At 52.3% G+C, this 142,818-nt stretch overlaps 1 protein-coding gene across 1 annotated transcript; it reads right to left on the bottom strand.

Moving 5' to 3' along the window:
* Positions 1–31,397: 31,397 nt before the first annotated feature.
* Positions 31,398–110,367, bottom strand: Col6a3 (collagen type VI alpha 3 chain). The gene is made up of 44 exons (XM_046456915.2): positions 110,136–110,367; positions 93,742–93,862; positions 91,724–92,341; positions 85,377–85,979; positions 80,209–80,793; positions 77,782–78,381; positions 76,022–76,594; positions 74,223–74,831; positions 71,796–72,401; positions 69,421–70,032; positions 67,793–68,392; positions 66,701–67,038; positions 65,598–65,676; positions 64,458–64,603; positions 62,687–62,779; positions 62,166–62,219; positions 61,186–61,257; positions 60,541–60,567; positions 60,404–60,448; positions 60,240–60,293; positions 59,509–59,571; positions 58,908–58,973; positions 58,433–58,486; positions 57,108–57,143; positions 56,579–56,641; positions 55,984–56,046; positions 54,649–54,711; positions 53,568–53,630; positions 52,086–52,136; positions 51,854–51,889; positions 51,388–51,450; positions 50,357–50,419; positions 49,154–49,186; positions 49,032–49,068; positions 48,919–48,930; positions 48,337–48,830; positions 46,821–46,917; positions 45,582–46,280; positions 44,291–44,390; positions 41,530–41,885; positions 40,438–40,701; positions 39,430–39,534; positions 32,847–33,011; positions 31,398–32,106 (listed from the first exon to the last, which is right to left on the bottom strand). Exons 2-44 carry the CDS (start codon positions 93,830–93,832, stop codon positions 32,066–32,068), a joined length of 9,492 nt encoding a protein of 3,163 aa, XP_046312871.1. The 5' UTR covers positions 93,833–93,862; positions 110,136–110,367; the 3' UTR covers positions 31,398–32,065.
* Positions 110,368–142,818: the final 32,451 nt, after the last annotated feature.

Raw genomic sequence — 142,818 nt, 5'->3', positions numbered from 1 at the left:
TCTCTCATCATCTGCCAGCATTTCTGTGCTGCCATCTCTTTCCAGCCTGATTCCTTTTTCCAAAGATGAACACCAGCCTCATAAAATTCAAAACTGAGCCTAAGAGGGACAGGAAAAGAATGACACAGGGGATCTGGGAGCTCCAACAGAACAGCCTCCAAAGGGTCCCGACTCCCACCTGAGATGGATTTGAACGTGGCCATAGCTGGCCAGCAGAAGAGGAGGCCTAATCAGGTGCATGAATTAGAGGCCCCGGGGACAAGACATCAGTGCCACAGGACGCGAGAGTGCGCCCCACGGTTGCTAACAGGACACGGACGCCGCCTTAGTCCAGGTATCACACCGCGGCTGCCAACAGGCCACCTGGCTCGGCTCTAATGAAGTCACAGAGGAGGGTTGGTGCCTCTCGCTGACCAGCAGCAGAGTGAGTCCCCACTGCTGACCAAGGACTCGTGCAACGACCCACGTCAGGCAAACAAATCTAAAGAAAAGAACGGCAGGTGTGTTCACTTTGATCACGACCGTGATGCTGCTTCAGAGCTGGTGTGACCCAGGGGGCCTTTACTTACAGCAAGTAGTGTTATCCGGCTTGCTCCCTGCACCCTGGACCCTGCTCCCTGCACCCTGCACCCTTCACCCTGCTCCCTGCACCCTGCTTTCTGCACCCTGCACCCTGCTCCCTGCACCCTGGACCCTGCACCCTGCTCCCTGCATCCTGCTCCCTGCACCCTGCTCCCCTGCACCCTGCTCCCTGCACCCTGCTCCCTGCACCCTGGACCCTGCTCCCTGCACCCTGCTTTCTGCACCCTGCACCCTGCTCCCTGCACCCTGCTCCCTGCACCCTGCTCCCTGTACCTTGCACCCTGCTCCCTGCACCCTGCACCCCTGGCTGGACTATCCCACCTACACTAGGGCTAGGGGGCCTTCCTTTGACCTCTTGCTGCCTCTCCGGTGGGAGATGGTGGGCTCCTCGGTGCCCTCCCCAGGCCCCCGAACCCCAGGTGTGCTCCATAGGAGCGGGGACTCCTGGGGGAGTGTGAGACAAGGCCAGAAGCACAGGGGGCCTTTCCACAAACCCACTGGGGGCTTCCGACCCCCAGGGAACTGGGAGAGGAGTCACAGGGGCTGAGAGAGGAAGGGTCTCTTCAGAGGCCGATGGCGGTATAGGCATGACAGAGGCACAGCCTTGGGATCTGGCAAGTGGAGGACACCAATAATCAGAGAAGGGACCATCTCAGTGGGACAGAGCCTGATATTGCACTTTAAAGAGAGGCCGGAGGAGCAGCGTGGCCGCCATTCACCTGAGGAGTGGGCGGTGGCGAAGTCCTGGCGTGAGAGAACGTGCCCGTGTGGCTTGCTTGGCTGGTGTTTGTGTGAGGAGGGGGGTGCCAGGCTGCAGGCTGCTGGTGGACGTGGTGTGGAGGACGGGCACTGACAGCAGACGCCCGGGGCCCAGGCCCTGAGAAGGAACACGGACGGGGACCAGGGCACAGGAGGGCCCTGCATTTGCCACCAGGAGAACCCAGGCCTGGGTGGAAGGAGGGTGAAGAGATCTGGGGACTCACTGGGGTCCCGAGTCAGGAGGGCCAGCTTTGGAGTCTGCACTGAGCTGGACACCCCCCCCACACACTCTCATTCTGAGACAGAAACTTCACCCCACTTCAAAGAAAAAACAAAACGTAATTCCGGTCCCTGGGGTTTCTGTTGTCCCCACGCAATGGTGGATCCATAGGAGGCTTCCACGGGGGCTCTTGGGACTTCCCAGGCCTGCGGGATCCCAGCAACACGAAGCTGCAGAGCTTAGAACTAAAAAGGCTTTCACACTCCACACTGGCCTGCTCGTTTTACGGGGCGAAACTAGGAAGTGAGCCAAAGCTGATCAGATGGAACTTAAAAGGCTGGGTATGGACTGTTGCCCTGAGCGTCCCACAGAGACTCGGGGTGCCTCTGGAGTAAGGGGGACTTGAAGCTCGTACAATATCTGGGGGACAAGTCCAAACAGTGAAGACACCAGCGATTCCCCCACCCCGTGTCTGTTAAACTCCCCCAGTGAGTCACCCAGAAAGGAAATGTCTTCAGTGGCTCTCACACAAACCATGAGAATCGGCCATCGCCCGTATCTGCAGGAATTTCCGCGGTCACCCACAGCAGTGACCTGGGATGGAAAGTCCGCCCCAGAAGACCCACTGGCCCACAGCGGCTGGAGGAGGCGGCTCGGACATGCCCCACTCGGGAGCTCCCTCTGGACAGCCACATCCTGTGCTCTGAATCCACTGAGATTTCTTCAGCTTAGCAATCTATCATCCATCACTTTCAAATTGTCATTTTTAACCCCCACTCGCCACCCCATTCCCGCCGGCCCACAACTAGAACAGAACTCTGCACACAGCAAATTCTCAAAGCCCTGTTTCCACTTCACCATCACGTGGGACCAGTAACCCCCGCTCTCCTGAGCTCCCAGGGCACGAGCAAGATCACCATCAGGAGGAAATGTGCTGCTGCCGTCTTGCCAGCACAGAAGTCCTCCAAAGGTGTGTCTGTCCCCTTCCGATGTCTGAGGGGCACCTCGATTAACTGGAATAAAGGGGGGCTGGGTTTCCAGCTAACTAAATACGTTTGGATCCATGTTAAAGGACTTTCTGACTCTGTTCCTGGTGACACCATGAGAGGGACCGTGTCAGCCCCCTTGCAGAGGACCTGAGGAGCCCAGGGTCAGGCATGTGAGGTTACAGCTGGCCCTAAGGGAACGGGGCCCATTCAACATTCGCCTCATTTCTGATCAAAGTCCGTCCTGCAGGCCAGGCTCCATGAAAGCATGTCACATGCTGGGCAGGATCCTTAGCACCCCAGTCTTGTGTTCAGTATAATAATATACACTACATTAAAATGTCCCCAATGTTAACTCTGTTTTTATTTATTTTTCTTCCAAAATAGAGGACAGTTAATACAATGGATATCTTAATTGACTGGAATAATTTAGAGTTTTATCATTTCCACGCAAGAATAATTGTTTTCAAATGGAAAACCACAATATTCAGAGAACCCCCTTGCTCCATCTACATGAAATCAAAGCCTAAAATTAATTAGGAACAGTTTTAAAGTGGTGAATCCAAATGTCTGGCAGCATGGTGGCAAACCCCGTGGCTCGTGGGCTTGGGTGCTGTTGGAAAGACTGAAAAGCCCAGGGAGGGTCTCTCAGCAAGCAGTTCTAGAATCCTGAAGAATACTATCTCCATCCGCTAAGATCATGCAGCCAAAGTCATAATGAAATTACCGTCACTTTGAGTCAACCAGAGCCCGACAAGAGCCCTGCCCTGAAGGCTATGGCCGAGGAGTCCTGCCTTGGCCTCCTGCCTTGGCCTCCTGCCTTGGCCTCCGAGCTACTTACACTTCCTTTTGCTGACAAAGGTTCCCTGTGAAATGTAAGATCACTTGGGCTCCCGGAGGCTCTGACTCATAGGAACTTGAGCAGTGATGAGGATGATAAGGCCTCGGTGGAGTCTTGGCACTGTCCCCAGCAGAACAAATGCCACAGAACTGGAGGCCCTGTGACCACAGCCCTGTGACCGCAGCCCTGCTGGATGGTAGGCTCCTCAAAGCCGGGCTGGACGGGGGCGAGCCCAGGAAACGCATTCCAAGGTTTTTTGGCCTCCACCACCCATCACATCTCAAGACCAAAGAGCCCACACACAGGGTCTAGGGTGAGGGGGTGGAGAGACCCAGCCACCGTTGCGATGCCACGGAACGGTCTAGCTCCAGGGGCAGGGCTTCATCCTTCTGGGCATTTACAAACTCAGGCTCAGAGACGCAAAACCAATCACCCAGAAAGTGACCTGAAGCTTCCGACGGGGGTCTCCAGGCTTCACTACAGGGCAAAAGACACTGGGGCATAATTTACCTGATGATCTTATTGAATCACCTCCCGTAGCAGAATGCAAATTCCATCGGGGACAGACATGTTTATCTGTTTGTCCACTGGTGTATCCCTGGCATCTGGGTACAATATGATGTCCACATGTTTGTGACAATAAGGGAACGGGTGAAGGGAGGGAGGGAGGGAAGGGAGGGGAAGATGTCTAACCCCCAGCTAAATGGAGGAGCAGGAATAGCGAGAGCCAGGAGAGAGAAGGGCCACCTCCTGGTGGCAGCCAGTGTCATGCAGTCAGGTGGGCTGTGTAGGTGGAGGAGAAATTCTCCTCTGCTCTGGGGCAGATGTGGGACAAGTGGCACAGCCTCTGAGGATGACTGGTGTCCTCTGGGTCCTAGTTCCAGCCTCAATCTCCCCTGTGGGTCTGGACCCAAGGTGGAGGCTCAGAGGGAGGGCCTTTCTGAGCACCCCTGATGGCCATCCCTGTCCCACCAATCTCACATGACCTTGTGGTCATTACTCAACCTAAAACTGAGAGCCTTTTGCATTTAAAGTCACCAGGCGCGTCTGTGAGTTCCTCCGGGAGTTTTGAGGGGTCTTTGCGGCAGGCGCTGGCCAGCGGTCACCTTTTGCTACACTGCCTTAGCGAATTCCCTCCTGTGCCCTACAGCTTCCCTAGGCCAAGTTCCGTGCTTGGTATAACCAGGTTGGAGTTGTGCATTTTACATGCGGAGCTCTCTGCTCTGCTGAGCCCTGAGACGCCGTCGATGGAGGGAACATCCTGACGTCTCCGTTTGTGCTGTGAAATTATTGCCCGCTCTCTGGCATCCCGCTGCCATCCCTGCCCCTTCAATCTACTCGCCCTCACATCTGTCATCTTTCTGAAGCGAGCCCTGGCCACGTCACGGCCCTGGGTGAAAACCTTCAGCGGGGCCCGTTCTCCCAGGCACAGCCCACGATCCTTAGTGCTAAGATCCTGCCCCAGCCCCATCCTGGCCCCAGCCCCACAGCTCTCTCCACGGCAAACAGTCCACGTGGCTTTCAATTCTCCTTCTTTTTTTTTTTTTAATAAACTTTATTTTTTGGAGTCGTTTTAAGTTTATATTAAAATTGAGCTCCAGATACAGTGGTTTCCCACATGCTCCACCTTCTTTCCTGTAGATCCCCCCTGTTGTCGCCCCAGCAGGGGCCGTTGGATGTAATCAGTGAGGCTGCAGTGACATGTCACCACGGGGCCTTAGTTTACATGGGCTTCCCTGAGCACTCTGTGAGTCGGGCCTAGGTGTAAGGTCTCCACTGTGGGAGGGGCACACAGGGCTGGTTAGCGCCCTGAACGCCCTCTGCGCCCTGCCTCCCCCAGCCCCGGCAACACTGGTCTTGTTGCTGACAGACATTCCTAGAGCATCACGCAGTTGGAACCATGCAGCACGTGGACTTCCCAGATAGCAGGTTACTTGCTGAGGAATGTGACATGTCCTCCTGACTTCCGCCAGGCAAGGCTGCAGGTAAGCTGCTCTTAAAAAGAAAGCACATGGGAGGCGCACAGTGGGACCAATTTACACCATCGCCTCTTCCCCGTGCCCACCGTTGCCTCTGCCTGTTATCTACCAAAACTATCAGAAAAAAAATTTAAAGAACTATGAACTCGAGTGCAAAAGGTGGACAACCAGCAAGAGCAAATAAAGAGCTTCAGCAGAGAGACTATAGAAGAAACCCGAGAGAGAGAAAGTGGATGCGGAGAAAGCCTTCGACAGGATCCTCACTAGACCCAGGCCAGCTGAGGAAGCACTGGACTGGACAAGGTCCCAAGAGCCATAGGACAATATCAGAAGCCTCATGTAGGTAATTGTTGAAGAAATAAAATATGGATCACAAAAAATAAGAATAACAGGATGTTCTTCAAGAGAGCAACTGCAATGACAGACATATGGATCCAGACCTGACAGAACGGCCCATGCACAGCCCTATTTCTTATGCAGCCCAGAACTCTGGGTGCAGAGCAGCCAGCATGAAAACCAGAGGCACTTCAGGGGCTAAGGAAGTCACTGCTCTCAGGTATTTGATTTTTGTCTTCTTTTCAAAAGGGTATTTCCATGGCCATTCCAATTTTTTTTAAAAATGTACATATCTTTGACCCCCATCCTATTTCAAGAGTCTTTCCCATAAAAATAAAAGCATCTGTATATTACTATATATTCAAAGATATTAGTTCTGCTTTTCTCAAAAGTGAAAAATGGGCTTAGTATGAACATCTGTTAAAAATGATCTGGTTAAATTACTTAAAATTCAAATAATTACATACACTACATGGCTCTAAAGATGAGTTATTTGTATTAAACTTTTGCTTCTTTGGAGCTTCTTCACTTTCTTATGATGCAAAAGAAATCTCTTCATTCTAACTGCCCAGCAGACTGACTTAAGCCTATGTACTTCTATAATTGTTCTCCTTGGACTTATTAAGACACAGATGCTGACTCAGTTTTTTTAAAAAACAAGGAGTCTGGTTAAATAAATCAGTATGGGCCTACATAGTGGAAACATTTGAAACCATTTGGGAAAAAAAATAACAAAACAAATGTATTTAGAGGGACTAGCATGTATAATTTTAAGTGAAAAACAGATTCAAAATTATGTTTAATGCTCTCTCATTTATGTAAAATAAATATGATCCTTGTAAGTGCAAAAAAAAAAAAGTCTAACATAAATCCCAGGAAGAAAAGAGAACCAAATCAAATACTTGAAATATTTGAGATAATAAACAAGAATTTATCAAAGCAATGAAAGACATAAGACCACAGATCCAAGAAACTTGGAGATGCCCCCAAGGGGAACAAATAATCCTCCAACCAATCATATTTGAACTGTTTAAAAACAAAGTAAAGAAAATAATCTTGAAGAGACCCAGACATATTACCAACATGAGAACAAAGATAAGAAGACCTGTTAAAGAAGACCTTTAAAAAATTAAAAACTATGCAAAGTAAATTCCTGAGACAGAGAGGTAGACTCCTGACCAGCGCAGCTACCACCAACCTCCTCCTGCATCAAGCTGGCTCTGGGCTGTGGCAGGGGCACATCTGCCTTCCTCCAGCCCACTCTGCATGGCCTATGCAAGGCCTCTGTTACACTGCATATTGGATGTTTGCAGACTCTTTGATAAGGGACCACTGACAATTCTGAAGCAGTCACAGAAGAGAAGGCATGTGTTGGCAAACAGATTTTATCTCCAAGCCAAGTCAAGTCAAGGTACACTGTGTAGTCAGCTGACCTGAGCGCAAAGGAACACACAAGGAAAAGAGGGTCTGGGAAGGAGCCGTCTTCATGGAGTCCAGAAAGCTGAGGCTGGCCTGACCAGCCCCTCTCAGCTCCATGGGAAACAAAATCTAGAATGGTGTGTTGGGATGCCTCAATGCTTAGTTTTATCATGGTGGATTTTCAAAGAAAAGGCAGGTAAAATATAAATAATCAAGGTCAGTTCTTCAACTCCATGGTATCCTACATATTTGCATCCATACCCTTCACATTGAGATTTTCCTGCCTTTAGGGAGCAATAAATTCAACAGTTAAGAATCAGATCTCAGGCTGGGCAAGGTGGCACACGCCTGCAATCCCAGCCACTCAGGAGGCTGAGACAGAAGAAATGCGAGTTCAAGGACACCCTCAGCAACTTAGCGAGGCCCTAAACAACGTAGCAAGACCCTGTCTCAAAATAAAAAATCAAAAAATCTGGGGATGTGGCTCATTAGTGAAGTACCTCTGGCTTCAATCCCCAGTATAAAAAATTTTTTTTGGATAAAAAGACTCAGATCTCAGATAAGAGTCACTCTCCCTCTGACTCTAGTCTCCCCATGCTCGGCAGGCCAGGGGGACGATTAAGCAGGATAATTCACAGGACGCACTCAGCACCATTCTTACTGCACTCTACGGACACACAATTAACTTGGGTTGCCATTAGCTTAATTGTGGCTTTTGTTAATCATACTCTGATTCCCGATGGGGAGTCATGTTCTCTGGCCAAGGTGTGCTAGCTGACGACCTCCCCTGTGTGCCTCATTCTGTGGACTCTCTTAAGTCCAAGACACGGTCACCCATGACTTTCCACGGCCCATTGCCCAGGCTCCTTTATCAGGTCTGAAAGAGCAGCCCAGCTCTGCACCTAGGCGCAGCCCCAGCTTCCCCAGACCAGGGCAGCCAGGCAGAGCGCCTCTGCCAATGAGGGCTGCTCCTGGCGGTCCCCACTCCTCACGACATGCACTGTGCCTGGCCAGGAGACATAGGACACACTCTGTGGCCCACCTGGCCCTCTGTGGGTGCATCACATATTTCTACTAGTTGTTCTCCTACAGAAGTTATCATCACACTGGCCTGTGATTATGTGCTGCCTTCACCCACAGTGGCATTGTCGTAGTCTAGATCAGGGCAAAGGTCCTGCAAATGACCAGGTCCACCAGCTGGTAAACTCACTGGGCTTTAGGGGCTGCACCCATCTGCAGACTTCACAAAAACAGTCTGTGGGCATGAATTGGTCCACGGGCCACCGTCCGTCACCCCCGTTCCACGTGGTTGTCTTTCCATTTGTTTGTCAGTAAGGAAGAAAACACACTCTGGTTTTCTTTTCTTAGAGCTACATTCAAAGTCGACCTTGTTTTCAGCTTTTAGGAAACTGGACTCTTAGAGCCATCTAATTGGAAGAGGGGAGGCATTTCAATAAACGCTCTGAAACCTATCGAGTGCCGCACACACCACATTTCTGCGATCCATGTAGTCGAGGTCTATGAAAACGGCTGGACCTTTCAGCCAGTTTCCTTGGGAACATATGTGAAAACAAATGCACATCTCAGGCCAGCGCAGGGCTTTCTGCTGATGAAAGGTCTGACGAGTTGGCCCTGGTGGGTGTCTGACTCCCATCATGCCGCGCTGCGCCCTCCTCCCCCCTCGCTCCCCCTCCTCTGCTTTCTGTGTGCTGCGTCCCTCCAGGGCGCTTGCCCTCCCCTCCTCTCGCAGCTCACTGGAGGCCTCTGGGATGAAGGTCGGACATCTGCTTTCCATCTCCCACACTGGCTAACTGCAGCCGGCCAACCCAGATTTCCCCCTCATGAATCATTACTCATCTGGAGCGCACTCAGGGCTCCTCGCGGTGTTTATTCAGCATATCTCCTTTTTTAGAAGAATGGCTTCCCTTCCACGTTGCTCCAGTGGGGCTGTCATCTTCTAAGCAGATCCTTTTCTTAGATTTTATTTTTGAAACTGGGCGAGAGGGGGATTCACTTAGATCAGGCACTAACTACATCAAAGGAACAGTGGGGTGAAGCATCAACGTCTGTTACCATCAGGCCGCAGGAACCCACCCTGGGAGTCAGCGTGTAGGGTAGTGAGAGGACAGAGTACTTGATGTTTCAAATAAACTTTTCCAAAGTAGAGGTAGTTAACACTTACTCACAGCCACATGCCAGCTAACAGCCGAAATGCTGATTCTACACTATGGTTCTGTGAATGAGGAGCCTGGGGCCCAGAAGAGATGAGGAACTGACCAGACACCTGGAAGGGGACAGTCCCGGGAAACGAGCTGGCGTCTCTGCTGCCTCACACGAGATTTAACTTTAAAGTCGTTCCGTTTCCAGATGGGGAAACTGAGGCACGGGAGTTAGCAAATGAAGCTGTGATGGCTGTTTTCTGACCCTCTCCCAGAGGTGGCCTTGACTGCCCCGGGCTGAGGGCGGGGTCCTTTGAGGTCACCACTTCAGAAGACCCATCCCAATTCCCAGGGGGTGTCCTTGCTCCTGGTAGACCAGCTATGGACCAGGGTTTCTATGTCCCTCTTCAGGTCCAGTGACTTGCGAGAACAACTCACAGGACTTGGGGACACATGCTGAGCAGTTCACTATCCAGGATGTTACAAAGGACACAGGTGGAGAGGCCCACAGGGTGAGGAGTGGGCGGGGGACCGCAGCTTCCACACCCTCTCTGGTGTGCCACCAACCAGGATCCCACACCTCCTCAGCCACCCGAGGATCCCAAGCCCTGCCCTTTGGGGTCATTTTGGAGATGTCATCGTGTGGGCATGGCAAAAAGAGATGCCCTAACCCTGGTGGGTGGGCTGGCCAGTCTGTTCCTTGGGATTTCCTCCTCAAGGGTGGGCGGGGGGCACGGCCTTCCAAATGGAAGTCTTAGCACCTACCACAGCCAAATCAGGGGTCAGAGAGTTTCCTTATGGCCTGCTCCAACCCAGAAGAGAAATTCCAGTTTACGGTCTGCTGTAAGATTCTAATTTATGAGCCAGGAACATTGGATGAAAACCAAAGTAGATAAATCACAATATCACAAGCTACTTTCTTTTTTTGTTTTTTTATAGAAGCATGTGATGTGCGGACTTCCCTCAACTGACTTCTATCTTAGGAGCAGTAAGTGAATGTCCAAGTATTTTTACATGAAAGCTGACCCAATCGGACATCTTTTCTATGGTCATAAAATCAAAGACTTTACAGAAATTCAAATTTAAGAATAAAAGCTTGAATTAAGTAGAGGGCACTGTGTCTCGTTCTAGTTCTCAAGTCATACCTTTGGGAATAATTAAAGCAAGGGATATACAATGACCATTTTTGATGTTTATTAAATACTAAACACTGTGCCAGTTGCTGGAAAAAAGAGACGTTAGATAATTTCTCTCTCTGCAAAAAGTGACTCTGAGCAGAAGCCATAAAAATGGGAATGAGATTCTTGTCCATTGTTACTCGTAGAAAAGTAGACAAGTTGGGGAGGAGGCTGGGGAACCCTGCAATAACCAACACTCCAAGTTCTGGGGAGCTCTGTACCACCTAGTGTGGCCTCTACTCACCCCTCCTATCCTCAGCTCCACAGAGTGGCTCAAGTGACCCAAGTCACTCAAGTCTCTTATTTTGCAAATACCCTTTTGTTGGTTTGGTTTATTTAATACAATTTGTGATACATTTTCTGTGTTCCAGGCGCAAGCACCTAGCATCATGAAACAAGGAACCACAGGATAAAACAGAATTATGTGGATTTGTTTGTTTGTCTGTTTGGAACTATCCAGATGGCATTTGGACCATGAACCAGTCTCTGAATTCCCATCAGCTCAATAATTATCCCCCCCCCAGATACCCCTACTGTTTAGTGGTCTCTGTTATTTGTTAACAAAAGATGTATCATGAAGAAAAATCAGAAATTAATTGCAAGTAGCTGACCCCACCTCATGGACCTGGTTGAGGGGGTTGTTATCCCCAAGTTCCCTGCATTCTGGCGGGAAAGCTGACCACACACCACGTCCTCCTGAGGGTGGTGGGCTGGGACATTTGGCCCCAGGTGTCAGGATGTTTGACCCCCCCTCACTGCTGGGAGAGGGAGAGTGCAGGACATTGCTGACTCCTGAAGACAGCAGCGATGATGACCGCCAGCTCCTGCGTTGAGGGAAGCGCTTTCTCCCTGTTCCCAGCACCGCGATGCCGCTGAGCTTCAGAAGAAGAGGCCACTTGGTACAATTCCATGTCTGCAGTTACAACTGAAGCACCATCAGGGCAAGCGGGAGGTCCTCCAGGTGGGAAGAGGTACCGGAGAGGAGCCAGAGACTCAGGCCACTTAGGTCCCAGCCACACACAACTGCCCTCTGAGTGTGGTGTATGTGGTGGCTCCTTCACTCCCAACAGGCTCACATCACCACTTCTCCAGTCATCTCTGCAGCAGCACGCACACACACACACACACACACACACACACACACACACCCCACTCTCAGTTCTCCCACTTGGCCCTTATCACCACTTACCATACTGCATACTCATTTTCCTACCTCTGCCTATTATCTGGGCCAGGCTAACTGATGTAATAACAAATAGACTGAAACAGGTCATGTTTCAGTGTGATAAAGGTTTGGATTCATGCTCAAATACCAGACCAGGGCAGGGACTCCAGTTGGCCATTCCGCTCTCCTCCATGTGGTCACTCAGGGATCCACACTCCTTCCATGCTGAGGCTCCCTCGTCTTGACTCCAGTAAGAGATCCAACAGGGAGAGATGCACACGAAGTTTCAGATCCAGGCCTGGAATTAGCGAGACAGAAGGATGGACCACCCATAGGTAGCCAGGAAAAGGGTCGTGGAGAAAAACAAAAGGAAGAAGAGAGGACTAGAGAAACAAGCTTCAGACACCCATTGCCACCCTCCCTTGGGACCCCTCCCTTCAGGAGCCCTGGCTTCAATCACCCTCATAAATCCTGTTTCTTTGCTTTCACCCTAGTGTCTGTGACTTTCATTCTTAAAATTCGTGAATCAAAGAGCTACCTGTCCACCCTCCATGCTACAATGGGACATCTTACTTTGCTCATTTGATTGGAAAGGCCTTGACATAACTTCAAGGAAAGTTGGGAATAGAGTTAGGGTATGTGACTGTGGTAGAGGGGCCTGGCTCCTGCTAAGACCTGTAACCTCTGTCCTGCTTGAAAATAGCAGCTCTGTCTCTCTTGTTTGCAGTTATATTCATGATGCAGAACAATGCCCGGGACATAGTAGACATCCAGAAAAGTCGTGCCAAAGGAGGGAAATGAGCTTAAGCAAATTTTCTTTGAACGTACCTGAGAAGACTGAAGCACAGTCCAGATCATACCAGCGAGCAAACTCACCAAGACTCATATCTGCTTATTTGTCCCCAGATGTACCTCCTGTGGGACTTTAAAGGTAGGGAGATGGCAGGCATTTAGCCCAAAAGCGGCCCACGCATGGACAGTTTCCTTTAGTGAGCCTAGCAAATAAAGATCATGAGTACCTAACATTTCTGGCACTTAAAATTCACAAATGTATTATTCCTCATAAACAAAAGAGGATAGAATTTTAGGTAAATAGATCACCAGAAAGCTCCGAGCTTAGCAAAGAGAGTCTTGGTATTGCCCCAGCAGTGGGCAGGACGCACTCCAGTCTCTCCCAGATTTTCCTGCTCCCCTGGAATGAACTAGATCAAGGAGATGCCACATACCCACCCACACCACGGGGAGATCTTCCTTGTCCTCTCCTAAGCCTGGCCCAGGACAGAAGAACTAGGAACTTGTTCCATCAGGCAGAGACGGTGGCCACAGCTATACTTAACCCAGTTCAGTCACATCCAGGGCAACGTGCCAACCAAGACACGGGCATTGCACTTTCTTTCCAGGAGAAAACAGGATGTTGTCTGGACCTTTGACTGATGTACAGCGTTTCCCAGGTCCCATCTTGTTTCATCTCCACCATGTGCACCTGGAGAAGGCCCCTCGTGCCCAGGATGCAGACTAAGAAGCTACATCTGGGCAATATCAAGACTGTGCCTGGGAGAAATTGCTTTGACCAGAGATTCTGAACTTGGACAGCACCAGCTCTGATACGATGCCTGGGTACGATGACAGAGTTGTGTGTTTGTGGGTGTCTGTGTGTGTGAGTCTGTGTGCACGGGTGTGTGTGCCTGGCAGCCACGCTGAGGGCTCTAGACTGGACCAGACAACTTGCGGAGCGCCATGTAGACAGGTACTGTCCTTTCCTGTTACCCACAGCCCATCCAACGGGGACAGGTAGGAACTTGACCCAAAGTAGGTTTAGGGCCAGCCTGTCTTTCCCCAGAGGCCCTAATGGAGGACCCAGTGGCTGTGGTCTGGACTCTCATGGTGACATGTTCCTATACAGGGAAAGTCAGAGATGCATGAGGAGGCCCCATGAGAAGAAAGGGAACAGGTTGATTCCTGTTATAGATTTTTATGACAGCTAAATGATAGAGGGGAACACATGTCAGACTGTCTTTAATAATAACAAAGATGACTGTCTCTACCATTGGGCATATGCCATACATCAAATAGAGAACTAGATACTTTATTGCAAGAATTCTGGAAAGTAGATATTAAAATTTCTATTTTTTCATATTTAAAAAACTGGCTCAGAGAGGCCAAACTAAAACAAAGGTGTTAGATTTTTATTGTTGCTTAAGGAATACTATAGACTTAATGAATTCAGATAATACAAAATCTATTATTTTGCAGTTTTTCAAGTCAGAATTCTAAAATTAGTGCCAAGGGGTGCAAATCAGGGTGTGGACGGGGCTGTGTCCCTGACAGCTCTGGGGACAATCTGCTTCCCTCCTTTGCTTCCCATGGGGGCTTCTGCATACCCAGGAGCCTCCCATCTCACCCTGACCTGCTTCCTGCCTCCCATCTCACCCTGACCTGCTTCCTGCCTCCCATCTCACCCTGACCTGCTTCCTGCCTCCCATCTCACCCTGACCTGCTTCCTGCCTCCCATCTCACCCTGACCTGCTTCCTATCTCCCATCACACCCTGACCTGATCCTCTCCCTCCATCTTCTGCTTTAAGGACCCTTGCAATTACACTGGGCTCACCAGATGGTCAGAGATAACCTCTTTATCTGTTGGAGGCAAATTGAATTCCATCCGCAGCTTTGGTGCCCTCCACTATGTAACAAAGCAGGCTCCAAGAGCAGGGTATGGACATCCTAGGGGCCATTTTTCTACGCACAACACCAAGGTTGCAAAGCCAGCGAGTGGCAGTTTGTATTCAAGCACAAGCTAGTGCAAACCTCATCCTTGGCCTAGCCTTCTCCAGCCTCTGCCTGGTTACCATGCAGTTCTCTCCAGCCTGTGAATGGCTTCAGGAGACTGAGACACAAGTATCCCTGCAGAGCCTCCCTGCTCTTCAAAGCTCAGCGTGACTTTATCTCTGCCACGGAGCATTTCCTGAGTAAGCACTCCTAGTGAGCACCAGGCTCACGTGGTCAGAATCCCCATCTGCAGTCTCTCCTCCGAGCGTCTACACAGCCCGGGCAGGACTGCAGCTGGGACGAAGCCCAGCCCCAGCTCCGGGAGTCCACCTCACTTCCCCCCATCTGCCCATCCACATCTGGTCCTAAGCCTTAGGGGTAAAGAGAGTGGAAATCGCTTTTCTCCTACCGGAAAGCTTTGCACGTAGATGAAGAAAATAGTCCATGGCCTCTTACCCACAGCTTCTCTCCGTCACACCGAGGAGCTGGGCTCCTTCAACCATCCTCTCTGGCCAGAGACGGGCAGTTCCCGACTCTCAGGCACACAGTCCCTGGCTGCTCCAGTTTACCTCGCTCGGCTGAAAGAGTGGCAGCTCCCTGGGCCTTCCAGCAAGTCCTCCTCCTGGGCACCACAGCCTTCTAAACTCCTGGGCCGCTGAGCTTGCTGGTAGGTGCGCCTCAGAGGAGGGAATCTCTGTTTACTCGGATATGACTGATTCACGTGGATGTGCGTCAAGACGTTTGCAGCATGCTCTGCTAAACTACTGTCACGTTATCCTAAGGTGGAAGGTCGTTTACCCGTGGCCTGGGCCAGCAGACCTAAACAAGAGTATTTACACTTAACATCTTTTTTTTTTTTTTTGTCCTGGGGATCAAACCCAGGGATGCTTTACCACTGAGCTACCCCCCAGGCCTTTATATTTTTTGTTTTGAGACGGGGTTTCACTAAGTTGTTTAGGACTCTCCAAAGTTGCTGAGGCAGGCCTCCAACCTGCAATCCTCCTGACTTGGCCTGCCAAGTCGCGGGGACCACAGCAGTGTGTCACCGTGCCCGGCTCACTCTCACATCTTAAGTTTGGTTTTTATACATTGAGTCCTCGTCAATCAAGGTCACGCCACTCTCTCCTGGTTTCATGACATGATGCAAATGTGAAAATACTGACTTCCCTACTTCAGTCTGTGGCACTGATGACAATGGCCAGCAGTCTAGAATCAGGGACAGAGTTCAGCAGCACAGGACCAAACCCTGTGGGTTGCTGAGCCAACAATCCTGACCCCTCCGGACGCCACTAGCCACTTAGTACGCACCTAATTGCACCAGCCTCCACCCACATTCCCCGGTGTCTTCAGCAGACCGAGAAGAGCCTGTCCAACGCCCTGATGGACGGCAGAGGAGGCACCAGCTGACCACATTCCCCTGAGGAAGGAAAGGAGCTCCGTGGGCAGTGCCTGTTGGCCTTAGAGAGCGTCTTCTCCCAGCTCTTCCACTGAGCGAAACGGCCGTGAGATTTCTAAGTAGTCGTCTTACACAAAGTCACACCTCTCTTTCTTGGTGCCACAGAAGGACATAGAACAGGAAGAGCAGTCACATGACTGGGTCTGCCTTACACACCCTTGGGCATGGGCTGGAGCTTGTTCAGTTTCCTGTCAATGAAATGAACGCCGTGTCCACTCTACCTGTGTGACGTACAGCACAGAGCGTGTGGCTGGACGTAAGGACTTGTGCCACGCAGACCAGGGCGTGCCGCCAACACTGAGTGTGAGGCAGGCACAGAGTCCCCAGCTCACCCTCCATGGCCCTCCTCCACCTCCTCCACCAGCTCGGCAATGTCACACATCTGGGTACAAAGCTCAGGGAAGTTCTAGCTGCTGAAGCTCCCTTAAACATGTGCCCTCCAGGGCTGGGCATGTGGGTCTGTGTGGAGTGCTTGCCTAACACACACACGCACAGCCTGGATTTGGTTCCCCAAATTGCAAAAAAGAAAAAAACAAGTGTACTACACATGGATGGTTTGGAGGTTAAGAACAAGGTGTATGATTGACAACGAGAACAGCGCTGATCCCAGGAGAATGTCAACCCTGCCTGGTTTCCGTGGGACAAGTTTCATGCTTCACAATACAACTCATTCCATGAAAGTTCTCAAGCCATGGCCCTAGCATCTCTGGGACGTCCTCCTAAGGAAAGGAGTTGGCCTATGGCACCGAACAGACCCATTGGGCTGCTTTCCTCACCACGAGCTGCACTCGGAGAGGCAGGATAGGCTGAGCCCCCCCCCCCCCGGTCTCATAAGGTCTGTCACAGATCTTGTGCCTGAACAGTCACACCTACTAGGTGGTGCCAGTCAGTAACCAGAGATGAGCAGCACAGAGCATAAGGTTGTGTCCCCTCAACCTCTGTCACACACCGTGGCCACTGGAGGGGTGTGGAATGTGACGTGCAGGGACCAGCACTCCTTACTTGCCAAGTGACTTGCCAGTCCAAGGCTCAGAGCTTGAGTCCTTCATCTGGAGGTGGGTCGCTCTGCACCTCTCCAGCACTGCACTGTCCGCACAGGGTGACAGGTGAATGAAATCGTGGATATGAAATTGCAGGACAAAGCCAGGCTCAGCTGCAGGTCTGCGTGAGCAGCACAAGGGTGGACGTCTTCCATGAAACGAGCCCCAGCTAAGCCACACCAGACCAGCCTCGGAGATGGCTGAGGGTTGCCTTTGCCCTCTGCCCACCATTTACCCTGGGGTCAGAGCTTGCAGTGGTACTGCCCCAGCAGAGCTACCTGTCCTTAAAATAAAACCTTGTGTAATGTGTGAGCACTTCAGTGCAGTGCGCTGAACTTGTCTGGATTTGCAGGAACAAATTCCCCACATAAAATGTCATTTAAAATTACAGTACAGATGAAAGAATAGGAGGCCGGCCCTCCCCAGAGATGCTTCTCTATATACTTTTCCCCACTTTCTGCCTTCCTTAGACACAGGCTGTCTTGGGGCAGAGTCGACTGGCCGTGCCAGGCTGCGGCCCAGGACTGGGCAGAGATGCTCTCTGGAGAGCCCAGATCTTTTCCCTCTGATCCGGCTTCTTCCCAGTTAGGAGCTGCTGCCAGCTCTCAGACTCACCTCTGCCACTTCTTGCCTATACTGAAAATGCCTCCCTGGGCCAAGCCACTGCCATTTCCCTTTCTGGTTACTACCAAGAGGACTTGGGCCCAAGACGTTCAGGAGGCTGGGAGCTTCGCCACACAGGCTGCAGGGCAGGGAGGAGGCAGACGAGGCTGGAGGAGCCGGGAGACCCATGCCTGCTATCCACCCAGGGGGCACGTCCAGATGTGCAGACAGGTGAGGATACCCATGGAAGACCCACCGGGGCACAAGGAAGTGGCTCAGCCACACCGGGGCTGATAGGAGCTGACGTCTTCACCAAACGGCTCAGGTGACCCACAGCAGGGCGGGAGCAAAGGAACCAACCCCCAGCGATCCTGGGGCAGCAGGAGTCAGGCTGGTATCTGGGGCTGGATTCTGCCAGAGCAAGTCTCCAGGTAAATGGGGGCTCCAGGTGGGAGGGATACAGTGTCACCAAGTAGGTTGCACGAGGGAGGGGACATGGGAACAAGAAGTCTGGCAAGATACAATCCAGGACCCATCACAGCAGACCACCTTCTTATTTCTAAATACTCCCAGCCCGTCTCAGTGGAGGGTGGTGCTTCAGTGTCTTCTTGTCACCAGGCTCCGTCTGCCCACAGGACACAGGCAGCAGGGACATAGGTCCCTTCCCGGAGAGAAAAGGTTCAGATGGAGGCAGCACCCACAGCCTGGGTCCCAGACAGCACACTGTGCAGCCCCCCGGGGACAGCTAGAGTGGGCTTGGGGAGGGATTGGGGGTTTTGAGGGACTGGATACTGCACGTGCCCGTGCGAACTTCACAGATACCCAGAGGGAATGATAGAGGAATGGACCAAGGAAGCTGTGCTGGGCGAGCAGGGGGTGACAAGGAAGGGAGGGGCCGTGGCCCCAGGAGGCAGCACCAGGTGTGAGGATCTCTGCTGGGGCCCTGGAACAAGAAAACAGGACCCAAGATGGAGAGGCTGCTGTGCCGGGTGATTGACGTTGAGGGTTCTTAAAAGGTAAGTATTCTGCAGGTGTGTGGTGCCTGTGGTTGACAGAGTGGAACCGAGGGGGACATGGTGCTGATAAAGAGGACGAGTGCCTGAGATCCCAGGTCACGGGATGCCATCCAAGCCTCTGCCGCCATGACGGAGGGGTGGGGACAGAGGCTGTGATTTCCTAACAGAGGTGGAGATGTGTGCCAGCAAAGGGGAGACAGCAGTGTCCCGGGGTGGGGGGGGGCAGCTCGGGGAGAGGCGCCAGGAGCTCAGTGGCAAACCATCCTCTGGCACAGCTCCTGCAGGGGTTCAGCCACAGATCCTGCCAGGGCTGCGGCAGACAGCATTCGCCAGAGCAGAAACTCAGCTTTCAAGCAAGAGGGAAGATCGTTTAAAAACATCTAGCAGAGACCCAGGGCAGTCAGGAGCACCGGGAAGGTGCGGAAGGAGGGAGTGGGGAGGGTGCGGAAGGAGCCGGGAGGAGGCTCCGGGCAGTGATGGGCGATGGATCCTTCTGTTGGGTCAGCCTTGGGAGTAGCCTCGTGCTGACCAGACCAGGGCTGGCAGCATGGCTCTGGAGCTGCTGGTAGAACTCACAGGTAGCCTTTCTCAATCCCCTAAACCCAGAGTGCTTCACCCGGGTAAGGCCCTCTCCCACACCCTCAGGGGAGAGAACCCAGACTCTGGAGGGTCAGAATCCCCAAGAGCACAAGATAGAGGTCACCCTGGCAGCCACTTCTCTCCTGCCCCACACCAACGTAAGGAGGGAAGGCCATGCTCTAGGCTTCCTGTCACAAGAGGGGCCAGGCTGGGGACAGATGCAGTGTCACACCATGGAGCTATCACTACTGTGGCTACTCCTTTTCTCCACTAGTGGGCCACTGGACCTGGGGTGGCCCCCACGGGCTTCCTCTCCTGCCTCTGATGCACCCCGTGACTGCTAGGTAATGAGCTTATGCTCCACAGGGACCTCACAGCCGACATTCATTACTTCCTCCATCATCCTCTAGCCTGTCACATGTCCCGTGTCTCAGGAAGGTTCCACCTTGCACCTAGTCATTTAGCCCTGACTCCTGTAGCCAAGAAGGCTCGACTGTCCTTCACCAGCCTCGTGGGGTCAACCATGAGTCCTCTCTGTCTGCGTCCTTTGCGTCTCCTCCGCCCCCTGCACTGTCCACGTCCAGGGCCCTGAGTAGCGCTCATCGTCTCTCCCTGTCCCTCTCTCTCCTGCTGTTACAGCCTCCCTGCTCCCCTGGACGTAAGCCTAATAGTTCACACAGCAGGAAGTAGAGTGGCTTGCCCTGCTCTACTGACCTTATCAGGTCATCTGCCGCCCAAAGGTGTAGTCAGTATCCCTCCCCCTTTGCTACGTTAAACCCTTAGGATGACAAGCAGAGGCCTAGGGGACCTATTCTTGAGCTCAGTCCAGCCTCAAATCCACCCTTCCAGGAAGGGCCAGCAATAACGAGGTTCCCATCCCTGGACACCCCTCTCTGGTCACGTAAGGCCTTTGCAGGTGCTCAGGGGTTCACCAAGCGGAGAAGGCTGGACCTTCAAGGCTATGCCATTGAACTGCTGGGTCAGAGCCTCCTGTGCAGACTCACCTCCACCAGGACATGACTTCACGTGCCCACACCAGTCTCTAAATGCTGCTTAAGAGCGAGCAAGGGCCAGGCTTAAAGATCTTCCTTCTCCGGGGCCTGTGCGTACAGGCCATGACTGAACCTCTGTCCCCTGCACTGAAGTCGTGGTCTATATGTGTTCCCCTACCAGACCAGAGAGGGACGAACGTGCTCGTTCTTGCTGATGTGGGGCGGAGCACAGTGACAAAGCTGTTAGCTACCACAGATGGCTATTGGGGATTCATGCCAGAGAGCCACTCTCCAAGTCCATGATGCTGAGACTCGCAGGGAGACTCCTGCTAGGCTCCAGGTTCCAGCAGGAAGATTCCTAGTCTGCTTGCAGATGACAGTGACCAGATCTGAGGATGACCAGAAGCCAAATCCCCCCAGCCACTGTGAGAAGAAGTACCAGCCTATTTTGTTATTTCTGGAAGCTTCTTTTTCAAGCTGGTCATTTATGAAAACTTCTCTAACTCTTGGGTCATATCACAGCTTGTTGTCTCCTCTCCTGGTTGGCCTTGAAGTCATTGGTGTACCCGACACTCACCTGCTTTGGGTTAGGCACAATGTGTTGTTAAACAGTTTTGCTAAACCAAACCAGACCTTCAAACAACTTGGCATCTCTCGTACTCAGTCACAAATGTACAATAAATGCTAGACCTTGTCCTTTGTATGGTCTTTCTGCTTAGGCCGTATTTAATCCTAAGGTCAGGGGAGTCCAGGCCAAGCCTGCAAACCTTGACACAATCACACACAGCAGATCAAACAGAAACGTTTACTTGGGAAATAGTTTTAACTTTATATCTATAAACCACAGATTGCAAATCAGCAACCCAAATGCCATATTTGCCAAGAAGGCATTTATTTGGCAGGATTGTATTAAACTCTTCGAACTCGGATGCCTTTAAGATGGGCACTTCTTCCTTCTTTGCCTCAGGCCCTGGCTGTCCTGATGGCTCGCCCTCCCCAGCCCCACTCATCCATGGGCCTGCTCAGCTCTCGAAGCCTTTTGAGCCCCACCTAGACCAAGCATCCTGTGAGGTCCCAGAGGGCCCCAGGGACTGAGGCCGGGTGGTCCCTGAGACCCTCAGAGTGGCTCTTCATATTACGGAGACATTTCCTTGGAGAACACATTTCCATCTCCCTTTGCTCTTTTGAGACTCTTGGTGAGGATTCCTGGCCCTGGGAGCCTCGTGGTCAGGGAGATTCCAGGAGGGGGACCCAAGGGGCCCCAAACAATGGTCTGGGTGGGGTTCAAGCAGCAGCTTCCGAGCGTGCATGAGACCCGGCAGACGGTTCCTATATTTTCGCAGCCGATGAAAACCGGCTGCTGCAGCAAAGGCTGCCGAGGGCCACCAGCTGTTTTTAGCGCTCTTCTCTGCCACGCTGGCAGAAGAAGCGCCCTGCTAAATGGCAGGCGATGGGCTGCGTGGGCTCAGGGAGGAATGCAGCAGCTGAAGCGCTTCCAGGGAGAGTGAGCTTCCTTAGAAGGCAGGAGAACGTGGATGGAATGGCTGAGGGAGGCCAGGGGACGCGTGTCCATCCTTGAGATCTCTGGGGACAAGCAAATTTGCGAGAACCTGCCTATGAATGTGCTTACGGGAAAAATAGCTTATTCTGAAACTCCAAGGAAAACAAGGATTTAAGTGATAATTAGAATGCACTAGGGGGGGACGGTCCTGTGTGGTTCATTTGTGTCAGGGACCCTGGAGCCACTCACATAAACTCCCTGCCGACACTTCCCAAATCAAAGCCTTTGGCCAGTTGGTTACAGTTGATGCTAAACAGCCCCGGTCTTGAAGGCAGGCTTTTCCCAGGGCAGCCTCACAGAAAGAAAGTTTCCTGAATGTATTCTGAAGCAGAGCAGAATAGAATAGAGTGTGATTTGAATACATTTTAATTTGGGACCTTGATTCTGAATCAGATAAATCATGTATTTGTTGCTGTTTCTGGAAAGGGCGAGTGTTTATTTTTGTTACCCTGAAGTTGTGTCTTTCCATGAGTAGCATGGATTCCCTTGACGAAGGGGAAATACAACAGACTGTTTATTGTGTGTGGATGAAGACCAGGCTCTCTGTTGCCAAAGTCCTCTTTTGCTTTCCAGAAAAACAAAGATAGAGACATTATTGAGGTCTTCCTGCACAGCCTTAAGCTAATGCCCAACCATTATGCCCTCCAGTCACCACCATAGGTCACAAGCATTTGATCTGGCCCAGGGATTAATGAAGACCACCAGGAAGTGAAGAAGGTGGGACCCGGTGTGGCCTGGGGTGTCTGGTGCAGCCACCAACGCCTGACTCCGGGGGTTCAGCAAGGCTGAGGCCGCCGTGGACAGTCACACAATGAGCTGGCCCTCCTGGATCGCAGACAGGGAGCCACAGTAAACTCTCAATGTCATCCCATTAGTTCAAGTGCCTGCTTCTGACGAAACTGCAAAGCTCTGTTCCTGTGGCTTTGCTTTTTCTTGGTAAACTACCAAGAAAGTTGCTTGGGAAGAATGGAGCACACACCACTGAATGAACCACGCAGTCCCTGTTAAATGACACAAATGGCTGTGTGTCGCGGGGGCACCCAGTGCCACAGTGGCTGAGCCATGCCCTCCTTTCCAGAGCCCCGCTGACCCACGCGGAAGCCCATCCATCCTGCTGGTGACTGGCATGGGGAAGACCACGTCACCTGATTCTGGCCATCGGAATGCCACGTCGTTGCTTCAAGTTTCCAGGGCCTTCCTATCATGCCAGAGTAGAACCAGCAGCTCCTTCCCCAGCGGGAAGATTAGGGAACCTGGCGGGACCGTCTTGCCTTTTGAATTTCAGTCCATAAATCAACTCAAGAGGTCTTGCCTTCACCCCCAGGGCTCATCAGAGTCCCCTGCAGGTGGCGTGTCCTCGTGTACTGAGGGTTTGCAGTTTGCCTTCCATCTGCCCTGCCACGTGGGCTGCGCAGGAGCAGGGGTGACTGCTGGTGCCCCCCTGGAGGCGGCCTTATCTAACTCCGGGCATGTGTGAGGCGTTTACTGGATGAGGGTTCCGATGAACTCGTGTGCGTGAGGTTGTGAGCTGCCACAACTCTCCCGAGTGAACAGATGGGAGGACTGTTTCCTCAGAAGGAGGTTGAATGGCTGACAGCTGTGACAGTGGCTCAAACCCAGTTTCAGCTCCCAAACTGAAGAGCGGCAGAGAACTGGGCACCCAGAAACACCAGGTGCACACATGTCCCAGACTCGTGGCCACTGTAGCCGTCCCTGGACCACCGGACATCAGGTGGGGTCCTCAACCAAAGGACCACCCTCAGTGCAGTCCTGGGCTACAGTATCCTCTAGGAAGAGCTCAGGACATCTGCTCTGTCTGTGAGTCCCTCCTTCCTTTCTGTTAGAGAAACCAGGAGTGGACAACAAAGTCTGTCTGGCCACCGTCCTTGGGAAGACCCTCGCATGTCACTTGATTTTGTCTCCACTTCCAGCTCTATAGGCTCATGTCCCTAGTCATTAATGTTGTTTGTGGCTTCTCCTCATCCCACCTCTGGGTCACCTGGACTTCCAGGGATTGGTTCCAGGTGTGCCCACACCTCTCTGCCTCAGTGACCCACATCTCTCCGCTCAGGGACTTTCCCTACCGCAGTTCTGTTTCCAGTATCTCCTGGAAAATTGTGCAACTGTGGAGATGGATCATCTTTTGAAAGCAGACGTGCATGGCCAACTTCCTCTGTAGGTCCAGACGCATTGTCCCAGCTGACTTCGTAACAGCAGGTGGAGGCTCCCAGGCCCCTGGATGGGCAGGAGCCACTTGGAGAGCATCCTCTGTGCACACAGGGCCTTGCTTTTTCCTATCACTCACCACCACGTCTTCTTCCACAAGAACTAGACTTAAAACACTTCTCCTTCCGTGTTTTGCTCTTCGGCAACACTGTGCCCACGATGTGAGTTGTGGAATCTGAATACCACAAGAGGGGTCTCCGAATGGGCCCCACGTGGGCCTCTAAGGTGGGACCACACTTGCATGTGATTCCAAGCACACAGGGAGGCCCTGGGAGTCCAGCGGGCCTCGGAGCTGCTCGCCAGCTGCAGTCAGCCCAAGGGAGGGGGGAGACCAGCAGCTTCAAGGCTTATCCAGAAAGGAAACCAACAAGGAGCAACCGGAGGGCCGCGCCTGGCCTGGGCCCAGCCCTCCAGCACCACCGCCAGCTCCCCACTTCCCCAGAAGCCGCACCCAGCGAGGTGGGACCCTGAGACTGGCTCCTGGGGAACAGCAGGGTCCAGCTGGAAGTCCAACAAGGGAAATTTGGCAAGGAAATACAAACCATCCCCTAAAAATGAGTCACCACAGGGAAAGAAATTTAAGATGGATCTCAATGTTCATAATATGAGCTTCCTACAAAAAGACTGGCCCGGCTCCATGGCTGTGATTTCTTTTTAATTCTATAGAAAATTGTAAAGAAGAATGGAAAGCAGAGCGCAGCTGCTCCATGGTCCAGTCGGATGTAGATGGATGTGGAGGACTGGGAGGGCCTGCAGCACAGACCCGCAGAGCCCTCGTGACAGCTGGACAGGGGCCAGGGCACTCAGCTTCCTCCCCAAGGCCCAAGTCAGAGGCACTCAGTATAACAAAAAAGGGGACGGGAAAGCTACAAGGAGGGAACGGGCCAGATAGACCCTCTCCGTCCCCAAGGCAGGAATGGAAGGTCTTGGGAAGGGACAGAGGAGGGTGTGCTTTCTTCCAGAAGACTACGTCTCAGATTCAACCTCCAGAGGAACTTCTAGAAACCTCGAGAGAATGACGTTGAGGGTGCCTTAGAAAGGAGTATGCCCTTGGAGCCTGGGGAGAGTTGTTGGGTCACAACACACCCATCAGGTCACAAACTGGACCATTCTGACCCTCTGTTTCATCATCTGTAAAACTGGGTCAATGACTGCTGGTCAACAGCAGCGTGTGAGATAATGTGTGAGCACCTGGTGCTGAGCCTGGCTCCCAGAGCTACCACATAAAGACAGTGTGACCTCACCGTGTCACACTGGCCGCTAGAACAGCCCAACACCTCAGGGCCTCAGCCTGGTAGAAATTTATCTCAAGACCCAAAGCAGCGTTCCTGATTGGCCAGCCTCCTTCTACACGGCAAGCCAGAGGCAGACCCAGAGAGTGCTGGGTGAGCGTTAGGGTCAGGGATCAAGGAAGGACACGGAGTCCTCCATGTGGTCTGGCCAAGGAGGGGACTTGGAAGGAGAGAGTAGCCAGCTGTCAGGGGTGCAAACTGCAGGGCTCAGATCGCACCCGCTGAGCCCTAAGCTGGACGGATGATCTGACAAAGGGTCTGGCTTTATTTGTTTTGTGGGAATAAATGTGAAAATCTGAACGCAAAGATTATGCCAACCAGTGCACGTACGGGACCAAAACGCGGCCAGGCCCATCCCCGGCTTCACTTCTCTGCCGTCGCTCATTCTGGTCTCCCAGGAGTGTCTGCGGCAGACCGGGCTGCCCTGGCACCTTGTGCACACACGGCAGCCAGGGCGCTTTACAGCTCACCGTCCTGTGCAGCCCGGGGCCGCTCCCTGTCGGCTGAGCAAAGCCAGGCTGCTGGCGCCCCCGCGACCCCTGGCCCCAGCCTCCGTCTCCCCCACTGAGGCGCCTCACTGTCGGGGTCCCCTCTGCCCAGAGCTCCCTGGAGTCCTTCCTCTGCTTGGCCAAAGCCGCCTTCTCTATGAGGCCTATGAGGTTCCCAGCTGAGACCTGGTGGCACAGTCGTGAGTGTCCCCACCCAGTGTTGCCAACCACTTCCCTTGTCACCTGCCTGTCCCCACAGCCCTCATCATCTTCCACAGCAGCCTGCCCTTTGTTCATGGGTCATGTTCACTGGGCTTTGTCTTCCTCCTTCCCGGGGTGGGGTCCAGGTCTGGTTTCCTCCCGGGCTCATCCCAAAGCCCAGAGCGGCACAGAGCCCGTGCCAGCCGCTGCTGCACAGGTTGATGCCATCCATGAGTTGCTGGATGTCACTGAACAAAATGGAATTACGTGGATATGGAGTGGCTGAGCCCACAACTGCCCTCCACTCGGGTGAGAACTCGCGCTGGGGTACAAGGCAGGTTGGGTGGCGGGCTAGACGCACGGGACAGGAGACACTGCAGCTGCCCGCGGGCAGGCCAGCGCGGCCAGGAGGATGCTGTGGGTGAGCGGGCTTCTCAGGGCTCAGGGCTCCCTCCTGCAGCCTGCGGCTCTGCACTTCTGAGCATCCCTGGGTAGGACTGAGGGTCTGGTCCTGGTCATAAGAGTGTCCCCTCCTCAGGGCCACCAGGCACCAAGTGCATAAAACAGAGAGGACCAGGGAGGCTGCGTGACTGCCCTTCTCAGCCGCCCGCCCAGCCCCACAGGGGCCCCACCTGGCTCAGTCCTGTGAGACACTACAGTGCCCACACGTGCTGACCCTGAGACTAACGCTGTGGAGCTGGAGACAAGTGACCGAACGGCTCAGTGCAGACCGTAAAATAGTTAAAATTGACAAAGGGTGTGGTTTTCACATCAAAATATGTTCTAGCTTAAAGTACCTGGTTGACAAAGGTAAAACAAGACAGAAACCGAGGAAAGTCCTTCCTGGTGGGGAAGTGGCAGGAGGACCACCTCCTTCCGTGGCCGCCAAAGCCCCTCTTGAAGGCTGGGGCATCATCCTCTGGGTGCTCCCAGCTGCTGGGGTCGCCCAAGAGGAGCACCCTTGGTGCACAGGGCCTGGAGGAGGTAGCAGAAGGTGTCGGGGACATGCAGGTAGCATCAGGAAATGGTGTGGAGCAAGGTGCAGGCCAGCCGTGAGGGTCCGAGGGGAGAAGAGTGGGCTCCAGTCTATGGGCCCAGCAAGCCACCAGGCGGAGGGCAGTTCCCCGGGAACTCGCTGCCCCATCTCTCCCCTCACAGCCCTCGCCACCCACCGGCAGTGCTCTGTGGCCTCTTCGGTAACCCCAGGCTCTGTCACAACAGCTCATGAGAAGACCAGCAACAGGGATGCGTGTCCTCTGCGTCCACTCTTGCTTCCAAGCCCACCCCTGCCCTTCTTCAAACCCCAGGATCTTTGAAACTCGCCACTGGGTGAACCCCACCGACTTCTCGTCAGCCACCACCTGCCCGTCTCCCTGTCTACCGTGGTCCCCCCCCCAGTCCATCCCAGCCGATCCCAGTCCTCATAAGGACAATCCACTCACCCTCGCTCCTCAGTTCTGGGGCCTCTTAGCCTCCACCCCACCTCCGTCGCTGATGTGGACAGTTACCCCGCCTGTCCCCACGGGTAACCAGAGTCCCCCTACCCCTGCAGCACGTTCCCCTCCCAGGATCCCAAGATCCACCACTGTGACCATCCCTGGAAGACCCCACACCTGCCCTTCTCTTTATCAAATCCACCTGGAGAAGCCCCAGCCCTGGCGGAGGCCAGCTGCCTGCCCTCCTGTGCCCACGTCAGAGGCCGGTCCGCCTCCGCGCCAGCTCACCTCCCAGCAAGTCCCACTTCCCGCCAGCAAGAGCTCTTGTCAGAGCCCTCCCTCCCCAGGCCCCTGCTGTCCCTGTCTCTGGCCTGTCCCTCTTTCCCCTGAAGAGTTCCAAGCCATAAGAAGAGCTTTGTCATATTCTCGCTCCCAGTTCCGCCTTCTCTCTCCCTCCCCTGTTCTGAGGGTGGAACTTCACTTCTGCTCCGTTTCCTCCCTCCTCAGGTTCAGCGGCAGGTCTCCAGGGAGCCACTCTGCCCTGACCCCATTAGTCTCCCTCTCTCATCAGGCATTCCCAGTGACACAGCCCTGCACTGGGTATTGGCCCCACAGTATGTGGCATGACAGAGACCTTCTGCCCGGCAGCCCCCAAGGACGCTCTTGGGTCTGTAGACCCCCTGCCCATCTACCGCCCAGTGCCTTATCTCCCCCACAGCCAGTTCACCCAGCCATCTACCTGGAGTGTGTCATCTCCTACTCAACTGAGACTCCAGCATCCTCGAGCAGCCCAGGGACAGGTACAGAGCAGAGCACAGGTGGAGTGAACTGAAACCTGGGGGTGGGGTGGCGTGCTGGCGGCAGGGGGCCTGTCTCTGGAGCACCTCAAGTGAGTCCTCCAGCAGTGGCCCCACCCAGCGTATTTGTGGCACGCCTGGAACAGGTCTCAGAGTGCCATGGAGACAGTCAGTGGGTCTGACCACTTCCCTGGCTCTAGAGGCTGCGTATGTGAGCCTCTGGGCCACGAGCATGCTCCTACACATGAGGCCTGGGGCCAGGGTCCGCACAAGCAGAGGAACCATGGCCACCCTCCAGGGCCACCAGCCACCAGGGGCAGTGGGTGTAAAAGACCCCGGCTCCCTCACCCCTCCACTAAGCTCCAACAACAGAGAGTCAAGCTCCCGCACATGGTGACAGTGGCCTTCCTGTCCCCAACTCACTCCTGAATCATCTGCTCAGTGGCTTCTTCGCGCCTCCCAGGAAACTGAATCCCCCAGTTCAGAGTCTGCTTTTGGGGGAACCAGGTTTTGATAACACAGGCCACATGATGTCCAGGCAGATTGACCATCAGGGAAGACCACGAGGGGCGAGGCAGGGCTCAGCCCGTGGCGGAGGCACGTGACTCTCTGCTCCTGAAGTTCCACAGGGTTGACATTGGGTGCCTGGGGGACCCTGCTCTCCCTGTGGATCACCAAGGGCCACAGCTCAGAGCCTTGAACTGACACTTCCCCAGTAACTGCTGAGACAGAAGAAGACAAGGGGAAAGGTCCCCGTGGCCTCAAAATGGCAGAGCAGAGTTCTGCACAGAGGCCACACACGTCCTTCACCTCCAGTGGAGGAGGACAGACATTCATCCGATGCTTTCCCTGAAGCCAAGGCCCTAGCAGGCCTTAAGACCACCCTCAAAGACTCAGGGCCCGAGGCAGGACAGGGTCTGACTCCTTCCTCCCCACCACCACTGCGTCAAGGGCTGGAGACCAGCTTACGCTGTGCCCACCCAACCACTGGCTAAGAGAGCAGTGGCTGATCAGAGAGTTGGAGGTACGAGACATGCTTATTTCCCAGGGAGCCCACAAGCAGCTGGATGCTGGCTTCGCACTGCCCCTGCCTCCGGAGGCTGGGCTACTGGGTGAAGGAACTCAGTGCCAAGAGCCTGTGGGGGGCTTCCCTGGCAGCGACCTACAGGAGGGGGAGGATTCACCCACAGCCAGCTCCCCCAGGCTAGGCCCCTGCTGATTCCCCAGAATATACCTCCCCAGGACGTCGGGACCACGGGCCGAGCAGGGCCAGAGAGCAGCGGCAACAATGGCCCCGCTCAGCCCTTGCCTTGGGAGTGCAGCTCAGAGCTGCAGCGTGGAAGTCCACCACCTGCCGGAGAAGGGGGCTGAGGGCGGCCTGAGCTCCTCCAGGGCGCGTCTCGCCTGTGCTGGGAGCAGGATGTGAGGTGTCGGAGACGCACAGGACTCAGCCTGAAGGTCCAGTGGTGACAGTTCTGCGGACCGAGGATGACGAGGGGTGGCAGAATGTGGCCAAGAGCTCACCACGGGGCTGCTACCAGCCTGCCAGCCGCAGACGGGCACAGCAAAGCTGGGAGCTGATATTGGGGAGGCCCAGGCTGTGCCAAAGGCGGAATAGTGACACAGTTAAAGAAAAGTCCTAAGCCGCAATACCTTAGGACGGGGCCTTATTGGAAGTATGGTCAGTGCAGGCGTAGCTAAGACTGGGACGCGCTAAGCAGGGGCGGGAGCCATCCAGCCTGACTGGCATCCCCACAGGAAGACGCCGCGTGGAGACAGAGGCACAAAGAGCAGCCCCGTGACCTCAAAGTCACAGACCGTGTGCTGCCACTGGAAGCCCCGGGCACCAAGGTGGCAGCCACCACCGAAGGAAGAGACAAGGAAAGAAAGGGACGGGACGGGGACGGAACGAGGACAAGGAAGGACCCTCCCCCTGCGGTTCAGGGGCTCGGCTCACACCTACCTTGGTTGTGAACCTCCTTCCTTGACAACGGTGAGAACTGACTTCTGTTGTCTTAAACCACCCATTTGGGCCCTTTGTGACGGCGGCCCTTGCCCACCCAGGCAGACGGCTTCGAGCCCTGCAGCCCACCTGCTCACTCAGACCGTTGCTCGGGCCATGAGCTCGGTCGAGGACACGCGGCCCAAGGGAGGCTCCGGGCGTATTCACCTGGGGGCTCAGGTACTGTGGTGGGGGCCCTGAGAAAGTCCCCAAACGCCCGTTTCGTGCCTACCACTAAAATCCTTTGAGGGGCTCTGGTGGGTCCACTGGATGCTAAAATAGGGGTCTTCAAAGACAAGGGGTCAGGCCTGACCCAGAAGGAAGGGCCAATGGGAATAAAGGGGCAGCTTGTGGCGCTGGTACTCAGTGGTGCTGGGGAAGGGCATCCCAGGATGCCTCAAAGACCAGGTGAGACCACCTGCCCATGAGGGCTCCTGAAGGGTCCCCAGAGCTTTCATTCCACTGGAGCTGCCCCGGTGTTCTACTGGGGCCTCCAGTCCCAACGAAATGAGGTACACTCAAATCCCCAACCTCATGGGCCGCAAAGCCTCGAGTCCTTCCCGGGAGTCCCACGAATTCCAGAAGAGCTCAGCCCACAGCATCCTTGGCTTCTCACACACTGACGTGGCCACAAAGCTCAATCCCTCCCCATTTCTACAAAGGTGCCCCCAAACTCCAAGAGTCTAGAACTTTCCTTCAAGGATCCTGGTGGGCATCCTGGGCCTTGGGGATCCTGCAACCCCTCAGCTCCGCATGCCCCACCCTTCCTCCTGCTGTCTGCCCTCCCACAGGTCACGTGGCAAAACCACCCTTCAAGCCATCTTCCTTCTGCTCCCCCAGGTCCTGGAGTCCACCTGCAGCACCATCGGGCTGCAGGCATTTTGCTGGACACATTCCCTTTTCTCAGGTGCTGCGAGCATGTGTGTGTGTTTTGTGGGTTATTTCTGAAGGTAGGAGGAAAAGATTCCAAGGGAAACCTCCTGTCTCTCAGCCATTGAGGCAGGAGCAAGCCAAGCCCAGGGAAGCGTCACTGTAGATGTGGACGGGTAGGAGGCTGAGGCTCTGGTCAACTCAAAGTTGGAGGACAGAGAGCAGGGCAGCCTGCGCTCCTGAAATGAGAAGGCTCCAGGGCTCCTGGCTGTGCACCTGTGGCTGGATCCACCTGTGCCAGCCGCCCACCTGGCACAGCACCCAGCACAGCCTGGAACCAAAGGGTGGTGCCTGGGACCAGAGGCCAGGCAGGGGCCACACCTTATGACCCTGGGGTGAGTCTGACAATCCTTGCTCTGGACACAAGACAGCCAAGGGCCAAAGCACAACACTTTCAATATACTTTATTAAAAAGTTTCTTTGTATAAATTTCCTAAACATTTTAAAATTATAATTAAACCCCACCCCTCACTCAAAATAAAAACAACAACATTAGAGGAATGCCAAAAATATTCCCTATCATGGCTTGCTTTTAATTCTTTAATTAAGGCTTTGGTCCCAACAGTGCACACAGGTCAGGGGATTCTGCTTTCTTCTAACTAGAGCACTTGTTAGAGGGTTGAGAAGAAGAAATCAGCTCAAAGCCTAATCCAGGAAATTGGGGATGAAAAGGTTGGCTCTTGTCTCTGCATCTAAAGTCGTGCTTAACTAAGGAGGAAATGAACCAAGCGTAAGCAGGTGGAGAAGCTGTGGCGTGGGGTGTGACGCTCTAGGCCACTGGAGCCCCAGGGGGGCTGCACCAGGAATGTTCACACGTGGCCCACGGTGGAGAGCTGTCACAAGTTCCCAGTGCAGACGTCACGGCAGGAGACGAGGAGCGAGGGGTCCACAGACTCATTTAGCACCATATTGACAGACAGGTCGCAAGGCAGAAGTTTCCTCCAGATTCGAGTGTCACTCGAAGCATGAAATAGCACAGTGCCGGGCTCCCCAGAGCTTCTGCAGAGACAGCTGGAAAGGCCACTCCATCTCAGAGGTATGCGTCGCGCCAGCGCTTAGGTGCCAACCACGTCGATGACTCCAGGTTTGGTGAGCACTGAGCGTGGGGGAGAGAAGAGGATGGGGAAGCACATCACTGACCAAGAAGGACGTGCACTCACCAGGACATGACCCCACAAACTCTGCTGTTCACCCCTTCACGCTGCCTGTTCAGGAACGTCCCTGGTACCCCGTGACCTGCTGGGCTGCAGCCTGGGGCTGTCTGTGCCCTCAGAGTCCACACTCCCTCCCCAAGTCATCTACCTGGATTTCATGCCCATTGTGCACTGACCCCAGGCCTCTGCCCGGCTGCTTAATTCAAATACCAAGTACGTTGCCCAAGGGGATGGACATATATTGGATGGGCCCAGAGGCAGCATTGTTATTTGCAGAAAGTGAGATTACTTAAAGATAAGACATGGGGGGATTTATCTTTGGTGTTATTTCTAATTGATCATGATATTATTTTTCTCATAAACATGTTTGGTGCAATATGTTGAGTAACGGGGACTTGGTAACATTTCTGAAGAGTGGTAAGTAGTTGGCCATGTGTCTCTCCACTGGCAAAAAAAAAAAAAAACAAGTATGTTTCTAGAAAAAAAAATGTAATTTGAAAAATTAAATTCACAGAGGTTTGTTTGTAAAATTTTAAATTGTGCTTATTCTGTATCCTTATCTGAAGATACAGTTTATCTTTTTTCATTTGTATCACAATCACTGTAATTCAAATATTCCTCAAGGGGCAGTTATCGACCTGGCTCTCTTATTTGCGGCAGCCAATCACAGAGAATCACTTACCATGACCGCAAACTTTTTCACATTGTTCCTGTGATTCAAAGTTGTTCTCGTTCCCGCCACAGCCTCCGAACCAGAACCTGGCGCAGTTCTTGGTGCCTGGGTCGTAGTACCACTTGAGGTTGAAGTCCCTGCAGGTGCCTATCTCCATGGGCAGCTTACATATATCTGCAGTGACAGGAGAGAAGGGCCTCCATTAGGCTCCGGTGACCCCCACGGCCAGGCTGCAGTCTAACCAGAACACTGGGCCAAGAAAACAGGTCAGTTTCCACGAGGAAAAGCCCCTTCCCCTGACTGAGCCTGTGTCCCCGCTGACATGGGGACAGAATAATCACTCAGCTTTGCAAGGAATGAACAAAGCTTCCCCATGGTTCACGGACGACACTGGAATCCCAAATGCTAGCTCTCCTCCTCGGAAACTGGAAACAAGATGAACGGCTGATCCTCTTCCCACTCACGAGACCACTGACTCCCTGATTCCTTCTATGCTAATTCCTCAGAGAAGAAACTGATTTAAACCATGTGGAGCTTCCCATTCCTTGGGAAAACGGCATTTAAATAACAGCTCAAAAATAAAGCTACTCACTTCACTGCGAGCCAAGTAGACTGGAAATCAAAGGCAAAGTGGGAATGAAGAACCTGTAAGAATGTGCGTGTGCTCACACACGTGTGCAGCTGAGCTTTTTCGAGACCTGCCAAATCAAACAAGTTCAAAGAACTACCACTGAGCAGAATTCACCACCGTGAAGACGCCACGGAGGAGCATTCTTCCTCCTGCTGAGGAAGTCAAGCAGGCCACGGTCCCTCCCGGCCTGCAGAGGAGAGCTGCCAGCTCAGGCACACTCCGATGTCTGTTTACAGAGTTCTCTGGCAAACTCCAGAAGAGATACACGGATGTCAACTGTTATCTGAAAGTTTGAAAAATGTAAACCTCCTTTGGACAAAACTCCCTGGGGTGGATGAAGCTGCGTGTTTGTGTGAGTAGCTCATGAGCCTAAATCTCCCAGCTCTGCCCAGAACAGCGGCCATCCCACTGTCCTTGATCCCCAGCGAGGCACAGCTGTAGGGTGGGGGCAGTGTGGGCATCTGCAGTTGTGACCAGCACAAGAGGGAAAAGAACCCAAAGTCTCGGGGTTGCCATCAGATCTTGGGTCAGCTGTGATGCAGCAGACTCTAAGCTGCACAGGACGAGGCTCAGAATTGTCTCCAATGACCCTGGCTGCTGAGGGGAGGCTGTCCCGCAAGACTGAGGGCTGCCAGCTCTTCATCCACACCTCCCAGGTGCAGACCCTTTCAGAGGTGGAGAGAGCCAGGGGCCACACCGAGAGCTTTCCAAGGCCCAAAGACGCAGAATAAAATGGCGACAATTTACAACAACCACCTTCTTCCTCTCGAATGTGCCAGGGGCCTCGAGGGTGCTGTGCAGGGAACTGGGCAAGGCAAGACTGCGGATCACTGGACAAGCTCTCCGCTCACCGCGGGCGCCCCGCAGGCCTGAGAGCCAGGCCAGCTGTCTGCCGGGCCTTTCTCCTCTCCTCCTGGAGGATGCCCCAAATGGCGCACATTTATTCACAATTTAAAAAAGAAAGAAAGAAAACCAAATACCCTCGGGGAGCATCTGGCCTGAGCACTGCAACTGATGGTCACACTCCGAAGCAGAGACGGACAGACCATCTTGAAGACAGCAGCTTCTCTTCAACCAAGTAGAGCAAATATTTACAGCTGTTTATCTGAACTTGTGAGGTTCAGTTCTTTCAATTATTATTAAAAGTCAGATTTTCCCCCACCACTTCATCTTGTGCTAAACAATGATCTATATCCACAGTGGAACTTGGCTAACCAAATACTGTGTTTCATCAGGACTAAGAAATCTTAATTTTAAGATGCAATGCTATTTTATGTTCCCAGAATACTACCAGCCAGGCAGGATATGTGGTCAGTTGTAAGTCACATTTCAGTTTCAGAAGTGTTACAATGAGGGGAAACGTGCACCTTACAGTCAATAAAATAAGTAAAAGATGGGTGACCACAAAAATAAGAGCTCCTCCAGAGCTGTATGATTGGCCCGGTGACGTCTGCTCGGACAAAACGTGACCAGTTCACAGACTGCCAATGTCTAGAACAAGTAACACAGAATGTTAATTATTTTGGTGAGTTTCTGTGTTGGACTCTTCCTTAACTCATATGGGTAAGCCAATAGTTTAGGACTCTTTTTGTAATATTGCATAATGTAAACTTCCTGGCTTTGATTTTGTTTGGGCACCTCAGAGAGGTGCCTTTGGTAACATCTAAACTTCTATACAAAGCCTCCTTAGCCAAAATTAGATGAGGGAGGGGAGAGGTGGCAACAAACCCTAAAACCAAAATTGACAGCACATGGTACTGTCAGCTGTCCTGGTGGCAAAGCCTGAGGCTCGGTGCCTGGTATGAACTCTCCATGCTCTTAGGCTGTGACGCGAGTGAAAGATCTTCCCATCACCTCTAGCTAATGGCCATATCTGCAGGCAACACATGGACCCCAGGAAAGGGCTGGGGTGTGACTTTTTAGGTGCTGAAGAAAGCAAAAGGTAGAAAGGGATTTTTTTGTGTTGGAAGGAGGAAGAGAGTTAATTTTACTTTGTTTAAAATTTAAAAATACAAGTTTTGCTGGGCACAGTGGCACGCACCTATAATCCCAGCGACTTGGAAGGCTGAGGCAAGAGGATTGCAAATTGGAGGTCGGTCTGAACAACTTAGTAAGAACCTGTCTCAAAATAAAAAATACAAAGGGCGGGGATGTGGCTCAGCCGTGGGACACCCTAGATTCAATCCCTAGTACTGCAAAGAAAACGTTAACCATTTCAAACAGAATCATGTAGTACTGCGAAACCTAGGATCCTGAATGGCAGGTAATGGGACTGTTGTCCCCCTAGTGGAACCAACCCTTGTCGCCAGTCAGGGTCTTACACTCAGGGTCTTGCAGGCAGCCATTTCCCTCTAGACCAAACAGGGCCAGGCCTTATGTGGGAGACAAAGAATCCCGTAGCCACTCTGTCCAACATATGTGCCTGTGTCTGTCAAATTCTCCATAAACAGGCATCTCTTGGGTTGGGGGTATAGCTCAATGTAAAGCTTGTATTTAGCTTGAACTCAACCCCTAGCATCAAAGCAAAAACAAAATTCTCTTAAAATGTGGCTTTTGAAACAGGAAAACGTTAATATACGCAATGGAAAGCTCGAATATTACTGTTGGTCATCTCCTTCCCCTGAATTAGATACCTAGGGCCAGGGCCTTTCATTTCATTGTGTTCTTGCCCACCAATTTCTAAATGGACTCAAACATGGGTCCAACATGGTAAACTCTGGCAAAAATGCAGGTTGTCAGGATGGAATCTTTTATTCATGGAAGTAAAGAATTGCTAACATTTCACACGGAGAAAGAGACACACCTTTGTGAATCTAAACTGAGTTTGTAATAGGTTAATGGTCCATAAGATAAAATAAATTAAAATGCATGCATGTCCATTTGGAAAAGCTGGTTTTAAAACTTAATTTTGCCTGAGATGTTTAGAAAACACATCTTGGAGAAATAATGCATATTGTGATCATTAAATAATTGGATACAAATTGTACCTGCAACTATAGAGTGTAGTTACTCTATTTTTAAAGTTATTTAATAAGGAGTGATTAATTGACACTCCCTTCTTCAAGTCCAAAAAGTATCAATATTATTAGAGTATTTTACTTCGGCTGGAGAAAGTGCCTAAGAGGATAAGCCGGGCAGGGGACGAGGCTGGGGGAAGGGAAAACCAGCTTTCTTCTCTTTAATTCTAGTTACCCCTTCCTTGCTGCTGCTGTCCATCTTGGATTTCAATCATTTTGAAGTAAACATCCAATTACTTTAATTCAAAAAAAGCTCCCAAGAGCGGCATGCATGCGTAGGCACACCCAATGATCATGGCCAACGTGAACTGAATACCTTCTCCCGGCAGAGCGCAGTTCTACCTCTGTGCGGGCTGCAGAGATCAATGGTGCAGGGCCTTGCTCTTAAGAAAGGCAGGGGGGCTTGCATCTGCATGCTATCTGAGTGGGAAATTCACACGAAGGCACGTGCACAACACACGTGACATGGTCAGAGAACACGCGCTTGAGTGACGGGACCCACCAGTGTCAAGGGTTCAGTGTGTCAGACGCCCTGCAGCCTGAGGGAAGCCCAGGCTGCCATCTCAACACCTCTTCTCTCTCTATCATGTGGGGAGGAGGTGCCTGCGTTGGGAGTCTGGCTGGAAGACAGTCTCCTAGTTCTGAAACTTGCAACTCTACCAGAAAAAACAAAAACGGCCCCACCAGATTTGTGTTTCAAGATTATGTTGTGTAGGTTAGCTCAGCACTGTTTATCCATGCTGATCCTTCTGGACCACACATACGAGAACCAGAAACTTCCACAGGCTTGCCGACTTGTGGTTACTCCAAGTCATGTTCTCTCAATGAAGCAAAAGTTTGCGAGACATTTTACAACCTCCACTACCAGGGACGGAGTCAGCCCTAGGCTTGGGGTGGGGGCTTGAGACTTCAGCGCCTCGGAGAGTGCACTGGATCTGCCCTGTTCATGTTTTGGAGGAATCTGGTGTATTCCTTGCAACTTCCCTTTGAGGTCAATCCTCTTGTCTGGGAAGCCTTTGTGGGGCTCAGAAACTGGAGCTGCAGGACAGGGACAGTGGCTCCTTGACAGTCCTTTGATGCAGGACTCAGGAAGCTGCTTATGAACAGAAATCAAAACTTGAGTCTTCTCCCAGCCCTACTGACATCACATGTGCCTACCTCCAGCTTCTTAGCTTGAGTTGAAAACCACAGCATTAAAATCTTTTGTCCAGTCTTTTTATACAATCTCTAAGAAGCTAAAACTTTATTACCCCATCTACTAGAACACCTGGCTTATTTCCATAAGTTTATAGTGAGGAGAGAATGTCCTAGTTTTCTAGCAGCCTTTCCTTTTAAAAGGTGAAAGAAGTTTAAAAGGCACGTGGCCATTCTGACGGACCGATTGCTCAACTTGTCTCCAAAGGCAAACTATAATTCAACAGTATTCAGTTCTGAAAGTAGGTCACTTATCAGCTCTTATTAAACTCCAGTGTGTAACAGCCACAATTCCCGCGTGACTCAGTGACCCTCCTAGTAACTCTGTGCTTGGCATCTCTACAGACGGTCCTGTATGCGGGGATTGTGAACATGCTGGTGTGTGTGGACACGGGGAAGGTCTGTCACTGGAAGAAAGCACTCTGACAGGAGGCCTCCACTGCCCAGCAGCCCCAAAGAGGCAGGTGTGGAGGAGTTACAAAATGCTCAGAACCATCTAATTTGATTTAAATAGATGAAATGGGATGCATCCCCTACAGAAGCATGAGGTAGAGAAATGAGCATCATTTCAGAGACTTACAGTGGAAAGAGTAAAATGAGGAATATACAAGACAGATCCAAGAACCACACAAGATAGTTCAGAATAATAAAGTGCTGTTGCTTCTCTCAATGCATATTAAATCTATGCCACCTGCTGACTTCTCACACAGCCTCAGCTACTCCTAAATCTAGCACAGCATGAAACCAGCCACAAACACCCTCCCCTCCATCAGAATTCATTACAGAAGTACCCATTGTAACCCGAGATGGTCCTCCTCCTGAATGGGGTGATACAGCAAAAGTGATTGAATTGTTCTCGTATGTTCCCATATGTAGCAGAAACTTATGCTTTGGGGTCTGTAAAACAATATCACACCTAAAATCCCATGGAAGACCACGGGGTAGGTCTGCTGGGCCAGCAGGCCCCTAATGACACGGTCAGTGACCGTAAGGTTCTGCCTCAGAACCAGGGACTGGTCATGGGCCAAGGTGACAGCAAGGTCATAAAAATAAGAACTAGGGGGCTCAGGCTTCTCCCAGTGGAGTCTGGCACTGTTTTTATGTTAGTGCCAAATCTTTTGCTGCATACACTTAGGCAAAACAGTGACCTCTTTAGTGATCATCTCTCAAGGACAAACAAGGCCAGCAACAGCTGTGTGTACCCAAATCATGGCTGCCCAGTCGCCGATAAATGTTAGCTGAGCGGCACACCTGGGCTCAGGCACCCGAGAGAGCAGGACACGAGAGCAAGCCAGGCTGTGTGCTCAGGACCTGGGACCACAGCACCCCAGGGGTCACGTTCAAACCCAGGCATCTCACGGCTCCAATCTGGACCATCCTGTTTTCTCCCAAGCAGTTTCATTTATGGGAGTGAATCATGGAGGGGACAAAGCCCTCTCTTCACACCACCATAGACCACCATCAACTTGAGTCTCCAACGAGGCACAGAGGATTCGGCCTGGAGCCTTAGAAGCAACTCCCACCCAATTTCCTCTGCAAATCTGGTGGCAGGCAAGGTACAGCTTCATTTACAGCTGGGAACATGCAGACTGACACCATCTGGGCCTCTCAGAGCCAACTTGGAACTTTCCCCGTAGAGGTCATGGGAACTAGACCCAGGGAGAGGAGCTAGAATCAAGACTTTGAAAACTTTAAAATTCTTGGAAGAATTCCCCGAGTGTCCCCAGAGCACCTCATTTTTGTAGCTTACCTGTCTCGGTAAGAGCCAAGGGTTCTGTGTTCACCATTAGATTGATGGTTGCACTAGAAGCTGACCTTGCTGATTGTGGAGGTGGAAGTGGAGGCTGAGTTTTCTCTGTAAAAGAAAAATGCATGCAAACCTAGGCAAACCAGAAACCAGCCACCGAGAACTCCGCAGCAATCCAGGCACAGCGGCCTTCAGGGTGGGCCACTGAAACGGGATTCGGAAGTCCCCATGTGCTACTTATGCTGTGGTCTGCAAGGTGACATGGGTTACCAAGCAGGTTGAGGAAACCCTCTCATCTCCCACAAACCTCTTCCACGGCATCCAAGAAAACCGAAGGCCAGGGTTGGGCAGGTCTCTGACTCCTGGGGATGCTGAGCCTGACCAGTGGTTGCCAAGGGGAATCACCCCCCTCCCCCTGTGATCCCCCCTCCCCCTGTGATCCCCCAATCTGAGTCACACTGGCCTGAAAAGAAGAGGGGCCTGGCCTGCTCCCACCTCCCTGGAGCAGTGGAGGTCAAGAGGAAGGAACTCAGAAAGAGAGAGAGAAGGGCCCCTGGGTTACGGCTGGGAAGGCAGTCTTCAGTGATGGGCAGGAGCTGGCAGAGCATGAGACTGGTGGGCCAGGGAGGCAGAGGCTGCTGGCCTCGCTGCCCTGGGAGCGAGTCCTCATAGTCTCTCCATTGCTCCCTAAGAAGGTAGTGACTCGCGGCTACTTTCCAGGGCCAGGTGGGGCAGCAGAGACCCCCACCTTAGCAGGCTGCTCTCAGGCACAGAGAACCTGGTTTCCTCCGTGCAGCAGCCAGAACCCAAGAGCCAGAGCACATTCACATGGAACCACCTTTTATTCTGTTGCTCTATAAACTTAGGGTGTAACCAAAGCACCCTGGATTCTTATTTTTCCATTTAAACGTTGCTGATACTTCAGGATAGATGCCATCACAATTGCTCCCTTCTGTCCCACTGGGTATCCCGGGTACAAAGCAGGCTGCCCATGAGGCCACCTGTACTCACTTGTACTGAAGCTTCCTTGGTAGATGGCTTTGACCTGTGACCGCAGGTAGCAGACCACCACCACATGGTAGGTCTGCCCGGCCAGCAGGCCCCCAATGACGCGGTTGGTGACTGTGAGGTTCTGCCTCAGAACCAGGGACCGGTCGTGGGCCAAGGTGACAGCAAGGTCATAAAAATAAGAACTAGGAGGCTCAGGCTTCTCCCAGTGGAGTCTGGCACTGTTCTCGGTGATCTCAGATACCTGGACTTCTCGGGACGCCTTAGCTGAAAGACAGACCAGAGCAGAGCATGGAGGTAAAGAATAGGGCCGTGCGACTGTGCCACCCAGGCGAGGAGGACACCTGAAAGCCATGAGTCAGCACAATCGATCTGGAAGTTGAACTAATTTCTCCTTCAAGCTCCTGAGAAATACTGTCACACTCAGCATGCGTGAAACATGAAGTTCACTAACTAAGAATAATTAAAAGTCTCATTACTCACCAGCAAGGTGCATAACCTCCTTTTGAAAATCTCCATTGTTAAGGGGATACTTTGAAAATGCAAGATCTGGAGAGCTATAGGAAGACGCTCAGGACAAAATGAGCCTTGCCATTTAAAATCTAAGTCATGGAACTTTAGGGCATAGCATAAAATTCTGTTAAAGGGATCTCTGCTTCCATTCTGCTCATGAACTGAAAGCAATTCCCACCTTTCCTGAGCACATACATTCTGCCTCATGTTCCTCTACAGGGGTGACTTTCTTAGCATCTTTTAGCATCGACTTTGAGGAAGATAACCCACACACGCTGGGCGCCTCGAACCCAGCTACCTCTCATACCTGTCAGAGTCGGACACGCATCTTTACTATGTTTAGAAGGAGCTTGCAGGTTAGTCTTTGGGCAAGGATGATCACCCAGATCCTAATCAATACCTAATATTGCCACAATGCACAGCCTGAGACCCTATTCTGTGACCATATGCCTCACATCAGGGACAAAGTTTACGATCACCAAGGGGATCACCAACCACATTCCGACTGCAAATCGGCCTCCAAGGGCACCCTCAGAGGGGCCTGGGAGGGTGTAGCAAGGCAGCCCCAGCTGGGCTTCTTACCCACGGGCTTCGCAGCAACGGGCTTGGTGGCAGCTGGCTTGGCCTGGGACCTAGGAGCCTCGGGCTTGGTGGCTGCTGGCTTTGCAGCAGGGGCAGGGGGTCTCACAGCTGCAGATTTCACCGCTGCCGCTGGCTTAGCCACCACTGCAGGTCGGGCCGTGGCCGGCTTGGTGGCCACAGGCTTGGCAGCCGCGGGCTTGGCAGGGACAGGTCGTGCAGCAGCTGGCTTAGCAGGCGGCAAGTTCACAATGGTGGCTGGTTTTGTTGTGGTGGTCACCGGCTTTGTTGTGGTCACTGGCTTCGTTGTGGTCACTGGTTTGGATGTTGGACTTGAAGTAACATTATTTGGAATGTTTCTGTTAAAACAGATTAAAGGTTACTTCCACCTGTAACTTTGCATGTTATCTAAGTAGTCGAAGACATCGACCCAAGGATCTATGGGAAATGTGCTGTTTTAGCAAAAATGCTTGCCCTATAGTTTTTTAGAGATTAGGCATAGGATTGCACATGTTCAGAGTTTCTTAATTTTAGAATTTGGGACACTAATAAAAGATATTGAATGGCATCTAAAAATAGAATCCTTAAAAATAAAGCTTACATGGTACTATAAGAACATCTGACATCTTATTTTCAATTCATTTTTAAAAGACAGAAATAAGATATAAGAGAATAAATATTAACAGTGTTCTAATTATAACACTTAACAAACTGAAACATACATTAAAATTAAATAAAATTAGTAATTAGCTATTTTCACTGTAAAAAGGTGTCCATTCATCAAAATGCCACGTTGAACTAGAAAGTTATGAGGTCAGCATATAACGTTTTGCTCCTATGGCTCATTGTTGGCTGAAAATGTGTGTATCTTTTGTTTGTATCAATTTTTGTGTATGTGTACAAAAACTTGCAACAGTGGGCTGGGGCCGTGGCTCGGCGGTAGAGCACTCGCCTAGCACGTGCAAGGCCCTGGGTTTGATCCTTGGCACCACATAAAAATAAATAAATAAAATAAAGTTATTGTGTCCAACTACAACTAAAAAATAAATTTAAAAAAATCTACAACAGCATCAAACAATGCAACAGCACAGATCCATGCTTCATTCTTGCTTTTAGATGAAAATTCAACTACTTTACAGCTGTATCATGCTACAAATCATATGCAGGATATTTTCAAGCTGATATCATAAAAGTACAAATACTGTTACTTTGTTCATTCAGTTTTCCTAAAGATGAGTCAGTTGAGCCAACTTTAGAGGTTATTTCAGAAAAAAATGGGGTCCATGAAAAGCTGAAGAGTAGATAGAGCCTGTGAACCTGGATCCGGCTGGGCCGGCATCCCAGTGCCTGGGGAGGGTCGTAGCTGCCTTGGTCATGACTTTCAGCTTACTAGGCAGGGATTTGGCACCACTCCCTCTGACGATGGGGGCAGGAGCTGAAGGACTTACAGGGTGATAGAGAGAAGGGTCTGCAACAGAAAGAGGTGGCTCTCCCGTACCCCCAGGTCAGCTGGGGAACTGACATTCGTTTTCCAAGGATGGTTTCACTTCTCATCTGGTGCAAAGAACCTCCACCCCCACTTAAGTGTGACATACTGTGGCAGTCCCTTAAGGAGCACAAATAGCTGACACCCACATGAGCTCAGCTCCTGCAACCATGTCCCCCTCCACCCCACCTAATCCTCTCATGTGGCCACGTTCTCCTCCTCTCTGTTCCTAGAGTTGGCACCAGAAATGGAGCAGGGCACGGGCCATGGAGCAGGTCCACGAGCCACAGCACCACGGTACCGTGGTCCTCCAGTCTCCCAGCTCTCGTTCCTCTTCCTGGAAGGCATACATGTTGCCTCCCAGGGCTGCCACCTCCACACGCTACTGCAGCATTAGTGATTGTAAGATTATTATGATTATTAATGCTTTGCTTAATACTTTTTTGTATTTAGTTCTTACAAAATCCTATCACACAGGGCTGGGATTGTGGCTCAGTGGTAGAGTGGTTGCCTAGTATGCATGAAGCACTGGGTTCAATTCTCAGCACCACATAGAAATAAAAACAAATAAAGTAAATGTCTATCAACAACTAAAACATATTTTTTTAAAAAAAAGAAAAGAAATCCTATCACACCAGGTACAACAGACTGTTTAGACATACGGCCTCGAACATCTACCTTCTCTGTGTCCATATTCTGAATAACGTGACACGCCAGGTCCCCTCTTGGCCTAGTTTTCCACCTTTAAATCTAGGCCAGTTTTTGGACATGGGTTTTGGCTAACAGATGGGGTAGAAGTCAGCAGTGTACCAGGTCTCTTAGGTTTCAAGACTCTTGGCACACTGCCACCGACTTTCCATGGTACTGGCCTGGTCACCTTATGAACAAACAGGCTAGCCTGCTGGAGGATGAGAGACCCATGGAACAGAGCTGAACCAACCCAATGGAGACCATTCTGGACCTGCCAGTCCATATCTACAAATGGCACACTCAAGAGCCCAGCAGAGACCAGAAGAACCACCCAGCTGAGCCCAGCCAGAATTCTCAATGAATTAAATAATCACTGCTGTAAGCCATTCCACTGAGTTTTGGGTAGTTTGTTATGCAGCAAAAGCTAACCAATATAACAAATTCTTTAAGAACATCCTACATTACCTTTGAGACGTCCTACTATCTGAATGTCAATGTCCTCCTCCATAAAGTTAGAGGATGGTTGGAGGACCTCTGCATTCCACCTATAGCACCACAATTTTTTCAAAAATAATTATAATCACTTACACTTGTTTGTGACCAAACTTCATAGCAGTTGCTGGTTGGTCCCCTTGGAACCAATCACACTGTTTCCTAATATCTGGGGACAAGTAAAAAGCATTTTCACCTAGAGAAAAACAAGAAAAAATATTTGAACTGCACATGAGTCACATGGAAATTAAAATCAGTCTGATATGACTAGAGATAATGCTTAGTCGGCCATAAATATTTATCAAATTAATTGGTTCTTCCAGACAAGCTAAGCCCAGTGACGTTAACCATTAAGGGTGATGGTACTAGATTCATACCACAGCTCAGGCCAGTATGTTCTATTTGGTATTTGAGTGATTGGGTTAAAGATGGTATTCACTCAATGTGAGGAAGAAGACAGGAATAGAAGAAAACTCATGAGGAGAGCTTAGCAAGTTCCAAACTCCAAACATCAAATTATAGTCCAATTACAGTTAATATTTTCTCAGAGCTTTGCTCGATAACACTTTTGTTTTTAACCTTCTGAAGACAGGAACAGCAATCCCTGGGTGGACGTGTGGCTTTCCTTTGCTTCACGTTTCCCTGGTGTGTTCTGGAGAAAGGCCTTTACAGACTGTCCCTTGGACCATAAATATTCAGCGGGGCCCTGTGTGTTCAGACTTTGCAGATCCCCCATTGGGGTGATACACAGCCTCTGCTTGTTTGACTATGCATTGTACCAGACCCACCAAAAAAATGACCAGTGGTCCAGATAACAGATGGCCCAAGTTTGGCATCCAGGTTCACCAAGCACAGGCCTTGGGAGAGGGAGTACCCACAGTGAGCTGGGGCAGACAGGGTGAGTTTTGATGCATTTGATAAGAAGGTGGGGGAATATTCTAGGGAGGAAGATCCCCAGTGGCAAAGATGCAGGGGAAGCAAGCGAGGCTTGGTGGCTAATCCCAGATCAATGCCCCCCACAGGATACACTTCTTTAAGGCATCAGCTTATTGGGGCATGCATAGTGAATGTCTGCTTGACCCCCGTGCCCACCCAGCAAACCTCTGGAACACCAATAGCATCTTACGGCAAGGAGGTCCCCATCAAATTTGGGATTAAAAATGAGTAAATGAGGACCAGGACTGTTGTCTGTGTGTCCCCTGCTGACGCTGGCTCCTAAGAGCATTTCTAGCATATGACAGGCATCACATCTACTTGTTGAGCAAAGGGACACGTGCATGTCAGCACACTGGTATCTCTCCTGTGGCTACCTGCCTGCCCCAGTGGCCTGGACTGTGGGGCTAGCACAGAGCGTGGCCAGACAAGTGCTAGGCTCTGCAGGACTTACTGCTGACAAAGGACGGCAGCAGCCTCCCAAAGCGCATCAAAGGCTCCTCGTTGAGCTCAGTCGACTTGTCCACTAGTTTGAAAAAGACGTCGTTGGGCTCGCTGGCAAAGCCATACACCTCCTTGACGTTCACCTTCCTGCCAATGCCCAGGACCACAAAGAAGTAGCCCTTGCACTTGGCCTGGAGGACGGCTCTCTGGGCCTCCTCCAGCTGCTGCTGCTGCATCTTGCCCGTCAGCATCAGCACCACGATCTTCAGGTCCCGGGGGTTGGGGGCACTCTCAAAGACGTTCTCTATGGTGTACTGGATGGCACTGCCCAAGGCCTGGGTCCCCTGCAGTTGTGTCATGCCCCTGCTCAGGAAGTCCAGCAGCTTCTCCTTGGAGCCGTAGTCCGTCAGGGAGAACTCCACCCGCACAGGCGGCACGCTGGCGTTGCTCACAGACTCGAAGGGGGCTTGCTGCACGACGGCCACCCTGGCAAAGTGCTGCGAGGCCTTGGGGTCTGGGCTCAGGTCCAGCTGCCTGACCAGGTAGCCTATGTACTTCTTCATCTCGTTGAACTGGAACAGAGTGGTGGCCTCTGAGCTGTCCAGGATGAAAGCCAGGTCAATGTCCTCATCGCTGCCTGCTGCTCTCCTGTCCCTGAAGGCTGGCCTCCAGCTGCCAAATCCGCAGGAGGGGTCGATGTTGCAGATGTCTGGAAAGAAGCGTGGCAGCCCACTTATCCTGGGCTCCCGCAGCCCCGTGGGCCCCTCGGCTGGGAGTCTGGGTACTCAGAACTGCCACCCAAGACGGAAACCTATTATCTCTCAACTTGATTGTGGCCAGATATCAGCTCTCACCCCCTAAAACTCATTAGAAGAACAAATCAGTAAAGTACTCCCTTTATCATCACCAGACCATCATTTCAAACGAAAAGGGAACATTATCTCCATTCTTAGCCATTCTTTGAAGAAATAGGTTCTGAAAGGTCACTTTAGCCAAACATTTTAATCCCAGATTTTAAGGCTGTAACTGGAATGGGGCCACCTTCTCCTCTGTCTCCCTCTAGAAGAGAGGCTCTGTGTGGGGAGGTCCACTTTAAATAAGGAGGCCCCTCATCGGCATTTACATTGGCCCCCAGGAGCCTCTTAGTTTAACTCCAGCGCTTCAGACAGCTCACAGTCTCACTAGGAGGTCCCCCGTGGCTGTGGTCCTGAATCGCCGTGGATAGACTTTCCCCTGGAGAAGACCTTACCCAGGCAAACATGGCAGGTGAGCACGTTCTTCAGGAAGTCCGTGAGGTCCCTCCTTGCAGGCAGGACGAGGGCGTGCCCCACCGCTGTGTTGTTGATCTGGTTTAAACAAAAGGAGAGATGCCTGGTATGGGAGGGTTGGTGACAGGGAACTATTTGAATGTATAGGAATAAATCCAAGTCACATCAGTAGACCAACTTCCCAGGGGCTCAGAACCTTCCCACCTGGGTCGGGGGAGGGGAGCGGCGCTGTCCGAGAGGAAGGCACAGGGCTTGTTCTAAGGGATGGGCTGAGTTCAGTTCCTCCTCCTGCACCTTCTGCTGGGCCTCATGTGAAATTACTCAACCTCTCTGGGGTTCTGTTTCTTCCGCTATAATACAGGGTTAGTGGTACCTTCCCGTTAATGGAGTTATTTGGTGGATTAAATGAGATAATGTAAGTCAAACGTCTGGTGTGTCCTCTAACAAATACCGGGGACTTAGATATTGGATTACTTTTAGCAACAGCAGCAGTTGGCAAATGTGAGCCCCATCCGGTCCCCACCCTTTGAGGCTTCTATAGTGACCAAGCCCACAGGAAATCACTCCCAGAAGGGAAGAGCTCTGCCCATCACAGTGGCTGGCGTGCAAATTGTCACTACTCATCAACCTGAGTGAGAGAGTGAAGGATAAAGGAAGAATCCTTTCTTCACCTTCCAGAAAAGACTGTCAAGAATCACATGTGCGCCAGGTCACTCTGCCCACATAGGGAGGGGGCATGAAAAGGGAACCCTCACACAAACACAGTTCCAACTGGACCCCGGGCCCAGTGTCCTGTGCTCAAACTGGCCCACACAGTCCCGCAGAATAAGGCACGGAGGGACGGGGGCCATGGCCCACTGTCCCCTGCCCATGCATGCAGAGGACAACAGAACACCATGTTGAAGAGAAGACACTGGACACCATCACCCCAGCCTCCCCTTACAGGAGAGAGACCTAAGGCCCTGTGAGGGCAAGCAGGCCAGGATGGGACCAGCACCAAGGCCCCCCGATCCAGGTCAGGGGCTCCTGCCTTTCGCACCCCTTGACCACATGCTTTGGACAGACCCAGCAGAAGTGGCCCTGGATAAACATTAATTCATCAATTACAGCAAGTCAACGTTAGTATCAACTGGGAAGGGCACATGTCCCAGAGGCGCAGGGAAGGTTGGCCTGGCCGTGCACACAGGGAGTGTTTCCAGGTCCCTTGAGGAAGGGACACGGCCACACCACCCTCTTGGGAGGCAGAGGGAATCCGCCAACACTGACGCTGGACTCGGTGACGAGGCCCAGAGCCTCACTAGCAGGTCAGAGCTGCAGACCGTGAGGAGGGACCTGGAGGGGTGGCTGGCGCCGCGCCGGTGCCAGAGCCTCGTACACCTCCCAGAAGTCCTCAGCTTGGCCTCACCGGGACGCAAGTCCACCCTGGAGAGCGGGGTGTGCTGAGAAGCTCCCCGGGGCGGGAGGAGAGGGAGGCCGCAGCGGCCGCGGAGCCCAGACCTGCAGGGCGTTGACGAGCTGCCGGTCCTCCTGGCTCGTGAGGAACAGCGGGGTGATGCCCGCGTCCGAGAGCTTGAGCACGGCCTCCCGTAGCTGCGGGGAGGCCCTGGTGGGCTTGTTGCTGAAGAAGACGGCCACCTTCCTCATCAGGAACCCACTCCTCACACGCTTAAACGTGTTTCTGGCCACGAAGGACATGGCTGTCTCCAGGCTCTGCTGCTTGGAGGTCAGCGGCACCTGGAGGTTCCTGATGCTCTCCAGGAGGACGGACTTCTTCCTGGAGTCGGCAAACCTGATCTCTGTGGTCACCTCACTGTTGTAGGTGACCACGGCCACACGGGCCCCCCTGGGGCAGTTGCTCTCCGCAATGGTCAAGCCGTCCACCACCTTCAGAAGAACGTCTCGCATCCCGCTGAACGTGTCCTGGGTGACCCCCTCAGAGGTGTCCAAAGCAAAGGCTAGCTCCGTCGGGAAGACGGGGCATTCCAGGGGCCCTGTGGAGAGGGGCGGGTTGGCAAACAGTACTCACTGGGAAGGGTCCTCCTCTCCTCAGAAGAAAGTGGCACCACCGCAGTCACTTACCATAGCAGCAAGCTAGAAAGGCAGAAGGAGAAGAAATGGTGAAGGGCACGTCTATGGCTTAAGGGTTCAAAGGTAAAGATACACGTGTCAGGGCCAAGGAGGTCTGCACTTACGGCATTTGTCTTTGATGCTCTGGACAAGGGCACATTGCTTTAAAAGAAAACGGAAGAGTGTGTGAGGAGAGCGGGAGCAAGGCCGGCAGGACAATGGTTTGCTCTGGACGCATGCAACTTACGTCAATGGAGTCGCCTCGATTGCCTTTGTGACCCTGTGAAACCAAGGGAGGACAGGCTGAGAGGCGCAGCTGTGGTGCGGATGTGGCATTCAGAGGAACTGCCTTTGGCCCACGCTAACGTGACGGGAGCGAGGCAGACCCTTGGTGACCTTGGCCACTCCAGCCGCTCGCTCTAAACTCGCCTTGATCGCTCGGACAGCACAGCAGAGAAGACCCAGAACAGCAGTGCGTCCCTTGGGGGGCAGCCTGGCTTGCAGAGTAGCTGCATACCCTCATCCTAGGGGCCGGTCACCCATTAATGGCCAGTCCACACCTGAGCCTGAGCCTGGATACCCCTCTCCCGAGAGGAGAGCTTGCACACAGAAGCCGGGGGGGGGGGGAGGCACCGCTAAACCATCCCAGGCCCTCGGTGTCCACAGCCTCCCATCTCGACTGGACTGTCCCCACCCACCCCCGGCTCTAAGGACAGAGCTAGGCTGCCTCAGCAGCTCACCCCAAGGCCTCATACCCTGATGGCCACCCTGCTCCACCCAAACAAGGCCCTTCATCTGTCCCTCCAGGAGTCACTTTTACAACCCAAAGTCACCTTTTCCATTCACCTGTGAACCTCATCAATTTCAATACAGAAACAAAGTAAAATAAGGACACAAAGATATTAGTAATAGAGTCCTCCTGGCTCCTGGTGGAAGCATGGCTAGTGGCTTCTCAGCCACACATCTGGAGATCCCATGGAGATTCAGTGGGCAAAGGGAGACCCCCCACACCAGGACCTGACGCAGGTAGACCACCTCCATGAGATGCAAACAAGACGCACTGACTTTGCTCTTGTTTTCCCCTCACAGGCCGATATCAGGAAATTATAAAGGCAAATCACAGCGTTCCCTGGACTGCAGAGAACCACAGGAAACACTTGCTTTTGGTTTATAGGCTGGGGATCAGATCAGGACCTGGTGCATCCTCAGCATAGGCTCTGCCACCTAGCCACACCCAGCTCCGAGGAAACAGGTTGTTTAAAGTTTCTTGTTATTCCAAAATTCAAAAGTTCTTTTCCCCATTATAATATGACAAGGGCAGTGTTTTTTCAAAAAATAACAAAACCCAGCCCATTCTTGTGAGGAAAACATGAGGGAGTCTCTAGGGACCCATGGAAAGCCCTCAGCCTTACCCACCCCTGGGCTCAGGTGGAGCTAGATGGGTACTTACGGATGGTCCCGGGTAGCCAGGGTCTCCCTTCTGTCCGACGGCCCCCGGAAGTCCTGAATTTCCCTAGAGTGGGTAGAACAGACCCTGCTCATTCCCAGCTCCTGCAGCCGGGAAGGATGGTGAAGGCAATCGACCCAACATCCCACAGCCCCACTGAGTCCCCACTCAGGGATGCAAACGCCCCACAAGTCAAGTGCAGAACAAGGGACCTGGACACTGGAGTCAGTTCGCATGACTGTGTTCTCTGGCAGGTTCAGGTGGGACAAAGGCTTGCCCGCCAACCAACCAAAGCGTTAGCTCGAATGCCCAAGAGATTCAGTAACCGCAAATGAATTAGAGGATCTCTGGTGTGGATGACTGATCGTGCTTCCAACTCCACCTTGAGTAAAAATGCCTCACTTGACTGTCTTCGCTGACCACGTTTACAGCGCCATCACCCTCACTGCCCAACTGCACTGCAGGCTGGAGATAAGTCTTAGCCATGTTCGCCTCCGCCTAGAGCATGGGTCCCTAATTCAAGACCCGGTGCAGTCTTAGGAGGGCAAGGAAAGTCCACTAAAGAGAGAAATCCAGATCCGGGAGCAGCTAACAGAAGGGGAGGCTCATCAGCCAGTGCTGCAGAGCCTGTGGTCCAACCAGGAGCCCTCGTAAGTGGCCCCGACACCTAGCGAGCCCTGCTGCCCCACTGTCCGGGGCCCTGGCCAAATGTGACTGCACGGACTCCCAAAGTCCCCTGACTTGAGCCTCCCTCACGCCCCACTGGGGGTGACTGGGGGCTGGGCACCTTGAGGCATCCTAGGGGAGGGGGCTCTGAGGACTGCCCAGTGAGCAGGAGGGCAAGGAGGAAGGTCGCAGACCACAGCCCCAGGGGGCCATGAGACACTGGCCTAGGACCTGGGGCTCCTGCTCTTTCACCCCGTGCTGGCACTGGCCAGGCCCAAGGGAAGGGCGATTTCCCAGGCCTCGGCAGTTAGTGATGCTGTTCTGCACGTAGCCACTCCCAGCCGCGGCCCAGGCCCAGGCGAGCTCACCCTTCGGCCTCGGATGCCTTTGGGTCCAGGTGTTCCAGCTCCCCCCGGCTCACCAGGGACTCCCTGGAAGAGAACCAAAAAATAGCACATCAAGCTCTGGAACAGAAGGTCCAGCTGGGGACCGTGGGCAGGACTGCCGTGAGGCGTCTGGACCACACTCTCAGGACAGCCAGGTGCTTAGGGGCTGGCTTCTCGAGGGCTGCCAGCGTCCTGGTGGCACTTGCTGACAGCCTGGGTTATTTAATCAGCAGTGACAGTATCCCAGAAGCTACCACATCTTACACTCTTACTCCAGGGAACCTCACAAGCGCTGTGCTGTCACCTCCTTGTGCTAGAAGAGGGAGTACCCCGGAGAGGGTGGGGTCTTTCCCAGGGAGGTGGAGTGAGTATGTGGCGACTGAAGCCAAGATGATGTGCTTTTTGGTTCACAGACACACGGACTCCTGCAAACCCAGGGAATATTTACCTTTGGTCCTGGGTACCCAGGGAATCCTCTTTCTCCCTGTAAAACACAAATAAGTGGCTCAATATTGGGTACCAACTTAAAATCACCTAAAATAAATTGACCTTGAAAGAAAAAAAAAGTCTGTAGAATCATCAAACATAAATATCTATCACTAAAATACAATAAGATTTAAACAGAGAATTCTCTAAATCATGAGACAACAGGGACTTTTCCAGAGCCTCGCAGGACATACTTTTTTGCCTCTGCGTCCTTCACTGCCAACTCCATCTCGCCCGTCATCTCCCTAGAAGGAAAAGAGAACATCACTGCCGGTGCCCCTGTGGGCACTGAACAGCCACCTTGGCTGCCCTGCTGCTGTCCTGAGCAGACAGTCCCTGAGGCCCTGAAATGTCCCCAGACCAGGAGCAGGAGAAGGAATGCTTCCCACCCTCCCCCATCCTACAGGTGTGTGAACAAAGCCATGTCCAGAGGTGGAGGGCACAAAGGACCTCTTAGCAACCGGGGGCAGAGGACTGCGAATATGGAGAAGGACGAATACTCTGAATGAGCAGCTCGCCCTCGAGAACTGCAGCCTGCAAACATCAAGTACTGTTGGACGCAGAGCTCAGCAAACCAGGGAATCCTAGAGTTGGAAGGAATCTTGGGGCCACCTCACGAATATCATCCAGGAGTCTTTGAGGCTACCAAAAACAGGGATAATGAACCCGACTCTCGGGCTCTCTTGGCTCCCCCTCTCTGAGCCCCTTCCTGTCCTCCCAAGGCACCCTGTCCAGATGACTCTCCTTCCAAACGCCTCCTCCCCATGCCCAGCACCTGTCCCCAGCCCTCTCCTGTGGGACATTCAGAATGGGCACCGTCAACTCCTCCAAAAGCATCAGAACAATTTATATGAAATCTACATTGATATATCTAAAACATATTGGAAAATCAACACTTCAATAATTTACAATTTTAAATAGACACCAAGAGCTAAGAGAAATCACCCCAAATGTCCGGAAGCAGACTCAGGGAGAGGTTGCTTTCAGTGATTTGAATAGATCTTAAAGTCTGATTTTTTCCCCTCTGCTTCTGAAACTAAAAGTAATAGAAATAGGATTTTTTTTTAACTTCAATTAGCCAAAGACAAGAAACACGAGAGAAATATTTTAAAACTTGGGGTTCATAACGTCTGACGCGCATGGTCTGTACAGAGTTTTCAGGTGCAGTGACTCATTTTAGAAAATTCCGAGTGAATTATAGGTTTCCTTTTCCTACATAGAAATATACATGACAAAATCACTGTTAGTGAGACTTGGATGAGTTTAGATAACCTTCTCAAAAATGAGTGATGATGATTTCTGTTCCTAGGATGTCTCATTCAGAAGAAACGCTCTCCCTCGGACGGAGACCTTACCTAATCCAATCCCACGTCAACCCAAGCACCTGAACTTGTATGAAGGAGAGCTCCAGCAGGTCAAGTGTGTGGGGTCTAAAGCTGCTTCAAGCTCTGGAAAACCCCGCCTTCACCTAGCAGAGAGGCTCCCGCACTCCCTCCCTCGCCAATTAAGTGAGACATTTTGAAACTTACTGGCTGTTTACAAGCAGCAGATTCCAGGATTTTCAGTCGTATCCCCAGTAATACAAAAAGCAATGCCCAGTCGCCTCCCGTGGGAACCGAGGTCCCAGCTTCCCTACTGCCCCAGAATCAGCAGCGCACAGAGTGCCCGGGCCTTACCGTCTCCCCGCGAGGGCCGCGGTTCCCGACTCCTCCCTTTGGCCCTGGCTCTCCAGGCTCGCCCTGGACAGGAGAGGACAGGGGGGACGTGGTGAGTGAGGCTGGGGCGCAGTGCTCCAGCCCTGCTGCTGCTCGGCCGCTGTCCCCCAGGGCCACTGGAAGCTCAGTTTCTATGAGGTCATTTATGATTGCAATGAGCCAGGCGCAGAAAGACAGACCCCAGTGTCTTCCCTGATGTGCAGAAGCCATGAGAACAACTGAGAGGAGAGCAAGCCGTGGTCAGGAGGCTGGGAAGGTGCAGGGGACGGAGAGGCTGAGCCACAGCAACCCAAGCGATTGGAAAGGGGAGTGCGTCCTGGTGTCGTGTGGCACAGGAGGTGTCCAGCTTCAACCTCATTGTACATCTCCAGAACACTGGAGGAGTCAGTTCAAAGGTTCCCACCACGAAGAAACACTGTGCACTGTATACCCACATCGAATATCACAGCGTACCCCCAATACGTAGTTATTATACGTCAATCTAAAAAGTCACACGTATTGTTTAAAACTGCCGCATTCATATGTGGAGCATGAGAAAGAGGTCAGAGGGTTGGCGCTTATTCTCCCAGGGCATGGGAGCAGGCTTCTGGGGAAGAAAGAGTCCTTTTTCTCAAAGCCGACAGAGGCAGGTGCTCAGCCTTTTGTGGCACAAGTCACCGGGGTCTAGGTCTCTATGACTTCACAGTGCACAGAGCTGCTGCGTGTGCTCTGCCCACATGTAAAAATCGTGGCGCCCTGTGGTACTGAGACCACGCAGAGCTGTGCCCAGCTGCTCTGGGGAATCAGAGGACACTGCTCCCTCAGCTTGCGTCAGGCAAGAATGGACCAGATTATCAGCCAGCGAGTGGGGGGGCTTGGTCAGGAGAGAGCAGCCCACTGGGCAGGTCGTGGTGAGCGCAGTGATGGGGCTGGTGAGGCTATCCGCAGGGCAGCACGGAGGAGGAGCAAACTAAGCAGACAGAATCTTCAGTGAGGTCGAGGGGACATGTGCCTCCACCCAAGTCCCCGCCCTCGGAAAAGCTCTTCCTTGGTCCAGACAAACCTTTCTTCCTAGGGGACCAGTTCTGCCACGTTCTCCAGGAGCCCCAGCAGGACCTCCACTTCCCTGTGGCACAAGGAAAGGGGTGTGTCACGAAGGGGTCACCATCCAAGCCCACGGGCCCCTGAACCCCAGCTCCTTCCTGTGTGGAGGTCAAGCCCAAGGGCAGGTGAACTATGCTGCCTACGGATCCCAAGCCCTTGACGTTCAAAGGTTGACGTGCACAGAAATGGTTGGTGCCAGTCTCAAATATCAGCATGATTGGCCAGAGCCCTTGGTCAGGACTCCTGCGTGTTGCAGCTAATTCACATGCAAATGTTAGTTTCCCAACAAGCCCCTGACTTTATGGGACTGTGTTTCCCCTTCTACGTTCCACCCCACAATGAGCAGCTGGTATCCAGAGGTACTTAAGTGTCTGCTGAGTGAATGGGTAAATCAATGAATGAAAGTAAACCTTACAATGGGTGCAGCCTACCCAACCCAGCAACGGCCCTAGAGGAGGTGTGGGAAGCACAGACTAATGGATGCTTCTGGGCTGTTGGTAACTTCAATTATTTGGGCAATTTTGCACCTGTGCCACTTGAATTCTTGGTAAACCAGAAGTTCAACAAATGTTAAAAAAAAATACAACCCAGAAACTTAAAAACTAGTTATTTATCCATTCTCAAGTGATAAAGGACTTTCTAAGCAATGACTGACAGCTGTCACCGAGCGGCCTCCACCACCACACACTCCTGCACACCTGGTAGCTACACGAGCAGGCCCACCAGCTGACCAGCCACGGCCACGTCCTGCAGCCAGTGACGACGTGGCTCCCTGCCTATCATCTCGGGCATGAGAGAAACCTGAATGGGGTGGGGTCCTAGCACTGGAGGCCACCCAACCATGGCTGAGACACATGCTGACACCTACGGTCACAGCAAGCTCACGCCTTCTGCTCTGAACTGGAGGTGGAGGGACCCCACACTAAGAGCTGAATTAGAGGGGCTCTCTCTGGGGGCCCAGCGTGAGCTAACAGTGGCACATTGGCTTATCTACTGATTCTAGTAGATCTGATCAGATTTTATCCAGTTCCATCCTGAGGCACTTCCTCCCCCGTTTGCCACCCAGGGCTCACATTTGGGAGAAACAGAACAGGACGTAGAAGTCACTGGATCACTAAGAAATGGGGTCTCGTTTCTCTCACTGAGAGGACCGAAGATAGACCCAGGGTTTGTGTTGCAGTCTAGAGTTGAGGGACAGGCCCACCTACAGTCCCATCACACATGAAGTCCCAGCCTGGCCAGGTTCTGGGCTATCTATTTAGCTAAAGAGGGGAGGTCAGAGGGAGACACTTACCCGAGGTCCAGAAATACCTTGCTCCCCAATCAGGCCTGGAGGACCAATGGGACCAGGTAGGCCCTGAGGAGTGAAAGACCACTGTAAGTCCTGCTGAGGGGACTGCCTCCGAGGAGACCCATGTGACCTTTACGCACAGTCACCAAAGGTGGAGACAACCCAATCACTCAACAGTTGACAAACAGAACCACTGTGTTACGTCCACACAGTGGAACATTATTCAGCCATGAAAAGGAATGAGATTCTGGCACATGCCACACATGGATAAAACTCAAAAATCTTTTACTAAGTGAAAGGTACCACACTCAAAAGTCACCCATGAAATGATTGCATTGATAAGAAATGTTCAAAATAGACAAATACATAAAAACAAGCACTGGTGGTGACCAGGGGCTTGGGGGCTGACTTTGTACAAAGTCACTTCGGGGGCTAATAAAAATGCTTGAGACCACTGCACAAGACTGAAGGCACATCGTGCCCCCAACTGCACATTGTCAAATAGCCAATCCTGTGTGCATACCACCTTGATCTTAAAACCACGAAACACCAGGGAACCGGGACAGAGTCACAAGCCTGTGACCGCAGGAGCACCCACCTGCGCGCCTCTGGTGCCCTGCTCTCCCTCGAAGCCGGGCTGGCCTGGACCGCCCCTGTTGCCCTTTGGGACAAGAGAAGAGGAGTCAGCCTGGCTCACAGGGCCACAGGGAAACGCAGCTCTCCCAGGCCAGATGACAGACAGGGTCACCTGGGTCACCCCAGGACGAGACACCACACACACGGCAGCCACCTCTGCACGTTAAAACGTCTCTCACCCTGCCTCACCTGACCCTCAGGAGGGCTTTGTGAAATGAGGACGCTTTAGACCCACGCCTGTCCCACGCCTGTCCTTCACAGGCCAGAGGACCAGCTGAGGGACACGTCAGGGACATCCCCTGATCAGTCATGTCCCCTTCATTTCACCCCCACGCTCCCCTGGGGACCTTTCCCCTATTGAAGGGGCTGAGTTTGAGGGGCTGGCAGAAACAGTGGCCGTGACGGCCCAGGAGGGCATCTGACCCTGGGCTGGTTGCACTCGGCAGTGAGGGGCAGCGTGCCTCCAGGAGAGATGCCCAGCCTGGACTCACCTTAGCTCCTGCGGGTCCCCTTCGGCCAAAGCCGCCCTGTGGAAAGTCACACACCGTGAGAGGAGACGGGGACTCTGACATGGACCCGGGGCCCCTGAGCCCAGCCCGAGTATCCCCACTGCTGGCCCCGGGGTCAGAAACTATGCCCAGGCACCCAGGAGGACCCGCACCAAGTCCGCCCTCGTCACCCCCACCACAGAGAGCCCTGCTTCCTTGTCACTCTCTTACAAATCAAAGGGGAGTTTCCAGAATCAGTTCCGACCCGCCAAGCAGCACAAGAGTCCCCAGCCAAGTGCAGTGAGGACCGCGGGACAGCGACCTGCCTCACTTCCTCCCCTTCCTCAGCCACAGGGAGCAGAAATGAAACGTGCTCATCGGCAGCCGGGTGTCCCCCGCACCGCAGCACAGGGCCAAGGACAACACTCGCTGCGTCCAGGTCCCACCCAACCGTGAACCTGGAAGTCCTGTGCACTGAGATCAGGCTTGTCCCTCGGACACCTATTTCTGGACACACCAGAGGTGGCTCTGGTTCAAACACGTGCACTCGCCCATAGTAACTCAGAGGTTCAAGATGGGAGCGCGGGAATGTCCTGGATCATCAATGCAAGGCCCTCTCCCAAAGGGGACACCCTAGAGTTTGGTCTGAGGCCCTAGTGCCCAGTGACTCATTACCCAGGCCAGAGGCAGATTCGTGAAGAGTCATATCACCCAGTGGCTGGGGGGACACAATTCATCTTCTACCTCGTGCAAAGAATTGAAACCAACTGTATGCACCCTGCGCTTTAAGTCATTTCAGGAAACTACTTACAAACTGAGTCGTGAGAGCTTATTGCCACCAGAAATGAACATTTCCACATTTATTTTTCATTGTGTAACTCTACAGCATTATAATGTTCAAATCTTTTAAGGTATCGTTTTCAATATTTGCTGGCCTGTGGATTTTGGAAGCATGACGAGTGTTCAGCTAATTACAAGGGAGCCTGTCCCTTAGAAAGCCCCTCACACAGTCGGCCACTGGGACCTGAATGTGCTTCTGCTATTCCCACGATGGCTGGGGACCCATTCCCAGCTGCCCAGGCCCAGTGTAGCTTTCATCCTCTGTTCCTGTCAGAGCAGAGACCTGCCCTAGGCACATCATAAATTACCCGGTCTGTAGTATTCTAGCCGCACAGCCCAGAATGGGCAGATAAAGATGGCCTCAGAAATCCCTGTAAGGTTCCTAAATGAAGAGCCGCTGAGTGACCGTGTACCAGGCAGTGCTTGGCAGATCATGCGGCACTTGCTGAGAATCACCGCAGGGTCCCCAAAGCCCTAAGGTTACTCACATCCTTCCCAGTTTCTCCTGGACTTCCTGATACGCCGTCTCTCCCTGGGAGACCCTGGTGTGGGGGAAAAGAGTGGCGTGAGATGCTGACCCACAGAGATGAACTTCTAACCCTGGCACAGTGCCCGAAAGGGTCAGGAAGGGTCAGTCCCCGGGGAAGAGCCCGTCTGCAGGAGGAGGAAGTGTCAGCCTCAGGTACGTCCCCACTTCCGCGAGCCTTTGGCTTGACCCACACTTCCATAAATACCTCAGGGGCATGCGTTCTGCCAAGGCACAGCCCGTTTGCATGGGCTGCTCTGGCCCCGGAGAGTCCCTCGGGGCCGGGCACACACTCGCCAGCCTTACGGGGCCTCTGCTGCGGTCCACATGACTCTCATGTCAAAGGCCACAGCATGGCCTCTGCAGCTGCTGCCGAGCCAGCGTGAGAGTCATTTCTTCAGCCCTGAGCACAGGGGGACAGGAACAGAGCACGGTACCATGGGGCCGATGTCGCCAGTCTCTCCTTTGGGTCCTCTCTGCTGGCTGTCCCGTCCTGATTCACCCTGAGAACAACATGAGCCAGGGGATGAGTCTGTGTATCAGGAAAGCCACGGCCCTAGGGTCCAGGAAGTATCAGCGTGACGTGAGCACAAGGCTCTGCGGCACAGGGCCACATCCCACCCAGACAGCATCCATCCACTGTGACGGAGCCGAGCAGGGCGTCAGCAAGCCGCTCTGGGAGGAGAATGCCCAGGTCACTGGAACCTGTCCTTCGTCACAGAGGCTGGGTCCCAGGGGACAGGCGGGTCAGAAGTGGACCCTTTTACAGAGCCATGAAACAAGGGAAGCGGGAAATGGCTCTCGTTTCCAAAAGCAGACTTGAAGCGTCCTGAGACAGCACTGTGGAAAAGCCTCTGAGGTCTCCCTGTGACACCAGCGGCAGATGCTCCTCTCTGCAGCTGGGGACAAACGTCACCCAGCAACCCCGGGTTGCAGGAAGAGCACAGCAGGCACAGGGACGCGTCACAGGGTTCCAGTGAGGTCCTCCTCCCCATGCCCCGCCACCTCCCCACAGCTCAGGACTGATGGGAACCTTACCGGGTCACCACGGATCCCCACGTCCCCTCTCTCTCCTTTGTCTCCCTTAGGTCCTTTGTCACCCTAAATAAACACAGAATTGGAAGCGAAAGACTTAGTATCTTGGAGGTTTTTAAATGAATTTTATTGAGTGTATTTGAGGTTCACAGCATGATGCTATGGGATATACGTAGCCAGCAAAACGATGTCCACAGTGAAGAAAACGGACATCTCTTGTCACACACAGTTACTGAAGACATCGCCTACTCAGCCCGGATCCCCAGCACTGTTCTACTCCACCAGCTACAGTGGTGCCGAACACCAGGTCCCCACACTCCTTCACTGGGTTTTTGTCTTGCCCTGAATATCCCAGGCTCCGGTTCCTGCCCCTTGGCTGAACGGCGTCACCATGTGCTCACATGACATGAGGCAAAGCCCCTTCCTCATGTTTCTGAATCACTTAGTGAACCCACAAAAATCTACTGGGGAGCCAGGCACTGGGGACTTATTTATAACCAAAGACACTCAGTCCCTGCCCTGTGGGACATGCTCTCCAAGCCAGGAGATGCTGTGTGTTGTGTCAGAGATGGCCGGGGACTTGAGGGACATCCGGGGTGTCCCTGAAGGGAGGAGGTCAGGGAACGCTGCCTGGAGGAAGAGGGCTGACCGCGGAGGAATAAAGGAAATACCGAGGCCCTAGAGGGGGCGTCCGTGTTCTCTCCATAAGCACAGCTCCATGGAAATTCACCTACCCGTCTCCCTGGGCTCCCCTTCTCTCCAGAAGACCCCGGCAGCCCCTTGTCTCCCTGCCAAAGACAACAGAAAGATCACAGGGTGCACAGCTGTGGACCAGGGGGTTCGTTTCTAGAACCTTTGGGACCAGGAGTGGTTTGACTTCACAAGTAAAATCACTCACCTCTTCCCCATCGAGACCGTCCAGGCCGATCTCTCCCAACTCGCCCTGAGAGGGAGCGAGGCAGACAGGTGAGTGTCGGGGGAGATCGGGAGACAGACGGGGGGAAGTTTTCCAAAAACAAAAACGAGCACAAATACCTTCTCTCCTGGGAATCCTCGAGAGCCCTGGAAGGCAAGGGACGGGGAGGGTGAGTTCTTCCTGCCCGGCTGGGTGGCTGGGGCAGAGGAGGCCGGAGGCCGCCCCCACCCCCCTTGAACCCCGAGTGTCTGAAAACTGCTGCGTCAGCTTCCTCTCTCCGTCACGTGGGGGCCGTGAACTGATGTGCCTGCTCTTGGCTCCCTGGCAAGTCAAGTGGCCCCGAGAGAAGAGATAGTGCTCTCAAGGCCAAGGCCAACTCAGAGACTGAGGGCGAAGGGCCTCCCTCAGCACCTGCCTGGAGCTTCGGCACAGAGGAGAGACTCCGGCGGCACCAGCTGATCCTTGGCTGCCTGGCTCTCCCAGGCCCAGGGCGCGAGGCCACCTGGCCCTGGCCTCCCACCGCCTCGTGACTGTCTCCTGACTGCTCTGTATTTCCACGCTCCTCCGTTCCCAGGCTCCCTTCCAGCTGGGGCCAGCTCCACGCTCCTGACCCACCCATCAGGCTGCCTTCCGATGAGGCCCCGGCTGCCAGACACTGAGAACGGAGAGGCTGGTGTGTCCTCCTGCAAGCGCGTCAGCCTGAGCACGCGTCACCCTGTGAATGTGTGTCACCCTACAAGCACCAACCTGACCCCACACTGTACCTTCACTCCTCTCTGGCCCGGGCAGCCCTGGAAGCCTTGAGTGCCGTTCACACCAGGGGGACCCCGCTCGCCCTGTTGCGAGAAAGGAAGGCGTCAGGCAAGCTGAGCCCTCGTCCTGTCTCCCCAGTCCTGCAGACAGAGAGCCAGGGAGGGGTTCCCTGCAACGATGCTTGTGCAGTCTGGGAGTCAGAAGGACCTCAGCAGCCAGCACCAGGCCTGGAGGGACCTGTAGCTGCCCTAGAGAGAACAGGCTACGGGAGGGTTGCAGCTCCAAAGGGCACTACTGGCCCAGGGAAGGTGCTGGACTCTCACAGAGGATCTGTCCTCTCGCCACTCCTCTGCATGGTCTTGGTCCCCAGCTGTCCAGTGGGGCCAGGCCAGCCTGACACCCAGCATCTCTGCAGGGGTCCTAGAGAACCCACCTACTCCCCACGACCTCTTGTCCCCTACTCCAGGGCTGGACCTTGTTCTAGGGTCCCAAAGCCTCCCAGGACCACATCTGTCCCAGGCCCACATCTGGCCCAGGCCCTGACCCCAAAGGCCCTTCTGGGGGCTCTTCTACCCTCCACAGCCCCCCCAGATACTGAAGAGGGATCCAGAACACCCCGTCTGCCCCATCTGGGAGACGTTCCCACAGGAGTGACCACAGTCCCACAGGGGTGACCACAGCCCTGCCTGGTGCCCTGCTCGGCTCTCTCTCACCTCCACCTCTCTGCTCCCTGGTCTCAGCTTGGTAGACTCTGCTGGCCCTCTGTCTCACAGACGAAGCACATCCCCACCCTCACCCCCATCTGTCACACCCACATTATGACACTACTTTCCACAGCGTAGAAATCTGAGGAAATCTGTTAAGGATGTTGGAAGAGAATTTTTCTCTCAAAGAGAAGCCATCAGCCACCGCACAGCTGATGGACACAACTCACCCCGGCACAGAGGGGACAGGAGACAAGAGCTTAAGGGACAGGGCAGCGTGCACTTACGGGTCCGCCCTCATCGCCAGGGTAACCTCGGTAGCCGTCTTCTCCAGGAATGCCCTGAAACACAGCACAGCGGTCCCTGTGAAACCCGGGCTCCTCCTTCTGCATCCCTCCCTGGGAGCCCTTCGCTGGGCAGAGTGGAGCTGAAACCCAGCAGGGCTTCGGGTATTGCCTAGACTTTAACGCTTCCGGGCTGTCCCTTGACAAGGAAGCCTGCTGGCTTCCTGCTAGAAGCCCATGCTAAGAATCCGGCTGCCCAGAACAGGGAGGCCACCAGGCGCAGTGCCACAGTGTCCGTAGTAGTCTAGGAAATGAAGAACCAGCCTATTAAAGAAGAGATTCCCTCATCCCCTGGAAGAGGAGACTGGCAGACGCGTGGACCCCCCCCCCCCCGCACCTTCTCCAGCAGGCCCTCAGCAATGCCCCTCCTGGCCACATATTAGAGAAGTGACCCAGCTGAGCCATGGTCAGCTTTGAGGCAGCTGTAGGCTCAAGTCTAAGGGAGGGTCAAGTAAGCCACGCACCTTTGGCCCGATGGTGCCGATGGGCCCGCGGTCTCCCCTTTCTCCAGAGCACTTGCAGGGAACCCCACAGCAAGCCTTCTCAGCAATATTGTCCTGCCAAAGTGAAGAAGAGCACGGGGTTCAGACAGCAAGAAATGTCGAGCCGAAAGTCATGAATATGCTGATAAAGATCAAAGCTGACACATGTGGGCTTCGCAGTGTGAGACGTGGTCACCCAAGGGGCAGTCCCGCAAAGACAGGCCTGGCTGAGCGTTCAGCTCCACGAACAGGGGGAGGGAGTCACCAAAAGGAAAGAAAAGAACAACCACAGTAAGGTAGATTTCCTCCACTGTGTCCCCATAGTGACCACGTTTCTAAAAGCTTCCAACACAGACAGCCAAGCTTCAGATTTGAAGTATAACTACCCCATGTTTAGAGTCCGGTGCAAACCTAACCAACAGACCGCAACTGGCCAGACTGAAGATGGTTCCAAAACAGAGAGGCAGGGCATGGCTTCTGCAGAGCTGTCCTCCGAGAAAACGGCACCAGCCTGGAGGGGACCCTGGAGCCACCGTGGGTTGCCGCAGACACAAGTGGCCCCAGCTGCTGAGCCACAAAGGCCACAACCCAACTCCAGGTCACCAGGGCCTGGAACACCCCCCACACACACACACTTCACACTTCTGTCCACCCTACCGCCTGACCTTAAGAGGCAAGGGCGCAACCCAGATGCGTTTCCATCTGCTGAGCCAGCGGAGGCCACACGCGTGTTCCTGCAATGAGCTTCTTGGAGCTCTCACTTTCTCCCCTGTCCCAGATTCGTCAACTGACTCGACCCAGTAAAAACTTCTAACTGCAGCCCGGAAGAAGGTAGGAGGGAAGGAGGGGCAGAGGCGGCTCACCCCAACCTCTTGGTTCTCATCCCAACCACCACCAAAGAACCCTAGTTCTCCATGGGGCCTGCCTCCCGCGTCTCCCAGGCCACGAGGCAACTCCGCCTGCTGAGAGAGTCTGGGCTCGGTGAAGAGAAGCCTCAGGGGGTTTCTCCCCCTGCACCAAGGAAACCAGAGAGGAAGGCAATGAAACCTCTTCTCCCCTAGAGGGGCCTTGGCCTTCCTTTTTAGGTGACATCTTGTTTTCATCATGTAAATTCTGTGGTGGCTGCTGCCTGTCCAGGGCTGGTCAGTGGCAAGCTTTTGCCTTCCCAGCAATCTTACGAATGAAAAGTCATTATAAGAAGCTACAATTCTCCAGGAACGGTGGCACACGCCTGGAATCCCAGCAGCTTGGGAGGCTGAGGCAGGAGGATCACAGGTTCAAAGCCAGCCTCAGCAGCTTCACAAGTCTATAAACAACCTAGTGAGACCCTGTCTCAAAATAAAAAATTAAAAATAAAAAAGGGGGGGTGGGTATTTAGCTCAGTGGCAGAACACTTGCCTGACGAGCACGCGGCCCTGAGTTTGGTCCTCAGCCCTGGGGGTGGGGGGGGGAAGGGTGGGCGGGGGTGGCTGGGGATGTTGCAAAAAAGCCACTGCTCCTGGGCCCAGAGGACTTCCCGGCAGCGGGTCTGCAGACCCACCGACCCACCTTCCAGCTGTTGATGCTCCAGCTCCAAGCTGGCTCCTCAAGGATCCACACAGAGGGCAACAAGGCCGGTCCCAAGTGAACTGAACAAACTGAATTGCCACCCAGAGCCCTGTCCCCGCTCCCCGGGCCATAACTGGCTTCCTTGTGTTGAGATGCCAAAACCACCATACCTAGATCACAGCAAAGACCTCAGAATAAAACTCACGAGCTGCTCCGCCAGTTCATAATCTAAATCCAGCAGGTTGAGCCGCAGGGGCCTGTCGTACATGAACCCTCGCCCGAACTCCAGCTGCGTCAGCTGCTCCAGGTTGGCTACCCGCTCCAGGCCCACCAGGATCAGGGCGTGGACACCTGGAGGAGAGACGGGCACTCAGCTCACCCAGGCCTGTCGAGCCGCCACATGGTTTTCCTGGCTGGGTTTTTGTGTTGTTTTTTTTAAGCAAATTCAGCATAAATTTGGCTTTAACATGCTTAATCAAACTGATGAGCTGCTGTGAAGGGTTGCAATACCGACACTGCAGACTCCTCTGAGCTGCTGTTTCCAATGTGTCCTCAGCTAAACTCTTTACTTTCAAGACAGGAAATGGCAATTCTCAAGCCCCTCCTAGGAGCAGGGGTGTGCTGTGGGGAAACCACCACGGCCCCCAGTCAGGTAGCACAGTCTCCTCTCAAAGCTGGGGAAGTACGCTCATGAGTAGAAGGTTGTTAAGATAAATCCTGCTTCCGCCAACGCTCCCTGAGCCCTCCCTCACAGCCGCTGCTCTGAGAATCAGCGCTGCCAAATTCAAAGCAGATGAGCACCTGACGTTCACCTGTCTGCTCACCCCCCTGACGTTCACCAGTCTGCTCACCTGGCCCTGACGTTCACCTGTCTGCTCACCCCCCTGACGTTCACCTGTCTGCTCACCTGCCCCTGAGACTTGCTAAGTTCATTTATATCATTTATCTTGTCTTATTCCACTGTTTTTTAACTTAAATCTTGCAGTGTCCTTGAGCTGTGGAGTTTTTGCAACACATGCATTTCTAGCTTATGTAACGGGCTGCGACAACTCAACACTTGATTCAAACGCATCAGCCTTCTAGGTGTTCTGCCGTCTGCATGGGTCTCAGAGCCTGAGGGCCTGCACCAGGGGTTGGGGATAAAGCCATCCCTGGCTCAGAAAGATTTCCTGTCAGCCTCATCCCACAGCCCCAGGCTGGCACGGAAAGGCCAAGATGCCAGGGAGAGTCCTCCAACTAAAGCTGCCCACGCCCCAAAGACTCCCACCAGCGGTTTCTCTCAGCAGAGCAGCAAGCCCTGCCTCGCCTGGGCTGGTTCTCGCGGGTAGGAAGCCCCTGAACCTACCTTCTTGCCGGAGTGCCTCGGAAGCTCTGTGCAGGTCGGCCAGATCTCCGTCTGCGCCATCAGTGAAGTGAATGACCACCTGCAGACCAGAGAGGAGTCAGGTCCCACCTGAGCAGGAGAGAAACTCACAGGCTGGGGAAGGGGCCTAAAAGGGTCTTGTCTAAATAAACTCCTCATTTCACAGTTGAGGAACTTTGGGCCATGGTCTAGGATGTTGTACAATAAGAGGTCTGAAATAAATGAGTACAGTTTAGTGCTTAATTTTTAAAATCACAAATAGTAATGAAAATAAATCAGCTCACCTCATTCTCATCTCCTATTTCTCAGATGTGGTATCTACAAATGGTGTGTGTCTGTCTGTCTGTCCGGGGCTGAACTGTGCTCTCCTCAAAACCCACACACCGAGGTCCTAACCCCAGCACCCAGAATGTGCTATGCTCAGAAGGAGGTGAGGGGCGATAAAGTGAAGCGAGCTCTCAGGTGGCCTCTAATCCACAATGACTGGTGTCCTTTCCAGTTTAGGACACAGTAACACAGAGGGCAGCCAAGTGCACCAACAGAAGCCAGGCTCAGAGAAAACCCACTCTGCTGACAGCTGAGGTCAGACTGCAGCCTTCCTTGCTAAGAGGAAATAATAAATTTCTGTTACTTAAGCCACCCAGCCTGCAGTACTTTGTAATGAAATCCCTGACAAACGAATGGTGTGTGCACATCCCATGCCTGTGTATGTACATATGTAGGAACACACAGAGAGACACAAGCTGAGAACGTGCCTTATTTAATGGGCAGGACTATCATTGAGCATGAATGAGGGCCTGGCATGCACAAGGCCCTGGGTTCAATCCCCAGCACCACAAAAAAAACATGAATGAATCAGAAATCCAATTCACTCAAGCTTCACTACTGATACCGAGGATATTTTTTAGAACTCAAGTAAAGCTAGCAAAATTTGACATGAAATTATGACCAGTCAATCAATGAAGAATTTTTCCACCTGGGCACGAAAAACCTAGTCCTGTGCAGAGTGTGAATGTGAGAATAACTGGGGCCTTCTGCTCCCTAGAGACTCCAGAGGCTGCCGAGGGAGTGTGTGGCCCGCTCACCTTCACGCTGTCTGGCGAGGACTTCTGGAACTTGTTCTGATAGACCTTCAGCGTGTCAGCGGTGAGGATGTAGGGGTGCTGGTTGCGCATGTTGCGGAATGTCTCAAACAGCTCTGGCTGGTACTCCTGGAATTCAAAGGCCTCCACCGGCCCCGAGGGTGTGTTGGCTACCACTGATACCCGCACGGTAGGCAGCTGGCCACCACTGCAGCTGATTCTTTGCATCTGGCTGATCCTGTTCAAGATGATGTCCATCTTGGACTCAAGGCCCTTCTGAGTCACAAACACATTCTGATCTCTTGATCCATCAAACCCCAGAATCACATCCAGATTACAGGCTGAAAAGGAGAAATGCACAGTTCTAAGTTGAAGCTGCCAAGAATTCTACTTCTACCTGCAATAGGTATAGTCCTGGCCCAGGGAACCGGGACACTGGCTCACGAGCCAAAGATCCTCTGTGTAAGAGCTCTGAGAAGCAATAGACCTGCCTCACACAGGGAAACAAGAGAGTGGCTGCAAGAAACCCAAGTCTTGGGCCATTTAATAAAAGTCCACGCTTCTGAAGGTGCTATTTTGGGTGTGGTGATATACAGCTGGCATTTGTGCACCAAGATTGTGCACAAAACTATGAGCACTTCAGAAAGCAAATCCACTGATCTTAAACAATTGATCCAATCAACCTGTAATCAAAAACAAAGATGAACATATCTGAATTATTTGTGGAATTTAAATAACAGGAGTGGAGCTGAGGGTTATAGCTCAATTGGTAGAGCTCTTGCCTTACATGCTCAAGGCCCTGGGTTCAATCCCCAGCACCACAATAAATAAATAATAAGAGAAAAAGTAAATCTTTTATAAGGGCAAAGAAGGTTGACTTAATCTATTATCCTGGGAGGAGACACCAGACCAGTGGTCAGAGGAGTACCAGGGCCCACCCATGTTGACATAAGTAAATACTCAGAGCCACCAACTGCCACCATAGCCAGCACTGGGATCCGGGTAATCCAGATAGCTGAAAAAAAAACCTGCAAACTTCAACGGGAAAGGGTTGAAAACATACACACCAGGGGATCAATGTGCACATGGGGTTACCTTTGGAGACGTCGGTCACACCAGGACATAAGGTCTCATGCATCGCATCGTGCAGCGTTTCCAGGACCTGCTCACTCAGTTCCGACAGCTCCTGGACATTCCCCACGCGGAAGGCTGTGGCACTGTTGGATGCAATTTTCCCCACCTCCTCCGAGTCGATGTTCCTCACACCGACTGCAAACACTTTGACGCCTTTCTGGGTAAGCGCCATGCTCACGTCCTGAGCGTCCTCCACCGACTTCCCGCCGGTGATCACAAAGGCGATCTGAGGGACCCTCTGATCCAGGCGGCTGCCTGCCTCAGGCACAAAATGATTCATCCTCAGGTGCTCCAGGCCCACCCTGGTGTTGGCATGTCTACCCCCTTTGTAGACCACCTTGTTGATGGCGTCAATGATTTGCCTCTTGGTGGAAAAGTCCCGCAGATAGAACTCATCCGTGGGGTCGGAGTTGTACTGGACTAGCCCCACTTGGATGGAGTCGCCGTCTTCATAAACCGTGTCCACAATTTCAGACACAAACCGGAGCACCTCCTGGAAAGTGTCCCTCCTGAAATTGATGGACCCGTCCAACAGGAACACAATGTCTGCTTTCTTCTTCTCTACAGGGGTCACAACCAACATGGGGAGAGATTGCGTCTCAGTACCCTGAACATAAATGCACCAAACATCAATTAAAAAAAGACATGCAAAAGAGGGCACTGTGCCAGGAATTCCACAGGGGTCTCGTTCTCGATGTCTAGGAAATGCCATGAAACCTTCTAATTCGGGTCGAAAGTAAGTCTCTGTCAGGAGTTGGGGGAGACAGGTGAAGGGCAGGGCAAGGAAGGGCTAGAGAGACAGACTGGAAAGTGGAAAGTAGACCCTTGGGAGGATTAGGGGGCCCATCCATTCATAATGCAGAGCTTCGTGAGAGCCTGCTGAAACCAGTGGCTGCTGCGGGTAACTTTCTGGTTCTAATCAAGCAGCAGAGAGTCCACTGAAAAGGAGAGGAAGCTGGAGACAATGTGAGAGGTACAGATGTGGCACAGCCAGGCTAAGAGGCAGGGAGAGTCAAATGGAATGCAGATCCTTCTAGAAGCCCAGTCCTGCTCATGCACCAGGGATCTGAATGTCCATTTGCCCAGAAGAGGGCAAGGAAAGGGGTGGGTAGTGGAGGTATCCGACGTGCTCTTGGCATCCCCACAGGTGAGGGCCAGGAGCACGAGAAAGAAGATGCTGGTGGACACATCTGAAGGCCAAGGAAGGAGGCCAAGGATGGAGGCCCAGGCAGACTGTGCTGAGCGTCCCATCTCTGGGAAGGCCCTGATTTCAAAGTGACAGCCAGTGGGGCATGGTGTGTCTGACTCTGAGACGCTGTCTCTCCTGAGGGCCAACGGTTAGATTAGCCCCCAGTGCACCCCTACAGAGCCCGCCATGGGCTGCCTCTAACCGTGGGAGTGAGCAAGGATGAGTGACCATGTGCTTTGGGGGATATGTTTCCCTCTATTTCAACTTTTTTCCAGTGTTTAGTTTCTAATATTATCTGCAGAAAAGGCCCTGAAAGAAAATTATTACAACGAATGCCAATTATAGTTTAATTAAAAGTCATTGATGGTCCACTTGTAGTAGAGGGTCAGAGAGCTCCTACCTGGCCTTGAAGGAGGCGGTGTCTCCACGGAAGGCCCAGGAGTAGCCCCAGAGGGTCCGAAGGAGTTCATGACCCTCACTTCTATGTTGGGGAGATCTCTGAACTCCCGCACCGGGAAGACCAGCCTCGGGTTGCTGGCGATGGTCTGCAGCTCGGCCTTGTCGACGTTCTGGTCTCCTATTCCCAAGGTCATGATCCCCGAGGAACTGATGACCTTGGAGAACCTGGAAACGTCATCCTGAGACCTTCCACCCAGAACCAGGACAAGGTGCTGGGGCACGCCGTCTTCTATCCGGCTCCCCGCAGACTTGACGAAGAGGTTTCTTGCCACAAACTCCAGCGCTTTGCCCGTGTTCCGCGGAGAGCCACCGCGGAGCCTCAGGCGCCGGAGGGCCTCGAGCACGGGCACCTGGGACTTGTAGGTCTTGAGGTAGAACTCAGGGAAGACCTCGTTGCTGAACTGCACGACCCCGACTCTCACTCTGCTGGGGCCGATGTTGAGTCTCCGGACGATCCTGGTAATAAAATCCCGGATGTTGGCAAAGCCATCCGTCTGGACGCCCTCGGAGCTGTCGATCAGGAAGACGATGTCCGCGGCGTCGCTCTCCGCAGCTGAGGGCACAGGGAGGAGAGGGAGGTCAGTGCCCGGCTGCCCTAGCCCAGCTCCTCCTGCCTCTGCTTCTGCCCCACCCCTGGGGCTGGGCACGATGGCGGCACTGGGGCTCCACCCAGCCACCGCGGCCACGGCCTCTCGGGCCTTTTAAATGAACCAGGGAAGGTCGGGTCTTTCTCACTGAAACAATCTCCTCTCTTTAAATACCTCAAGTTCCCCCCAGACCTCCCTGGGTTGACCCTTTTCCCATCTTGGCTCTGTGGTCTGAGTTCTTACTAGTTTTAAAAATGTAAGCGGCGTTTGGAAACAGATCCTGGAATAGCACCCTCTAGAGAGTCGGAAACAGAGCCGCTGACTGACGTCTAGAAGAGCGTCCTTGGAGAGGAGAAAGACAGCGATCACTGTGCCATCACTGCGACAGTCCTGAGAGGCCCAGGTCCATCCCTGACCCCGGCCTGCACTGCTGCTGACTCAGCCCTCGGGGCGGGTCTCTGTGAGGGACAACCAGCCCCCTGAGTGCCACCTGTCACATTAACAACCCCCACCAACAGAGACACCCTCATCTCTTTTGGCCACGTATCCCCAGGATTTATACAAAGTCTTTATTTTCATGATTATTGCCCCATTTCTTTACATGCATTGGTTCTTAACTACAGATTGAACACCCCTTATCCAAAAATCAGAAATCTAAGATACTCCAATTTGAAATTTTTTGAACAGAAATTTGTTTGTTTGTTGGTTTTGGACACAGAAAATTTCACACTGAAACTTTGTTCCATGCACAACATTATTTTTTAACTGAATAAAATTAGTTTCAGACTATGTACATAAGGTGTATATGAAACATCAATGAATTTTATGTTTAGACTTGGTCTCCTCCCCGAGGTATCTCATTACCTATATGCAAATATTCCAAAACCCAAATAAATCCAAAATCTGAAATACTACTAATCCCCAGCATTTTAGTTTAGGGACACTCAGCTTGTACAAAATTAACAAAAACATCTTGGGAAAGATGAGCCACAGTTTCCTATTAGAACCTAGATGTTTCTCAGATGTCATTTAAGTGAACTAATACGTTGCCACTTGACAGATGTCCACCTGGCTTGGTCTCATCCAACCTGGAAGAGCTGCACAGTGAGACTGAGATGACCGTCACTGAGCCATTTACTGGGAGAGAGAAAGTAGCTCTCAGGCTGGGAAGCAGGCCCAGCACACACAACCTGGGGGTCCCCTGCCAGGCCCAAAGGACCCCACAGAACATCAGCATCAGACAAGACCACTCTGGTCACCATAGGGAAGGTAGAAATGAGGCTGCTATAATCGTATGTGAACACAGACAAAAACCTGGGAACTATCCAAACCACGAAGGTGACCGCACTGCTGTCCGGGTGGGCAGGGGTGACCTGCTTCTTTTCCATCTTTACCCTGACTTCCTAAGGCAGCCCACTGAAGAACTACCTCCACTGCGTGGCCACACCCAGTCCACACCAAAGTCCCACTTCCTTAAGCCTTCCACGAAATGGCCTGGCACAAGCTCAAACCCATGGCCCTATTACTGAGACGCCCATCCTCCCGTGGGACATCAAGGGACAGAGTCAACCTGTCCAGTCGCTGGCCATCCTGGGGGCGCCTGGCTGGAGGTGTCAAGGTGGAAGAGCACCCTTTATTGTAAATTGTCACCTTTAGCCAGGCCTTCGAGCCTGGTCTCTTCCCCATCAGAAACACCCGGAGGGAAACCACCCCACCCCTCCAGTCTTACCCGGGGGAGGGTAGCGGGTATTTGCCAGGATCTGCTGTATCTGCTCAGAGGTCAGCGTGGTGATGGGGGTCAGCAGTTTCTGCTCCAGGCTGGGCAGCTCCCTGAAGGTGCTCACTGAGAACACGTACTCAGGACTCAGAGAGATCTTCACCAGCTCCTCCCGGTCTGCGTTCCTGGCTATGGTGAAAGGGGCCACCCCAAACTGCTTGAGCTCCACAGCACCGTCCTCCACCTGGTCGTCAGACTTGCCAGACGAGATAAGGACCAGGAACTGCGGGACACCCTCTTCTATCCGGCTCCCCAGCGGCCTCTTGAAGATGTTCCTGGACACGTACTCCAGCGCATTTCCAACGTTGACCTGCCTCCCGCCCTTGGGCCGCAGCCGCCTTACCGCGTTCAGCACCTCGTCCTTGCTGGCGTGGGCATTCAGCAGAAACTCCACCTTGGGGTCCTCGCTGAACTGGATGACTGCTACCCGGGTGGTGTCGAAGCCCACGTCCAGGTACTCCACCAGCCTCTCGAGGAGGGAGCGTATGTGCTGGAACTCGGGGCCAGCACTTTGAGACCCATCAATGAGGAAGACCACGTCCTTCTTGCTCCCAGTTCCTGTGAACCAAACATGATCTTTAGCATTAACGAAGCACATTAGAATATCAGTCTAAGGAGCAAGCCCTGTGCCCCTCAGTGTCTGTACATGAGAGGCAAGAGGAGGAGCAGGCAAGGTCAGGACAAGTGCCCCCAGGGAGCAGAAGCTGTAGGAGCTTGTCACCAAGTGACAAGGATGTTTCCAGAAGGAGGGAATCTCAGCTGTGGCAGTGCTTCTCACAGACTGGGTAAGATGGCACCAGAGTGGGCATCCGGCTTCAGCAGATGGAGGGACAGATAGGAGTGTTTCCTGTGGAGGGTGAGGGTGAGCCACAGACTGGGGGTGGTCAGAGAGGATTGAGGGGAGATGTCCGGTGCAGCTGGAGGGGGCACAGGGGCATAGAGAGAGTGTTTAAGAGAGAAGGAAGCAGTATACTGGTACCATGAGTGGAATCGCGCTGCATGGTGGTACAGGGTGACAGGAGAGAGAGAACTGCAGAGGACGCCCTGGGCAGGGGAGGAGAAGGTGGCCACAGAGACAGAAACGGACCATCCCAGACAGGCCACCACTGAGACGTGGACATCACGGCCAGTAGAGAGTCGGGGAGCCTCTGGAACTTCTCTTGGATTTACATGTATTTTCTTGGTGCAACGGGACTCAAGGCCACCAGCTGAGAGCAAGCTGAGAAAGGAGAGGTGGGGAAGAAACGGTAGGAAGAAAGGAGAGGAAGAGGCGTGGCCATTCTGAGGAGTGGGAGAGGGAATGGACCAGGAACCCCATGGCTGCAGAAAGAGCATCTGTGTTTGGAGTAAGAAGCTGAACACACATGCTTCCAAAGTGCATCCTCGCCCACACCAGGCACCTCGAGGGGCATCATAACAGACTCCTGCAGTCGAGGTTTGGAACGTGCATCCGCCTGCTGCATGGGAGATGCACAGGTACACCAATCAGAGAGAGGAAACCATCTCACTTTGTCTCACTGTCTCCCAAATTTATCTTATGGCAACCACTTCCGAACACTCATGCAAGCCGGCAGGCTCACTGCTGTCCTACAGAAGCTGACCCAGTGCCCACCAGCCTCCTTTCCCTCCCTCCTTCCCCACAGGACGAGGCACCCTGCCACCAGCTCCTTTGTCTCTTTCTCACCCCGCCTTCCTTCAGGGACACTCTGCTCCCTCAGCACTGTGACTGCCCCTGCCCAGGAGCAGGGACAGCAGGCACTGGGCGGGTTTGTGTTGAGGGAGGATTCTTCTTAGTCCTCTTCCTCTCAGCCCCCAGGGCTCCCGCCATTCTCAGGCTTATTGTACCAGGTCTGGCGAGGAAGAAATAGAACACCCCTGGGCCCAGGGGCCAGGGGGCCTTCCCTCCAGTCCAGACGCTTCTCATTTTTAAGAAAAATTCAAAACTAATGTTTGTACTCTGGCACAGAAGAGGTCAATATAGCAGAGGCTCTGCCCACACTTGACAGCAGGGTGCCTGTGACCAGACTGGCTTCTGATAGTGGAGGGCTGTACCCAGGCTCCTGGGGACCACGCAGAATGAGGCTGAGCTGGTGTGGCTGACAGCCCCTTCAGACAGCTGCAGAGGGGCTGCCTGCAGATTAGGGAGTCTGAGCCTCAGCCAGGATATGTCCTCCTGCAGACTTTTATTTGGCCAAAAGCATGAATCTTGGCTTCTCCAATGAGACCTAAAAAGGCACATGGCTTCTAATTTTTCACGTGACTCTAGTTGTCACTATATGCGGTGGTGGAAGGAAGATTGAAAGCACCCTGTGGCCCACAGTCTAAACACGGGTCCCCGATGATTTCAAGGAAAAACGGCCCACAGAATTCTCCACTAACCTGGGCTCAGTGGTTGCGGGAAAATCGGCTGCAACCTGCTCAGCTCATCACGGCTCAGCTGGGTCACCCTCTCAGAGATGACCTGCTGGACAGTGCCCAGCTCCCGGAAGGTAGGGATGGCCACAGCGAAGTCTGGGATGAAGGAGATGGTCTGCATCTCTGAGATGTCAGCGTTGCCAATGCCAATGCCGATGGGCACTGCCCCGCCCCTCTTCAGGACCACCGAGGGGCCCCTCACGTCATCACCAGACCTCTCAGCCGTGAGCACGATCAGAAGCTGGGGGACACCCTCTTCTATCCTGCTTCCTGCAGAGCTGATCAGGATGTTCCTCAGCACAAAGTCCAGGGCGGCCCCGGTGTTGGGGACCGGCCCGCCCAGCAGGGTCAGCCTGCGGACAGCACTGATGACACTCTGCTGGTCCATGTAGGAATTCAGGTAGAACTCAGGCCTGGTCCGGTCACTGTACTGCACCAGGGCCACGCGGACGCGATCAGGGCCCACATCCAGGCTCTCCACCACTCTCTGCACAAACTCCTTCATCAGGGTGAAGCCACTCCTGACGCCCTCAGAGCTGTCGATCAGAAACACCACGTCCTTTTCACCTGAAACTGGGAGGGAGACATCTGATGGCTCACCGGGGACCGGGAGCAGCAGCTTCACACCCATGTGGCACTGCACATTGCCCCCAGGGAGGGTCAACTCCAAAGTCCTGAGAGGGCAAAAGAACTTTGCAATGGGATTCAGTGAAGGATTGGGGGCTGTTCATCTCCAGCGTCCAGGCGTCCAGGGTCGCAGCAGCCCTGTCAAGGGTAGGGAAGGGATCGATGGAGAAAGGGGCTTTTTTTAAACTGATGCTTTGGCAAACTCACGAGAAGGAGTAGCTGAGTTTGCCGGCATGTGTAGCCACTAAACACGAGCTGATTTGCCATGCTAGCAATGAGAGGGACACACCACTGTACAGAGCCGTTCCGCCTGAGCAGAGCTGCTAATTTCACAGGTGAACTCGAGGAGAAGATTGGGTGCAGAGGAGGAACATGGATGGGGGTCGCAGGGCCACATCACCAGAGCACGTGCAGAAGGGAAGGCAAGTGGTTGGGCCCAGTTACAGGTGGATCATGGAAGAAACACAGCCCAGGAGTCAGCAGCCACCCAAACCCACTGTGGGCGGGACCCGGCCACCAGTGCATATGCTCCGAAAACTCAGTTTTTAACCAAAGGGATACTTCTGCAATTGATCACTCTTTCTTGCTGCATTTTTATCATCAAATAAAAAAGTGGTTGAATGCAAAGCCATGGTGATGTAAATCGGCGGTTGAAAAGTCAAATGCAGCCTTCACAGGGGGAATTTATCTGCCTCTTCCAATACCTTCAATTTTGAATGAATGAAGTCAAGGGATTAAAACAGTGAAGGAATTAGACACCGGCATTGGAGGAACAGGAAGACAAAGACAGTTTCAGCTCTGATATAACCATGTCATATGGCTTCTATTCTGCAGATAGTAAAAAAAATTTAAGCAGGGGGATTTTAACTATTGATATCTAAAGCTTCATAATGCATCTTATCATGAGATATTCTGATGCCCTTTAAAATAATCACCTGAATTCTCTTGTTTTCCCCTACGAAACAGATAAAAAAGTAAGGTGTGGAAAGAAGACTCATATTCTTTGGCTCCTGCAGAGACCACCTGTGGTTTCCCATCTTCCCGTGGCCCCCCGGAGGGCTCCAGGCTATCTGAGGACCCTGGGCTGGGCACTGAAGAATCCAGCTGCAGAAGCCACCCCCAGTGCTCTGCCCTACCTGGTTGTGGGGCTCCATTGTGCACAGATTTCAAGAGATGGACAATCTGTGGCTGAAGATCTCCGATCTTGGGGAGGGACTCGGCAGCCAGGATGAAGGCGGAGGATGGCACTATGCGCTCCAGCTCGGCAGGGTCTGCGTTCTTGGCTTGTAAGATGAAAGGCACCACCCCACTCTGCTTCAGGTTACTTGCTGGCCCATCCACGGAGTCCGAGGACCGCCCAGCAACCAGCAGCACGAGGAACTGCAGCACTCCATCCTCGATGCGGCTGCCCGCGGACTTGACGAAGATGTACCTCTGGGCATAGTCCAGGGCGAAGCCCAGGTTGAGGGCTCTGCCTGTCTTGATCTTCATCCTCTTCACGACATTCAGGATGTCGGGCTTGTTTGGATGCTCATCGAAGCGAGACTCCACCTTGACATCATCACTGAACTGAGCCACTGCAATCCGGGTCCCCTCTGGCTTCACATCAAGCTCGTCAATGATCTTGTAGAGAAAGTCGCGGACAACAGGGAACTGACCCACGAGGTTGGCTGAGCCATCAAAGAGGAACAGAATGTCTCTCTTGCTCTCTGCAAGGGAAGTAGATCAGGATGCAGTGAGGAAAGCAATCCTGGCAGTGTCACACCACCAGCGTTTAACTGTGGGCCCGTGAGACTCCCCTGAGGGTCACTGTACCAGCAGGAGAAGAGAACACCTGCACCACTTGTCAAGAAATGTGCTATTCAAAGTGGTGCACATTTGCAAAAGAAAAAAACTAGGCTGGTCTACTCAACCCCACATAGCTTCCTCATCAAAGCCCCTGAAAAACCCTCTTCTGCCTCAGTGGGCCCCTGCAGGAGAACAGAACCATTTCACACTGTTACCAATGAAACTACGGGAAAGGTGGTCCTCACTGTACTTTTGCTACAACTTGCCCTGTCTGTGACAGAGGATCCCCTGTTTGCAGCACAGGTCCCTGGGTGGCCATGTACTGCTCTAACTGGATTGTCTTTTCAATGTCTTTGGGTTTATGGGATAGTTAATAGCTAAATAGCTCTGGTCGTTCCTGGGTGGGTCAGGTCTCTGCCAGTACTTTCCAAGCGCTATCACTGGGCCTTGGGAAACATGAATGACAGCCCACAGGAGGCTACACCACATCACATAAATACTGTGTCCAGTTCAAACAGCCCTTGGTTCTGTTTAGACTGGGTTTCCAGTGGTTTAATCTTGCACGCAGCTCTGTGATGTCAGTAGGCTGGTGGATCAAACATGTGCAGTCTCACTGCCACGACAATTTGCAATAAAACACAATGATGCAGATTTCCTCTGGGAAGCCTTCTAGTGAGCCAAGGTGTATGGATGACTTTTTGGATCTAGCAGAGTCTGAACACACAGATACCATATAAAGAACACAATTTCAATTTTTAAATGTCAAGGCATGCCCCATGCTCATGTAGGGTCTCTCTCTTTTCTCTCTCCCCTCCCTCCCTGCTACCCTCCCTCCCAGTCTGCCACCTGGATTTTCACTCCAGAATCTTCCTAGGCTTTTGGAGGGGTGCTTCTGAATTAAGGCTGAAAGGCATGGACAGAACTTTCATTAACTGTCCTCCTAAACTGGCTGGTACAGTGTCTTAAACCCCATTCCAAACATTTCAACCAAAGTGGGCCAGTGTCTTTCTGGAGCTCACAACGCTCTGAGTTCAGATTGTCCATGACCTTGCCCGGCCAGGGAGGCATGTGAGGAGGGCAGGGCCGCGCCGGTGGGGAGGGGGTTTACCTGGTTGCGCGAGGGGGACTTCCTCCACACCTCCGCTAACATATGTGGTAAGGGGTTGGATCAGCTGCTGAGGCAAAGCTGGCAGGGAGCTGAAATCGTCCATGAGGTACACCAGGCTGGGGTTAAAAGCAATGTGCTCAAGCTGGGCCTTATTCGCCTGGCTGACCCCCACACAAAAGGTCAGGACGCCTGCGCGCGCCAGGGCATTGGCAGCTTGCAAATAAGAGTCGTCAGACGGCCCAGCCGTGAGCAGGAGCAGGAGCTGTGGCACGTGTTCACGGATCCTGCTGCCGCCAGACTCGGCGAAGTGGTTGGCATGCACATAGCTCAGGGCCGAGCCCGTGTTCAGGCCCGAGCCCCCCTTGAGCTGCAGCTGCCTCAGGTGAGCAAGCAGATCTGACTTGGTCTGGTATGTGTCTAGTGAGAACTCGGTCACGGGAGTGTCACTATATTGCACTACACCCACGCGAATATTGTCACTTCCAACATCAAGGCTGTTAACTAGGTTCATGACAAAGTCGCGCACATAAGGGAAATTGGCTTTTCCAACGTTGACCGATCCATCCAAAAGGAAGATGAGATCCCTTTTGTTTACGCGAACTGCGGTGAAGCACAGAAAACAAAGTGAGACATACACAACACGAAGGCTCCCCATGTGTGTCTGCCGAGTACACACATGCCAACGTTTAGCACACAGAGGACGTCAGCGTGGCGAAGCATGCCCTCTCAGAGAAGACGGCAGGTGGCTGTGTACTTCCCCCTAGCGGAGGCTGGAGTTGGTGAGGCACACTGACAGCCAAGTGTACAAAACCAAGTGGACTCACAGACACAGGGCCAGAGTAGAAGGTTTGCAACCACAAAGTCATCAGAATCCCGGAAACAGAACGTTTCTTCCCTGGAAATGAGTTCTACGAGGGGGCTGGCTGCTGCATGTCTCATCTGATGTGTGCAGGCCTGGGTCCTCGGGGCTCACCTCTGTGCTCCTACAGGGAGTTCCCCATGGAAGCTCAGGAGCAGGTAGCTCACCTAACCTGAGGAGGTGGGTTCCTAAGGCTAGCAAACAACCAAAGACTTTCTCATGATTTGTCATTCTCCACTGAGCTCCTCTCCTGCCAGGGAGTCCCAGTGGCACTGGACAGCAATCCAGCCACACGCCCCCAGGTAGTTCCTCCAAAAAAAAAACGACAGGATCATGGGCAATCAGGAAAATACTTGTCTGAAGTTATACACATGATCCATTAAAAGCCAAATTCTTAAATGAGAGCACCATAGACCCACCAAATCTGTGAGTCCCACATCTGTGGATTCAACCAATCTCAGATCAAAAATATTTGGAAAAAATTATGTCTGTATTGAGCAAAGTATGGATTGTTTTTCTTGCCACTCTTTCCTGAACAATAAAGTAGAACAGGCATTTACACAGCATTTACATTATGTTCAGCGCTATAAGTAATCTAGAGAGAACACAAAGTACCCAGGAGTATCGCATAGATTATATGCAGACACGGCACATTTGACATCTGAGGATTTTGGTATCTGCCCGGCCCTCGTGGATACTGAGAGATGATTGCTTTTCTCCAACAGACTTCACATGTATATTTTCCCATTTACCCCCAACGCCTCACTATGATTAAACTAATATTATTCCATGTTCATCCAGCTGAACGTTGGCTATAAAAGAGTGGATCAGGAGTGTTAGGAATACAGAAGAGAGAGGTGTTTAGGACTTCTGGAGCGGGAGACTCCGGAGGAGGAGCAGGCACCCATGCAGCAGGGGTCATGCACCCAGCACCCCTGTAGTGGAAAGGCTGGGAGGTGGGAAAGCTGGCTTCCAAGATGTTCATCTGCTCTTTATTAAATCAGAGGACTGCATATGCCCAGTCCATGGGCTCAAAGGCTTTTATGTTGTCTTTAGAAACAATTGCACTGAGGATCATGTTAATTGGGAGATTCGAGGACCCGTGGGGTTTGGTCTTGACACCCACCCACTCAGCATGCTGTCCCATCAGAGGGGGTCCTGAGCAGTGAGAGGACAGAGGGTGAAAAGGTGAGGCCATCCCCTAGGGTCAGCACTGTCAGTCAGGAAAGGAAGGACCCAGGCTCCCCCTTGGTGGAGGGGGACAGGAGGCTGGTCACCAGTAGGAAGGGAAGGACACTAGGCCCCAGACCTGAGACGTGACTGCCTTGGCCAGAAGCCACACAAACAGGTGGCCCCGGCCCTGAAGTTGAGGTTACACAAGCTGATTGTTCAACACTGTAAACCCTACCGTCCTCAGCCCAGGGGAAAAGGAAGTCTAAATAAATCCCATTTGCTACAGTTGTTTTCACCATTGAACAAGCGTCTCTCAGCTAAACACCAACAACGCCTTTCTCTCAAGGGCTCTGCCTGCAGCTACCCTGCGACACGTCTGAGCGCGGCCACCATACCTTCAGTGGTTCCAGAGAGGGTCCGCAGAGGCGCCAGCAGGCTTGGCAGCACACCCTGCAAAGAGGTTACCCGGAACTCAGCGGGCTTGAACACCAGGGAGGAGTCAAAGGCGATTTCTTCCAGCTCCGCTGGGTCGGCAGCCTGGTTCCCAATGGCGAACGCCATGATGCTGCTCCTCTTCAGCTCCTGGGCGGGCTGGCTGACCTCATCTAGGGACTTACCACCTGTGATCAGCACCAGGAGCTTGGGAACCCCCTCTGTGGCCCGGTAGCCGGCCGAGCTGATGAACAGGTTGTTGCGAACAAAGTCCAGAGCAGAGCCCGTGTTCAGGGCTGGGCCATCCAGGGGCTTCATCCTCCTCACGGCCGCAACGACTTCCCTTTTGGTGGGGTAGCTATTGAAGTAAAACTCGGGCCTCACAGTGTCTGCATACTGAGCCACTGCCACTTGGATGAGATCCTGTCCGATTTCCAGCCTCTGGAGGACCTTGGCAATGAAGTCTCGGATGGCATTGAAGTTGGCCAGGCCCAGCTTGGAAGAGCCATCCAACAGGAAGACTATGTCCCTCTTGTTGACCTCGATGACTGTAGGTAGCAACATGGAGAGGTGAGTGGAACAGCCTCACCAAGCACACCTAACAACGACTCTCTACAAACACCTCCACCTACATAGGACGCTCCCCATTGGCTCTGGCCAATGTGACATCAGGGAACACCTCAGGAGGAATTTGTCAACACACACGCGTTCGCTACATTAGCTTCCTACGGGGTAGCAGGCTGGCTCCCCTCCCACCCTGCTACTCCTAATCATTTTACAAAATAATTGCACAAAAACAAATTCAGGTTCAGTAACCACCTGCTTAGCATTCTGTCACTGAAAGGACAGTCAGTTCTCTTCTGCCACAAATATCTAATTTGGCCAGAATAAAGCCAGAGCTTGAAGAAACAACTTGCGTCTGCTCAGAGAGCCCTAGCCCTCTGGATCACAATCTCAATTTCAAAATCACACATAACCAAGTGTGAAAGCTCTATGAAAATAAATATCTTCAATCTCTCTAGCTCTCTATTCCAGGACTCCTTTTTTCAGGGAAAAAAAAAATGACTTGACATCATAAAACCTAAAAAGGGAAATCAATATCAATGCCAGCAAGTGCCACAGAAGTTTTCACTTACGAGACCTGGGTTGCAGAGGTCTGGAGTGACATCTTAAGACGATGGTAACTCAAAGACCAACCACAAATCAAAACACCTCAACGTGACCCCTGCCTGTGAACTCTGGCCCAGCTGCTGTTTCAGAATGAATGCAACCTGCTCCACTGGCAAAGAACTCTATTAGACCTCAGGGACCACACCAGAGCCTGGTGGGTGTCCAAGATGGGTAAGGGTGCAATTGTGGGACCTGATGGGGGGTGTTTGCAAAAGGGCCCCTGTGACTCCTTCCATCAGACAGCTTGTATGGGAGGTGGATTTTGTGACACCCAGCGGAGGAAAGGTTTGGGATGAAGGTAATGCGTGTGTTAAACACAGCTCATTCCTGGGTGTGTGGACTGGATGCCAGGACCGTGGTGGCTAGAGTCAGAACGGTTGGCACATGTTAAGGAATGGTTTTAGGACAGCCACACCTCATTGGCCCCAAAAGGGGGACACTTGGGGCACCAATGTCTTATGCAGTTACCCAGCTGCCCTCAGGCATAACAGCATGTGCGGGACAACATTTCACCTCTCCTCACTGACCTGGTCATGAGCAGCCATTCGGGGCCTGCTTTTTTTCCTTCAGGTTAGAACTTGCTAGTACCCTGAGCGGCTCCCCTGATTCTGGTTTGAAATATCTTTGCAGATAAACCTGGATGGGTAGCTATCTAGTGGAGTTCTCATGCCCTTGTACCATCGGGGGTGCTGTGGGTGACACACACATACGTACATAGTCCACATAGGATGCCCCACATCTATTGTCACATGCATTGATCATGTATATCACATACAGCAGATAAATGGACAAGTATTCATGACAGCCATCAGCTGGGAAGTGGCTCACCTGCAGCAAGTGGCCCCAGTTACTGTTATTCTTCATAAGTAACAGCAGTGGCACAACATGCAGAACGGGGGAGTTAAGTCTCACCCTCATTTTAAGTGTGGTACAAATTTGAACACCTCCTTCCACAGTGTCACTATACATCCCACCAACGGGCCTGTGGGAAGGACAGATGTCCGGATGTGGCAGACAAGGAACCCAGAGAGCTAGGAATTGTCTTTGGGAACTCAAATGCATGCGGGGACTCTTGATTCTGTGCCAAAAGTCCCCTCCCCTGAGCAAGAGGCCACTTAGGTTTGACTTGTGTCTGAGGCCCTGGGAACTCAAACACCTGGACCTCTGCATAGCCAGCCACACAGAAAAATACCAATGGCTCCAAGATCGGCTGCATTCCTGCCTGGATTTCATGGCTCTGCCACTAGCCCCCAGCCCCCACAGAATCAGGTAGCTCCTCCAGGTTGGCTGCTTGCTTGCTTTTCTGTGAGATGAAAGGGCTGTTCGTGGACTTCCTCAGCCCCATCATACAATGGATTCTCACGCCTGCCTCATTGGAAGCCACGTCATGGATGCCTCAGTGTCTCCTTCTGCCTGACCTGAAATGCCAGCTCATCAGAGCCGTCCTTTCTCTATTGCATGGTTCTGCTGGTCTCTTGCCTCCTAGGGAGGTGCACTTGAAGGTCCTGTTAATCAGTCAGCTATGCTGTTGGATACTGTTCGCCCTCCTCTCCAAGACTGAGCCCGACACCCCCAGGAGGCCTCCTCCCCTGTCCCCCAAGAGCCCAGGAGTTGGGGTGTCCTCACTCTTCCAGGTTACTGTGTCCAACAGCCCTCCTGAAGCATCCTACCAGACCACCCTTCCTCCAGCTGCCTTCCTGTCCGTGCTACCCTTACATCCTCAGTGACTCGGAGACACCAGTCACCTGAATACCTCAGTACTTCCAATACAGTGTGTCCTCCTGTCCACACAGCACTGCTTCTAGGGCCACAGCTGGCCTGTGGTCACCATAGATCACACCACCTCTGCAATCTCACACACCCACACTCTGCCCAGCCTTCGTCCTTCCAGCCCACCAATGCTGCACACGTCTCCTACCGTACGAGCTCTCAGATCTCTGACGCTCACCCTATCATCCAGCCCTTTCTAACTCACACCTCTCCCCTGCGCCCATCTCTGCGGGCTCTCTGATCCACATTTTCCCATCTCCCTGAGAAAGACTCCACCCTGTCCCCCCTCTCTTCTCCAGGCATCACCCAAGCAAGATGGCACTCCTGGAAAAATCCCCCAACAGGGAAGCTTGCACTCCACACTTGGAGCCCCGGAAGGCACACAGGCAGCTGGTGCCAGCCTGCACCTTCCAACACTTCCCATTCCCCAGAGGGTCATCTCCAACCCTACTCTCTGCTCAGTCCTCTGCTACTGCCTTGTGAGATGTCACCTCAACCACCACTGAAGGGGAGGGAGCCCCTCGGCCCCCAGCACCCCGTCTCCACCTCCTAGCAGCCCACCCCATCCTCACTGGGTCTCCTCCCGCCCCAACACCACACTGCCATTGCTCCCAGGACCCTGCCTACACCTCCAGAATACCTCCCAGGACACTGCCCTCCACCGGGAACCGTCCAATGGCTAATCCTGGTCCTCTGGATCACTGTCAGCGTCTCCCTCCCCACGCACACCCCTTCCTTGACCTGTCACCCACACCCCTGTGTCTCCCGGGTGGCTGACTAGGCCTCCCAAGGCCCCTCTGTCACCCAGCTGTACAGTCGTGATTGGCGGCTGGTCCCCAGGCCTTCCTTCTGCAGCCACGCCCACCCCAAAGCCTCCTCCCTCTCAGGCTTCTCCTCTGAACCCAGATATGTGTCATCCCCGACTGCCTGGCACTCACCCCACCCTTGGGGTGCCCACAGTGAGGCCGCGGCTCTCCCCCAGCCAGTGGCTTCCATCTCCAGGCACGCGGCTCGTGGGAGGTCCTGGGAAGGGGCCACGCTCCTCTGTGGCAGGGTCACGCTGCCTGGTGCTTCCACCCACACGCCCTCCCCTCCTGGCCTCCTTTCCTTCCTGCGCCCCAGAAGCCACTCCTTTCCCAAGGAAAACCCACCTCGTGCCCCAGTGACACAGGTAAGCAGGGTTTTATCACAACGGTTATCTTGCAGCCTCAGACCTGTGCCTTCACTTGGTCAGCCAACGAGAGCTGTGGAGACGTGTCGCCCCACACAGGAGCGTCTCCGTCACTGACTGGGACGGCCACCCAAACCCACTCTCCCTTAGCCTGTCCTCTGCTGAGGCGCTACAGGGAAATGAGGGCAGGTCTTTTATCCAAAGACTCTTCTTATGAGAGCCTCCCAGTGTGTGGGTGATGCTGGAAAGGGACTGGGGGGTTCTAGAAGGCACTGGGGGCCAGCGTGCCCCAGTTTGCTGAATGGCATCCGGTTGGCCTGGCCAAGGTCATGAAGTAGATATGTCTAAAAAGGGGCTGACGCAGGGAAATCTGCGCCTCTGAGGTGTCTCCCATGGTGACTGAATGTACATTTCTTAAATGACTTGGATTTTGTTTAAAATGACTCCAGGTGGCTGTCTTGCCAAATGCCTTCCATTTGAGTACATATCACAATCTTGATAAGCACAGGGGAAAATGTCTGAGAAACACTCCACAGAATGGACACTGTGCTGACCCTTACCTTCCTAAGTGCACTTCTCAATGCCCTGGTACAGGAGGACTTCCGGGACATGGTGCTCCTTTGTCACTTTGTGGAAAAAGACTGCCTATGCACACACTTCTAACGCTGACTTAGGGGTCAATGCCTCTACCTGGAGAAGCTTTCTCAGAGTACAGTGAAACCTCAGATCCAATTTCAGGATGACCAGGTGGAGAATAGAGGGTACAATGAGCTCCAAGCTCTCCAAGCACCCTCGCCGTGGCTCCCACTCTAGGAAGACCTCCCCACTCACTGTGGAGGGTCAGCTTCCCCAACGCTGCAGCAGTGGTGACCCTCCCTGCGGGAGCCAGCTCCTCGGGGCAGGACAGGACGTGGGTACTTACTGCTCTCCTCCGGGGAGTCACTGGTGCCCACCTTACTTCTATCAAACCGACACACAACACCTCCCACCCCGCACAGAGGGCCAGAAGAGCATACGTACCTTGTGTGACAATGGTTGGCGGTTGCAGCACTATGTGCCTTTGGGCCACACCAACAATGTAGGGCAGTAATTGCTCCTGGAGATCCCCAAAGCTACGGAATTCCGGGACAGTAAACACCAAGTTGTCATCGGTAGCTATGTGCTGCAGCTCTGCCCTGGAGGCGGCCTGGGCTCCGAGGCCGAACGAGAACACGCTAGCCTGCTTCAGTGCTACCACCCCGTCACCAATCTCGTCACTAGAGGGCCCGGCACTTATGAGAACCAGCACCTGAGGGACCCCTTCCTCCACTCGGCTGCCCCCTGCCCTGGTGAAGTGGCTCTCCACCAGGAACTCAAGGGCCTGGCCAATGTTGGCCAGCTCCCCACCCGCGAACGCGAGGGCCTTCACTGCGTCCAGAACCTGAGCCTTGGAGGAGTAGGTGTCCAAGGAGAACATGGTTCTGGGCTCATCGCTATACTGGACCACCCCCACTCGGATCTGCTGGGGTCCAATTGAGAGTCTCTCAAGGAGATTTATAAGGAAGTCTCGAATGACTGCGAAATGGACACTTCCGGTGTTGTTTGATCCATCAATAAGGAAAATAATGTCAGCAGAGTCTTGTGCTTTAAAAGAAAGAAATGCAAAAAACGTGAAAGCGTTAGAACAAGTGACACATGCATCATTCAGTGTTCTCACATGTTTCTTTGGAAACCAATAAGAAACACGAAATATGGACAAACAAACCACATGTCAATTAAGGAACATGAAATTCTCATTGAGTTCTGCATTCTGAATGGATAAGAGGCAACTTCTTGGAACTAGTAGTGTAGAACAGGCTCAAATTCTCATTTGTGACATCTTTGTAATTAAATTTCAAAACATCATATGTACTTTTTGGAGGAAGAGATCTCATTTATATATTCTGGAAATTTCTACTAAATTTGGAGGGAAATGTAATAGCATGGGATTGTGATTGCCATCCCTGCAGGAGAAAATTAATGAGTTGAGTCCCAAATCCAAAGCTGACTTCTCATTTTTGGTTATTTCTCCTGCCTCCTCCAGGGATAAGGATTTTTATGCAAATCCACAGCCTTAAACAAAATCCCAGTTTCACAATTTTGTGAATCAACCTTCTGGAATGTTAAGTGATTCCTTGAATAACTATTGGTCATTCTTCCCTTAAAACCAAAATGGTGGAGCACCTGCAACCTTGTGGGTCAGAATTCAAACTGCTTTTAGAGTTTTAATTTTAAAATACTCTGGTAGATTGGGGGCTTGATTTTCTTGCCCTGAAACCATTTATCTGTATGAAACTCAAATGCAGACCTGGAATTGGGTTGGATTTTTACTCATTTATTCTTTCCATTGCCTCTGTATTCAGTCATATAATGCAGAATAATGTTAAGCAGAGTGATATGAAACCAGTCATGACATAATTATCCAACCTTATTTTTATGACATCCTAAACTGATTTCTAGCAGGACCACAAGCATCTGCTAACCCTTACTCAGAATTAGCTCTGGAATCATTTAAAGGATGTAAAAAGGACTGACCAAGACCTCCTCCTCTCCCCACCATGGTGGCCATGAGCCTTCCATTCTGCTATGGAGAATGGGGGTTACACAGAAGCACTGAGCAAAAACTGGCTACCAATATGCCTTCAAATCAGAGCTGAATACTGCAAGATCTCATTTAAAACATATAATCAGGCTGCTTTAAACTAGAGGAAAAGCAAAATTGTTCTAGCAAATGTTTTCTATAACTTGGAAGAGACTTTATGTGTGCATAAATGTTTACATTCTGGAGTTCTAGAAAGCTATATTAGGGATATAATTGTAATATTATATAGAAGACCATTTGTTCTGATCATTTTAATGCCAATGAACACTGTACATTTAATTTTTTTTCCTTGTGCAGTGGAATTGTTTTTATCCTCACTGTGGAAAAGGATACAAATCCTGTCTCATAGAACTGAAGTGTTCTGCTCTAAAGAAACGATGCTCTACCCAAGCTTGCCCATGGGCTATACCAAAGCAGAAGTGCTCAACCTGGAACTGCTCCTCTTCCCTACATTCTCGAGGGCCTGATAGCACCCTGCAAGTTTATTCTCTGCACAGGTGACTGTGGTAACTTGGAAATACTCCTAAGATATAAGGAGAGGAGAGCTGTTTTGCTATGTATAAAGATCTCATGCTTTCCATAATTGTTGCACAGAATCATCAAATAAGACTGGGCCTTTGAGCATAAGCTTCCTGAAGGCCCCTGGGCAGGGGCAGAGCCAGGGAGTATGAACCACCTAGCAGGCCACAGAAATGGCTGGGTGGTTGCAAAAGGCAGATGCTCTGCACATCACCTCACAAACTTCCTCAACGTTTCCAGGTTGAAACCCATGGCCCTGCAGGACACCAAAAGAATTGCCACTTACACAGCAAATGGTGGCATTTGAAAGAAAGATACCTGTGTTCAGTATGGCAAATAAAAAAAAAAATGACACCTAAGTCACAGCATGACACTATTCCTTCTTCATTTATTACTTAGTTGGGTTGCCATTCATAATAATTTAATAAGAGAAATGATCCCTGGGGGAAAGTAAGTGAAAATTTCTCTCCTAAGAGACTGAACATCTGCAAAAGCAGGTCATAAAAACGTTGGATAATTTGTCATCACTGAATAAAACCCCATACTCTTACACACATGGTAATGGGACACACAGAGCATGCTTTGTTATCTGGAGAGCCAAAGCCTAGGCAGACCCAGGAGCCCTGGGCACTTACGGAGAGTAAGGTATACCAACAACCAACAGTAACTCCAGGAGAAGTCAGACCTATCGATAATTTGAAAATTCGAGCATGTCTGGTTTTTCGTCTTTATGGCTCATGGATCCCCACCCTTGATGGCATTTTCTCTGGAAAAGTTTCACAATCTCCAAGGAAAAATCCCTGGCTCCTTCTGCCCAACTGGAGACACAGTTTTCCTGAGCACTGTGTTGCAGGCAGAGTGCCTCTCTTAGCTCACGTGATGCTCCCCTTTCTAAGAAAAAAGCCACATTTTTATTTCCTATAAAGCAAATATGAAATTGTAGCTCAGTTTCATGAAGTTTTGAAATATTCATATTTTGCAGAAAAAAAGAAATTTATGCTGAAATCCTCACTGCTGCTTTAGTCGGGCTCTAAAAAGGTTGGTGAAGGGATTTGTTTAAAACACAACCATTAAAGATCGACTAACTGAGTAGAATTCACCTAGAAAGTGGCAACCATTAACATTTCACGTACAAAATGTTCTTATTTCATGATCAGGAACACTGTAGTAGGAAAAGTTCCCAAATAGACCAGAAATGAGGAAAAAGCCCTCGCTTGCTAGCAGGCCCTAGACGGCCCTCCTCGGGCCTTTTACCAGAGCGGTAAGCGGAGACGTCCCACTCTGTAGGTCTCTAATTTTACTTTTTGCTGTGGAGCATGCGGTGGGCGTGATGCCAGAGGCGTGGCAGAGTGCAGTTAATTAGAAAAGACGACATAAACAGATCCAGAGTCCACCGGGGCTGCTAGGGGCTAAGACACTAGACGACAGAGATGCTTGCTTGGCGTAAAAACAAAGGTTTTCTCTTCTGTGTGGAAACGCACCGTGTTAGGGGCTCACTCGGCCTCTGCTGTGGTGACCTCAGTTTTGCCCATCTACAGAACAGCTACACATGCCGGCAAACTCAGCTACTCCTTCTCGTGAGTTTGCCAAAGCATCAGTTTAAAAAAAGCCCCTTTCTCCATCGATCCCTTCCCTACCCTTGACAGGGCTGCTGCGACCCTGGACGCCTAAAGGTGATGGGTGAGTGTATATCGACTGCTGCGGCAGAGAAGGTCGTTCAAGGTGCCCTGGCCATTCCCCTGGAATCCGATGTTCCGCCTGGGGTTGTCTTGAGGACACCACCTTCTTTTCCCGCCACCTAGCAGGACCACTGGTGGTATCACCACCAGGGCGGAGGCAGGGAACACTTTCCAACTCTCTTATCCCTTCTCCTGGGAAGCAGACCCACCTCAAGGGAGCTCCTCTTCCACCCCCCTACCAAGTCCAAATCTGGGGACCACAGGGAAGGCCGTTTGAGAAGAGCCTTCAGAAACACCTCGGGGTTGGTGAGGGCTGGCTGGCTCTGAAGCCCCCGGGCACCCAAGCCCTCCTGCTTGTTCACCTAGCCATCCCTCTCCCAGTCTGCTATGAACAGCCATGCCTGGGATGTTTCCCTAGAGCTGCCCGGTGATTCTGACCACAGTAAAGAGAGTGCTGCGTTTCTCCAGGTTCCTTCTGCTCCATCTGCCCTTCCCTGAGTCCCTCCGTGGCCCCCAGGGGTATGATGTGTGCCTTAAAGCCTCATCTCTCTTTTTCCTGCTGCTTCCACTACCCTGGTGGACAGGAGACTGACTTTGCCCCTGGTCACCTCCCCGGCCCTGTCTCTGCAGCCCTTCTGCGGTGACCACTTTCCAAGGCTGAGCAGGAATCTGCCCCTTGGTCTCCCTCCCTCCAGCCACCTCCTCTGTGCTGTGCCTACCTGCTCCCCGCTGTCCCTTCATTCCTTCTTCATTCGAGAATGCTCCCCTCGCTCTGTAGCGAGGCACACTCAAGAGTTTCCCCATCTTCCTAAATGACCGCGGATCCATCAGGCTCCACCAGGGTCCACTCTGCTCTCAGGTCATCTCCAGAGACTCTGAAGTCCATGTGGGTGACCCCACTGAGCCCCAGTCTCTCAGCCTCCTCTCCCCAGTGGGCTTGTCTATGCGTCTCTGCCTGTGTGGCCACACTGTGCGCATCACCTGAAACCCCACCAGTCCCACTGTCTGCCCCAGAAGTCCCCTCTCTACAGGTGGCATCTCCTGCTGACAGGTGGCTCTCCGCACTCCTGCTGGCTGCTCCTGCTCTCCAGGACGCCATGCCGGCTGTTGCAGGAACTCACAAGCCATCCCTGCGCTGCCTCCCCCAGAGAGTGTCCTCCTCTCTGCCTTGCCCTCTTTGCCAGCTCCAAATCTGGGAACCCCTTTGATTCTGAGAGGGCCTGCGGCATCTGCAGCAAGTCAGGTACCCCGCCGAGGGGTCCATGCTAACGGGGTCCACACTGAGGACCTCAGTGTGGACCCCGTTAGCATGGATAATTAATGGGCAATTCTGACGCCAACTCGGCCACACTTCAAGTCCGCAGCTGTTTCCTGAGCATCGTGTGGGCCCATCTCACCCCTGAGCCCTCCCAGCACCCAAGCCCAAGGCCACCCTCTGCACCCTCTCCTTCATGGGGGTGATCCACGCCGGCCCTGCTGGCACTCGCTGTCCACTTCAGAATGTTAGGACACAGCCCCCTCCTCTTCCCTGCCCTCCGTGTGGAGGCTGCATGTCTCCCTCCTCCCCCCCCCCCAACTCCCCATCTGCTCTACCCAGAATGCTCAGCTCTCGGCTGTCAAAGGGCCACATGGACTCTGGACTCTGCTCTAACGCAGGGCGTCCCTCCACCCTGCTGTCCCCACTGCGGACACCTAGTCCCACGCACTCGTCAGGGCTGCTGTGGTACCTTCTGGAATTTCACTTATCAAATTCCTTCTTCAGTGCACTTAGCACTAGAAGGACAGTTAATGGGCTCAACAACCTGATGGCAATTAGCTCTGCCACGTCACTGTGAATAGCACAGCAAGGTGATATCCATGCATTATGGATTCTTCCAGGATGGCCAGTGAGGGCCATTAGAACCCAAAGAGCCTCTCTGGGCCTGGCCACAGGTATGGCATGGTGGACACATACGCCCTCCAGGCAGGGCCAGAGCCCGAGGCTGCCCCGGGTGGACTTCCCCAGCATGCCCCCTGCCCTTTAGGACTCGATTTCTTCCAAACAGATCCATACTCGATCACATCTAGGGTTCTTCCCACTCAGATTCTATCAATTCTCTGAAATGAATTCAGAAAAAGGGCAGAACAGAGGAGCTCTCTGCTCTCCACTGGACCAGAAGGTGGACGTTCTTTCCCTCTCTGTTCATGCCCCTCCTGGCATGGAGCTGCCTCTGGGGACACAGGTCTCTGTGCCCAGAGCAGTTTTGGGGGTGCTATTCACCAGACGCTTTTCTGAGGAATCTGAGGTCTCTTTTGTGATCTATTGGAAATCGGCTTTTAGCTAAAATATCAGCTGTTTCAGAAACAAAGGCCTCCTCTGGATGTGGCCAAGTGCCGTGTTTGAGAAAGCGGCTCCAGAAGGTACGCAAACCTTTGTTTTTAAGCCCATGAACAGTCATCTCTCCTATTCCCCACCGACTCTTAGCCAGGGCGTTGCTTTAAGGCCAGCGGTTGCCAAGCTCAGCTGCAAAGGACGCAGGGCAGGAGCAGCTTGGCGATGTTGCCATTACCTGTGACGTCTTTAAAGGTTTCCGTGTCCCCAGCCCTTTCTGGACGCACGGATGAATGCACACAGGCCACTAAGTTTCCTACTATGTCATGAAGTGAGGTAAAGTTCTCTAGGTTGAAAACATGCATATTGACTGGTTCACTTGCTATTTCTTTTAACGCTCCTTCATCTGCATCCTCAACTCCAATTGCAAACACGTTAACATCAGCAGACTTAAGTTCCGCTGAGGGTAGAACAAGGCCGTCCTCTGAGTGTCCATTGGTCACCACTACAATAACCTGGGGGACTCCGTCACCAGCCCGGCTTCCAGCAGCCTCAGAGAGGTGGTTTTGAATTACGTATTCTAATCCTTTTCCAGTCTGATTGCTTCCCCCAGAATAAGACATGTTGGAAATATGGGAAAGCACTTCTTGTTTAGTGCGGTATGTGTTTAACAGGAACTCGGTATGAGGGTTTCCGTTGAACTGGACCAGAGCAAAATGGAAATCATTCTCTCCCACAGCTAAAGATTCTATAACATCATATAGAAACTCTCGAACAAGTTGGAAATGTTCCTTTCCAATGCTCCAAGAGGAATCCACTAGAAATATTATATCAGCAGCGGCACCATTTTTGACATCTTTAAAAAAAGACATTGGTTTAGATTTTTCTACTGTTCAAGCAATTTAATCACTTCCTATCAGTGCAAAACTTCCTAAACAGTCCAGCTGATGCTATGCTGTTACTGAATGACTCACACTTGATGCAATTCAGGCAGGTGGACTTACCTGGGGAGCAGGGCCCCAGCCCCATGGAATCAACAGCTGTGGTACCCGGTCACAGCCCAAGTTCCACACTGAGTGACCACATTCAGGGCCAGCAGCTTGCTCCAGAGTGGGAGAAACCTCCTAGGTGTCTTTGAACTCAAGCATGAGCTTCACCACAGTTTGACCCCCAAGACCCTCTTGACCAGACCAAAGGGACCTCTTACCATGGGTGACCAGCTGTGGCCTTATAGGCTCATTCCTCCGTCTGGGGCATAAAATTGGGCCTTGACAAGGAGGTGATGTGACTACTACACTGTTTTACCTGAACTAACCCCTAATGTTGTGGGTAATTTGCAAAAAAATTAACAAGTACATCTTTTTTAAGTAGCAAAGAACTGTGTAAATGTAGAGAGGGAAAAGGCTCATTTTTCTCAGATTTCTGAGCAGGGAGAAAGCTTCTCTAACTAGTTACTGTGTAAAGGGCTTCACAGACACAGAAGGGCACTGATCTTGTTCACAGGGGGATCTGGTTCTTCCTCGAGTGTAGGGACTCGGGGCAGCTGGCCGTCAGTGGCCCAGAGACAGGCCCACACACCAGGCAGGCTCCTGGACTCTGCTTACCTCGGGCTGACCAGAGGCCCCAGCCCACATTCCCCTTCCATGGAGGGGGCACTCACCTGCCCATCTAGAGCAGCCTGGCCCCGGGGGAGAGGCCCCGTCAGAGTCCTGCTCTCCAGGCAAAGGAGAGGGACCCAGTCAGTGCCTCACAACTGGTAATGCAAGAGGGTTTTCTCACTTTTCTAAAACTCTAAAGCAAACTCTGAATAGGATCTCTAGGATGGACCTTATAAGAAAATGGCTCTAGGAAACAGATGTGTAAAGATCCCGTGATGCTAGAGGAAAATTCCCTCTGTGCCCAGAGATAACGAGAGGGCTCTACCTCTCCCCCAGGGACAGCCTTTCCCCCTCGGTGTCTGTCCCCTCCAGGGGCAAGCTCACGGGAAGCTCCCCCAGAGGTGGGACTTCTGAGACGCCAACCCCCACTCACGCTCAGGAAGAGCAGGCCTCTTTCAAGCCACCTCCACGGTATCAAACTCAAGTTTTAGGAAAAGGTGAAGAGCATCCAAGGGGTCTGTAAGCTGAATCCACCTCCTACGACAAATGGCTGGTCTAAAAACAGGCCTAAGCTCTATATGGAGCTTGTGATGGCTAAGATCTAAGCTCTGAACAGGATACTCCTTTTTATAAAGTGAAGGGCACTTCTGCACCTTACCTGCTTGTTGCTGTTGGGCATAGGTCACGGAAAAGCCTGAGAGAAAGAGGCAAAGGATGGCCACTAAGGGCGAATGCCGATGCTTCCTCATTGTGGATTTGTCTAAGCACCAAGTCTGAACCTAAAAGAGAAAATAGGGCAGAAGAGAATGGTTGGGTTTTCTAATTCTCATGCTTAAAAATTCCTCAAAATATGGTACTTTTTATGTCCTTTTAGACCTCCCAGGGGGCTTTGTATCTGATCCATTTTTTTAAACCAGCAAAGAATAGACAGATGATAAATAGGTAGGTAGGTGAGTAGATGGCTGGATGGACGGATGGACAAAAACAGATACACAGTCATGCACCTCATGGCTCAGGAACCTACAGCTGCAGACACACACAGGGAGGGACCCAGAGCCCGGCTGGATGCTTTGGCGTCTCTGTCTTGGAAGCCTTAAGAGAGGAGGGAGGCAGAGAGGGCAGTGCGTGTTGAGGTAGCCAGATGGAGCTCTGTCCCAGGAGACCTTTTGCAGACGGGTCATGGATCCCCTTGTAATGAGCTGCTGACTTCCTGGCTGGACGTTCTTACAGAGTGTGAGGAGCACGGCCACATTTTCTGATGGACGCTGACAGTGGTTTCACCACAAGTTGAAAGCATCCTCTTTATACTCATTAATAACAAATGAACCAAGATGTATTCCCATTGTGAAAAGCAGTTTTATTTAAGCATGTGAATGGGCGTCTTTGAACCTAGTGATTACATTATTTTGACTGTGTAAAGAAGTATGCCTTCTTCCTCCCAAACCGAGGCAGGCAGCAATTTGGAAATAGCATATTCCTGAGCAAATGGTGGGAAGAAAAGGCTCCTACCTGGTCAGGAGCACAGGTCCTCGCAGAAAGGTGGCAGGGTGTGACAGCCAGCTTCTGCTTATAAATCATGTATAAAGGAGTCACTGAGGAAAGCTTCAGCTCATGGAGAGAAGGGGCTTTGACCAAGTCAGAGCATGAGCAAGGCCAACCATGGCACGGCATGATTTCAAACCTTGCCCTCTCCCTGAGGCTATTCAACACCTGCCCCGCTGGATGCCAAGAGCAACCTCACAGTGGAACAAGCCAGGGAGGTTCAATTAACCAGGCTGCAGAGCCAGACCCGAGGGCCAGCTGCTTGCCACAGTCTCCTACACCGCGCACCAGCTGGTGGCTGCTCTGTGACTCCCAGGCAGCCATGTTCAGGATCATGTGGCCTCGGGAGCCGTGTCATCAGACCCCCCTGCCAACATCTTCCCTGCCTACCTCGAGGCCTCGCATCGGTCCCCTCACCCTCCTCTCCCCAATCCAGAGAACATCCAGGTGGCTGAGACCTCCTCAGACCCCTCCAGAGAGCTGCCCTGCTCTTTCTGCCGAGGCTGAAGTGCCCCGGCCAGGTCAGCACGTCTTTTCTCCTCCTCTCAGCTCAAGGCTCTGGTTTCTCCTGTCTAGGCTCAGCTACAGCAGGACCCTGTGCTCAGAGGCCCCAGGACCTGGCCTAACACTTGGCTGTGTCTGTCTTGAAATTCTTAAGGACTTTAAGAGGAGACTCTCCTTCCCACTGGGCACTGGTCCCAGAAGCTGTGTAGTTGATCCTGCCTGCAGCCTGCATGACAGAGACTCTTCTTGCCAGACTGGTCAGGGCTTCTCTGGTCAGGAGTTGAGATGACAGTGCTGAGGGAGAAGGGCATTGGCAACACCCACAGTCTGGAATGTCATCAAGCCACTGTTTTTAATGTTATCAAAGTCGCTCAGCTACCACATGCCAACTTGTCCTAATTGACCTCATTATCTTTGCATGATCCTTCTATGTAGCTGCCTACCCCCATGCTTACAGTGAAGAACTGGGGTTCAGAGCCTAAATGACCAAAGTCACACAACTAATTAGCCACCTGGTAAATGGCATCTGAAGATTAATGAGATGGAGATAAGAAAAAAAATGGTTCTTTTTTTCTCCATGGCAACTCCATGATTACATGACAGCTGTCAATCTAGTTTAAAAGCCTCCATTTTGGTTTTTAGGATTCAGAAAAGGACCCAGTGGTATGGGGAAGACAGGTGCCTGGAATCAGATAAATCTGGACGTTGGATCTACCACACTCTTCCTTGGAAAGGTCACTTAATTGCTCTAATCTTCCATCTTAACTGTAACTCGGGAACGAGGCTAACACCTCTCCTGTGAGGAGTATACAGCCACCTGCTTACTAAATGCCTGATGCAGAAGAGTAGTAAGAACCATTCTCTTCCAAGGCAGGTTCTTTCAGCATTTCCAAAAGGAGATGCCATGGAACCTCAATCCATGAAATGTTCTAGGGGGAAAGGCAGGGGGTCCATAGCAACAGAGATTGGAACGCCCTGGATCCCAAGCCTGCCGGAAACAATACACTGAACACACAGCAGCTCTGAGAAATAAGAAACAACATAAAGAAATCCACACTCACTAAACTCAGAATTGACCAAACACGTGCTTTAAAACATCTTTTTCAACAGTAATTATTCACATCCCAGGCAACCAGGTGCACAGCTTGGGAGCAGTGGTCTCTTCATGACTGAGTGTGGTCTTTCTGAGTTCTTGCTTCTGTGAAGCACCAACTGAAGTCCTCCCCATCCGCCCAGGCATCTACTGCACCTGGGCCATGCTGATTCTCTTGGACTCCATTAACTGCAAGTGTGGACCCATGTCCCTTGATGGCAGAGCTCACCACCTCCCAGTGACCAAGCCAGGGGGCTGGAATCTAAAGATGGCCATAGTTTCTCCAAAGAGTCCCAGGGGAGAGGCCAGAGCCAATCTCATCATCAGCATCATGCGTCCATTAAAACTCTCTTTACTGAGCACTTTTTGCTCATACTGGGCACACTGATACTGCAAATGATATGAGGTAGATCATAGTTACATAAGAAGTTCCATTTGGTTGAAGAAACTGAAATGCATTTACTCTAAGGAGATTTGGTTACCATCACAATTTATATTTCATTGTTACAGTATGAAGGTTTAAAGAAGGTCTTGTAGTGAATTACAATATATAAAGACACTCAGCATCAATGTGAATGCTGATGCTGAATTCTTTCTCTCTGGTTTTCAAATACCTGTTGGATTTTCAATTGCAACTTTTAAAATTGTGGTATCCCCAAATCTCAAATGCCTGCATCCTTGTTTCACATCCCCATCTGGAAGATGCTGTGACTATTCCTGAGCAGGCTGAGGGATTAGAGTAAATCAGGCCTGGGAAATGGCTGGCACAGCATTCCCACTGTTGAGAAGTTGTAAGATGAGCAAGACTCAAATGGTAACTGGAAGAAGTGAGGACAGAAATGCACCCACAAGATGGGTAACCTAGAAAAATGAAATCATTTCCAGAAATACACTCTCCATCAAACTGAATCATGAAAAACTTGTTTAACAATCTGGGGCTGGGGATGTGGCTCGCCTGGCATGCGTGCAGCCCGGGTTCGATTCTCAGCACCACATACAAACAAAGATGTTGTGTCAGCCAAAAACTAAAAAATAAATATTAAAAAAAAATTCTCTCTCTCTCTCTCTCTCTCTCTTAAAAAAAAAAAACAATCTGAACTGACTTATAACTATGGTGGAGTTTGAATCAGTTATCAAAAGCCTCCTACAAAGAAAAGCCCAAGAGCAAAAGGCTTCACTGGAGAATTCAACCAAACATTTAAAGAAATATTAACACCAACCCTCTCAAACTCCTCCAAAAAAATTAAAGAGGAGTGAATACTTCCAAACTTATTTTATGAAGCCAGCATTACCCTGAAAACAAAATAAAGCAAAGATACTACAAGAAAAGAAAATTACAGACCCACATCCCTAAAAGAATATTGATGAAAAATTCTCAAATACTAGCAAACCAAATTCAAGGATGTGTTAGAAGGATTATATATCATAACAAAGTAAGCTGTACTCCAGGAATGCAAGGATGGTTCAACATATAAAAATCAAGGTGATACATCACATTGATAGAATTAAGGGCGTAAATCACATGATCATCTCAATTAATGCAGAAATGCATTTGACAAAATTGAGCAACCTTTAATAATTTAACAAAACCCTCAACAAAATAAAAGGAAATTGCATTAGCATGATAAAGTCCATGTAGGGAAAACCCACAGCTAGCATCATACCCAATGGTGAAAAGCTGGAGTCTTTCTAAAATCAGGAAAGAGGCAATTATACCCTTTCTCACAACTTCTATTAACATAATATGAAAAGTCCTGCTCTGGACAAGAAAATAAAATTAAATTCATCCAAATTGGAAAGGAAGAAGTAAAATGATCTCTGTTCACAGATGGCATGACCTTATATACAGAAAACACTAAAGATTGCAAAAACACGTGCACATACAGAGAGAGAGAGAGAGAGAGAGAGAGAGATTGTTAGAATTAGTAATAGAATGCAGCAAAGTTGCTGAATATAAAGCCAATGCACATAAATCATTTGCATTTCTATACACTAACAACGAAATATACAAAAAGAAAATAAACAAAATGACAGCATCAAAAGGAATAAAATACATAGAAATCAATTTAACCAAGGAGGCAAAAGATTGTATCCTGAAACCCACAAAACAGTGCTGATAGAAATTTAAAAACATATAAATAAATGGCATCCCCATGTTCAGTCACAATGATGTGGAAATGTCCACAAAACCCCAGGCAAAGTCAAAGGTAATCAGACTCAGCATGATCCCTAACAAAATGTCAAAGGAACTTTTCAGAAACAGTAAAAAATACTAAAATGGGAATTGCAAAGGATCCCAAATAGCCAATGCAATAATGAGAGAGAAGCAAAGACGGAGACTTCACCCTTCCTGATTTCAAAACATACTACAAAGCTCAAGGGATCTAAATAATATGACACTGGAATAAAGACCAATGGAACAGAATAGAAGCCCAGAAACAGAAACTCCCCCAAAGGGTCAAAGGGTCTTTGATGGAGCACCAAGGTGATGCAGGAGAAAGGGACAGTCTCTTCAACCAACAGGGCCGTGAGGAGTGAGTGTCCACACCCACAAGAATGAAGCTGGACTCTTGCCTCACACCACACACAAAAGTAAACTCAAAATGGATGAAAGGCCCAAATGAGACTACACTACTCCTAGAAGGACACATGGGGGTGTCTTCGTGACACTGGGTTGGCCACCAGTTCTTGGACATAATACCAAAAGCAGTTCAACAAAGCAGAAAATGGAAAGTGGGACTATATCAAACTGAAAATCTTCTGCCCAGTAAAGAATCAACAGACTGAAAACACAATTTAGAGCAGGAGAGAAAATATCTGCAAGCCATATATCTACTAAGGGCTTAATATCCAGAATATATAAAGAACTCAAAACAACAGGAGTAACAACTAGAGTTTGTAAATGGGTAAGACTTGCAGATAGATAACAAGTGTATGAAAAGATGTTCCACACATCAGTCATCAGGAAAGGCAGATCAAAGCCACATGGAGATATTACTCCCATTAAGATGGCCACCATCAAAAGAAGAAAACATAAAATATATCTCCATGAGACGGGGAGAAGCCGGAAGTCTGGCGTAGTTGGCAAGAATGCAACATGGTGAGGCTGCTATGCAAAATGTTGGCAAGTTCCTTAAAAACTAAAAATATGGTCCAGCCATTTCCACTTATGAGTATTACCCAAAGGAACTGAATCTCAAAGAGCAGCTTGCACATGCGTGTCCACCGTGGTGTTATTTGTAGTATCCAAGAGGTGGAAATGACCTAACTGCCCGTCAACAGATGGACAGAGTACGATGAGCACACAATGGACACACCCGGCCTTAGGGATATCCTGTCATAGGCTAGAGCACAGGAGAAACTTGAGGACATTATGCTAATCCATCAGTCACAAAATACATACACTGCCTGATCCCTCATAAGAGTATTGAGACGTAGTCAGACTCCTAGGGGCAGAAGGCATGGTGGCTGCCCAGGCCTGGGGCAAAGGAGCTGCTACTCTGCACATAGAACTATCTTGCAAAATCAGAAAGCCCAGAGGTCTGTGGTCCATGCAACAAATGCTACTGTACTGTACACTGAAAAGCAGTTAAATGGCAGATTTTATGCTGTGTGCTTTTACCACAATGAAAGGAGTAAGTGAAAAGATAAGGCCCAGAAAACCACCTGCCTGTTTTCAAAACCCTGGTTAAGTATGGACCCTAACATGCAGCCACCAAGTTAGCAGGAATGAGGGATGTGGAGCTTAGTTTGTAGTTTAAGAACTAAAAGGAGAAAACAGGATTCTGATTCCACTTCTGTTCTTGCTCTAAATAACACTGGGGGAGGGAGAGGAGAGGCCTGAGGGGAGACTTGGGACAAGGCTTGAGCCTTAGGAAGGGGAGACTCAGACCCGCTGCAAGGGCCGCGCCTGCCCTGACCAGCTGCCCAGGAGCTGCCCAGGCTCCTGTGCCCCAGGCCTGGGCAGCCACCATGCCTTCTGCCCCTAGGAGTCTGACCTCTTGGGCTCCAGCCAAGCCCAAGCATCTGCTTCCTCCCACCACAGGTCTCTGGGGCCTGTGATCCTAGGGGTCATCCACTCAATGAGGCAAGTGCCATTTCCCCACACAGTTACTGAAGCCAAAGGTAGGGAGTCTCGTGTCCTCGTCTGGCCATCTAGAAATGGCAGGTGGATGGGTGACTGCTGGATTACCATGTGGCTTGCCATGAGCAAGGCAGGAGTCTGGGGTCCAGATGGGTTGCTACCAAGATGGCAGGGAGGTTTAGGGAGGGCAAAGCCCCTTAGGGAGGCTGCCACCCAGGGACAGGGGCAAAGCAGGCACAGAAGAATCCTAAAGCTCGCCACGGACTTGCCATTGACCCCTCCTGAGTGCAGTCAGCCCCCCGGGAAGAGCGTGTGGAGGGTGCAGGCCTGGGCCCCACCTGTCAGAGTTGGTGGGAGGAGAATGAACCGTAAACAGCGAATGAATTCCAAGACGCGCTGTGACTCTGGGTTTCCCGGGAGAGGCAACCCCTGGGGTGAAACCACCCTTCCCTGTGATGCAACTGGAAAGCAAGATCTCAGCATCTCAGCAGCCGAAATAGAGCCCCTTCAAGGCACCCTCCTCTTGGAACTGAATCGGTGATGAGAAGGGAAAGCTATCCGACGAGCTCAGGAGCAGTCACCCACAGAGCATGCTTCTTTCTGCAGTTAGTGACAGCGGTGAGTGGTGATAATGGGAAAGCTGAGCCTAACCCTTGGCTTGAAATGGTCGAGGCCTGTTAGGCACAGATGCGTAGGACACAGAGGAGCAGCGGCCCCATCTCCAGTGGTCAGTACATTGGCGGGGCAGCCATCCTGAGTTCCAGTGATGTCCCAGCCACAGTGGGCCCAAGGCACTCCCCACACACAGCACAGAGCCCACTGCATGGCTGGCTGGCTTCTCCCTCCACCACCAATGACCATGCCCACAGCCCGTCTGTGCCCCTTCACTCTGGACACCCTTCATACCCACGCTCTTGCCTGGGAACCTCTGGACCTTTCCCTCAGGCTCTGCCGCTCTCCCCACACTCTGTTAGACACCATTCCTGAGAGTTTCTTCAAAAACCCAAAGAAAGTAGAATCTCTGTGCATTTTGTGAGCCCTCAATTAATTAATGATATACACTTTTAAATAACATAAAAGCACACTGCACTCTGTGCTAGTCTTGATTCTTTCTGTTAAAACTGATCATCATGTCTCATGCCTGTAATCCCAGCAATTTGAGAGGCTGAGACAGGAGGATGGCAAATTCAAAGTCAGCCTCAGCAACTTAGAGAGACTCTGTCTCAAAATAAAACGTGAAAAGGGCTGGGGATGTGGTTCAGTGGTTAAGTGCGCCAGGTTCAATCCCCAATAACCCCCCCACCCCCCGCAAAAAAAAAATGATCATCAGATTTTCTTTTAGAAACAGGGCCTCGCTAAGTTGCTGAGGCTGGCTTTGATTATCAGACTTTTGATCATGAATAAGCATCTTGCTGAGATCTTCCCAGGAATATAGTCTATTCTTCCCAAAATTACTTGTGACGTTGTAATTGGTCTAGACCAATGTTTTAATATAGTACCCACAGATTCAAAGCATCTGTGACTCTCCCACAATTGTGTACAAAACTGTTATCTGTGAATGAGGGGCTTCCTGGGCATAGGATCCATGTTATTTGTGACTCCAAAAGGCAACTATGCTACTATCTGCCCACCCACCCCAAAGTTTAAGCATCATAACTTCAGTCAAAAATTTTAAGGCAAGGATCTAGGGGTGTAGCTCAGTGGTAGAATATGGGCTTAGTATACCTAAGGCCCCCGGTTCAGGCCCCAGCACCAAAAAGAAAGCAAAGAAGAATAGAAAAATAAAAGAAAATTTAAAATCATCTGAAGATTTTAATGCAAATCTTTTGGGAGATCCTGTTCAATTACTTTAAAATATTTCACCCATGCAGGAGATGCAAGATTTTAAGTAGCATTTTTGTTCAAGAATTAGGACACAAGAATACTATAGGGTCTTATTACAAAGCACTGTGCTATATAATAATCCATGTGGGAGAAAACAGAACATGAGGTCGGGGTGACCGCCCTGGGCCTGGGCGACCACCCTGGATCTGGGTGCAGGACGGGAGCACAGCACAGCCTCTGCAGGCAGTGTGGACAGCATGCGGGTGAAGCAGGCAGAGAGCAGTTTCCACTCCTGGGTTCTTAGCCCTCCCCGTACCTCACGTGCTGAATCCACCAGTTCTGTCATATGTTAGCCATGCGTGGCTCTGTACAGACTCTCCTAGTCTTCAACGGTGTCAATAAAATCAACAGGTAACAGGATGAGATCTGTAAAATATTGCTAAGCCACGACCTACTTCAACTGTTCTCTAAGGAGAGTGAATTTCACATGGGTCTGTATTCATGTGTGAAGATGCTTCTTGCCCCAGGTTAATCTCTAGAAGAGTAGCCAGCTCCCTGAGCCAAGGGCTTCCCACTGGTTGTTCTGGAATCCACCCAGGTACTGGGAGAAAGCAGGGGAGGGTAAGGAGGACTGGGTGCAGCACCTCCAGCTGAGAAGCAGGTCCAAGGCCCCTGTGGCTCTGAGTCACCGGCCCACTGATGACCAAGCCACTTGGTCTGCTGTGCTGAGCTCCCAGGTGGGAGAAACGCCCACCACCGTCTGAGCAGCCCCCCGAGCGGTTCCTGGGCTCTCGCCCAGCTGAGGCATATTTGTCAATGCTTTTGTTTGCAATTAAATCTATTCTATTGTTTATCATGTCCTGGAACCTCAATTTTTAAAACCAAATTTCCTGGCAACAAATGGTGGAGAATTTTTTCCTTTAGATTAGTAAAAGATGTCAAAAACCACCCTCCAAATGATCACTCAGCTCACCCATTTAATAAAGGGGAATGAATCAGCCATCCTACCTCCTTCCCCTTCCCAGGTCCTTCCCCCATCGCCCCCAGGAAGGACAGAGAACATACCACACAGTCTGGGCTTCTGTCCCCAAGGGGGGTTCCGTGCCTCCCCCCAAGACCCAGTTGTAAAACCAGATGAGGCAAAATGATTCAGAGCTCAGACAGAAGCAGAACCCGAACCCAGAGCTGCACTTCCACAGCCCAAGCGAAGAAGCCCGGAACCCCACAGGCTCCCGGGGTCTCCGGGGAAAGAGACTTCCTTGGTGGTGGCGAATGTCTGAGCTCTTCTTACAGAGATGGAGGAGGAGGCGGAGACCTTGTCCCCAGGCAGCAGATTCAGGAAGAGAAGCTCATTATGACCCGTCTTCCCAGTGGGCCCCTCTGACTCCTTCATCTTCACCCTGCCTCGTTCTCAGAAAGATTCAGGGCAGCTCTTTCCACTTAGTGGCTATCCACTGGACCATGAAAGCCATCTCTTATTATGAAGGTCACCCTTAGCCCTGAAATCACATTCAATCATATTCCAAAGACTTTCCCAGGCCATTCTGCAATTCTGTGAAATGAGTTTTCATTAAGCCTACTCAAAAGCTTGTCATTTTCCACGTCTGGAAATCTTTTTAAAGAAGGAGACCCACACATGCACATGAGGAAATAATTTTAAAACAAAGGCTTAAATGCATCCAGAGCTCCCATTCTGAAGACTTTTATTTGGTTTCCTCCAAGCTCTGATTTTTAAAACCAGGCTGTCCTACTCTCTAGACGTAGGGTTAACTCCTGCCTGCCCTGTGTACATGGGGGCCGCAGAAACAAAGACCACACCAGACACACACCCCCACTGCAAAGGAGAACTCGGGTTTCGTTAATTGGGACACCCAGGACCTCCGTCTTTGCCACATGCCTTTCTCTACTGTGGGAAGGCAATCCCCTGGTTGTCTCTCTTTCCCATTCTCTCTTGCCTGAGTCCCAACAAGGACATAGGAGAACATCTTTGAGTTCTCCCAGAGCAGGGAGGAGAAGGATGGAATTTCATACGGCTCGCCCTTCCACAGACCTTCGGGGAATCCTGGAAAGTAAGTGATATGGAAGGACTTGAGGAAAACCTCTCCAAAGAAACTCATCAGAAGCTGGTTTTCTACCTTCTATTTTACAGCTAGGATCTTGCATTTTTCTCCTATGGAATCACTCTAGGAAAAAAAAAAAAAAAAACAGACTCCAACTCTGAGTGCATGTCCTGTGACAGCAAAACTTGAAAGTTCTTCTGATCATGCAGGGTGGTCTCACCACCTTGTCCCCTACTGGCATTCTTGTTAAACACTGAGTAGCTGACTCCAGACCTTCCACTCTTTCTGGTGAAATCCAATACAGTGATACGTGAAGCAACTCATGTGTCACCACAAGCCACGCAGAAAGAGGAGGCACCCCTGGCAATGGCGTCTCCATGGGGGAGATGGCTGTGCATTGACACAGGTCCCTCACAGTGAGTGTCCTTCTCTCTACAGAGGCAGCCCAAGAGACTTCAGATTAATTGCCCAGATATTCAAAAATTTGCTTAAAAACACTTTCCTAGCACCCAAGATAATGACCATGAAACAGAAAGCCCCATGGCTGCTTTGCTTGAAAAGCTAGACACCAGCATGCTGATGTCGAAAGCATTCTGCATTCTTAAATACGTAGCAGCCACACAAGACTTGCTCTCCATTTATCCTTTTAATGATAACCACGAGGCAGACCTCAATCTGTTTTAACATTAAGGAAGAGAGAGCACCAGCAATTCAAAAGCAACTGCATGAACACCCATTGCCTTCCCACCTGGACACCCCCGGCTGTGGATTCAGATTGGCACTTTCCTACCGATCCCCACCTCTGCCTTTCTTGACCAAGAACTTAGGGGGCAGTGGCCTCTTTGAAACCATGGTGTTTTGTTATAAATTACTAAAGCAAAGTGGCCAAAAGTCTCCCGCATCATATGAAAAAGTTACATTTTTGTTCTCTGATTCATAAGTGCAAAAGAGAAAATTCGTCTCTAAAATAGAGACCTTGCAAAATTCTGCTTCCTTATTGTCTCGGCAGGTAACAGCCCGTTGATCTCTCCCAGCCTGACTCTCATGTGTCCGTTAAGCCTCATCACTGGATCGGGCAGAGGGCCTGAGCTTTCTAGCTTCCTTCTGTAGCCGGGGGCTCAGGCCCTGGGGTGTTCTGCTCCCCTCACCACCAGCACCACCCCGCCACCTGGTGCCCCTCAGGGCCATCTGTGGGTTCAGCTAAGCTGGCTGCAGCTCTGGGGATGCTGGACTGCTGAATCAACTAATGAACATTCCAGAAGTAAAAAACCAGTTTCCTGGAATGGTTTCCCTGGAGCACTGAGTCATCTCCAGCTGCTGTTCAATTTTAATTCTGAAGTTAAACTGACCCATGGGTCTTCTGTCCAGCGGCCAATTCCTGATACACCGGGCCGACGGCAATCGGTTGTGTGGCACACACCAGCGGATCTCACGGAAGTACTTCCCATTGAAGTTTTCCCTGCCCTTCCCAATTCTCCAGCGTTTCTCTGTATTCCATGTGAGGGAAACTTCAGGAGAACCGCGGATTACACTCTGCTAAATGCAGCCAGACCCCTACAAGACTATTTGCCTGTGGGACAGGGTTTGGCAGAACTTTTTGTATTTGTTTCAATTTTTTCTTTTTTCTTCCCATATTTTTTTTTAAACAACAGTTACTCCTCTGCTCAATCAATTTAAAAGATGTTGCTCCAAAGAAAAAAACTAGTAAGTGCAAAGAGTACCTTTCTCCACCAGATACTCAAAAACATACTCTTAATCAGTGTACCAGCTCCAGATATCTGCTTGTGGGGCAACGTCAGACAGCGCAGAACACTCAGGAAATGCTAGGTTTGCTTCTGCTACTTACTGGGTCTGAGACCAGCCATATACCTCCCTGAGCCCCAAGTTCTTGCCTGGAGTGTAAACGTAAGGAGGAAACACCCACCAAGACCATCATTTTCAGTATTTCAAATAACCAAGCAGAAATCAAGCAACCTGAGGAGCAAGGGCTACATCTCAGTCATTTTTCCCCCTCCCCTGATCTTGAAGCTAGTGCCCTAAGAGCCGATGGATCTTATTAAGCCAAATAACTATGAGAACACAGAGACCAACGCGAGGCACGTTGCTTTGCTCCAAGCTGGAATTCTGTACCTCGGGTTCCTAAAGCAGTTAACTCAGGCTAAAGTCTTAAGTCTGAGTTTCAGTAATACATCTTTGAATTAGCAAAGACTTTAAATGGGAACATTCATAATTACAGCTTGTTTGACTTTCTTAAAAATGTTAAAACTCGTTGCCCATTTGGAGAAAATGGCAAAAGGCAGGAAAGGGATGCTTTAGGATTTTTACAAGATTGGCTAACTTAAATATCTCTTTCAGTGTTAAACTTTGTAATAGCTCTACGTGGGAACAGCATCTGATGCGAATATGCAAATACACTTTGGTTCCCAAGCACCTGCATTCACTTAAACTTCTATAATGAGATACGAGTGAAATGCTTCCTTTAAAAGCTCTCCTTCGCTCAATGCTTTCATAGCACAGTGGCTTCTGAGCACAGAGCACCTCCTTCCAAGACCATTTCATCGCAATACATTCACACATGTGCATAGATGAAAAATAAAATTCTAAATTTATGTCCACCTCAGATAGTATGAACAGTCACATTGATAACAGTAATAACATGTTGAAACAGGTTCTATGCCTTTCCTAAACTTGCCCACAGCTCTGCAGGGGTGTGAATCAACTGACTCCCTGCACAACCCCACCCTAAGAAACACCATACGCCAGCAGATTTTTCTGGCCTGTAGAGGAGTGCACCGCCCTCTAGAGGAAAGATATCAAACTACACCTTCAGGCCCTGCTGTCCCTGTGCCTGCTCAAAACTTCATCTTCTCCTGAGAACAGACTGTGAGACAAGAATGTTTTGCAAATCACATTTAAAAAAAATTCAACATAATGAATTCCTCTTTACAAAATTTTTATCCCCACTCAGAATAAGCAACTCATTACTATGGGCTCGAAGGGGCAAGCACGTCTTGTATTTAAAGTGTAGATTTGTCTCTTAGGATTTTTACAGTGGAAAGAGGAAAACTTCATCTACAAACCAGGGAATAGAAATAACCTTCCTTTAGTTTACAGCTGTCCAAATTGATGGAAACCTTGTGAAGCTCCCTTGCTTTAAAATTTGAATCTTTTGGGGCTTTGATTTCCTTAGCTAATAATAGAATTTCTAAATGTCAGGTCACTCCCCAAATCATCAACTATTTGTGCCACAGCGGTGTGTTTTTACTGCCTGCTTTCCGCAGACAGGACACTGTGTAAAGTTTGCTCCCCCAAGATCAGTACGGGAAAGCCTGCCTGGGACACAATGTCCCATTCAGACAGGGACACCACCTGCCATTCTTCCCCAGGAGATACCACATTCCAGCTTCTTCTACAAAGAAGTGACAACTAATTTTCGAGTAAAATTATTACGGAAGTTGTTAGTATGCCTGCAAGAAAGTCTCACACAACAGAATCCATGACTTGCTGGAGCATTTTTAAATCGTAAATGTGGAATTTCACAACAAAACTGGGTGGGGGGGCACAGTCCACTATTACAGCTGCACTTCACCCCCGTGACTAAACGCTCAGAAGCGACGAGGAAACAAGCCAAGGCCCCGTGGCAAAAGCCCTCCACCAGCTTCCAGAGATGAAGGAAATCTCATTTCAAACTGGCTTTAAGCTCCACAACCAGAACCAAGGTCAAGATGATTTGTCTGAACCAAAATCAATAATCACTAGGCAAAAGAGCAGAGGACCTTCTTCCTGCTTTACCATAAGTGATTATTAAGTTCTAACATCAGAACTAAGAAAAGGCACAGAGCATAAGTCAGGGAGATGCACGGAATAAAGCAAAATGTAGAAGTAAGGCCAGCTCCTACTCAGGTACTTGCCTCCTCTCAAAAGTATCATTAAGACTCCAGGCGGGTGCTGGCCCCTGGCTCCTCACTACTGCATGCCCTGCCCCCGCAGGAAGGTGTCTTGGCCACACCCTCTAATTCCCAGATAGGAAAAATCCCCGAGAGCCACCGACAGCACCCAGGCAGGCGTGGTGTCCCCCCCAGCTCTCCTCCCCACCCAAAGGCCACTCAGTGGCTGCTCACTGTCATGAGTGAGGAAGAGAGAAAGACACACAGCCACAAAACACCTTGTCTAAACAAAGACGTCCAGACACAGTCTCTCTTCTGTGAAAGAAGTGCCACACCTGGAGCCCCACGCCTTCACCCCCAGCAGTCAGCCCCTCCCAGAACGGAGCAAACTCAGGCCTCCAAGGCCTCCACACCTAGAGATGGCCTGAAGGAGGACCGGCCAGGGTGGTCCAGGCAGGGCCACCACCCCTCTGCCGTCCACTGCACTTCTCTCTCCATTAGCCGGCAGACCCTTAGGGAGCCTAAACCAATGTCCCTGCTGTTTCTGATAGAACGTGACAGGAGGAATTCCCATGGGGACCAGTCAGGCAGCGCATTCCAAATCTCGACACACACCAGGTTGGGACCCGTGCGCTGGGCTTTCTGGGTGAGCCGTGCACTCGGGGCCCACGAGCCACCCAGCATCGAGGAGCCTCTGCCTCCTCTTCTCTAAAGCCAGGGAGTGATGCCCCAGAGGCTTCCAGCCTCGGCTCTCCTTCCGCCCAGCAGAGAACTTGGAAGGTCTGATCATACCAGCAACAGCCCACCAAGCCGTTCTCAAGACCACTGTGTTTGGGAGCAATAGAACTTTGATTTCAAAGCCATTTCTGTTCAGCTTTTTGCAGCATTAAGAATAGGTCTTCTGGAAGTTGGAGACTGTCCATCCACATGTGCCCTGAGGCCTCTTAAGGCTCTGAGTCCCTGTGGTTCTCATCAGTGTCACCGTGGATAGGGAGAGAGGCTGGTTGGTGTGGGGTGCAGGTACTCCCCCAGACTCAGAGCACTTTGTTCCTGGGGTCCAGGCCAGCCTGTGAATCTGCCCCCAAGCTTGCTGGTTTTTCAGAGTGAAATTCTGGTTTTCCTTTGACCACACCCCAACACTCCACAGGGCCCTCTCTGTGACCCCACCCCTGCCTCAGTTGAAGTGGATTTTCTAACATAGTAGGCTTGAACTGGGTTCCCAGACAGGCTGGCCACCATCAGTGAATAGCTGCCATCCTGAATGAAAGAGGGTCACCCCACCCGGCATCTTCCCACCCAGGGAATAGCCCTGGGGCCTCCCAGCTTGGCACTGGCTTCACAACCTGAACAACACAGGCGGCCTGCGGCCCCAGGAGCCCTGCCTTATCCACTCGGCCTGCTGCCGGAGCACCAAATTCCTTCTCCTCCTCTGACCCCAGCAGCCCCTCAAGCAACCCCAGAGGACAAAATCTCCAACAGGGACTTCAGATTTCCTAAAAAGATGAATCCCTGATGGTCGTGGCTGAGTAACTGTGGACTGTCTCTGAGCCTAGGCACCAGGGTCTCCCCAATCTTGTAAAGATCCTTTGCATGGTGGCCCAGAGAAGAAGGTCCGCTGGGCACACCCTGACCTGGCGTCCTCCTCAGAGAGCCAGAGAAAATACCCGGATGGGTCTGCTCAACAGGTAGCTCTGCCATCCCCAGCAAGACACTTCTGCAAACAAAGCAGATTCCAGCTGGGCTTGGAAAGGAGGAGTCAACTCCAAATCAACCATGAGCCGAGAAGCCCTCTGTGAGGGACAAGCAGGGGCGTGGACAGCTGCAGACACACAGCTGGAAAGGAAACCGTGTTCTCCCAGGCAACCCACGACCTTCACCACGTTAGGAAAACCCAGTTGCCACAGTGAAAAAGAGAGATCTTCGGAATCTTCCAGAGACCTGACCCATGTATGGAACACGGGTGAGCAGAGTGTCAGCCACGGACCACCTAGAAGCAGCCACCTCCTGCTTAAAAAGCCTTCTCCCTCTTGCCCATGGACTCGGGGAAATCGCACTTACCCTGAGCAAACCTAGCCACACGTCCCTGCGCTTCCCGAGTCAGTTCTGTCTGGCCAGATGCATAGTCCACGCTCTCCTGCCTCTTCCCGGCCTTTCTCCACCCAAGGGGGCTCCGGGAGCAGAGGAGGCCGCTTCTCCCGGCGGTGCCTGTGGAGGCTGAGCCTGAGAGCCTTTGGTAGAAGACTGAGCTCCAAACTGGACGGGGTCCAGGGGTACAGTCAGGCTTCCTCAGCTCCTCCTCCTCCTCCTCCTCCTCCTTCCTCCAGACCCCTCCTCTCCCCCTCCTCACTGCAGAACTGACCCAACTGTAAATGAAAACCAGACTCCAGGCTCTGTTGCTTCTGGCCTCTCTTGCAAGCTGATGTCACCCTCTGAACGGCGCGTTCGCCTGACAAGCGTTTAGTTGGACTCCTGCAAACCCCAGCTCTTAAAAAAAAAAAAAAAATGACCACTTCTACCCATCACCTTTTGGGCCCAGCCCCTGGTGGCAAAAAGAATGAATTTTGGAATTTTTTCGTAGGTCTCCATGGTTTTCCTGCCATGTTTTCCAACACCATCTGAAAGGAAAACAGGAAATGCAACCCCCCACCCTCACCACACCCTCCTGTTTCTTCTTGAAGTTTCTGAATTGAGACTTCTCCTAATAATCTCCCCTTTCAAATATAAAAACTGGCAACTAAAACGGCCTCAGTTTTCTGCTGACCAAAGCTCTGTTTGCAAAAAAGGAAACTACATTTTTTAAAAAAAAGCTGTGAGCTGGGTCTCACTCGGGCACACACCAGGGAAACGCAGCTCTTGAAGGACAACTGCAGTTCCTGCACAGCTGCCTTCAAACCCAGTGATAAACGTCAGCAGCCCTTTCATCATGAACCTCAGGAATCCTGACCCTCCTTGATAGGCACATGCCTTTCCCATAGGTGGAACTGTGGTCCCGTTTTACAGATGAGAAAAGCCATCTGCAGACTGGGTGAGTGACATCGTCATGGTCCCTGGGGTGAGCAGCAGAGCTCAGACCAGAGCCTTGGACAGCCCCAAACTTCTCACTTCACCGCGTGAAAAGTCCGCTAAAATATCCAAAGGACATTTTTGACATTTTTGAAATCCTTCCAAAAAAGTCAAGTTTGAAGAGAGAAGAAGTCATCCCGCCTTCCTGGAGGCTCTCTGTCCAGTTAGGATGTCAGGGTGGGCAGCGGAAATGGAGACCTGGATGGTGGGGTTGCCCTGCCCACCACCTCCAGGTCCCAGGGATAGAAACGCACTGCCTGTGACTGTGGAGGGACAGCATTCCCTGCAAGGGGCTCAGCAGTGCCCCCAGCAAGTCCTCCCTCCACCGCGCAGGTGTGGGACGGGCCCCTCAGGAGCGCCTGGACATGGTCCTGGAAGTCACTGTCATTTAGATGGCAAGGGTGGAAAGTCATTGAGAACAAGACTTAAAGACAGGCCCTCCTGCCCCTAAGGAGCTGAGCTCTTAACATTCATAACCACAGTCCACACCCTCTCCAAACTGTGGAAACTGGTGGCAAATCTTCCTGTGCTAGGAGGAGAACGTTGGTTCCTATGGTGTTCTCACTCAGTCACCAGTATTTGAGATTCTCACTGAAATTTCCAGTTTCTGTTGGCCACCTCATCCCAGGAGGAAGCATCTCAAAACTCAGCTCTGGCCTAGACGTCAAGAACCCCTGGGTCTGCGCCTGGCCACCCGAGGGAGCGTACAGGACACTGAGGGAGCTCACAGGACACCCGAGGGAGCGCACAGGCCACTGAGGGAGATCACAGGAAACTGAGGGAGCTCACAGGACACTGAGGGAGATCACAGGACACTGAGGGAGATCACAGGACACTGAGGGAGATCACAGGACACCTGAGGGAGATCACAGGACACCTGAGGGAGATCACAGGACACTGAGGGAGCTCACAGGACACTGAGGGAGCACACAGGACACTGAGGGAGATCACAGGACACCCGAGGGAGCACACAGGCCACTGAGGGAGATCACAGGAAACTGAGGGAGCTCACAGGACACTGAGGGAGCTCACAGGACACCTGAGGGAGCGCACAGGACACTGAGGGAGATCACAGGACACTGAGGGAGATCACAGGCCACTGAGGGAGATCACAGGACACTGAGGGAGATCACAGGCCACTGAGGGAGATCACAGGACACCTGAGGGAGATCACAGGACACCTGAGGGAGCTCACAGGACACTGAGGGAGATCACAGGACACTGAGGGAGATCACAGGACACCCGAGGGAGATCACAGGACACTGAGGGAGATCACAGGACACTGAGGGAGATCACAGGACACTGAGGGAGATCACAGGACACCTGAGGGAGATCACAGGACACTGAGGGAGCTCACAGGACACCGAGGGAGATCACAGGACACCTGAGGGAGATCACAGGACACTGAGGGAGATCACAGGACACTGAGGGAGATCACAGGACACCTGAGGGAGATCACAGGACACCTGAGGGAGATCACAGGACACTGAGGGAGATCACAGGACACCTGAGGGAGCTCACAGGACACTGAGGGAGATCACAGGACACCCGAGGGAGATCACAGGACACTGAGGGAGATCACAGGACACCTGAGGGAACTCACAAGCCAACTGTGGCACCTACTGGCCACCTTTGGGACCTCACAGGCCATCTGGGCTCTCAAAGTCTGCCTGAAGGACCTTGTGGCGCACAGAACCTCTCTGTGCAGTTTCCCCTTCGTGCTATGTTGAACTGGCCCTTGGTGCGTCTTCCCCTTGCCCCCATGTCCCGTCCTGAGCTGCAGAGTTAGACAGTTAAGAAGTCCTTTTCCCAGGCTCCCTGGAGTCGGAGAACCGACAGGGATCGGGTCTCCCCACTCAGGTGCACTGCCGTGGTGTCTGCAAGGTGGACGGGAGGCCCTGGTCATGTCCCTCGGCTGTGTCTGGCCTTTGTTGGGGGCAGGCAGAGTGTGCGAGCCTAGGCACCTTTCCCAGTGCCCCTTCACAGGGGAGCCAGGCACAGTGGCACACACCCATGCCTTCCTGGGGGCCTGCCTGTGGATGCTGGGAGATGCAGGGTGTGGACAGCAGAACCCAGCGTGGCAGCCTGAGGGAGCCCCTGTCTGGCCCCCCACGCCTGAGCTTGGCCTGACCCACAGAATATGGCACAGGCAGCGGGTGCTCCTCTCTTGACTTGGCTCCCTCACACCCCACACGGCAAAAGTAGGGGGAGAGGCACTCCTGTTGAGAGCCACAGCCAAGTCGGGATGGCGCCTGGCATTTTGCCAGGAGTGGTTGGGAGGTGACGCCAGCGAGCCATTGGGATGATGGTGATTAAGTTAAGCTGTGTATAATTATTGGGATGGTGGCTGATTGCTGTAACTGGATGATGCTGGATTGGGGCAAGCTGTGTATTCAGTTGTGTATGTGGACCTCTGTTGTCTGGCAGTGGGGCAGCTCCTGCTACCTCGGGTGCCCGCTACTTTTGAGTTCTCGCGGAGTTCCCGCTGAGTTCCCATTTGTTCTTGCGGAGTTTCCGTGGAGTTCCGGTGGAGTTCCCATTGGGTTCAGGCAATAAAGTAGTTCCTGTTTGAACCTACAAGTGGCTCGTGACCCCGGTTATTTGTGCCCAGCCAGACTGCAGCACACTCTAGCGATCTTTGATATCCCCTGAGACAGCACTGGGGAGAACGGTTCTCTTGCTGGCTGCTCCGGTCCAAATGTTTGCATCCTCCCAAAATTCATGTGTTGAAATCCTAACTCCCAACAAGGTGGTGTTGGGATGTGAGGCCTCTGGGAGGTGACTGAATCATAAGGGTGGGGAATTATTTCTTAAAAAAGAGGAAGGTCCCTCCCCCCTTTCGTCACCTGAGGACACAGGGAGGTGGCACCGTCTATGAACCAGGGAGCAGGCCTCACCAGATGCCCAATCTGCCAGTGTCAATCACAGACTTGCAGTCTCTGGAACTTAAGAGATTGAGAAGACCCTGTTGATCCTTCGCCTCCCAGTTTGTGGAGGTCTCCTATAGCAGCCCAGATAGGCTGCCCTTGAAGAGGTCCACTGACAGCTTGTGAGAGGAAGGAATACGGGCCCCCAGGAGCTGAGCACAGCCCCTGGCCAAAACCCGGGGAGGCAGAAACATTGATGTTACAACCACAAGCAACTGAACTCCGCCAACAGCTCCAGGAGCCTTGTGAAGGCCCCCAACTTCCAGAAAGGAAAGTAGCCCCAACCAGCACACGGGTTTCAGACTTTCGAGCCCAAGTCGAGGACCCAGCTAAGCCAGGCCCAAATCCTTGGCCCACCTTCCAGCACCGGGCAGTGCTGTGGTGTCCCGGGAATTGTCCCTGGAGGCCCAGCTCAAGCCCACGCCTCCAGGCTCCCAGCCAGCTCCCCGTGATGAAGCCGGGTGCTCACAATAGTAGAGTGTGTCTCTTTCCTGGGAACCCTGGCTACACAGGCATGTCACCTCTGTGCTGCAGTTGCCTCAGTTCTACCAGCCTATGCTTAAAACTCCCACAGAGCTGACAAAGAGATACGAGAGGTCCCTAATGGCCTGTAGGTACCGCGCTTCATCAGATCTGGGTCCGTCGTGTGAAGGGTTCTCTGCGCCCAGATGACTCTCACCTTTCCCCCCGCCCGATATACTGTTTTAGTTGTAGATGGACACGATACCTTTATCCTGTCTGTTTGTGTGGTACTGAGGATCAGACCCAGATCCAGCCTCATACCTGCTCGGCGAGCGCTGGACCCCTGAGCCCCAGCCCCAGCCCTGCTTCTCACCTTTGAGCTTCTCCTAAAAGCCAGCTGCTATCGCTGTTCTTCTATTGCATGGCTTTATTTTCGGTCTGAATCAAACTATCAGACGCACAGTCGACCTGCATAGATGCAGACTCGTTAGGTGAATGGCAGCATTTCATCTGTGCCAGGAGATAACGCGGAAGAATGCACCAAAACGGAATTTGAATCCATTCTTTAAAGAGATGCGGACTGATTTCTCCCAGCATATCATCTGTTAATGTTGGCTCGGCATAATGAGCCTACGCTGATGGAGAGGGGAGGCGGCTGTGCCCTTCAGTCCTCTTTGTGACCACAAAGTTGTAAATGGCATCTGGGTTGAATGGAGACCATGACCTTGTGAGAGCCTTGGGAAATGTTATTGGCAGACACCTTGGGAGTAAGGAATTGAACGAATCACAACCAGCTCATGAGAAGAAGCTTCCGGAAGTCCACATGAGCGAGGCCCTTTTCCACTTCACATCTTTAATAATGCTGCCCCAGGTCATTCTTCACCACTACCACCAGCACCATTGCCATAATAACCCAAATCCCATAATAAGCACTGATAACATTAACAGAATTGATGGGAGACAAATACCACTATTGTGACCTTTGTCCCCAGTTCAGGGATATGTGACTTGGGGACCTGGAGCTCTGAGCTCATGATCCCTTCCTGAATACAAGAGGACTTCTCTGCTGTTAGCTTCAAAAGGCCTTCTCCAGCCACAGCCACAGGGAACCTCAGCCCGGGGACGTGGCTTGGCACCTGAAGGACCTCCCTGGAGGCTTCAACAGGTTTGGCAAAGAACGAGCAGATGTGGAGACCACCGCAGAACAGGAGGGTTAAGAAGGACCCAGTTTGGGCTGGGGATGCAGCTCAGTGGTAGAGCACCTGCTTAGCATGGGCAAAGCCCCGGGTTCCATCCCCAGCACTGAGGCCACCACATGCCGTTTCCTAGCAGGTCTGCACGCACAGTGATCCAAACGGATCTGCTTGGTGCTCTGAGCCTCCCCAAGCAGCAGGTGGAACACTGACAGACTGTCTGGAAATGAGGCCCCCATGTCTGCCTTACTGTAACCAGCCCAGGTCTCAGGCATGCCGGTGACATCTTGTGACGCAGTGTCCCCATGCACAGAGTGAGAGGAAGCTGGGCTCCCTGATACCCGGACAGCCCGCATCACCCTCTCCCATCCCGGGGTCTGGGCTTCCTCCACCATTCCTCACCCCTCCCTTCTCTCTCCACCTCTGGACTAAGCTGTACCCGGCTGAGGGACAAGGGAACAGATACCGTGGGTCAGCTGCCCGCTCCGGCTCCCTAAGCACTTGGCACATTCGTGTTGGTGCAAATCTTTCTCTATTCTGCTGCACAAGTAATGCTGGACTGTTCCACTTTGGGGAGGACCATCAAATGGCATTTCACCTCAAGCTACTGGAGCCCAAAAGGCTATGAAGGAACCCCAGGTGCCAGCAGTGAGTGGGTGTCAGTTGGGTCACGTGCCCAGACCTACTTCCCTCAATTTGAGAAACATGCTTCACCTACTTTCATCAAGGGCTCAAAGAGAGCTGCCAACTTCCAGCAGATCCTTCCAGCACCTTCCACTGGGCCACTGGGTGGTCCAGGGATGGACATGTGACAGGAGTGACCCAGTCAGAGCCCTCCCCCAGTTTCCACTTGCACCCTGGGCCAACCTTGGGCCCTCTCCACTGTGGTACCAGGAACTGAATATCTGCCCCCTCTTGGAGACAGAGAGAAGGTCTCTTACTTCCCAGCCAAAACCCCCTGGTGACCGGCCCCAGAGCCTGGCCTACTGATTCCATCCAACTCTGCCTCCAGTCATGTGAGCCAAAAACCATTCATTTTCTTCATAATTCAAGCTGAAGACACCTTGAGCAGAGTGCTGATGGACACACTCACAGAAGCATGTACAGGCCACACTTTGAAGTAAGTCCTGAGCTGGCAGACCAATCAGGCCATCGCCATAGTCCCCACTGAAATCCTATGACTAATTCTGCCATAGTAAATATGTTCCCCACGGTGATTTTCCTTAAAGCTATTTTTCTAATCAAAACAGACAGGAAGTGAAGTTTTTTTTTGCCAAGGACATGAAAACCTGAAATGTAAACCAGAAGTCAGATGCTTTCCCCAAAGCATCAAACAGCGAGACAGAGCAAGGACTTGGGAGTGGTGAGGTGGACCTTTGACTTCATGTAAAGGAAGACTCTAAACAACATGTATTCTGCAAAGAAAAACCTAAGGTGGAATTCTACATTTATCTTGAATCAGTAACACTGGGGGACATATTAGCCCCTCCCCCCATTGGGGGGAATGAGATGACTACATTAAGCTAGAAGAAATATGTCAGCACTGAGCTGGCCCTAGGAAAATTGGTGTAAATTTGCCTGGTTAAAAATATAGCATTCTTCCTAGAATTTTGTGAGCTAAAAATGGTGTTCAGCTGATTAATTTTAAGGATGTGGAACCCAAATGTAAGAAGAGCCAAGCAACTTTTTGTAGTTGATTGGAATTCAAAAATTTGAGCAAGATGTTTGGATATATAATTATAGGACTACACTGAAGCTCCAACTTGATCTTCTTTTTTGCTGTTTGAAATATAAATTTCCATTTGTAAAGGATGGGTGGACCGGTTCTTTCTGTAATAATCTTAGCCTTGGGATTGATTTTCTTTAGCATGAACTCAGACATCTACTCATTTTAGCTTCAAAGTCATCTCGGTTCCTTCATTCCTCCATTTATTCACCAAATGTGCACTGAGGGGCCATTGTGTGGGGAAGAGCGGCCCAGGAGGAGGAGGTGATGCCAAGAAGACGGGCATGGAGACTCTTCTCCAGGGTCTGCTGCAATCCTGGGGAGACAGGGCTAAGGAGGCCTGGGGCAAAGGCAGTGCATGTGCTCAGGGGGCCAGAGAGAGCGCCCCCACCTCCACTGGGAGAATTAAGGGGCTCCCTGAATTAAGGGGCTTCTTTGGCTGAAGGCCTTGAAAATAGAAATTTAAAATGCAGAGACAAGAGGCAGATGCTCGGGCACTGGAGGTTCTGATTATTTTTCAAGAGTGACCTGAGGCCAAAACCACAAGTAGTTGGGAGTCTAAGTAGGCAGAACAGGACCCTAGATCTGCACCCCGTAATTTCAAGAGAAATTAACCCAGAGATGTTCCAACCACAGAAGGACAAGTGTGAGATCCTACCCTGACCAGGGCAGTGGAGGAAGGGCTAGGTCACGTTGCCACAGGCCCCCTTGCCCACAGGAACGTCCACAAGCAGCAATCACACTGTGTGCAGGGCTGACATGCCAGAGCACCACACACAGGTGAGACCTGTGCTCTCACAGTTCTGCAGGCTGGGAGTCTGACATCAGGGACTAGCAGGCCCCGCACCCTCTAAATCTGCACAGGAGGGTCCTTCCTGCCCCTCCACCCGTGGCTCCAGCCATTCTCAGCTTGTGCTCCCTCGTGCCAGTCTCTGTCTTCCTCGCTGCCGGGCCTCTCATGTGCCTGTGTCACATGGTGTTCCCCTCTGTGTCTGTCCTTGCTCTTCTCATTAGGAAGCCAGTCATATGTGATTAGGGCCCACCCCACTCACCATCTAAGTAATTGCATCTGCAAGGACCCATCTCCAAGTTAGGTCACATTCTGAGGTACTGGGAGGTCAGGACTTTGACACATATTTGGGGGGGACACAATTCCATCTAGAACACCCTTCTAGCAGAAATGGAAGAGTTGTCCAGTGCAGGAAATGGACTGGACCTGAAGAAAAGACAGAAGGTGCTAATAGATAGTCTACCAGAAAAGTCTAGGCATGTCCTCACCTGACGGCAATCCTGCTCATCAACAGATTATTCCACAAATGACAAGCCTCCAGTGATCCTTTTGGTGCCTCGTTCCTAAATATGAGAAGCCAATCAATTCATCCAATAAAATCCTTAAATCCCTAAACAAGAGAAGAAGGAAAAGCAAGAAAAGAAGGGAGGGAGGAAGGGAGAGAAGAACTCAGAGGAAACGCAAGGCGGGAGAATCAAGGGACACTCACCAGGGACCCAAGGAAGGTAGTGCGTACAGGAACAAGAGAAGGGACTTTAACAAGAATGAGAAATTCTACATATTAACACGCCACAGCAAAAGATGAAATCAATAGAAGTTTATGCAAGATTTACTAAAACAAAAAAAAAAAATCCGTAAGAAAGAATAGTAAGAAGTCAAAGAGAAATAATAAAGCAGGAAACAGAGGAAACTGCATCAGGAGATGAGCATCTGAGAACCAGGAGCGACAGAGAGGAGAACAGAAAACACACCACGGAAATCACAGGCAAATAATATGAAGAGAAATACCAGGACTTGAGAGGAGGGCGTGAGTTTCCAACCAAACAGCGGAACGCTGAGAGGAGAACCCCCAACAGGACACACCTCTGTGGCACGTCACAACACTGAGAGCAAGAGAGGACCCTGAAATTCTACTGAATGTTAACAAGAAAGACAAACAACCTTGGGTATGAGGAATAGGCTGATCCAGAGTGACTCCACGGTGTGTGGAACAGCAGTCCTCAGGCTGTGCCTGCCCTGGTGACTCCATGGTGTGTGGAACAGCAGTCCTCAGGCTGTGCCTGCCCTGGTGACTCCATGGTGTGTAGGACAGCAGTCCTCAGGCTGTGCCTGCCCTGGTGACTCCATGGTGTGTGGAACAGCAGTCCTCAGGCTGTGCCTGCCCTGGTGACTCCATGGTGTGTGGAACAGCAGTCCTCAGGCTGTGCCTGCCCTGGTGACTCCATGGTGTGTGGAACAGCAGTCCTCAGGCTGTGCCTGCCCTGGTGACTCCATGGTGTGTAGAACAGCAGTCCTCAGCCTGTGCCTGCCCTAGTGACTCCATGGTGTGTAGAACAGCAGTCCTCAGGCTGTGCCTGCCCTGGTGACTCCATGGTGTGTGGAACAGCAGCTCTCAGGCTGTGTCTGCCCTGGTGACTCCATGGTGTGTAGGACAGCAGTCCTCAGGCTGTGCCTGCCCTGAGTGACTCCATGGTGTGTGGAACAGCAGTCCTCAGGCTGTGTCTGCCCTAGTGACTCCATGGTGTGTAGAACAGCAGTCCTCAGGCTGTGTCTGCCCTGGTGACTCCATGGTGTGTAGAACAGCAGTCCTCAGGCTGTGCCTGCCCTGGTGACTCCATGGTGTGTAGGACAGCAGTCCTCAGGCTGTGCCTAATTCTGAGCTCTCCATCTCATAAAGCAATAGTTTGCCATGAGCTACTTCGAGTCCAGGTGCTGAGGTAGATGACAGCACACCTTGTTTGTACAAGTGAACAACCACCCTCTGCCCCACACCACCATAGGCATGAACTGGTAATTAACTTCTATGTACCAACTTTTCAAACTAAATCAAGGAGCACCTGGTCAACCACATTGGGAACTCCCAACACTGGAGCTCATCAACCTCACCAGTTCCAACCTCCTCACTAGAGACCCATAAAAAGAAGAGCCCCAAAAACAGGACACAGCGACCCTCTTACCCCGTCATCTGGACCTCATCACGAGCCTTGCCCAGGAAGATCAGCACAGCAATAGGCCTCCCGCTCCCTGTCCTTCTGGGCTTCCACAGAGTGTGGTCTCTCCTGATCCTGAAGACCTCAGGTGGCCCGTTACAAGCTGACACCTGAGCTGACACTGAAACTAGTGTCCATCTGGACCTCCTGCCTTGGCAACTCTGCAGAACTGATGGGTTAAACGCCATCTGACCACCTGCGGTGGCGCTGACTCTGCCTTCGTCTCTCTCTGCCTGTGCTCTTGGTCAGCATCCTGTGGCCCTGCGGCCACTTTAAATTCCCCTTAGTTTTTCTGTGGCCTCTTAACATACCATTGTGTGCAGGACGATGTGCTACTTGAGTGTTATGGATATTAGAAATTAAGACTGGAATAAAAAATCTTGTGTTTGCCGGGTTTATGGTTCTCAGATGCCCCATGAGTACTCAGTGAGTTGTAGCTGCTGAAGTGGCTCAGCCTGTCCATTTATCGTCACTCGATAAATTCTGACATTGTGGAAGGGCACAAAGGGTGTGGCCTCCCTCACTGGCACCCCTCGTTCATGGCAGGGGCACATACAGGATAAGAAGTCAGAAAGCCTGGGAGCCAGAGGCAGCACCAGAGGCAAGGAGATGCCCGGACAGTGCCTCCGAGAGCCTGGTGATATCCCCAACTGGACGCGGAGGTGCGATGAAGACACTGTTGGTGAGGGGCCCAGAGAGTTCCTAGCCGTCACATTCCAGGAGTCCACTAAAGGATGCATCCCACCAAACTGAGGGAGAAACCAGGGAGGAGGAAGCCACTCCAGGAGCTGGGCTCCACAGGAAGTGCAGAAAGACACTTCCAGGCAGATGGTAAGACCACAGCACCTTCAGGAACGTCAAGATCAAGGTCAAAGTCCAGGTCAGCAGGCCAGGGCCAGAACAAGAGGGCAGGGTTTCCAAAGGGAGGCTGGGGAGTTCAGGAAACAGGTTAGAGCTGTGCTTGACAATGAGGGAAAGGAGTCTGGGGATCATCAGAGCAGGGACGCAAGGCCAAGCCCAGGAGGGGTCCTTGTTCACACTCACGATGGTGAACACAGAAGGTTATTTAACCAAAACCCGTGGCTCGGTTACGAGGGAGAGGGAGGGGCTGGCCTAAGTCAGAAGCCCTCATGTCCACAGAAGGATGTCAGAACACGCTCATAACAGAGGCAGAACGGAAGAGGCACGCATTCCACGAGAGAGATGGAGGCCAAAAACTCAGAAGGAGCTAGAAGCCTGGAAGTGGCCTGGGAAGGCGGGCGGAATTGCTGGATGTGGGTTTACATGTATGAAACAGAGTATCCCTTTCTGAAAAGGGAGAAAGCCAAACTCACTAAAATCAAATAATGTAGCTCCTGGTTTCTCTGTTCATTTTCAATTTTCTGAAGATGATTAAAGGGTGGAAATTGAAAAGGGGTTCCAGTGACAGCACCAAGTTTATCTGTCCCAAAGTCCTACTTTCACTTTGGAGAAATAGATTTTTTTTTTTGGCTTAAAATTTTTCAGGCATCAATTTGTATATGCATGCCTGCTCCATTTTTATCCTTTGAGGGAGAAAAGAAAAGCCCGGCATGTTCTCCAAATCCACAGCACCCTTCAAAGCCGCCACAGAGGGTGACAGTGTGGGTGGCCAGGCAGAGTCCCTGTCTGGCTGTGGGTCCCCAGGGCTTGCCCTGAGGGAGCCTGCTGTGGGGAGAGCCCTCATGGAAAACGCTTTCTTCTTTATTCCACAGCTGAGTCTCTCACCGTGGGAACACACAGACTGTGTTTTGCCAAACGGATTTCACAAACAGGTAGGTGAGCCTGGCCCTCGGTGACTTGCGCAGGCCGGGGGGTGGCATGGGGTGCTGCACAGCATACACGCAGGTGTTCACCACAGAGACCCGTCATACCTCAGGGTGGCCTGTGCCACGCCAGAACGCCTTCAGAGCTGTTTCAGCCATTCTGAGACAGGGGCCTTAATGAAGGAAGGGTTCCAGAAACTTCTAAATATCACAGTAAATACCTGCTTGATCAGTTCTAAATGAACTGCCATTTTATGTTCTCTGGAATTTTTTCTGTTTAGAATAGTCCAAAAGATCATTTCAAGAGTTGCTCCAAAATGTTCTCTGTTTTTTCAATGAAACCCACTGCAGCTTTGGTGTCTTCAAATACTGGAGCTGACACCCATCAAACAGCCCCAAAGAAGGCGTCGTGTGCTGGTCTCAGGAACACCTCCATCCTGTGGATCTCTAACCCTGCACAAACCGCAGAGAGCAGGAGGGGCCCCGCTGACGGGAGGCGTGTCCAGGGCAGCGGTGCCCCCACGGCTCTCTGCAGCGTGCAGCACTCCCGGCTCGCCCACTGACAGGAGAGAGCCTCCGTGCTGGAGCTGCCCTGTGGTCCCTGCGGGTCCTTCTCTTCCTAGGAGATGTGCACACCCTCCAACCGACACTGACAGATTCGAGTCCCAGCCCCATCCTGCCTGAGACCACAGAGCCTGACCAGGACCAGGAAGGACAGCTGGAAGGGAGGCACCGCCCACTCAGAACCAGCGCGTTCAGGACAGGGGCTCTTCCCAGGCTGTGCACGTGGGGGGTCCAGCTGCCCCGACGACCCACAACCCACGACCACTTGCCTGCAGCAGGAGGAGGAAGTGGATGCTCCAGGGTCAGAGCTGTGGGATTCAGGGGCGGCTTGTGGTCACGCAGGGCTGGGTCTGAAGCAGTTGTGCAAGATCATCCCTAACACAGGGGCTTCTGCACCACATCTGTCTTTTCCTAAACTGTCTATTTTTTGTGCTTCTCTGGGTCAAATCTTACTCTTATATCTGCACCCCAGAGTCTGAATTAAAATTTTTGAAAATTATAGCAAAAAATACAATAAAAATCCATACTGATAAAATGAGTCTACACTGCTGACACGGACACCTACCAGTGCCGAGTGCTGCTCCCCCAGGTTGAAGTCTGAACATAGAGAAGCACGGCGAGGCAGGCATATAGAGCAGGGTTTATTTAAAAAGGGGTGACATAGGCTTCTCCCAGGAGGGAGGAGGGGGCCAGAGCTGATGTCCTGGTGTCCCCAGAAGCAAGGTGTTCTGCCTTTTTTGTTTTTGTTTTGTTTTTAATAACTTTATTTATTTATTTACTTTATGTAGGATCAGACCCAGTGCCTCACACATGATAGGCAAGCGCTCTCCCACTGAGACTCTGCCCTTTCTATGTGTCCTAGGCTTGCTTTGTTCTCCTCCTCTTCCCCTTACCTTTCTCCTTCCTGCGCACGTGACTAGGGCCCAGGACTAGCCCCAGGAGTGCTGGTGGGACAGTTGGACGGTGGGGCGGTGTGATGGCCCAAAGGTGGGACGCAGGTGGGCTGAAGGGGGGAGGGCAGGATGGGGCAGCCCAGGACACCTTAGTTAACCACCTTCTGGCTCCCTGTAGGCAGGGGCAGTTCCTGGGACAGGTCACCTTGGCAACAGGCTGGAGCAGGTTCTTGGTCAGGGAGGAGGAAGGGCTCTGAAGGAACTCACATTTCAGTCCCTCAGGGGACAGTCCCCAACATCCCAGACTCAAAATTGGCCTCCTTGATCCACCTGACTGGATCTACCTGTCTACACTGACTGCCTGTCTCATTCTGGCTTCACTGCTATCTAATGTATCTCCTGCCTCTACTTGATAATAATTTTTTAAAGAATCTTAATATTACAGTACGGTGCTGGTTCTTTATTTGTCATTTTAAAAATATATATGTGTTGGGCTGGGGTTGTGACTCAGAGGTAGAGCGCTCGTCTGGCATGCGTGAGGCACTGGGGTCAATCCTCAGCACCACATAAAAATTAAAAAATAAAGAAATTGTGTCTATCTTTAACTAGAAAATTATATATATATGGCCAAGAAAAGGTGTAATGAAGAAATCTTCTGAAGCTGTTGATAAAATTAAAGAGGTTCAAAGTAGAAGAAGTTCAGAGAATTCAAAAGTCACAGCCACCCATGTGGAAAGGGAGGGGCGCAGGCCCAGAGCCTCCCCTCTGAGGAGGCCAGGCCAGGCCACAGCTAGCCAGCCCACGCTGCCTGCAGGGATGGAACGTCGGGAGGAGCTTCAAGGGTCCCCAGAGTCAGGCCAGTCAAGGGACCATCGCATTGCCACCACCACTTGTCAAACATCCACAGAGCAGCTCCGAGGGGGCCGAGACTCAGCTGTTAAAGACCGACTGGACTCGTGTCTGGGCAGCCTCAAGGCCAGTCCCCCCACTTGATCTTGGAGATGCAAGTGAGGTTGGGCCAACCAGCCCCTCCCTCCAGCCCTGTCACTAGGCTCAGGTGACATTGCTACTTAGGCTGTTACAGAGCCAGTACCACAGCACAATGGTCCTTCCCAGCCGGGACAGGCTGGTTTCTGTTCATCCCCTAGACATGAGGTCCTTCCCTCACTTCTCCAAGGTGCCGCCATCCCAGGCCCTAAAGCGTCTGTGACTGGGCGTCTCCTACCTGCTTCGAGCTGCTCGGCCAGTGGAGAGACAGCAGGCCTGCCCAGCTTCCAGTTGCTTCTGGGTTGGGCTTGGCTCTGGTGTTCCTCACTACCAGCAGTGCCACCCGCTGCCCAGGGGCCTCCTCGCCTCATCCTCACGTTCCCAGTCTCTGTGTCACTGTGGAGAGGCCTGGTCTCTGGAAAGCGGGCCCCCAGGTCAGGAAGCCTCATTGGCTGTAGGCTCTGAGCACCCTGGGTTGGGGATAACCTGTCACCCCCATCAAGCAACAACGGCCAGCAGCGTGGGCCAGCCCAGTGCTGCACCACCTCCTGCTTGGCCTCACCCAACCGGGAGAACTGCACGAGAGCCTGCCCTCCCCGCCTTCTGCAGTGAGGAGCCTGAGCCCCAGCAGGGAGCAGCTGGCCCTTCTTCACCTTCTAACAGTGGTGAAGCTGAGATGTGCCCACAGGAGGCCCAGCCCTGCACACCGTCCCCAGAGGGGACAGGAAGAGAGATTGGCCTGGACAGAGGCCAGCCCTGAGGTGCTCGGCACAGGCAGAGCCACAGCTCCAGGCTGGCCTCCCCATCCCTCCTGCATGCTGAACCTTCTAACACCCCCCATGCACACACACACACACACACACACACACACACTCCTCTTAACACTATCACACTGGCTGACAAGAACGGGAAGAAAATCAAGTTCCTCGTCCCTACCATGAGCCAAGGTGCTGCCAACCAAAACCATTTCCCTCAACTCAGCTGGACATTGTTGGGTGACAGGGGAGGCACACTTGGCCAGATCTGTTTGAAGGACTGCCGTGGGCCTCTGCTGCCCAGGGTCAGTCTGAACCATGGTGCATTGGGAGGAGAGCCTCCAGCCACACCAGCCCGTGTGCCTACACAAACCTGGAGGACTTGGTCATCGAGGCAAGAAAACATCAGGACTCTCCAGGCCACAAGAAGATGTGGTTGCAGAGCCACATGGAGCCTCAGCCCCAAATCCCAGCCCCGCGAGCCCTGGCGTCCAAGGCCTCACTGTCCTGTGGTTCTCCCCGAGGGCTGCTCCGTCCTCTCACCTCACCACCATTTTCAGCCTCGAGGTGTGGACAGCCTTCTCCTGTCTAGACCTCTGTCAGAAGGCCCCGACAGGGAGACCTGCCTCTCACAGAGCAAACCCACCTCGGGTGTTCCCTCGTGTCACCCACACCGTCTCAGGGACTCTGAGTCACAACCCTGCCACGCTCGCTGGCTGCAGCCCTCGGCTTACATCTGATCAGAACCTCTGGAGCTCCTCTGCAGGCCCGCAGAGAGCCACCAGGGTCACGAGCCTCGAGAGAATGAGCATGTGTGTGATTCAGGCTTGATGTGCACAAGTTAAAGGCAGAGTAAGCACAGGGTTGGCAGCAAAATTTTCTTCCCCACTAGTCCCCAAAGCATGTTGTCCCCAGCTTAGTGGAAACTTCCAGCACGGGACGTTGAGTATCCCTGCTAGACTCTGGGGCGCTGATGCCCTAATCCACCCCCATCGCAGGACGGAGGCGCCCAACCCAAGCAAGCCTGCCCCTGGCACCACCGCAGCCTGTCGCCCCGTCACTCTCCTGCCTGGCCCTGGCTCCCCACTCTGTCTCCACAGCATCCGACTTCCTTAGTGCTTCCTCCACAGCCAGCCCGCACTTATCCCCCAGGCTTGAGAAGACCAGGATATCAGAAACCTGGACCCGCATCAAGAAGGAAGACTGACTTCATGGCAGAAATTGACGAGCTGATTCCAAAACCCATAAGAATTTACAAGGGACCCAGATATCTTGAAAAAGTAGAACAAGCTCTTCCTGGTTTCCAAACTTACAGTAATCAGTAGCCGTCGAGGCCGTGAGGGGCTGGCCTTCTAAGGGACACTTGGATTAATGGACTCCAACGGGGTCTAGGAAAAAAACTTACATTTGTGTTTGGCAAGGGTTCCAAACCATTCCAAGATGAAAGATGTCTTTCCAATCCATATTGCCGAGACAACTAGACATCCAAAGGCAAACGGAAGCCAAATAGAAATAAACTCAAAATGGACCAAAGACCTAAGTGTAAAGGTTAAAACTATAAGATGCTGAGGGAAAAAATAAGGGGTGATCGTCACAACCTTAGATGAGACAACTGAAGAAAAAAATAGATAAACTGAATTTCATCAAATTTAAAAATCGTGTTTCACAAGCCATTTTCATAAAAGTGAGGAGACACACATAACAGGAGAAAATATTTGCAAATCATAGATCTGGTAAAGGATTTGTAGCTAGAATATACAACAAGGTTTTACAGTTCAACAATAAAAAGATAACCTGATTTAAGACATGGGAGGAGTGCCAGAAGATATGCAGATGGCCAATAAGTGCATGAGCAGACCCTGAGCATCACCAGCCACAGGGAAAGGCACATCAAAGCCACAGGGACACCACGGAACCTCCACTGGGACAACTCGCACGGCGAGTACTGGCGGGAAGAAGAGAGCTAAAACCCTCACACTCTGCTGGGGGAACAGGAAGCAGCAGTGCACCTCTCCCAACAATGAGTTCCTCCCAAGGTCAAAAAGAGACCTACTGAGCGCCTCAGCCTTTCCTAGGTAGATACATTCCCAAGAGGATTGAGAATACGTGTTCACACAAAAGCTTCCACGCACGTGTTCATAGAGGTATTATTAACAGATAGCCCAAGAGTGGGAACAGCCGACGCCCGTCGAGCCCTGAGGAGGCACGGGACACGTGATGGCTGCACAGAGGGTCACAGGGCAGTGACACGGAACAGCACCAAGAACCCCGAAAACACCACGTACGGTGAGTGCTCGCTACACACATGGCTGAGAAGGCCACTCGACAGAGGCAGAAAGACTAGTGACGGCTCGGAGCTGGGGCAGGGGGGTGGGAGAACGAGGTGGGACGGATGGGAAGGGAGGAGAGAGAAGGTGACAAAGTGACGCAGATCTTGTCTATCCACCAGACAGCAGAGAAGCACAGGGCAGGTGCAAGGCAGGGGCTGTCCCTGGCCTGAGGAGGGGACTAGATCGTACACACGGCTCTTCAGAGACTAGCCGTGGGACTTTGGGTTGGTTACTCCATCTGAGGCCCAATTTTCTCTACAATGAAATAACACCCCATCTTTCTGGACTCAGGTTGTCACAGAGATTGGTTCAAAGGCGTAAGCAGAAGAGTTCTGGAGGCCACAGAACGTTCAAGCAGGTGCCACACGTAGGAAGCCTTGGAATTTCTCCTAGTCCTGCCTTCTTTGCCTGGAACTCTCTACACATCACCTCCCTGGTGTCCTGGACAGAGCAGACCCTCCACCAGCCAGCAGGTCTGGGCTCTATGCTCATGCGTGGCCCCCTCTGTGCACTGTGGGGAGACTCTGAGCCCCTCGTGGACAGGACAGTAGCTCCCGCAACCTTGTGCAGAACAGGGGAGGGGACGCTGAGGTGGGGAGGGGACACTGAGGGGGAACGTCAGGGACAGACAGAGCCGGCTCCTGGAGGCTACAGACAGGAATGTGGGCTCTCTGCAGTGACTGCGTGGGACAGGGAGTCCATCCACAGGTGGGTGGGGACAAGTCCGAGTAGATGACACAGCACTGAGTAACTGCCCGGGAAGCAAGCCGAGGAGGGCCAGGTTCCGTCCCACCCGGCCACCACAGCCAGACAGGAGGGGCAGGAGGGCAGGGTGGAGACCGGCAGGCATGGTGAAGTGAGCACTCGGAGGAACTGGCACAGATGCACCTTGTTCCAACTGCTCCCTCAGCCCCGCCTCCAGCTGCGAGGTGAATGATGGCCACGGGAGAGGCGCCAGCAAGGGCGGCCACTGAGTCAGGATTTATAAGCAACGGTGAAGTTCTTTTTCCACTGGCCACAGTCATGAATGGCCACGACGCTGTAAACAGTGACCGTAACCATGAGCGAGCGTGCCCACCTCAACGTCTCCTCGGCACCCCTCTCCCGCCCTGGGCAGGCACCCCCCTGACTTCTCACCTGCAGTTCCCACCCCCAGGAAGCAAACAGGATCACCTGGAAAGACACACAGACGTGCAGTGCACCTGCCAGACACCCCTGTCTGCAGCCTGTCTCCCGGACAGACTGAGGAGGAGCAGGTAGGGAGCCTGGTCCCCCTGCAGGACTTCTGGGCAGCAGCATGGCTGGGGGCCTGACTGCAGCTTGGTTTCCTTCATTCATCACTCACTTGCTCAGACACCTGAGTCCTCCCTGAGGGCACCGCGTGGGGACTTGCAGGGCAAAGGATAAAAATCTGCACAACTGCACGTGGTCCTCGGTGTGGAAGAGGGGCTTTTGGAGCCTCAGGATCCCTTGCCCCCTTTATCACCTTCAAAGTCCCAAGGAGTACCCTCACAGAAACATGCCTGTAATCGTGCCCGCCCATGCCTACCTGTCAAGAGTCGGCAACACAGAACAAAACCCAGAAGCCTCCCCTGGGAGGGCTGCCTAGGCTAGGCTCAGAGCTGTTGGGACAGGTCATAGCTCTGCACTGTGGTTACCACACCACTGGGCCACCCCAGACCTTGGGGTCCATTTCAGGTCAGGAGAGCCCATCTCCAAGCTGCCGCGGGTGCTAGTGGTAAAGGCTCACATCTGCAGCCTCCCCTTGGGGGATGCTCCATAGCAATAAGAGCCACCTCCCCAGAAGAGCCAGGAAGTTATGTCCCCTGCAGAGGGGAGGCCCAAGGCAAAGGCTGGCAGAGGCAGAGGGCAGAGCGCTACAAGGCTCTGAGCCACGTGCAAGCCCTCGTGGCTGCTCTCCCCCTGAACCCCTGGCCGCCGTCCTGGTCCTGCCCTTTCCTTGCCTGCGGCCCTCACTCCCTTACCAATGTCTCCCAGGGCACAGGTGGACCGGCATCAAAGTGCCTGAAGATGCAAGTGATCACAGTGGTCGTCCCTGAGCTGCTATCAGACATGCAGTCCCCACCCACTCATCCTTCCCGAGGCCACTGTGGTCAGACCGCGCCAAGCCCCTACTTTCTTACCTTAGGGGCAGGAGTGCAGGTTCACTGTGGGGTGCCTTCTCCAGGATCTGGGGCTGAAGGGTCCCAGTAGGAAGAACAGCGGAAGAACTGAAGGAGCCTGCAAAATTCAAGGGACAGCGAAGCAGCCTTTGCAAAAGGCTCTGAGCAGAGCGAGGGCCGCAAGCCCGGGCCTCCCCCTGCACCACCTGGGGACTTACTGAAACCCTGCTCCCCGCCGTCCCAGTCCACCTCCCCGATTCAGCCAGGCAGGTCTGGTGGGCCCTGAAAGGCTTCCTGGGGAGGAGACACCTAGGAGTCCTCCAAGTGGAGAGGCAGTTCTGGGGCCTCGGCAGAGGAGACTGTGTGAGTGAAGACGTGGCCCTGAGGCAGGAGGGCCCCGGAGCCATGTGGTGGGTATGGAGAACCCCACGCTATTGGGGGCAGCTGGGACAGGAGGCTGGTGGCAGGTCCTGATTGAGACGGGACAGGTGGAAGGTGAGTGGATGCCCGCGATGGACATCTGCTACACAGCCACACTGCTAGGTTGTGGAGGGCCCTGTGAGCGGTCCCCAGCTCTCCGGGGGGTCTTTCCTCTGCCTGGGATCCCCCTGCACCACCCTGGGAGATAATGAGTGAAGCCCTCCACGTAGCATGAGGCCTCTGGGACTTCACAAGTCTTCCCAAGACTCAGAGCGCCTTCTAGAAGTTTCCCTCACTGCCCTCTGTCCACCCTAACATGTCTGTGGGGTAAAATGCAGATTGACAAAGAGAGGGCTGCTTTCCTGTATGATCCTGGGGCTCACGTCCCTAGGGTCCCCAGGGCAGGTTCCGGGCTGTCACATGCCACAGAGCAGTGGGGCCCACCCTGGGGGACAGTGCTGCAGGCCTCTCTTCCCTGGCCCCCCAGATGGAGTGGCATGTGCCTCCACCTCTGGGGGATGCAACCCGGGCAGTGATGACAGCTGGGCGTCCCCAGAGGGGCAGCCCTCACGTGTGCTCCAGAGGGCTCTCCAGCTGGGAAGGAGCTGCCCGTCATGAGTTCCTGAACATTCCCTGAGCATTGACCATTAACCAGCACAGGCCAGGAGCCACGGCACAAGGGAGCCACACACGTGGCCCCAGCGCTGGTGGAACTCAGAACCAAACACAGGATGGACAAAGGCGGTGCGGCATGGAGCCTGGGGCCTTTTCTCCTACGTCCACAAGTACAATGACTGGAAGCGACCGGCACAGCAGAATCCATAGGAATGCAGAGCCACCCTTAGAAAAGGCAGGAGGCAGATGGGGCGGGGTGCAGTCCTCATGCAGGGACCTCTCTGTGCCGTCAGCCAAGGCTGCCCCTGCCAGGGTGGCTTAGTGTTAAAAGATGGAGGGACGACGTCTGCAGACTTCTAGTCACTCTCAGCCTGGCTGATCAGGCAACTGAAGATTTCCTTCCTCTATTGCTGGGACACACACAGACCCAGCTTCCCCTGGACAGCACGCCGCCCAGACCGTCCAGTCCGCCCCACCTGACAATCCTATCGGGAGAAGGTGCTTTAATGGGTAGTTCACCAAAAAGTATCCGGAAGAGCCCAGAACCGTTAGGTCTGCCCTCAGAGATGCACCTGTGGTAAAACAAACACACTTTTTTAATATCCCAAACTGACAGGAGAATTGTAAAATATCGTAGTAAGCTCCTGTCTTCCAATTCTTCAGGATGGGGGCTTTCAGAGGTACCCCCTCAGGGCAGCTGCACTCCTGTGGCCCCCCAGGCACCTCAAACAAAGGGACTCCCTGGCTTCCCTGGGGAGGTGTGTTCCTTGCCAAGTTCTCAGTCCCCAGCTCAGGGCCAAGTGACAGAAGTAGGTAAGGAAGCTACTGTCTACAGACACGTCCAAACCAAGCTTTGTCTCAGATGCCCTGTAAGAATTCTTCCTATAAACAACTTTCAAGATGTCACCTCTCTGCTCAGAGACCTATCATGTGACATTTTGTCCAGCAGATGTCTCATCTCCCCTTATTCCAATGACTGTTTGGAAGAAGTGTGTATGTGCATAGTGAGGAATCCCAGGTCACTTTAGAAAAGAAAGTCCGCTGTGAAATATGTCTTGATCAATCAGCCATCTAATTAGCACAGGATGTGGACATTCCGACTCCAGCTCTCAACTGTCTCCGCTGGGCTGTTTCCTCCCTAAGGGACTGAGGTCGGCATCTCGTAGCTTTCTGGAGCCTGGAGTTGTTCAGGGGCGCGTCTAAGGCCTGACATTCAGAGCTGGCCAGGTCCTAACTCCCTTCCCCACAGCTTGGACATCTGGCAGAGCTGGGGAGCCAAGGAGGCCCGCTCCTGCTCTCCTGGCCCCTGAGGGTCCACACGGCATCCAAGCCCAGGCAGCCGGGCTGATGGGTCACCTGCTTCACGTCCCAGTCTTCGGCATCCACACTGGTGTGTGTCGGGGGCGGGGGGCGTTTATACCCATGTCTCCCAGGGCAGGTCTGGGGCTCCTCAGCTGGCCTCCCCCTCCAGAACCCTCTCCCTGCCCACGTGGCTATGGTGCGGGAAGAACTCTGAGGACCCAGAGAGAACACCCTGTTACCCTCCAGAGAACAGGCAGGATCGCCAGCACTTCAGAAGGAGCCAAAAACCTCTCTGAATTTTAAGATGTTGGAGAAAATTTCGTTTGAAACAAAACACGTTTCATGGGCCTTGTAACCTCCACTGGGGAAGGGGAAGGCTCAATCCTGTCACCTGCTTGCCGGCAAGGAAGGGCCCGAGGGTCTTAGTTTCCTCCTGGCTCTATGGTTCTGATCTCTCTGCTTCTCCTCACTCCCCACCCCACCCCCCAAAAATCCTGAGTTAAATTTTGTGAACTCCTTACAGTGTGAATTTATTAGAGCATTAACTAAATTATAAATGTGTCTCTTCAAACAAGGGCCTGGCCAGTGAAATTTTAACCAACTACCAGATTTCCAACTGTTTTCCATTGACCCATATATTAAAATAGTAGAAGGCTTTGGTCTCATGAGATTTTTGGAAAAGTCTGAATCCAGTAGGAATGACACTCTGGTTGTGGAATTTCCCTAGGCAACAGGCCCCAAACAGAAAACGCTAGCGCTCCTGAAGACCAAGGCAGAGCTGCCGGTGCCCCCCAACCCCTTTCCTCAGCCACTGTCTTTGCTGCTTTAGTTTTACTATTGCTTTGAGATAGTCCTGTGCATTTTATTACTATGATTTAAGTAGCACCCCAACCCCTTTGCCTAATGTCAGCATGCTGGGCCCTTCTTTGGCATAGGGCAGTGCCCTATAGAAATGCCCACCTTAGAGGAGCAAGCATCCTGCTTCATCACCAGGGTCTGGGCAGTCAAGGGACAGCCCAGGGGTCAGCTGTAGCAGGAGGTCAGAAACAATAGCAATGGTGGCCAGACAACAGGTCAACCCCATAAGACTAACCCAGGAGGGATCAAGGTCAGCATCAGGGTCCAGCCAAGGGTTCGCGAGTCTGGAGATTGTTTCGAACACCATCACCCAAAGGGAGGTGGAGACGTGTGTCCAAAAGAAGCTTCCCCGTTACCACGACACTCCACATGGCACAGAGTGAGTTCCCCGACTGACAGCAGGGTCGCAGGCAGCCAGCTCAAGTTGGAAACACAGCATGCAGAAAGCGCGTCTAATACACCTCCCCTGCAGAAGGTCCTGGCCTAGTGCTGGGAGCCATTAGCCAAGTAGGTATGACAATTTCCTTGCCAGCGTACCCCATGTTGCTGACATGTTGCAGTGACATTGAATGTAGGTGACCTTGCTCAAGGACCAAGGCAGATTAGGGTGTTCCCGGTTTTAAGATAATCATGTTTAGGGCGTTCCCAGTTTAGGTTCCAGGTTTAAGGTTTAAGATTATTCCTGCTGGGAATAGGGCGTATCCTGCTGCCTGAGTTCCCCTTGAGTTCTCACGGGATTCAGACAGTATATTTTGGAGACAGAAGCCCAGTGGAGGTGGATTTGGGCAGAGAATGTGGATTTCCCCAGAACGTGATTGTAGATGGCTGGTGTGAGTTTGGGAATAAAGAGTTGCTGTTTGAATCTACAAGCTGTGTGGTGGCTCGTGATTGTGTGCCCAGCCAGACTGCGGCATTTGTGCCCAGCCAGACTGTGGCAGCCTAGCCACGCAGCGCTCTGTGGTTGAACCCCTCGTGGTGCAGGGCTGCCTGGGAGCTGCGCTTGCAGCCACTGCCTGGCATCACAGGAGAATCAGACCACGTACTGCTAGGCTGGAGAAGACAGCGTCAGAATTCAAAGTTTGTATCACTTTCAGCGTGCGTCTGAGCGTGTGTCTCTTCATCATCATAAAGTTAAAAAAAACTTAAGTCAAACTCATCAGGGACCCTCTGTGCCTACTAAATGAATATGTAGTAAGAGATGGTCCCTCCTTCGACAGTTTATTACCCCTCCTTTTAGTGTCATGGAGCATGGAAGTCCCTGGAGACCCAACATGGTGGCTGTCTCCCCTCGTCTTCATCCACAAGGCTCTGTGGAACACCACTCCACGGGAATTTAGGTGGGAAGAGGAGATTTTCCAGGAGCTTTGGGAGTGTGGTGGGCCAAACAATAGCACCCCACAAATATATGTCCATATTCTGATCCCCTCATCTCAGAATGTGACCTCACTTGGAAAAGGGGCTTTTGCAAATCTTGAGGCAAGATTATCCTGGATTACCTAGGAAGACCCTAAATGCAATAAGTATTGTCCTCATAAGAGGTCAAAGAGCCTGTGAGTGTGGTGGTGCACACCTATAATTCCAGCCACTCAGGAGGCTGAGGCAGGAGGACTGAGAGTAAGGCCAGATTCAGCAATTTAGCAAAGACCTCAGCAATTTAGCAAGACCCTGTCTCAGATAAAAAACAAAAAGTGCTGGGAATGTGGTTCAGTGGTAAAGTGCCCAAGGATTCAATTCCCAATAACAAAAAAGAAAGAGAAAACAAAGAGTGAGAACACTGGCACTGGAAGAGCAATCATGTGGAAATGGAAGAGAGATTGGAGTGCTGTGGCTAGAGGTCCAGGAACACTGGGTCCATAAGAAGTTGAAATAGTCAGGAAGGATTCTCTCCTGGAACCTCTGGGAGGAGCACAGGCCTGCCCGTACCTTGATTTCAGACTTCAGGACCCTGAACTCTGGAGGAACTGAACTTTGCCAAGTTTGCAGTGGTTGGTTCTGACAGCCACAGGACACTCATAGAGTGGGGTACAGAGGGCCAGAGGAGGGACTTTTGGCTGGGGGTGATTTAGACCCCTGAGCCCATCCCTGGAAGCATCCCCAGAATCAAAGTTGGTGAATCAGAAAAGGGCCCCTGCACAGAGCAGTTTTTGAGGACCTAGGACCCTGGTGGACACTGTCCATGACCCAGACTGGCTTGCTGGGTCTTTGGTCATCATGGGAGTGGATGCGCAGACTGCCAGCCCCAGACGTCGTCTGCCAACTGTGCAGCCATCAGGAGCTGATCAGGGCCTCATGGGCTGAGTCCTCACGGAGCAGACATTCAGCCAGCCCTGGGGGTGGCCCCACATCGCAGGCGGTCACCTGCCCAGATCCAGGAAGGAAGGAGCCACTGTACTTGAACTTCAAGACCAGACTGGAACACAGTAGACCCCCTCCAAGCAGGGAGGATTCCAGGGGAAGAAGAAGGAGAAGGAGAAGGAGAAGGAGAAGGAGAAGGAGAAGGAGAAGGAGAAGGAGAAGGGGAAGGGGAAGGAGAAGGAGAAGGAGAAGGAGAAGGGGAAGGGGAAGGAGAAGGGGAAGAAGAAGAAGAGGAAGAGGAAGAGGAAGAGGAAGAAGGAGAAGGAGAAGGAGAAGGGGAAGGGGAAGGAGAAGGAGAAGGAGAAGGAGAAGGGGAAGGGGAAGGAGAAGGGGAAGAAGAAGAAGAGGAAGAGGAAGAGGAAGAGGAAGAAGGAGAAGGAGAAGGAGAAGGAGAAGAGCTTCAGTTTCAGGCTCCTGAGCAGAAACTTTCCATTTCCATCTTCTCCCCAAAATCACCTTTTAGCAAGGAGAGCAGGGATGTAGGGACCCAGAACATACCTCCAGTGAAGCCAGGAAAGATTCTAACCAGATCACAAGATGAAGGCAGGAAGCAGGGACAGCGAGGAAGTAGGGGTGAGAGAAGCTGGAACTGGAGGTCCTGTGGGAGGGAGGCCCAGGAGGGAGGCCCAGGAGGGAGGCCCAGGAGCGGAGGGCTGGCTGCTGCAGGACCCAGGGAGGCCACAGAACTGGAGGTGCGGGGCCAAAGACCGTGGGTCCTGCACCAGGCCAGGGCTGGGGTGCCTGCCACTAGGGCATGGTTCCAAACCTGCACACGGAGCCCCCCACCAGGTTGCACACCCACCCACCCTGGGAGATGGGAGGTTTATTCCCAGGACGAAATAGACCAGAGGATCCAAAGCTGCAAGGACATGGGCAGAGAGAGACGCAAGAGAGGCCAGACTGAAGCCAGCCAGTAAGGCCTCGCGCACTGGGCAGGGAGACTCTCCAGTCCTGCCCTCTTGCCCCGAACCCCAGCAGCACCCACCCCAGCCAAGGAGGCAGGGCATGTCCCTTCTCTAGAGAGACCAACCTGCCTGGAGGAAGTGGCCTCAGAAACCAACAGCTGGGGATTCCAGGTCACCCCTCAGTGGAACCCAAGTAGCCACCTTTAGGGACTCTCCCGCCACCATCCTGAGGCCCCAGTTTAGATGTGTACATAATGTAAAAGTCAAAGCCCAAATCACGGGGGGAGGACTGTGAACTAAAGGCAACAATGAAGACAGCACCATCAACCTTCAGAGAAACAAGAGCCAGAGCCATTTCAAAGATTTTTAAAGCAAGATATTTAATTGTAACTTGGTTGTTAAAAATACAAAAGTCTTAACATCAGCAAAAATGTAGCAAAGGGAATAGACAGTAAAGCCAACAAAATCTCCAAGAAAGAACAAAACTAAAAGGAATTGACAATGGAAAATAAAGATATCACCATCAAAGCACCAGTCAGCCCCAGAAGCCTTGAAGCCGAGAGGAGACATTAAGAAATCAATAACGCATGTCAGCTTCCTGGAATCAAAGGGCTTGAGTTAGCAAATTGAATGGGACTGAAAACAACTCAGCTACTACCTTTAGCCCGTGTCCCCTCGCCAGGCCTCCCTAATGCCCATTTTGGGAGAGGACACTCTCATGTTCCCAACCACCTCCCTCCCTCTGTTGATAATATTGACATTCTTGTCTCATGGTTTTAAAAGATTTGGTAATATTGATATCTGATGCTGTTTCCACATTGAGTAAAACTTCCAAAAGTTGAATCTAAGAGTTAGAAGCCCACAGTTAGAAGCCCACACCTCTTCTAACCTGAGATGCACCCCCACCACCCGCTCAGTGCAAGTTTGTGTCTCAGGAGGGCACTAGGAGTGCCGTCCTGCTCTGCCACACTGCGCAGCCCAGGGGGGACTGGGAGTGCCGTCCTACTCTGAGAGCCAAGAGTCCAACTAGAAAGAAACTGCCTCTGGACACGGGCCCTTTACAACTGCACCAAGTGCCTTACCATCTGACATTCTCCAGATTCCCATGGCTCCTTCTGCTTCCCCCTGTCCTCGTCCCCCAGCCTTGCCCAGGCCTGTCCCACCAGCAGCCCCCGCGGAGGGCCTCGTGCTCCTGCTGTTGGGCACACGGTCCTGTAGAATCCAGGCAGGCTCTTTCTGGAGTCTCTCTCCTTTGAGGGAATGTCCTCCAAGCACTTCTCTGTGCACTAGAGGTCAACTTCCAGAGCCCTTCCCTGTGTGAAGTGTCTTACAGCTCGAGCAATAGCCTGTGGGTGCAGGCTGCAGAGTGCAGGGTGCAGATGGACGTCGCTTTCCCTCAGAGCTCAGGCACCCAGGGCTGCTCATGCGAAGTCTGGAGCCAGCCGAGGGGTGCTGTCTTTGCCGATGGTCTGTCTTCTCGTTGTCTCCCTGTCACTGAGCGGCCTTCCCTCCATCTCTCTGTTCTTGACTGTTGCATCCTGGGGCATGGAGGACGACGAGTTAGGAATAAATTGAGAAATGAGACAAGAAATGCCGTAGGGGAGACAAAGTCGTCTTCTACTGGGAGCTAAGTGGAAGGCCGGCTCACAGGGAAAACTAAATGAGGAACTCTAGAAATGCGGGAGCCCCAGACGCCATGGGGGGACAGGCCAGAAAGGACAGCTCCATAGCCAGCAAGGCCTGACACCCAGGGTCAGTGGCCCTGGGGCCAGACAGACCTCCTGGTGCGGGAAGAAAGCAGAAAATGCTCCCAGTGGACAGCGCCCTTCCAAGAGGAAGACAGACAGGGCTTCCCCTGCCAGTCACCTCCTCCAGTTGGCCAAGCAGAATCGTCACTGTCCCCCCTGGAGGAAGAACAACAAGAGGAGTAGGAGTGTCCACCGGCGGGGTCCACTGAGGGGCTGCCCTGGCCGCAGTCTCTGAACCTGCTGCCGACGGCGCCACGCCCCTGCATCCACCCTCCCGCTTTTCCTCCATGTTCTCTGTTTCTGTCTTTTTGTGATATTTCTGGAAGATTTCTCTACTCATCTTCCAGCTCTTGAATTGAAGCTCTCCATATATTTTTAATTTCACAGCACATTCTTGTAACTGTTCTAGTCTCGTAGCCCTATGTTCCTATTTCATATCTTTTTAAAAATTAACCTAAGATACTAATCTGGGTCTGGGTTTGAGTTTTTTGTTCCTCTTGCTGGTTTCATGTATGAGAAAGAGAAAGAAAGAGGAGGGGGACATCTGTGAAGCCGATGCCCAGGTGTTTGAGGGGTGACTGAGATATGTTGGCAGTGGACCCTGTGATCACTGGAATCAGAGGCAGAGGAGCCTCCAGATTCTGAGTGGCCCCCTCTGCAGACCAATCTGGGCTCTTCCCTCCTCCTTCAGAGCCCTGGTGAAACTCATCTGCAAGGCCACTCGGGCAAGCTGCAAGGGTGGGCACTGGCCCGACTGCGGGGTGGTATGGCTGGCGCCGGGGCGCATGCTCCTGCGGCTTACTCATGTGCTGGCTCCTGCTCAGCTGCACCCTGGGGCTGCCACTTCCGTGTGGGAATGGACCTGTGACTTCACAGGTCATAAAGAGATGTGAGAGGGATCACCAGCCCATGTTCTCAGACTCTCCAAGCATAGCACGGTCAGTGGTCCCCCCGCCCTTTGAGAGGGCACTCTCTATCAGGGGGGCAGGGAGGGCATTTTCAGAGGTCTCCACTCAGTGGTTACTCTGACCCTGGCTGCACACTCCACGAATCCAGCCAAATGCTCTGACCCCCGTCCTGTACTGAACACCCACAGTATCCAATGCTCTACGTGATGACCAGTCACGTCCACCATCCTCGTGCACCCTGGCCCCTCTGTGTGCCTCAGTGATTGAATTGTCACACTAGTCATGGCTTTCCCTTCAGGGACATTCTTCTGAGTCACCACCATTCCAGTTGTTAGCATCTAGGGCCAGAGACCGTGTGTAGCCCACATACCAGGTAGGTAGGATCCCCTGAGCCCAGTCCTTCAGTCCTCTGGGACGTGGAAGCACGCCAGGCCTGCAGAGATGTAGCTGGCAAAACTCCTGTGACAACAACGGAACGGAGAAGGGGACACGAGGCCACCCTGCAGGTGAGAGGGAGGCAGAGGGGGAGGGGAGCCTCGCTCTGCCCGCCAATCAGGGAGCTTTGCTGCAGAAGCCGCCCCCTTCTTTCTGCCCAGGAAACGCAGCTGAGGTACCCACACAGTTCCCTGCCACTGGTTGGGGCTGTGGGCGGAACACTTGGCCTCAGCTTGGGAGAAAGGCGGGGCCTCAAGTCCCCCCTCCCCACTGGGCTATCATGGTGCTGCTCCTCCTGGGAGTGGGGACACCTGGTGGCCTGCCCCCGTCTGCCTGCCCAGCTCTGGGCTTTCTCCCTCTGCCGTTTTTGGAGCGTTCCTCTCTGTTCTTCCCTTACCTTGACAGCTCTCTGTGAGGGCCGGTCACCCCTGCATGCCCACTCGTTCCTAGAGCCAGACAGCAGAAGCTGCTCAGGAGAGGGGCTGGGGACTGGCAGGCCTCACTGGTGTGATGGAGTTGGGGTAAAGTGTGACTCAGGTCCTGGGTGGGACATGGTCAGTAAATGTCGTCCTGCATAGGCTTGGCTCTGGGTGCCCAGTCGAGGCCATGCTGATTTCTAGGCATCACAAAATAACTCCTGATGTTCCCTTAGAGCCAAGCCCTAGTTGGGTGGGTGGTTGGCGGGTTGGTTGGGGGGTGGGTTGGTGGGTTGGTTGGGGGGGTGGGTTGCCTTGTGGACTGCAGGGGAGGCAGGACAGTCTGAGGGAGAAGAATGGATAAATGCCAGGGCACCGGAGAGGAAAAGGCATCGGGGCGAGCTCTTCTACTGAGGGCCCCGTGTCAGGTCCCACCGTCTCCACACCTGGTGCTTTCTTAGTCCCGGGGTCTCCAGGCCCCATGAGGCCGGCCCTACTCTCGGGCTCTGCAGCTTTACAGACGTCCATAGGAGGCTCCTCCCCCAGACACCCCCATTCCACTCTCCTATTCCCCAAATCTGCTGAAGCCCCTCAGCCTTCCTCGGATCCCCTCCATTCTCTCTCTGTTTCTGGGTTAGTAACTTTTACTGCTGCTGAATGGGGCTGAAGACTGTGTGAGGGGACAAAGGCCAGTGGCCCCACCCTGTTGACCCATAAGTCCTCAGCACATGTTAAGCATGGCTGCCATCAGCCGCCCTACACTGGGCTTGGAAGTGAATGAGTCACCTGGTTTATCTGCCTCCCGTGCAATGGTGACACCCACCAGGGCTCTGTCCCCACCATGTCCTGCCTCTTTACTCTCCACCCATCCCTTGGCTTCATCCTGAAAGCCAGCCCCTGGACACCCCATCCTCACAGTCAGAGGTGCCCCGACTCTGACACAGGACTGGGAGCCCAGGGGGCTCTGCAGTACACACAGTCCCACCCAAAGAAACGGCCCTGCTAAGAGACACTGAGAAGCAGGAGAGCCGCCATCACTGTGTGTCAAAAGCCCCCTGGGAGAAGCCCACACCCAGCACACAGCCTGGCTCCTCCTGCAGCTCCGCCCACACCTCCTGCCCCTGCTCCGGTGCCCTGCTCTTCCTCCCCCTCTGCAGCTCCCCTCTCCAAGCCCCTGCACTCCTCCTGCCTCCAGCTGGGCCGCCCACACCCACACCACAGCTGGCCATTCATGACCAAAACCAAAGAGGAGGCTTGGTCCCTGTGCCTCTAGAAAGGCGGTGAACTCAGGGCGTCTGAGACTCCTGACATGACCAGAAAGTGACTGCCCCTGAGTGAGGAGCCAGTGTCCCCTGGAGGCCTCTATGCCCACCTGGAGAACAGACCCCAGGGCCCAGGGGAAGCCTGCTCAGTCTCCACCCATGCATTCCATGGAGGAATGGGGGCGGGGGGCCTCTGGGGAGAAAGTTGGGGAGGAACTAGTGCGGGGGTGGAGGAGAATCGCTGTCGCTGGGGTCCCACTGTTGCCTGGGGAGATGGAGTGTTATTTCACCAAATGCAGCTGTTTCCAAGATGTTCCCAGGGTGTTCCCTGGGATGCGAATGTCCACCAACACTCCATTAGACAACAAAAAGTGGAGCAAAAATCAAGGCTGTAGCAGCTGAATGAACCACTCAATAAGCATTTATCAAGCACCTACTGAATACTTGGCCTGGGGATAGGCAGAGTGTAAGGTACAGAGATGCAGAAGGCTCCCCTTCCCTCAGGAAGCCACAGCCACCATAGAAAGCTGGATCCATTAAGACCCTCTGCATCCAAGGGCTGCAACCTAATGTGTTGCAGCATCTACTGCCCTGGTCCCCTGGGCACAAGCAGACATTGAGGGGCACCCTCAGAATGACACTGAATAGCCAAAGGTCTCCAGAAGAGGTTCTTGTCCCTGCTCACCTCATTCCTGGCACACACCAGCACCAGCAAGGGGTTGCACCTCCTCATTCAGAGGTGACGTCCAGATCATCACAATAGCCATGTGAGCAAGAAGGGGGAGGATTCAGTCCTGAAGAGGCACAGACGCCCCACGCTGGGCAGAAGCTCTGCGCCCCAACAGTGCACGCCTGCCCAGCATCAGTGTAGCTCATTGCAAAATCACAGGTAGCTATGAAGAGACCCTCGGAACTCTGGCCAGCAATAAAAGCCACAGATGCCACATCCAGGCACTCCCACCAGGGCTTGGTGGGCAGCAGACTTAGGTAGGATGGGAAGAGCTATTGAGAGGTGGGAAGGCAATCAAAGCCCTTTGACCCAGGTGGGCCTGGGCCCCCGGGGGGGAAAGGCAGGTGTGGCAGGTCAGGGAACTGGATGTGGCTCACCCTGGACTTGGATCTGTGGTTCCACAGGCTGCTGCAGCCTCCACTGCCCCATATGCCAGGCAGTACCCCTGGGCATCAGGTGTCTTGCCAAATGTGAACTTGCCTAACCCCTCCTGCAAAGCCCTGGACCACCCTACCCTACCCTGCCACCATAAATGGCAGTGGCGATGATCCTCACACAGGCAAAGGTTTCAAAGTGGGCGCACTGGGAGGCCTTTGAGGGGAACCCAGTGGGAAGAGTTAGAGGACAAAACAGACAGATGTCGGCTGGGCCCAGAGCCCACCCGAGGCTCGGTGAATGCCAGGGACAGACCCCGACAGCCATGTGGACTGCATCCTTTGGAGAAGAAAACACTGCCTTTTTTTCCCACTTATTGAGCAACACCCAGCCCTGATTCCCAGGCTGAAATTTCCACAGATGTTCCTTTGGGCTTGGTTGTTACAGTGTTGCAAGGGCGACTGAGAGGAGGCACCGCAGCTAGCGGGGCACTGGAGAAGAGGTCTCTGCTGGAAGACAGACGAGGGAGGGGGGAGGAAAGGAGGGAGGAGGGAGAGGAAGAGAAAGAGGGGAGAGGGACAAAGGGAGGCGAGAACTCAGTGAGG

Source organism: Marmota monax, unplaced genomic scaffold (genome assembly GCF_021218885.2).
Source record: "Marmota monax isolate L192 unplaced genomic scaffold, Marmota_monax_Labrador192_F-V1.1 WCK01_AAM20220418_F8-fsc00230, whole genome shotgun sequence".
NCBI classification, from domain to species: domain Eukaryota; kingdom Metazoa; phylum Chordata; class Mammalia; order Rodentia; family Sciuridae; genus Marmota; species Marmota monax.
The sequence above is the reverse complement of the archived record's forward strand: the minus strand, read 5'-3'. Positions and strand labels throughout refer to the sequence as shown.

Bases quoted from the DNA above. Each gene is read 5' to 3' on its own strand.
- Col6a3 (XM_046456915.2), bottom strand. From the start codon at position 93,832: ATGAGGAAGCATCGGCATTCGCCCTTAGTGGCCATCCTTTGCCTCTTT. The intron at 61,258-62,165 runs GTAAGTGCACGC...TTCTCGCAACAG, and splicing joins CTGGCGATGAGGGCGGACCC to GGCGAGCGGGGTCCCCCTGG. The intron at 32,107-32,846 runs GTAAGTGATTCT...CCCCACGCTCAG, and splicing joins TGAAAAAGTTTGCGGTCATG to TGCTCACCAAACCTGGAGTC.